The sequence below is a fragment of the Oncorhynchus kisutch genome, linkage group LG15 (genome assembly GCF_002021735.2).
Source record: "Oncorhynchus kisutch isolate 150728-3 linkage group LG15, Okis_V2, whole genome shotgun sequence".
NCBI classification, from domain to species: Eukaryota; Metazoa; Chordata; class Actinopteri; order Salmoniformes; family Salmonidae; genus Oncorhynchus; species Oncorhynchus kisutch.
In genome coordinates, this window is record NC_034188.2 from 68,944,066 (window position 1) to 69,088,244 (window position 144,179).

At 43.1% G+C, this 144,179-nt stretch overlaps 1 protein-coding gene and 1 long non-coding RNA gene across 2 annotated transcripts; both read right to left on the minus strand.

Moving 5' to 3' along the window:
* Positions 1 to 12,897: 12,897 nt before the first annotated feature.
* LOC109905324 (uncharacterized) lies at positions 12,898 to 13,993 on the minus strand. The gene is made up of 3 exons (XR_002257252.2): positions 13,957 to 13,993; positions 13,410 to 13,562; positions 12,898 to 13,138 (listed from the first exon to the last, which is right to left on the minus strand). It is a non-coding gene; the product is annotated as an uncharacterized LOC109905324 (long non-coding RNA).
* An 8,716-nt stretch (positions 13,994 to 22,709) lies between these two features.
* On the minus strand, positions 22,710 to 110,074 carry LOC109906095 (CXADR-like membrane protein). The gene is made up of 7 exons (XM_020503754.2): positions 109,521 to 110,074; positions 45,487 to 45,644; positions 40,578 to 40,779; positions 36,762 to 36,929; positions 32,130 to 32,252; positions 31,430 to 31,571; positions 22,710 to 30,620 (listed from the first exon to the last, which is right to left on the minus strand). Exons 1-7 carry the CDS (start codon positions 109,624 to 109,626, stop codon positions 30,272 to 30,274), a joined length of 1,248 nt encoding a protein of 415 aa, XP_020359343.1. The 5' UTR covers positions 109,627 to 110,074; the 3' UTR covers positions 22,710 to 30,271.
* Between the last annotated feature and the right edge of the window lie 34,105 nt (positions 110,075 to 144,179).

Below are 144,179 nucleotides of genomic sequence, written 5' to 3' on the forward strand. Positions count from 1 at the left end.
CATATTGGGATCTGTTTCAGGTAATCCACTTCATCCTGAAATAGTGCAATCTTGCCCCCATGTGGAAGAAATCTACAGTACACAGAGACAGTGTAACGTACCAGTGGGCCATTCCAATTCTGATTAGTTCAGACAGAACTCCAATGTTTGCCTAAACATTCATGTGTTTGCATTTGCAAACAAGCAAGCGCACAACTGAGTCTTCCTGCATGCAAGCCATACAGAGACGAAAGAGCAAGGAAGTCTCACATGATCAGAGAAAACAAACTCTTTGCATTGTTCTTTCTTTGAAAGAAAGCCTGTTAACAATTTTAAGCACCTTAAACCAGAACACCTACTTCCCTGTAATACAATACCATTGTTAGATGTTCACTTAGTTATTTCCCTGATTTGTCTACAATTAAATCTCTTCAGTGCAGTCAGTCAGATGAGAGGAAATGACTGAGACCTGATCCCAGGGACTCCGTTTTATCTCTTGCCTCTCTGAGATGGAGATAGAGAGCTAAATCAATTTTCCTGTGTTGTCTCATTAGCTGGAGCCCTGGGGTGAGATGTGCTCCATGGAGAGAGAGAGAGAGCTCAGTCAGTGGCAGTGGAAGAGGAGCGTAGGGTTCTGTAAGGGTTCAGTATTGGAGGTGTTTAATCAAATGTGCAGTGCAATCAATGATGAACATTTCAATGCAAAAATATATAGTTGGTTGGAGGTTTCACAAGATGCCTTAAAACTAATGCCAAGCAAAACTGATATTTTCCTAGGGATAACACTTGACTGAACAGGGCATTAGCAAGAAACACCTTCATGTGATTTAATCTAACCATCTGGTCTGCACCGAGTGGTTGGGGGGGTGGAGCCATGACCGGACATGCACACACATACACACTGTGACTGTCACATCTCCAGACCAATCATGACATATGGCGGCCTCGGGACAGTAATGTTGCTAAACTCCAGCCATGCAATCCAATTACCAACACAGTGAATATTGCCTTCCTTCCATGCTGCAGTTAGTCAACTGGGCTGAGCTCAGCGACAGCATTCTCAGTAACACCAGGATGCTGTATATATCAGAGGGATTAGGGATTTTGTGATAAGGACGATTTGGATCTAATTACCTAGACAGGACAGCTTAACAGCAGCGTATGGGCCTGATTGCTCTGCTGCTGCTGCTGAACACATAGGATAGAAATATCACACTGTTTAAAGATGCACTATGCAGAAATTGCTCTGCAATTTCCTGTTTGCTAAAATTCTAATAGTTCGCAGAATTTCAGTTCATGTGACAAAACAAGCATGTGTAAAGTAGAGCATCTTTGTACCATCTAAAACACTAAAATATATTTTCCATAACCAAAAATATTGTATTTTCAACTGTTTGAAGCTGGTGTACAAAACCAAAAGTTAAAGATGCAAAAACTAAACTTAAGCACGCAGAGAATAGAAATAGCGCACATAGAACATATCTACCGATTCTTAGACTTGCTTTCAATGAGAATGAGATCTGTAACTCACATTTCTATGTGAATTTGGTCAGGTTGGCCAAAATGTTACATATTGCAGCTTTAAGACTCAATGGAGGGGTAAAAACAGACTAGCAAAGCAGATCCATTATCATCAATATAGATTTTCTGGTGATTACATCAAATCAACTAGTTATACAGTATAGGCTTAGCTACAACTGAATAAGTGTATCCATTGTGGGCAGACTAAAAATGTCTTAGGTGACAACGCTGTAAAAAATTGAATCTACTGATTTGGAAGAGCGTAGGGATATCACAGTAAGCCTCAGGCCAGTAAGAAAGCACCATATCTAAACACATTACAGCTGAAGGCACTTCACTGGTGCTGTACAAGTGGGAGTTACATCCCCAAAAAGCAAGACGAGAGCTGTGTGTGTGTCTGTTGGTCTGTGGACCTGTATGGAATAATGGAAACAGTCTGGGTTCCAGAGAGACTATCCTGTTACTGTGTCTTGGCCCTTTGGGAGGATTCCGGGCCTGAGGGCCTGGGGAAAAAACAACAGGAGTGTGGCAGCCCTAGCCCCGAACAATGTCTGATAAGACGCACTTCACTACACCCTACCTGGCCTGGTCTGCACTGCCTGTGAAACCTTAACCGCAGTGTTCCAGGCAAGTGCTGTGGTTAAGGTTTCACAGGCAGGGTGTAGTGATGTGTTCCAAGCACCTGTCTGGAACACTGCTCATGGCCCAGACATGGGAAACTCAACGTGATGTTTAACCCAGTTGTGAAGACAAGGATGCACACAGGACACCCAAGTACGGGGTTGGGAGCTTGGTGATTTGTAATCTGGGGACAGCAAGATGTGCCAGATCTTTGACTGAAATTACAGTGAGCACAGCACATGAGCAATACTCTATATCTAAGTATAAGACTCAACCTTTTCCATTTGGTACAAAAAATAAAATGAAAAAGCATCCAAAAAGCCCACTCCGTCTCATCCCACTTCACTCTCACGTAATGAAAATGTCCATGAAAATATAGGCTAGGTAATTTTTTCCCAGTAAGTAAAAATCCCCGTGCTCACTTAGCATGAGGGAGTATGTGTCCCCTTGCTTTTGAAAATAGTTGTAAAATGTGCCAGGCTGCATTGATCTAGGCAGTGGCTTGAGATAATCAGAGATAACTGGTGCACTAGATCTCACAGGGATTTTTTTTTTAAATTAGCATTTTACCAAGGCTCCAATTTACCTCATCTACTAGCACAGTTTTGATTGTCCTCATTAGGAGGCATGTCAGAGAGAAACTAGGAGGTGGGAACTGTTCCTTGGGAGAAAGAAAGGCCATTGGCCTAGTCGTTGGCCTAGTCCTTAGCCAACTAAAGAAGACGTTGGGAAAACTTCCACTTTGCTGACCTTTTCATTGACATACCACATTACGGTTGTTTGATAAGCCTGTGGTGTTTAAATCAAAAGCACCATACAGCTAAAATACAATGGGGGTCATCGCTGCCGGCTCACCTGACAGGTACACGCCACCCTGTGCCTTCTGTGAGCCGGATGGCACTGCAATCGCTACTCCTTCTTCCTTTTTCAAGGCACTCAGAATCAGAATCACCTTCTGTAACGGATCTCTGGCACGGGATGTGGACCCCACTTCACCATAGTTTTTCTCCACCTCTTTATCCGCCTCCGTGGAGTCTTAAAAACGGCGACCCTCGCCGCCGACCTCGGACTGGGGACCCAAGCCACGGATCCCGAATGGACGGGAGACTCCGGCAGCGCCGGAGTGAAAGACGACTCCAGCAGCGCCGGACAGGCGGGAGCACCTGTAAGGAGGAGACAGAGAGCGAGCCTGGTGCGTGGGGCTGCCAGGGCCCACCAGGCTGGGGAGACCTACAGGAGGCCTGGTGCATGGAGGAGGCACCGGATGGACCGGACTGTGGGGGAGCATTGGAGCTCTGGTGCACAGCCTTGGCACCACTCCTCCAGGCTGGATGCCCACTTTAGCCCGGACCCTCCCGAGTGCAGGCACAGGTTGAACCGGGCTGTGGGTAAGCACTGGAGCTCTGGCGCAGGATACCCTGGACCGAAACGGCGTATTGGAGACCAAACACGCTGGGCTGGCACAACACGCCCTGGCTGGATGACTACTCTCGCATGGTACTTGTGGGGGGCTGGCCTATAGCACACCGGGCTATGAGCGCATACTGGCGACACCATGCGTTTGACAGCATAATACGGTGCCTGACCAGTACTGCGCTTCTTCCAATAAGCACGAGGAGTGGGCTCAGGTCTCCAACCTGACTCTGCCCCACTCCCCGTGTGCCTCCCTCCAAAAGAGTTTTGGGGCTGCCTCTCATGCCTGTCGCGCTGCCTCCTCATATCGCCGCCGCTCAGCTTTCGCTGCCTCCAGCTCTGCCTTGGGGCGGTGATATTCCCCAGCCTGTGCCCAGGGTCCCTTGCCGTCAAGTATCTCCTTCCATGTCCAGGAGTCCGGAGATCGCTGCTGCCCGATACCACGCTGCTTGGTCCTTGGTTGGTGGGTGTTTCTGTAACGGATCTCTTCCTCTTCTGAGGAGTAGCGAGAAGGATCGGAGGACCAATTTGCGCGTGGTAAGTGTTCATGATGTAATATTTAATGAATCAAACTGAACACTGAAATACAAAAGACAATAAAGTGAATGAACGAAAACCGAAACAGTCCTGTCTGGCGACATACACAAAGACAGAAAAGGCCACCTAAGTATGATTTCAATCAGAGACAACTAACGACACCTGCCTCAGAACCATACTAGGCCGAACACAGAAACCAACATAGAAAAACAGACTGCCCAGCCCAACTCACGCACTGACCATACTAAAATAAAGACAAAACAAAGGAACTAAGGTCAGAACGTGACACCTTCATTCGCCAAATGGTGCTGCCACAATAAACAAAATATACAGACATCCAATAAACAAGCAGAATATATAGACAGAGTACACAATCCACATGCAGTATGTACAAAATGTACATCAGGCTAACAAACTACGATACAAATATCAGCCTAACAAACTACGATATACACATCAGCCTAACAAACTACGATATACACATCAGCCTAACAAACTATGATATACACATCAGCCTAACAAACTATGATAAACATTAGGCTAATAAACATTAGGCTAACAAACTACACTATAAATATAAGTCTAACAAACAGACTACGGTATAAACACCAGGCTAATAAACTACAATATAAACATCAAACAAACAAACAAACGACAGTCTATGATACAAACAGCAGGATAACAAACTACAGACTACGATATGAACATCAGGCTAAAAAACTACAGACTACTCTATAAACTGGGACAGAGCTGAGTGAGGACCATACAGTATATGCTAGAATGATTGATGGCATCCAGCATAATGAATAGGGGGCTTGAATGAGGGATGGAGAGTGAGGATGGATGGTCAAAGGGGAAATGGTGGGTATTTGTGAGAGATTATCATTTCTATCATTTCCATTATTGTGTGCGCTTTGGGAACAAGATTTCATCTTTCCAATCAGCCTCTTGCTGTTTCAGAGGGAACTGAGCTGTCTGGAAACGTATCAAACTGCCATGAATATAAATTGCTCTAGTCTAAATAGTCATACCTTACACATCAGTCCACATATCAGCAAGCATGCTGGAAAATGTAAATAATGCACACAGTATACTATCATTATATCTTCCATGACTACCTACAATAAGACAAAGCAGTAACTAATAGTAGAGGAGAGGAGAATAATATTAGCAGACTATAAAACTTAATGGATCACAGCTCCAAAAAGCTTATTATACTGCACATCTTCAGCATCCACACCAGTCATTACATCACCCTTGGCTGCAGTAACTCTTGATTCCACCCATTCTAAATGAGCCGCTGGAATAAAGAATGCATACATATTCATCCATCTGGATGGGAGCCAGGAGTAGAGTAGTGTTAGATGGCAGAGCCAGATGAGTTCTTTATTACTGCTTCCCTATAGCATATAAATCAGCGAGCTGGAAAAGGCCAGTGAAAATGAAACTGACGACCAAGCAGAGCAGTGGAGAGATGGACACACCCACTGTTCAGACATATGTTTGTATGTGAAAATTATTTCTAAGATGCATACTTTCAGTTGTTCTGAACTAACTTCACGCAAAAGAGAGAGGCTCTCGGCTGGTGCTAGCACATGTGCAAATCAAATACTCCTCTGAAACGCCGATTAAGGTGTTCACATGTTCTAATAATTTGAAGGATTGCTCAGAAAACCAGGTGTTTTAATCAGCGAATGCTTACTTCGATTATGACCTTTTGCCGATTAAGATAAGCAGAGTAAGGTGTTTATATGACTAATGCCATACTCGGCCTACTGCCATAATCAGTTTAATATCAAATTATTAGTGTGCATATAAACAGTCAATGTATGGGAAAGGATTATCCATTCTCTCACTGTTGTTATCATGTACTCCTTCTACCCCAACCTGCCTTATCACATTTAACTAATCTCATCCAGTTATTTACATGTATTTGACAGCCTGTCTTATGGTCAACAGGTCTGTTAAACCAATCAAATAGAAGAGAAAAAAAAAAAGGTCAAAGCTTGGAATGCCAAAAAAGCAGGCAGAAATCCAGAACTGTAAGCCAAAAGGAGGTCAGGAGGACGACACCCTTTTAATTAAATTTTATAGCCAGAATAACTGCACAAAAGGTTTGCCATTTTTTGTCTGTGGCTACAGTTTAAATTGACATGAAACTCAAATGTTTCCTGTTAATACAGAGAGGAGTACAGAAGCCTGACAACTGACAAGCACTTTCCTACTGTAGCTCTAGCAGTTGTGATGTCCGTCACTGTGCCATGACATGCACAGTCTTCTGTAGTAAAACAATGCCACCATCTCGTCCTGGCAACGGCAGGTTCAACCTGGTGTTACGGGGACAATTAAACATCCATCTAGTAAATTGGTTATAGTGACAACAGAACTATAGCTCAAGAAGGTCCCCCGTGAAACATCACACATCTGGTTACTCATACATTCTGTATCTGTGCAACACGCGTGTCTGAGTGAGTATGAATGACAACTGGATGGCCACAAAGGGACCCTATTTTTCAGAAGCTTTTTCTTTAGTATTCCTATTAGAATGATGCCTTTTAGCACAGTAACACAGGGCTGTGCAATTGGGCTGTGACACAGTTGTCATACATAATATTTGCTCTGAGAGTCAACGGACAGACAGACTGGTTGCAGTATGCCTAGAGGTGTGATACGTGGCCACAGAGAGGGAGGGATTCTTAATAGTTAGGTTATCCAGAGACCACCACCCTGCTAACCACCACTGCCACTAATATTAGACACCATTTAGCAAGCACCCGACTGCAATTCGAGACATACTGTATTACTTCTGATAAAGAAATCTTGCTATACAATGGGGTTAATTGTTCATCAAGTGCTAAATACGCTATAGTCTGGTACTTGGTGCAACTGGATAAAGAGAGGGACCTGAGCGAGTATGGAAATCCCATCCATCTCTGGCCTATCAATGACTCAACTGCACCTTGGCTTTAGCATGATTAATGTTTTAAAACATCTCCATCGTCTTTGCAACGCCTGTTTCTGTCCGGCATCTACTTTGCAGTGTTATCAGACGTGTATCTAAAGCAGCAGCTACATCATAGGTTCTGTTGTGTTTTATCCATATGAAAACATTTACAAATAAATCCAGACTTAAAACCTCTCTCCCCACATAAATGTTTACTACGATAACATCCTACATTAGACAGTGAGAAAGTAATCAATCTGTATGAAGTAACTAGGGTTGCAAAGCTACTGGTAATTTACCAAAGTTACCAGAATCTTCAGTAACTAACAGAAGATCTATGGCAATCTATCATAACTTTGGTAATTTATACTTGAATAACTTACATTTTTTATTCATATACAGTATTCATTTGTTATAATCTGTGTCCATATTGTCCATGAGTTTGTAATAGATAGGCTATTTTCTTGAATCATATGGTCTAAATAAATGAAGAAAAAAAATGAAAGGCATTATTTTCAATTATCTTTGCAACTTGTCCAACTATTGCCACCAGTTTGACAGCAAAACCCTGACAGAAAATACATGTTGACATAGCAAAATTGTCTGTAAAAAATATATAAAGGCTATTTCATTCTGAAACTCTCATATTAAAACACAGATGGTATTCACTAAGTTGATGATTTATATTTAGGATAATGTTTTACAGCTTTGTCAATACACTTTTTTTTTTCCATCAGCTTATTTAATTATTTCATATATTTTACATTTGATAAGGCCAGAGAGAGGGCCAGAGATAATTACACCAACCTGTGAAAATCTGAAGTACCCAAAGGGGTCACTAGATGTCTTGTGATTGATTACATAAAATACTTGAAAGATACAAACATCCTGGTAGTTTACTGGTATACTTGAAAGTTTCCAGTAATATACCCTCCCTTTGCAAACCTAGAAGTGGCCTGTAAAGCTTTAGATGCATAGGTAGCCAAGCTGACTGGTAAGGTGCAATTGGAATAACCTCTGCTACAGTACCTAGCGAAAGGATTCGGCCCCCTTGAACTTTGCGACCTTTTGCCACATTTCAGGCTTCAAACATAAAGATATAAAACTATTTTTTTGTGAAGAATCAACAACAAGTGGGACACAATCATGAAGTGGAACGACATTTATTGGATATTTCAAACTTTTTTAACAAATCAAAAACTGAAGAATTGGGCGTGCAAGATTATTCAGCCCCCTTAAGTTAATACTTTGTAGCGCCACCTTTTGCTGCGATTACAGCTGTAAATCGCTTGGGGTATGTCTCTATCAGTTTTGCACATTGAGAGACTGAACTTGTTTCCCATTCCTCCTTGCAAAACAGCTCGAGCTCAGTGAGGTTGGATGGAGAGCATTTGTGAACAGCAGTTTTCAGTTCTTTCCACAGATTCTCGATTGGATTCAGGTCTGGACTTTGACTTGGCCATTCTAACACCTGGATATGTTTATTTTTGAACCATTCCATTGTAGATTCTGCTTTATGTTTTGGATCATTGTCTTGTTGGAAGACAAATCTCCGTCTCAGGTCTTTTGCAGACTCCATCAGGTTCTTCCAGAATGGTCCTGTATTTGGCTCCATCCATCTTCCCATCAAATTTTACCATCTTCCCTGTCCCTGCTGAAGAAAAGCAGGCCCAAACCATGATGCTGCCACCACCATGTTTGACAGTGGGGATGCTGTGTTCAGGGTGATGAGCTGTGTTGCTTTTACGCCAAACATAACGTTTTGCATTGTTGCCAAAAAGTTCAATTTCGGTTTCATCTGACCAGAGCACCTTCTTCCACATGTTTGGTGTGTCTCCCAGGTGGCTTGTGGTAAACTTTAAACTACACTTTTTATGGATATCTTTAAGAAATGGCTTTCTTCTTGCCACTCTTCCATAAAGGCCAGATTTGTGCAATATACGACTGATTGTTGTCCTATGGACAGAGTCTCCCACCTCAGCTGTAGATCTCTGCAGTTCATCCAGAGTGATCATGGGCCTCTTGGCTGCATCTCTGATCAGTCTTCTCCTTGTATGAGCTGAAAGTTTAGAGGGACGGCCAGGTCTTGGTAGATTTGCAGTGGTCTGATACTCCTTCCATTTCAATATGATTGCTTGCACAGTGCTCCTTGGGATGTTTAAAGCTTGGGAAATCTTTTTGTATCCAAATCCGGCTTTAAACTTCTTCACAACAGTATCTCGGACCTGCCTGGTGTGTTCCTTGTTCTTCATGATGCTCTCTGCGCTTTTAACGGACCTCTGAGACTATCACAGTGCAGGTGCCTTTAGACGGAGACTTGATTACACACAGGTGGATTGTATTTATCATCATTAGTCATTTAGGTCAACATTGGATCATTCAGAGATCCTCACTGAACTTCTGGAGAGAGTTTGCTGCACTGAAAGTAAAGGGGCTGAATAATTTTGCACGCCCAATTTTTCAATTTTTGATTTGTTAAAAAAGTTAGAAATATCCAATAAATGTCATTCCACTTCATGATTGTGTCCCACTTGTTGATTCTTCACAAAAAAATACAGTTTTATATCTTTATGTTTGAAGCCTGAAATGTGGCAAAAGGTCGCAAAGTTCAAGGGGGCCGAATACTTTCGCAAGGCACTGTATATGGTCATTTATTTGAGGAAAGAAGAGCATAGTGCAGGACATTTTGAATTATTTCGATTTCTGTTTATTCCAAGGATTTCAGAGACAGGAAGCGAGGGCCTTATAGTCAACTTCTGTCAAGATCCTGAGAGGTCTGATGTCAGGGATTTAAGTTCATCCTTAAAATTTGCCAAAGAGTTGAAATACAATATAGGCCTAGTTACAAGAGATAAAAGTGCCATGATGCAGCACACAAGAAGCCCACTTGATATGGTTATCATATCCTTAGTGTGAAGGTTAAACTATCCTTTACCTGTCCATCAGTGAAGGCTGCTGAGGGGAGGACAGCTCCTAATGGCTGAAACGGAGCGAATGGCATCAAACCATGTGTTTGATACCATTGCACTTATACTGTTCCAGTCATTACGAGCCAGTCCTCCCCAATTAAAGTGCCACCAACCTCCTGTGCTGTCCATTATTATTCTTGTAATAATGCATTCTGTAGGCCTACATACTCATACATTTAAATTGACCCAAAATAATTAAAACCCTTTACTGTAGTCAAATGACCTAGTGGCCTCATGGGTGGAATGCTATTTCATAATCAATAAACATTGTTCAAAACTGCTAAAAATCTGGTGTTTCTATGTCAAACTGCTTTGTTATATTTCAGTCTTCATGGTCCAAACACACCTAGACAGTCATGAAGAGTGCTCGCCAACACCTTTTCCCCCTCAGGAGACTGAAAAGATTTGGCATGGGTCCCCAGATACTCAAAAAAGTTCTACACCATCGAGAGCATCCTGACCAGTTGCATCACCGCCTGGTATGCAACTGCTCGGCATCTGACCGTAAGGCCGTACAGAGGGTTGTGCGTACGGCCCAGTAAATCACTGGGGGTAAGCTTCCTGACATCCAGGATCTATATAATAGGCGGTGTCAGAGGAAGGCCCAAAAAATTGTCAAAGACTCCAGTCAACCCAAGGCAGACTGTTCTCTCTGCGACCGCACGGCATGTGGAGCGCCAAGTCTAGGACCAAAAGGCTCCTTAACAGCTTCTACCCCCAAGCCATAAGACTGCTAAACAATTCATTAAATAGCCACCCAGACTATTTACATTGACACCCCCTCACTCCATTTGTTTTTACACTGTTGTTATGCACTGTCTATTATCTATGCATAGTCACTTTACCCATACCCACATTTGAAGTCAGAAGTTTACATCCACTTACGTTGGAGTCATTAAAACAGTTTTCAACCACTCCACAAATGTCTTGTTAACAAACTAGTTTTGGCAAATCGGTTAGTACATCTACTTTGTGCATGACAAGTAATTTCTCCAACAATTGTTTACAGACAGATTATTTCACTGTATCACAATTCCAGTGGGTCAGAAGTTTACATACAAAGTTGACTGTGCCTTTAAACTGCTTGGAAAATTCCAGAAAATTAAGTCATGACTTTAGAAGCTTCTGATCATTTGAGTCAATTGGAGGTGTACCTGTGGATGTATTTCAAGACCTACCTTCAAACTCAGTGCCTCTTCACTTGACATCATGTGAAAATCAAAAGAAATCAGCCAAGACCTCATTGTAGACCTCACAAGTCTGATTCATCCTTGGGAGCAATTTCCAAACGCCTGATGGTACCACGTTCATCTGTACAAACAATAGTACGCAAGTATAAACACCATGGGACCACGCAGCCATCATACCGCTCAGGAAGGAGACTTCGCGTTCGTACTTTGGTGCGAAAAGTGCAAATCAATCCCAGAACAGCAGCAAAGGACCTTGTGAAGATGCTGGAGGAAACAGGTACAAAAAGTATCTATGTCCACAGTAAAACGAGTCCTATATCGATATAACCTGAAAGGCCGCTCAGCAAGGAAGAAGCCACTGCTCCAAAACCGCCACAAAAAAGCTAGACTATGGTTTGCAACTGCACATGGGGACAAAGATCGTACTTTTTGGAGAAATGTCCTCTGGTCTGATGAAACAAAAATAGAACTGTTTGGCCAGAATGACATTCGTTATGTTTGCAGGAAAAATGAAACGCTTGCAAGCCAAAGAACACCATCCCAACCGTGAAGCAGCATGATGTTGTGGGGATGCTTTGCTGCAGGAGGGATTGGTGCAGTTCACAAAATAGATGGCGTCGTGAGGAAGGAATATTATGTGGATATATTGAAGCAACATCTCAAGACGTCATTCATGAAGTTAAAGTTTGGTCGCAAATGGGTTCTAAATGGACAATGACCCCAAGCATACTTCAAAAGTTGTGGGAAAATGTCTCGAGGACAACAAAAGTCAAGGTATTGAAGTGGCCATCACAAAGCCCTGACCTCAATCCTATAGGAAATTTGTGGGCAGAACTGAAAAAGCGTGTGCGAGCAAGGAGGCCTACAAATCGGACTCAGTTACACCAGCTCTGTTAGGAGGAATGGGCCAAAATTACCCTCAACTTATTGTGGGAAGCTTGTGGAAGGCTACCCGAAACGTTTGACCCAAGTTAAACAATTTAAAGGCAATGCTACCAAATACTAATTGAGTGTATGTAAAGAAGAAATGGAAGAAATAAAGGCGGATCCTAACTGACCGAAGACAGGGAATTTTTACTATGATTAAATGTCAGGAATTGTGAAAAACTGAGTTTAAATACTTTTGGCTAAGGTGTATGTAAACTTCCGACTTCAACTGTACATGTAAAAATTACCTCGACTAACCTGTACTCCCACACATTGACTCGTTACCGGAACCCCCTGTATATAGCCTCGTTAGTGTTCTTTTATTGTGTTACTTAAAAAAAAAAATAATAATATAATTTAATATAATATAATATAATATAATGTAATATTTTCTTCATCCTTTCTTGAACTGCATTGCTCGTTAAGGTCTACACCTGTGGATTTCACGGTAAGGTCTACACCTGTGGATTTCACGGTAAGGTCTACACCTGTGGATTTCACGGTAAGGTCTACACCTGTGGATTTCACGGTAAGGTCTACACCTGTGGGTTTGGCACATGTGACAAATACAATTTGATGTACATATATAAAATTGCAATAAACTCAAAAATGTAATACATTTCAACTCCATATCTGACATGGTACAGGTGCCATCTTTTTCTAAGCCCAAAGTAGATTTGTTTAAGACTGAGAAATGCTCTGTGTGACCCTGATTTAGCCCACTGCAGTAAAATGTTAAGAATCATTTATTGATATTTCTGATTGAAGGAACATATAGGGGAGAGTGGGGTATGTTGAGCCATTTATTACATTCAGCATCACTACGTCAAGGGAAATATAGTCTTTCTAACAAAGATATCTACATATTTTAGGATGTTGTGCATCTCTGGAAATAATCAGAATTCATAAACGTATAACAGTTTTGAAAACATAGCTTGTACAAAAAAAGTGGTCTCTTTGCACAGCATAGGGACAGGGTAAGTTTAGCCGCCTTGGGGTAAATCCATTCGAAGACGTCCTTCCAGTTGGATGGTGTCCTGTGACAGTGGGAGATGGTGCTGGTAAGTCAACGTTGAATTCATGGTCTGGGACAGGGATGCTGTTTCGATGTACCAATTCGTAGGCTAGTTCTCTGCATTTGAGGCTACTAAAGCTCATGAAACTGGAAGGTGATATTCATGATATAACGTGATACATGTTTAACAAGCTCAGGCTCCATGTCATCAGATAAGACCTTGTGTACCTCTACTACTCTATCATAGGCTCTCTTTCACACAGGTACATTCATTTTATTTTTTGCCAATTTACCTCTTCATAGTCATTCATTAAATGTTTCATCCCTTGCTGCTGTTCGAATGGACTTCTTTCTCTCACTTCCTTGGTTGCCCTTTCAACAACCTCAAGGGGGGCTGAATCCCTGCTTATCTTACATTTTATACACAAGGCACGATGATATCTGCTCTGTAATAAAAATGCTCATATAAATGACACATTGCACAAATACTATGCATTTTATGCATAAAACAGACTAAATGTAATCATCACGTATGGGGTATGGTGGCCATTGGCTCAACTTACCCTAAGGCAAACATTTGGACTATATTAGCCCACACAGATGCAAGGATGACCTTTTATGTTAGGTTTAGGACCTCATAATTATTGTAGCTTATACAGACCCAAACTGATGTATAAAACACTCTTAAAAGAATCTACAGTACTTTGGTTTAGATACAAACATCCTTCACATGACCCATCAATTTAGACCAGTGTGTCAGGTAAGAATTATCTAATAATGATGAAATATTTAGAACATATTTTTGATATTGCTACTATGCAAGAAACCACTTCACTGTACCGTTTACAACTTCTGTATCCTGTGCATGTGTGTCACGCCCTGGTCTAAGTATTTTGTGTTTTTTCTTCATGTATTGGGTCAGGCCAGGGTGTGGCATGGAGTTTTTGTATTGTGGTGTGTTTTGTCTTGGGGTTTTGGTGTGTAGATATTTGGGATTGTAGCTAGTGGGGTTTTCTAGCAAAGTCTATGGCTGTCTGGAGTGATTCTCAATCAGAGGCAGGTGCTTATCGTTGTCTCTGATTGGGAACCATATTTAGGCAGCCATATTCTTTGAGTTTGTTGTGGGTGGTTGTCCTTAGTGTCTTTGTTCCTGTCTACGTGTTAGGTTACACAAGTATAGGCTGTTTTGGTTTTCTTTACGTTTATTGTTTTGTAGTGTTTAGTGTTTATTCTTTGTTACGTTTGTTTTGAATAAATATGGATCGCAAGCGACACGCTGCAGTTTGGTCCGACTCTCCTTCATCACCACTAGAAAGCCGTAACAATGTGACAAATAAACTTAGATTGTATTTGATGTTGCTTGTTTACCACATTGCCTCACATTGGATAAAAGCAGAGACTCAGCGCAAAAAAAAATGGTGTATCATACACTGCAGTTGAGAAACAATAGGAAAGTAATTCTGCTTTGAAAGTTGATAAACTTGTAACCCCACTTTTGAGAAAATGTCCCTTGAATATTTTGGTACACCTACTGGAGATCTATTCTTTGTCTACACCCATTCAGCATCGTTCACACTATCTTAAGCCTTACATGCTGACCAGACCGGACACGTCGCGTGCGCGAGCGTCGCAAAATAAATGTAGAAATCAATGTTATTCAATTATTGCACCCACACTGCTCACGCGTACCAACGAGCGTCTGTGATGCCAAGGGCTAAAATAGAACTCCTTTCTATTTCTGACACAGATCGCGCTGAAAGTCCTGCCTCTCCCATCTCCTCATTGGTTTATAGAAGCAGGTACCCACGTGCCATCTCCTCATTGGTTATACGGGTGTTATGTGGGTGTCAGTTGTTGATGTGTGCAGAGGGTCCCTGGTTCGTGCCCGGGTATGGGCGAGGGGACGGTCTAAAGTTATACTGTTACACATGCACGTAACGTTAGCTAGCGAAACAGCAAGCTAACGTTTGCTAACTAACAGTACACTTTAACTTGCAATAAAAATGACTTTCTGGCAAAATTCTAAACTTATCTGAAAATGTAGCTAGACTCTTACCCACAGACAGAAACTAAAACAAGAAGCTCCCATGCTGAGGTCTGTCCAACGCTGGTCTGACCAAGCTGACTCCACACTCCAAGACTGCTTCCATCACGTGGACTGGGAGATGTTTCGTATTGCGTCAGACAACAACATTGACGAATACGCTGATTCGGTGTGCGAGTTCATTAGAACGTGCGTTGAAGATGTCGTTCCCATAGCAACGATTAAAACATTCCCTAACCAGAAACCGTGGATTGATGGCAGCATTCGTGTGAAACTGAAGGCGCGAACCACTGCTTTTAATCAGGGCAAGGTGTCTGGTAACATGACTGAATACAAACAGTGCAGCTATTCCCTCCGCAAGGCTATCAAACAAGCTAAGCACCAGTACAGAGACAAAGTAGAATCTCAATTCAACGGCTCAGACACAAGAGGCATGTGGCAGGGTCTACAGTCAATCACGGACTACAGGAAGAACCCCAGCCCAGTCACGGACCAGGATGTCTTGCTCCCAGGCAGACTAAATAACTTTTTTTCCCGCTTTGAGGACAATACAGTGCCACTGACACGGCCTGCAACGAAAACATGCGGTCTCTCCTTCACTGCAGCCGAAGTGAGTAAGACATTTAAACGTGTTAACCCTCGCAAGGCTGCAGGCCCAGACGGCATCCCCAGCCGCGCCCTCAGAGCATGCGCAGACCAGCTGGCCGGTGTGTTTACGGACATATTCAATCAATCCCTATACCAGTCTGCTGTTCCCACATGCTTCAAGAGGGCCACCATTGTTCCTGTTCCCAAGAAAGTTAAGGTAACTGAGCTAAACGACTACCGCCCCGTAGCACTCACATCCGTCATCATGAAGTGCTTTGAGAGACTAGTCAAGGACCATATCACCTCCACCCTACCTGACACCCTAGACCCACTCCAATTTGCTTACCGCCCAAATAGGTCCACAGACGATGCAATCTCAACCACACTGCACACTGCCCTAACCCATCTGGACAAGAGGAATACCTATGTGAGAATGCTGTTCATCGACTACAGCTCGGCATTCAACACCATAGTACCCTCCAAGCTCGTCATCAAGCTCGAGACCCTGGGTCTCGACCCCGCCCTGTGCAACTGGGTACTGGACTTCCTGACGGGCCGCCCCCAGGTGGTGAGGGTAGGCAACAACATCTCCTCCCCGCTGATCCTCAACACTGGGGCCCCACAAGGGTGCGTTCTGAGCCCTCTCCTGTACTCCCTGTTCACCCACGACTGCGTGGCCACGCACGCCTCCAACTCAATCATCAAGTTTGCGGACGACACAACAGTGGTAGGCTTGATTACCAACAACGACGAGACGGCCTACAGGGAGGAGGTGAGGGCCCTCGGAGTGTGGTGTCAGGAAAATAACCTCACACTCAACGTCAACAAAACTAAGGAGATGATTGTGGACTTCAGGAAACAGCAGAGGGAACACCCCCCCATCCACATCGATGGAACAGTAGTGGAGAGGGTAGCAAGTTAAGTTCCTCGGCATACACATCACAGACAAACTGAATTGGTCCACTCACACAGACAGCATCGTGAGGAAGGCGCAGCAGCGCCTCTTCAACCTCAGGAGGCTGAAGAAATTCGGCTTGTCACCAAAAGCACACAAACTTCTACAGATGCACAATCGAGAGCATCCTGGCGGGCTGTATCACCGCCTGGTATGGCAACTGCACCGCCCTCAACCGTAAGGCTCTCCAGAGGGTAGTGAGGTCTGCACAACGCATCACCGGGGGCAAACTACCTGCCCTCCAGGACACCTACACCACCCGATGCTACAGGAAGGCCATAAAGATCATCAAGGACATCAACCACCCGAGCCACTGCCTGTTCACCCCGCTGTCATCCAGAAGGCGAGGTCAGTACAGGTGCATCAAAGCTGGGACCGAGAGACTGAAAAACAGCTTCTATCTCAAGGCCATCAGACTGTTAAACAGCCACCACTAACATTGAGTGGCTACTGCCAACACACTGTCAATGACACTGACTCTACTCCAGCCACTTTAATAATGGGAATTGATGGGAAATGATGTAAATATATCACTAGCCACTTTAAACAATGCTACCTTAAATAATGTTACTTACCCTACATTATTCATCTCATATGCATATGTAGATACTGTACTCTATATCATCGACTGCATCCTTATGTAATACATGTATCACTAGCCACTTTAACTATGCCACTTGGTTTACATACTCATCTCATATGTATATACTGTACGCGATATCATCTACTGTATCTTGCCTATGCTGCTCTGTACCATCACTCATTCATATATCCTTATGTACATATTCTTTATCCCCTTACACTGTGTATAAGACAGTAGTTTTTGGAATTGTTAGTTAGATTACTTGTTCGTTATTACTGCATTGTCGGAACTAGAAGCACAAGCATTTCGCTACACTCGCATTAACATCTGCTAACCATGTGTATGTGACAAATAACATTTGATTTGATTTGATTTGACATGGATGAACCCTTAACGGTTGACTGGAACCATTTGACTGTTTTGTTTGTAGCTGCCTCTTGATTGGCCAGCGTTGTCTCAAGTCACTCCGGTTCACACTGACAGTGGTGTGTGCAGAAAGTAGTCCATCGCTTTTTCCAACTGATCTGTTGATAGCGCCTGCTAAATTCAGGGCATCAATGTTGAGAAAAGTAGCACATCTTTTGTAGTTCTCGATGGCTAACGTTAACGTCATATCTTTCAAACATGGTGCGGTAGTAAGCATTGTCAACACATACTGAACAGCTCACGTTATAGACAGAAACATGCTACATGGCAGACCAATCCAAACTCATCTCCCGGCATGTCCAGCCCATCGATTATCTTAACAAATCATGGCTAGCGGGAAGGTTCCTTACATTTTCCGTGGCTAAACCAACTAGGCTCGTAATTGTACAATTTTACTCGTATTGGTTTTGTCCCTGCTGAAAGAGGGAAGGAGAGGCTCTTGAACAAACCCTCCTCATCCGACTCCTCCAGCCTCAGTTGCGGGATGAGGTGTCCTAAGGCCATGATGTGTATCGCAACATGCATACTGTGTTTACGAACAGCCTACTGATGACGAGGGCGCACTTCGAGAGACAAGCCTATCGCGCTATAAAGGACTAATAAAAATGAGTGTTGGTACTGTCGCTTTTATATTGTGGTCTCCCTCCATCCAAGCTCCTTGTCACAGCATCCTATACGCTCTACTCCCCGCCGAAAAGTATAATTGGGACGCTGAGGCGCAGTTGGTGCCACGCGTCACACAAAACGCTTCACTGGAGTCGTGCAACCACTTATTCCAAATGATGAGACAGAATCATTATAGAGGACCGCGCGCCACTGTAGAGTGAGAATTCTTTGTTTGTTAATGGATCTGATGAGTCCCTGTTTCAAATATGTTGATTTCGTTAGAACTTTGAAAATGTAAATTAATGTTTATTTAAACAATTATTATTTGCTTGACCTGATGCTGTCTGTCACCCCAAACTTGACATAAAGTAGGCTACCACAGACTTTCCTTTATGTTTCGACCTGAGATTCAGCCAATAACTCTAAATACATCTGAATCCCTTCAGGTCTAAATGCTTCTCACCCATTATGTTTGCACCATGTTAATGAACGCGGGATTTGGCTAGAAAATGTACCCTGTACTCCTAATTATCCCATTATCTGAAATGCAAAATCGAGAAGATTGAAACACTGCTAGTTTTTAATTATACTTGCGTTTTCGTCCTCATGCTAGGCTAGCTAATTCGAAAGCAACATATTGGATTTCACAACACTTCTGGTACTCACCCCAATCCTACTGTAGGTGTTGAAATTTCATGGAATCCAATTGGCTACTTTAGGACATTTTTCCAGTGTGTGCGTTGATTGTTTGTCTAGCTCTCACCCATCCCCACCTCTTCTCCAACTCAAGTAAGAAATTGCTATCAGCTCCTAGCCTTAGCCAATCTGACAGTCCCCGTTCACCTCACCCCTGTATATGAGCTAGCCATGCTGTCTCTTCAGGCCGTGATTGGCTAGTCAGCATGACCCTCACTCTCCAAGGGTTAGCTTTGTCCAGTTTGTGAGCATGGGTGGACCAACAGATGTAGGATTTTAATTTGAGCCAGTTTGCAACAGCAGGAAAATAATCCTGCAACAACAGGAAATGTGAGTTATTTTGTGGATTATAATAAATGGACTGAAATTTCAAAGTGGAAATTACAAACTTCAGAAGCCTTTGTAAACTTCAAATATACTACAAGTTTGCAGGAAAGCTCTCCTGCAACAGTGTGATCAAATGAAGATCCTACATCTGTACATACACCCAGAATCAACCCATGCGGTACCTCACATGACATACTGTATGTTATATGTCATAGACTAGCCTATGGTTAGAACATAGAACACTTCTCATACAGAATTTTGCAGTCTGTCACTAATAGTGTAATCCTCACAGCTCTGCTGATTTTTGTAGTTTTCCTGAGGAGTCTCAGATCAATTACTTTACTGTGGGCGGATAGCCTGGTCATCACTTGTATTCAATTAGCTCTCCTCCATTGAACTGCATGGAGTCAGCTCAGCATCTGCCAAATACACGTCTTAAGGGCCCAGAATAATTTGATTATGAATCCGCATGGCATGCCAATTTGGCCTAAGCCTACTCTTACTTTTCTGCACTCTGCCACATTAGGATATTTTATTCACTGCTTTAATGTATAATTAGGCCACACAAACAATGTTTTTTTTACTTTATAGATCTTAATGTAACAAGTGCTCTACTTTTTTGTTTAGCATCAATAAGGTTTTGTGAATTAATTAGAATCTCACAGATGAAGCCTAACGCCAATGGCTTAATTAAAGCACATTTATGTTTGACCAATGGCTCCTAAAAGTCCCATGGGCAATCCTTTTGCCCAAAAGAACATCTTGGGAAACAAAACTTTTGTAGCTGGAAAAGATTCCCCGATATTGTGCCGTTCACACACAGGTCAAAAGGAATGTTGGCCACCCAAAGAAGCTAAGGAAAAGGACGAATGAGGAAGAGATAAGGCAGGAACCACCTGGAATAAGGTCATGAAAACTACCCAGAACAAAGTTAGCTGGAGATGCACCATTGATGCACATTGCTCCACTAAGATCTAAAAAGAATAAGTCAAGTAATTATCTTCCTTTTAGCACTATGAGCAGGGCAGAATCAAGAAGAATAGTATCAAGGAGTAAATTGTGAGCAATTGAGTGTCTTCAGACTGGAATGTTGTCTGCACAGTTCATCTGGATGAAGGGGGAGTCGGGGACTCTTGATTTAAAAAGGGAATTATAATGCCAAGTGGATGTTAAAAATAGCATCCTATTAACCTCTCCATTTGACTTTATTGCAGCGCTGTAATTAGTGTAGTCGTCAGACAGTGAAATGTGCTTGAGATGCGGGTCACAGTGCAATACCCATTATCCACTGAGAATCACTGAGAGGCAGACAGACATCGTTAAAAGTCTACGATGTGTGTGTTAAGTTTGACACAACCTTCAGACAAATGTATCAATTGCTCAATAGTCTTCTTTCAACACCTTTTTGGCTTTTATACAGAGCTATAACCCTGGTGAGCGAGGCTTTGTTTTCTATACAGCAGCAGTTACCATTTTAGATGGGAATCAATGGGCAGATGGCAGATGGCTACCAATTGTCCTTTAGGAAGAAGATATTCTGGTCCAGATAGATACATGACCATGATAGTTGCATGTGGGTTGTCAAAGTATATGTGTGTGCCCAGTGGGTACATACTAGGCCTATATCATCATGCTCTTATCAATGCCATTCTATTATACAATTGTACAGGTATTTCATGTTTCGATAAGCCCGGTCGTGACTTTTTTCATGCAGCAGGTAATTAATCTGCATGAAATGTTTGGATGGAAACGTGGTTTGTGATACCTCTGGAGGTGGCCATATTATGGACCACCAGAGGGAGCCACAACCAAAGCTATTCATGCCGTCACTGTTTCCGTCCCAATTCCCACCACCACCACCATACTGTAGTCTACATAGTAATATGTGGTCACTGATCAAGTGGCTCATTTATGTTATTGGCTGATTTCTTGGTTTAAAATGCGCATGGCTGTTATCACATTAGGGTCCAGCAGCATCAACACAGATGGAGCAGTTTTCACTGAGATCTTCAATCAACACCAGGGGGCACAATTCTATAACTGATTAACAGAAACATATTTTCGGTACTCCAATTATGTACTATGGCAATCTACATACATTAACTTTCAAGATTACCACAGGAATAGAAAACACAATGTTACTTTAATCGGTTCTAACATAAATATGATACATTTGAGTCATTGTGTCCTTATCTCGATGACGAATATCTTAATCAGATTTTTTTGCCATAAGAAAATGTAATCAAATCTTATTCAACAGCCAAATAAGGTTTGATAACATTTTCCCATGGCAAAATCGAGATAAGGACACAAGGACTCATCTTTATCATAGTTATGTTTGAACCCATTAGAGTAACATTGTGTTTTCTATTCCCGTGGTAATCCATTATAGTATTCCACACTAGGACTAGAATCGCCTTTTTCATTTTCAATTACATTTTCTAAAAGGAGAGACATACAATGGCCAGTGCTTGTGTTATTGATTTTCACGCCAGATAATTAGATTTTGATGCTGAAGTGTGTATGTGTATGTATGTGTACATGTGTTCACATAATGTGTACATATGTTCTTCTGTGTCTGATGGGGTGTGTGAGTGTCATCACACACTGTTAATCCTGTGGAATCAAAGAGCACAGAGGCATGGAGCAGAGTAGAGAAATGTGATGTCGGCTTGAAAATCTGAATCAATCTTGTTGGATATGCATGAGGGGCTCTGGAATTATGCTAATGTTTAAACAAATAGGATCAGCAACAAGCAGATGTCAGATAACACAGTCTAATATGTGGTATGTAGCCAAACCAATACCCATTTTATTGCTCTCATATCTACAGTACATTCACTTTTATATCTCTTACCATTTACTTGAGGAATATATTCCATAATCACTGTTTGTCGTGATTTGTTAACAGACATATTTTTGTACGATACCTGTGTTCCTTGAAAAATATATAAAATTCACCCATTATCTATGGATCCGTTAGACATGTAGACTTCATTTTGGCAGTTCAATAAATTGTCAACATAGGAAGACATTTTCTGAGGGAAAATGATAAATGTCCATCAATAAAAGGCTGACAGGTCAATAGATATCGTGGATCTTCTGCAATAGGCATAACTGTCACATCCATGGGCCTGGAGAGTAGCACTTAGGGTGAAGCCTCTGCTACTGCCGTCGATTACCATTCTGTCACTGGGAAACTGGAGATCATGAGCCCTATTAGCAACACAGAGAAATGTGGTCCCTAGCTCTCTCACCTTGAGTCACCAGTATAATACCATTACAATGTCACACACATGAGAGGCAGCTGCTATCGAATGTCAGTTTCACTGCTAGCGTTTGCCTTGATTGAAGCAAAAAAAGCCATATAACTTGTCATTGTATATTTTATTTGCAAAGGAAATAGTAATAACTCAGAAGTCGTAAAAATATACATTTTTTACTTGTGATATTTACATGGATTGTTTTTGTCAAACAAACTGTACCGCTTTAAAAAACCAAAGAGAAGCGACTGAAGAAGATGACAGATGAGTGAAAAGTAAAGAGAGGTTTATATTTCCTTTTATCATGCCGTGCTGAGCTGTCTGTCTGACATCCAGACAAGGTCGTTAGACAAAGCCAAACCCCCCATCCCCCAACCCTCACCCACGATGAGCACAGCACACAAAAGTGAGAAGTACATGGATTCAGAAGAACCAAAACAGAAAACAAAATAAAGCGTCATAAAACGTTCTGTGATATATATTTACAATAACATGATTTGAGCCAAATACAGGTATAAGTTTACATCAAAGCAAAGCATTCCCCTCATCTGCTCGATGACCTTTGACATGCAGCTCCCTTAGCGTTCCTCCTTTCTGAGATGGACTTCCACCCCTCCACTTTCAGAATGTCACAATGCATCATGTTCCTGTACCAGAGGCTGGCCAAACACAGTCTGAGCTTCAATCTGTCATGCTGGACTGCTTATCCCAAAAACTGCTAAAGAACACAAAGATGGTGGCTACATGAGATTCATATTCATATAATATAATGCAGGATAATCATAATCATGAATCATTTCACTTACGTTTGAATGCTGATAACATTAGAGTGGTGCCACTTTAAGAACCATTTTTGAGTGTGTTGCAAATCTGGGGTGGAGAGAAAGCCTAGTTTAAATTCCCGACTGCTCAGACAAAAGCCTATCAGGATTCATTTGGAGAAGTAGGTTTGACAGTCCACAAAGCTGGCACAGATGCGGAGAAGCAACGTGAGGGCTCGTAAACTGGGGAATTTGCCACCTGAGACCTCCAGTTGCTGGAAGGCAAATCAAAAAGCCGGAGGAATTTAAGACAAAGTATTCTATCCTCCACCGGGCTGCTCCTGTAGGCAGTGCAGGGAATTTAAATGGAGGAGCCTAGAGCTCTGGCTCGATTTTAATCTTGTTATACGTCCCCTCCTCTCCCACTACTCTCTCAGGTTCCCTTGAAAACTGTGTAAGAGCATCTGTTTTTGAGAATGATAAGACACATAGCACTGTTTGTGTGTGTGTATGTGTGTATTGTCTCCTGGGCTATGCAATGGTTATTTTTGTGCTCTCTTTGATGGGCAGGACCATCAGTCAGTCATAATGCTCCCCGACATTCCCTCCATCAAATTTATTCTAAAGGAACAGAAATAACAAGTCTGACTATTTCGGCTTTCGGTTCACTGTGTACTGTGTGGTGTGTGTGTGTGTGATGGGAAGCTGTCAATACACAAATAGACCAGTGCATGGCTATATTAAAAGACAGCATTACCAGGCAGATAGCATGCGAGCGGCTTCCAGAGGACTAGATGAGTATGAATTATGGACAGGCATTGTCTTGAGACACCACTAGCACTAGCGAAAACAAGATTGCTGCCTGTGAAACTGAATTGAATTCAATAATAGGCATATACTATACTGTCACAGAAACTAAAATAAACACTGTGTCTGCACTGATGCCTTATCCATTCAGATAGGATATGCCTGGCTGGTCCCCCTATCCTACTCCTTTGAATGAGCGGCTAACATGAGAATGTGTGGGTGAGGCCCTGAAGGCCTGTATCGAACTAAAACACATCAGCTTCCCTGGCCCAATACAAACCATCTTGTTCTCTTTGAAAAGGCATTTCTTTCCTCATTGGACATCTTAACACCACCAGCAACACCACCACCACCTTGTCTATTAAATTAAATGACATCATGTGCATATATCTATGTGTATGTACAATATAAAACAACACTATGACTACATAATGTACATTACTCAATTGGCATAGATCGTTGTCTCGTTAAGGAGATGTACACTCTGCATTGTGATTGGGTTACATATAATCACACATGTTTGGCTTATGCCCCTCTAGTTTGGCTGTAGATTCCCAAAGCTGGATCAACACAGATAACTCAAACCACTTGTGCATTCACGATAAGGACAGAGAAAGAAACCGTCAAAGGGGATAGGGATTGCAAAGGCACACTAAATTGCCTACTTGTCCTTTTTTTCTAAACGTTCATTCAAACTACACTGTACAACAAATGGGATGGCTGATGCCAAAGCCTGGCCAACGTACTGAGCATAAACACAATGAGACAGTAATTGAGTGCCACTCTGTTGTTGTGGATCCAAGGAGAGTACCTTCCATGGGTGGAGCCATGCACACTGTACAATACAAGTCACTAAAGTCATACTCCTTCCTCCATTCCCTCATCCACAGTATTTGGGGGATTAACTTCAAGGTAATATGTGCCTCTGTACCGATCTTTGACTTCCTTCCATTCAGTACCTTATAAAGCAAAGCAAATACTCGTAGTGACCATCTTTGTTCAACACACATTCATGGTGTTTTTGACAGGCTTTGGTTTCAGTAACATTGCTAAACAGTGGAGGTAAATAATATAGTTTAAAAAAGTAATGATGACACATCCTGGGGATTGGTGGCACTTCTTCAGGCTGAGACACAACCGTCACTTGAGTGGGTTGAGTCACTGATGTGATCTTCCTGTCCGGGTTGGCGCCCCCCCCCCCTTCGGTTGTGCCGTGGGGGAGATCTTTATGGGCTATACTCGGCCTTGTCTCAAGATGGTAAGTTGGTGGTTGAAGATATCCCTCTAGTGGTGTGGGGGCTATGCTTTGGCAAAGTGGGTGGGGTTATATCCTGCCTGTTTGGCCCTGTCCGGGGGTACCCCTCCTGTCTCAGCCTCCAGTATTTATGCTGCAGTAGTTTATGTGTCGGGGGCTAGGGTCAATATGTTATATCTGGAGTATTTCTCCTGTCTTATCCGGTGTCCTGTGTGAATTTAAGTATGCTCTCTCTAATTCTCTTTCTTTCTTTCTTTCTTTCTTTCTTTCTTTCTTTCTTTCTTTCTTTCTTTCTTTCTTTCTTTCTTTCTTTCTTTCTTTCTTTCTTTCTCTCTTTCTTTCTTTCCCTCTCTCTCAGAGGACCTGGGCCCTATCACCATGCCCCAGGACTACCTGGCCCGATGACTCTTTGCTGGCCCCAGTCCACCTGGTCGTGCTGCTGCTCCAGTTTCAACTGTTCTGCCTGTGGCTATGGAACTCTGACCTGTTCACCAGACGTGCTACCTGTCCCAGACCTGCCGTTTTCAACTCTCTAGAGACAGCAGGAACGGTAGAGATGCTCTGAATGAACGGCTATGAAAAGCCAACTGACATTTACTCCTGAGGTGCTGACCTGTTGCACTCTCGACAACCACTGTGATTATTATTATTTGACCCTGCTTGTCATCTATGAACATTTGAACATCTTGGCCATGTTCTGTTATAATCTCCACCCGGCACAGCCAGAAGAGGACTGGCCACCCCTCATAGCCTGGTTCCTCTCTGGGTTTCTTTCTAGTTTCTGGACTTTCTAGGGAGATTTTCCTAGCTACCGTGCTTCTACACCTGCATTGCTTGCTGTTTGGGGTTTTAGGCTGGGTTTCTGTACACCACTTTGTGACATCAGCTGATGTAAGCAGGGCTTTATAAATCAATTTGATTGATTTATTTGAAACTGTGTCACCCTTCACAACCTGTCCAGACATGCCCGGGTGGGGGGAGTAAAATAGAAATAGAAGAGATACTATGCCCCCTTGTCTTAAAGCTATTCTTATCCAGTATATTCAGTCATGTATCTCTATGTACTGTACTTTAACACCTAATTCACCCATATGTTAATTTGGGGAGGAGTTTACATACTATATGGGATAACTCCAGTCCTCACACTTTTTCCCCAGCCCCAGCCAACACACCTGACTCCAATAATCAACTAATCATGATCTTCAGTTTACACGCAATTAGTTTAATCACCTGTGTTTGCTAGGGATGGGGGAAAGGTGTGACACCACTACAGACCCGGGAGGCCAGAATTGCCGATCACTGATGTAGAATATCCACAGAGATGAGAGAGAGGATGTGGGGAGGAAAATAAAAGTTTCAGCAGAACTCAAGCTACCATGTCAGTGATACATCCTATGAATGTGGCTAAAGTTTCTCCTGTTGAGAAAAGCAGATGAGCTGTTCTCTGAATGGGGTCAGGACCATGGAACATGGTGTGTCTTAGATGTCGTCGTGGAGTCCGTAAAGCATCACAGACCATCTGAGGGGAGAACGACTCCTAATAATGGCTGGAATGGAGTGAATTGAATAGTATCAAACACATGGAAAGCATTGGTGTTTCTCAAAATACACACTACCATGCTCTGAGCACGCAAATTGGAGAAGGGGAGAGTCGGAGTATGAGTCCCAATCAAAGTATGTGAAATGGAGCACAGAGGGCACTTCTCGAATGAGTTTGTACATAGTTGGAAGTGTGCATTGATGCAAGCTTCAACAGAAATGATGCAAATAAATATGACGCAACCACGTAAAAAATGACACATTTCTTGAACTCCATTATTTGAGCTGAATCGAGAGAAAATACACTCCGACTTCAGAATGAAATGTTGCCTATTCTCATCTCATATGTTGCATGACTACAATATTTTACCTTGATAGGTTAATAAATACATGCTGTGTTATTTTTGGCATGTTTACCTGCCTACGTATCGTAGAATGCAAGCCCATAATAAGTCACTAGGGCAAACTGGTTAGCTACTACTGTTAGCTCGCCAGATAGCCATGAAGATTGTTAGCTAGCGACCCACAAAGAATTGACATCTACATTGCATAACATTAGCTTTAGGTCATTTTTGCCTGTTAAAACTAGTTAGAGCTAGGCAGAATACTGCCCCCTTTGGAAGAATTGCGTGCCCATAGTAAACTGAAAAAGAATCTGTCCCAAATTGCTAATATATGCATATAATAATTATTATTGAATAGAAAACACTCTAAAGCTTCTAAAACCGTTCAAATTATGTCTGTATGTAAAGCAGAACTCACAGGGCAGCCATTCTTCCAAACTCTCTCTGTCAGCAGTAAAGTTGGGCCAACTTTGACGTCATCGCCCCCACCCTTCCCAAACAGCTACGGATCTGGGAACAGTTTCTATCTCTTCAGCGCGATGTCTCCTTTCAATGGGGCATTTCATTGTGAAAATCGCGAGCACCCTCACCCTTTGGCGGGCTAAAACCTTTGGGTCGCGCGAAAATACATGTACTGTCATGCGTGCGTTGCGTCTGGATCTCTCTTTGTTCCAAGATTCACCAAACAATGTCGGTTTGTCTGTTCGAGATGAGAATTGTTTTGCACGTTTAGAATATCCTAAAGCTTGATTCTGCACTTAGTTTGACCAGTTTAGTCGACATATAATATGTAATTTTGAAGTTTTGATGCACAACCCCTAGAATTTTGGCTGCATTTCAGCCGGAATTTGTCGCGTTTGATAACCCAAAGACACAGACTTGAAAGCCAAACGCAGTTTTTGGTAAGTATGACTTCTTCCACGACTTCTGATCGAAGAACATCAAAGGTAAGGGAATATTTATGTGGTAATTTTGTGTTTCTGTGGACTCCAACATAGCGGAGACATATTGCTAATCTATGAGCGCCGTCTCATATTATTGCCTAGTGAACGAATTCTGTAACGTTAAAAATAAATGTAACACAGCGGTTGCATTAAGAAGCAGTGTATCTTTCTAACTATATGTAGAACATGTATATTTAGTCAAAGTTTATGATGTGTATTGCTTGTTATCTGACGTTATCTGCCGGAGCTATCATCATTTCTCAGGACATTTGAGTAGCATTTTTTGAACATGGCGTCATTGTAAACAGAGATTTATGGATATAAATAGCATATTATTGAAAAAAACATAAATGTACTGTGTAACATGTCCTATTACTATCATCTGATGAAGATTTTTAAAAGGTTAGTGAATTATTTTAATTTTAATCCTGTGTTTGTTGATTGCATCTTTTGTTCAACATGGCTATTCAAATTAGCTGTGTCTTTGGTGGTGGTTTGACATAAATATGTGCTATGTTTTCGCCGTAAAACATTTTAGAAATCTGACTTGCTGGCTAGATGAACAAGGTGTCTATCTTTCATTTGAGCTATTGGACTTGTTAATGTGTGAAGGTTAAATATTTCTAAGAATATTTTTGCATTCTGTGCGCCACTGTTTCAGTTGAGGGGGGGGGGGTACCCCTTGGGGAACCTGTACCCTTAACACTATGTGGTTAGCTACATTTTTACGATTCACATATAGCTAGCTGATAGTTATGAAGTAAAACATTTGCTTTGTGTATATCTGGTTTAATCTCTATTGCCATTGTCTTGGCTGGAAGAAGGTTCAGTGAATGGGTAAATCCATAGTAATTTAATAGGGCTAGCTAGCTAGCCATGAAGAATTGGAACATCTACCTTGCATAACATTCGTTTTAGGTCATTTTTGCCTGTTAAACTATGTGGCTAACTAGAGTACTACGATTCACATATATCTAGTTGATAATTATTAGGTAAAACATTTGTTTTATGTATATCTTGTTGCGTCTATTGTTGCCATTGTCCTGGCTGGAAAAGGTTCAGTGATTGGGGAGATGCAGTGTGAGGTAATACAGTAGGGGGAGTGGGAGTGCTTCTCAAATATAATTCTTCTCAAAAAATAATTGTATGTGTTCTCCACACTCTCGTCCTCACAAGAACGTACTTGAGAGAACATCACTCGGAGCATGAGAGTGTAGAGTACGGTAGTATGCATATTGAGAAATTCCCCATGTGTTTGATGTGTTCGATACCATTTCATTTACTCCATGCCAGCTATTTCTATGAGCCCGTCCTCCTCAAATAAGGTGCCACTGGCCGCCTGTGGTTTGGAGGGGTGATCTAACGGTTTCTCTCCTCACAGGGAAAACAGTCGGCTATCTGTCAGAGGGCTAGGGGTGTTGTTGGGTGTGTGGTTTGTAGCGGGAAGCTCCAATGTGTCTGCCTGCTTGGATTGGTGTGGTTGGATGAGTCAGAGACACCACAAGGCTTGTTCTCTCTCAGTATTCCATGCCCTCATCCCTCCGTCGGCACCTGGCTCTGACTTTGGATCTCTCTTTTCTCATCCCATCCCTTCTTTCTTCCTTTTTCTCTGCACTCCTCCCGTCCTTTTGATTTGATAAATAAATAAAAGCTCCACTCTGGTTTTCCTTCCACCTCACCGCACACAGCGCTCGCTCACTGCTTCCCATGCCTTCAAAGTTGAAAGAAAAGTGTAAAAATAAGTTCTTTAGCCGAGAGACATAAACAGAAATGTTCTGTCTCAGGTTTTTAGTTTAGTTTAGTTGTTTTTTATTCAGTAGGGGGCAAGCATTTCTTATTTTCCCTTTTTAAGTATGCATTCATTAAAAGTTTTGGGATTCTATTAATTATTATTTTAATTACATCCTTTTACTAGTTGCATTTCGTTGTTTAACAGAAGAGTTTGTGTCTTTGAAGGGGTGGGGGGAGGGGTGGGTCTTATGCTTCAACACAGCCAGGATGGACTCTCTTCTACTTCCTACACAGTTTGAAAGGCCTTGTTCTGGGCAGGGACCATGAGAGTTGGGGGAGTGGGCCCAGAGATCTGGTTCCTGGAGTTGATGTTGTATTTGGGGGTGCCGGGGGGCTCAGGGGTCTTGTTGGGTGGTACCACTGTGGTGTAGGCTGGGGGGGACTGTGGGAAGTCAGGGGGCTGTCCGTTCTCCTTAAGGGCAGCAATGGCTGGGAGGCGAGGGCGGTGCCCGCGGGGTGCGGTGTTGTGCACCATGGACTGTGTTGAGGAGGCCCCGGAGCGGGAGCTGCCAGAGCGGGATGAGGACAGGGAGTTGGGCTTCACCAGCTTGGCCTTGGGAGCCTCTGCATCCTCCCTGTATGGAGGCACACAGCAAAAACAAACAAGAGCTACTTAGATTCGACCAGTCGTGACTTCAAGCATGCACACAGAGACAAACATAAACTTAGACAAACTCTACAGCCTTTCTGAGGAGAGCCAGTGGAGAGAACTGTCTTGTACAATCAGGGAAAAGGGTTTGGTGATGCTCCACTGCACTGCATTATCATCTGGGTCTGACACAGTGTCTAACTAAATATAGTCTAATTCGTCTGGGTCTAAATCCACCACATTACATTGGCACCACCGTCACCGAGCCCACTTCAGAAAACTACATCACCTAGCCTGCTAGCTCCATCCATTCCTGCCCGCTCAGTGGCTAAACATGGCATGTAAACAGGAAACACCTCCCCGTAGTCTGCATTATTTACTACACAGTCATCCCCAACCAAGCTGCATTATTCATCTGAACACCGGCAAATAAGCAGCTACACAGCCTCCAAGCTGTGACATTTGTTTTTTGCTGCTGTAACTAGCCGTGCCATTAGCAGCCTGGAGGCCCCAGTTTACTGTAGATCAACACGGCCTCAATCCACACCTAGGCCCTGCCGCCTTCTAAGGCCTGCTCTGGAAAGGAGAGAAGCTCTGGGCACGGGAGCAGAGAGGTGTGAAAAGAAGGCTCTCAGCAACCAATCAATACTACGCTTGACAATGAGGGATTTATTACAGACACACACGCATGTGTACATACACATGCACAGACGTGGGTGATTTGCTTTAGTACTTTAGTTAGACAGAAAAAGAGCAAAAGAAGAAGAGAGAGGAACCAGAAGAAAAATAACTGACCTGATCTCATTGGGAGTCTCCTCCTCCTCATACTTCTTCTTCTCCTTCTTGCGGAAGACGAGCCAGATGATTAGGATGATGAGGAGAACACCAAAGGAGACGCCCACCACGGCACCTGCCAGCACGCCCATCCCTCGAACATCTGTGGAACACCACACATCTGTGACATCAGAAGGGCCAAGAAAAACCACCACAAATGCACCTGCAAATACAGTATGCATACCGTACTGTGCACACATGCAAATATTGATGCTTCTCACATAAACAATCCATTTGAAAATAATGGTTTAGTCCCGATAGGTAAATCCTGTAAATTTGTAGATCATAGATTTTGCAGGTGTTGTGTGTATTATGTGTTCAGTCCCCTACAAAGCTATGAATCTAACAAAATGGTATCAAACAATTTCTGTTGCTGTGTTAACTTATAAATCATGTCCCAAACAGTTTACCCTGTTGTGACCCTACAATTCCTGTGCCTTTCTGGAATTCTATTACTGTGACATTGAAACATGGCTGTTTGGGTGAAGCTGATGACCAATGGCCAATGTTTAAACGGTACCGTCCCCAGTGTTGGTTTACTGAGGCAGAGGGGAGCGGAGGGAGGGGAAACCAATTTTCAGGTACTGTTGGAAACTACAGTCATTCATCACCATTGTAGCAAGGTGTGGTGCGGAGCCGGAGAGCAGCTTTCGCTACTCACACTGCATGGTGACCTCGATGATGCAGTTCTCCTCGCCCACATCATTGCTGGCGGTGCACTTGTAGAAACCTGTACTGTCCTTCGTCAGGTTCCGCAGGGTGACGATCTCTGGATTCTTCAGATCTGTAGGAGAGATAGATAGGCTGTGATTTAAGAACCTGCTCAACCAGGGAATTCTGAGAGGACCGGATAGCCTCAGACAACAACATTGATGTATATGCTGATTCGGTGAGCGAGTTTATTAGCAAGTGCATCGGTGATGTTGTACCCACGGTGACAATTAAAACCTTCCCCAATCAGAAACCGTGGATTGATGGCAGCATTCGCGCAAAACTGAAAGCGCGAACCACTGCTTTCAATCATGGCAAGGCGACCAGAAACATGACCGAATACAAAACAGTTTAGCTATTCCCTCCACAAGGCAATCAAACAAGCTAAGTGTCAGTATAGAGACAAAGTAGAGTCACAATTCAACGGTTCAGACATGAGACATATGTGGCAGGGTCTACAGTCAATCACGGATTACAAAAAGAAAACCAGCCCCGTCGCGGACATGACGACTTTCTCCCAGACAAATTAAACAACTTCTTTGCTCGCTTTGAGGACTCCTTCACCGCGGCCAACATGAGTAAAACATTTAAACGTGTTAACCCTCGGCAACCCTAGCTCCGTCATCAGAGCATGCGCAGACCAACTGGCTGGTGTGTTTACTGACATATTCAATCAATCCCTATCCCAGTCTGCTGTTCCCACATGCTTCAAGAGGGCCACCATTGTTCCAGTTCCCAAGAAAGCTAAGGTAACTGACCTAAACGACTATCGCCCCGTAGCACTCACTTCCGTCATCATGAAGTGCTTTTAGAGACTAGTCAAGGATCATATCACCTCCACCCTACTTGACACACTAGACCCACTCCAATTTGCTTACCGCCCAATAGGGCCACAGACAACGCAATCGCAATCAAACTGCACACTGCCCTAACACATATGGACAAGAGGAATACCTATGTAAGAATGCTGTTCATCGATGAAAGCTAAGCATTTAAAAACCATAGTACCCACCAAACTCGTCATTAAGCTTGAGACCCTGGGTCTCGACCCCGCCCTGTGCAAGTGGGTCCTGGACTTTCTGACGGGCGCCCGCAGGTGGTGAGGGTAGGAAACAACATCTCCACCCCACTGATCCTCAACACTGGGGCCCCACAAGGGTGCATTCTCAGCCCTCTCCTGTACACCCTGTTCACCCATGACTGCGTGGCCATGCACACCTCCAAATCAATCATCAAGTTTGGCTTGATTACCAACAACGACGAGACAGCCTACAGGGAGGAGGTGATGGCCCTCGGAGTGTGGTGTCAGGAAAATAACCTCACACTCAACATCAACAAAACAAAGGAGATGATCGTGGACTTCAGGAAAAAGCAGAGAGAGCACCCCCCTATCCACATCGACGGGACAGTAGTGGCGTACACATCACGGACAAACTGAAATAGTCCACCCACACAGACAGCGTAGTGAAGAAGGCGCAACAGCGCCTCTTCAACCTCAGGAGGCTGAAGAAATTTGTCTTGTCACCAAAAATACCCTCAAACTTTTACAGATGCACAATCGAGAGCATCCTGTCGGGCTGTATCACCGCCTGGTACGGCAACTGCTCCGCCCACAACCGCAAAGCTCTGTAGAGGGTAGTGAGGTCTGCACAATGCATCACTGGAGGCAAACTACCTGCCCTCCAGGACACCTACACCATCTGGTGTCACAGGAAGGCCAAAACGATCATCAAGGACAACAACCAACCGAGCCACTGCCTGTTCACCCCACTATCATCCAGAAGGTGAGGTCAGTACAGGTGCATCAAAGCTGGGACAGAGAGACTGAAAAACAGCTTTTATCTCAAGGCCATCAGACTGTTAAACAGCCATCACTAACATTGAGTGGCTGCTGCCAACATATTGACTCAATCTCTAGCCACTTTAATAATTACAAATTGAATGTAATAAATGTACTAGTCACTTTAAACAATGCCACTTTATATAATGTTTACATACCATACATTACTCATCTCATATGTATATACTGTACTCTATACCATCTACTGCATCTTGCCTATGCCGCACGGCCATCACTCATCCATATAATTTATATGTACATATTCTAGATATTACTGCACGGTCGGAACTAGAAGCACAAGCATTTCGCTACACTTGCATTAACATCTGCTAACCATGTGTATGTGACCAATACAATTTGATTTGATTTGTCTGTGGTGCAGTTTGTACATGTATTTACATTACAATTACAGTTAGCATGACCTAGAATTTCTAAGCAAACAGCTGGAGGCAGGGCTTTCTCCTATAGAGCTCCATTTTTATGGAACGGTCTGCCTACCCATGTCAGAGACGCAAACTCGGTCTCAACCTTTAAGTCTTTACTGAAGACTCATCTCTTCAGTGGGTCATATGATTGAGTGTAGTCTGGCCCAGGAGTGGGAAGGTGAACGGAAAGGCTCTGGAGCAACGAACCGCCCTTGCTGTCTCTGCCTGGCCGGTTCCCCTCTTTCCACTGGGATTCTCTGCCTCTAACCCTATTACAGGGGCTGAGTCACTGGCTTGCTGGGGCTCTCTCATGCCGTCCCTGGAGGGGGTGCGTCACCTGAGTGGGTTGATTCACTGTTGTGGTCATCCTGTCTGGGTTGGCGCCCCCCCCCCTTGGGTTGTGCCGTGGCGGAGATCTTTGTGGGCTATACTCAGCCTTGTCTCAGGATGGTAAGTTGGTGGTTGAAGATATCCCTCTAGTGGTGTGGGGGCTGTGCTTTGGCAAAGTGGGTGGGGTTATATCCTTCCTGTTTGGCCCTGTCCGGGGGTGTCCTCGGATGGGGCCACAGTGTCTCCTGACCCCTCCTGTCTCAGCCTCCAGTATTTATGCTGCAGTAGTTTATGTGTCGGGGGGCTGGGGTCAGTTTGTTATATCTGGAGTACTTCTCCTGTCCTATTCGGTGTCCTGTGTGAATCTAAGTGTGCGTTCTCTAATTCTCTCCTTCTCTCTTTCTTTCTCTCTCTCGGAGGACCTGAGCCCTAGGACCATGCCCCAGGACTACCTGACATGATGACTCCTTGCTGTCCCCAGTCCACCTGGCCATGCTGCTGCTCCAGTTTCAACTTCCACCTGACTGTGCTGCTGCTCTAGTTTCAACTGTTCTGCCTTATTATTATTCGACCATGCTGGTCATTTATGAACATTTTAACATCTTGGCCATGTTCTGTTATAATCTCCACCCGGCACAGCCAGAAGAGGACTGGCCACCCCACATAGCCTGGTTCCTCTCTAGGTTTCTTCCTAGGTATTGGCCTTTCTAGGGAGTTTTTCCTAGCCACCGTGCTTCTACATCTGCATTGCTTGCTGTTTGGGGTTTTAGGCTGGGTTTCTGTACAGCACTTTGAGATATCAGCTGATGTACGAAGGGCTATATAAATAAATTTGATTTGATTTGATTTGAAGAGTAATTTGATTAACAGCATGTAGTAAATCCTTGCAGTGATGTACTGTACTTCATATCAAAGTCTACTTAGCTCTGATCAACTCCATTCTATGATAATTTAGTATTGAGGTGAAATTGTATTGATGAGTGTTGAGCCTAGTTGGATCTGACTCAGGTCTGTTTTGGGCTAACCATTCCTGTCTGTAATAGTGTGTCAGCTCTGATGTATCACACTTTGTGGGACAGAGCAGGAGATGAACTCGCAAATGTTGATCTTGGCCTCTGAGAGATTGAGTATACTCAGACTCAAGAGTGGCTCTGGTGATTGAAGAGCGGGCCCATAGACACTGGGGGAATTTAGGGGGAGTTGAAAGAGTTTGTCTGAGAGAACGATTGAGCTTTACTGGGTTAAGAGTCGTTTAGTCATCCCCGTCACAACAGCCACGTAATATTACCATTCACCACTACCAATAAATAATGGCCCATGCCGATTTGTTTTATCGCCCACTGAAAACGAATTAGACTGTACAGGTGTTGTTTCATGGAGGTCATTAACTTCTAGGCTTTTGGCATTGGCACGTGCCATGGCTAATGCGAGTTGAGTGGGGAAAATAGGTGGTAAAAATGAAATGTAATGAAGGCTTGTTGTTCGGGAACATAATTACTAATAATTTTTAGAATGCAAATTGACCGCAAGAAGGCCAAACAGATATAAAACCTTGCTTACATTTGTATACGATCACATATATCCCTCTATTATGCGTGGGAATACTTTTGGACCAATGTTCTAAATAAATATCACTTGGAGCTGATCTGCTGGTGTTTTTACAGTCATTTATGTCCCCATTTTTTTACATGTTTATATATTATTATTTTTTTACTTGGGGTGCCAAATAAAATGGCCTGCTGGCCAAATTCGGCCACCAGTTGGGGAACCCTGGTCTGGAAGTGGATGAAGAATGGAGGAAGTTTTGTCCTGTTGTATTGAATCTCCATTACATTTTGGTGTTTCGGAGGCAGACTGGAATTTACGTGTTTGGGGATCAAATTTCTTCTGGGAAATACTAACATCAAAGTAACATTTATTATGTAATATCCTCTTTAGGGGACCGGTGTTACACATACACATGTGTACTTGTGGACAATCTACTTACCTCTCAGTGCCAGTAGGGGGAGTTTCCCAACACTCTTTCCCTTATCCAGCACCCTCCCCCAATTGTATTTGATAGGGTCTGAGCCGTCACTGGATTTGCAGCTCAGTTTAACGTCACTGCCCTCTAACAGCCTGCCGTCCATCCAACATCGTGGCTTAGAGGGCTTCACTGTAGAAACAACAGAACAGTAGTTACATAACATGACAAATAACACTATTATACAAAAAAGGAAACAGGATGGTACCTAATACGGATAATGATTAATTCATATAATATGTTGTTTAGCCCAGAGTATGACATACTGTAGCAGCATGTGTAAATGTGAATTATTACAAAAAATATTCTTGAGTGTAACAATAGCTTGTTTGTTTCTCATGGAAGTCAATGCTGGGATTAAGAGTAGTATTAAAGGCCCAGGCCAAGATCAATAAGTGACTGTGAGTTGGTTTTGAAAGCCTGCAAACAGAGACAGGTCAGGAGAGAGAGCTGTGCTTCTGAGTTCCTGTGGCCTGGAGGTCACTAGATGGCCAGCCCTGCTCTAAGCTCTATGGCTGCTTCACAGCAGCTTCTCCAGTCCTCCCTATATCTCCCCCTCCATCCCTCAACCCATCCCTCTATCCCTCAACCCATTCCTCAATCTCTTCCTCCTTCCATCCGTCCATCCTTTCCCTCCATCCCTTCCCTTCTAGTCTAACCGGCCTGGTGAACATGCTGCTCACACACTCAGTAAGGGATATAATAAGAGGGCTGAGGAGAGTGCCGGGGATTCTGCAGTTCATCTCACAGCTCTGTCAGGGCCAGTTAGGCCGCTCTCTCTGCAACAGGAGCAGCCAGAGCGAGGACACACACTGACACAGAGGCCCAGGCCCAGACCCAGCCAGCAGCCAGCTCCTCTGCCAACCCATTATATTAACATTGGGACTGCGAAAGAAAAATGCAAATGTTCGTCTCTCAAAATCGAAAGTGTCACTGCAAAGCTGATGGCAATTTGTAAAAATCTAAGCGTTAACTCAATGAAATGTCTTTATGGAGGAGAGAGAGAAAAGAGAGAAAGGATTAAGAGACTTTTCCATTAAAGAACCAATAGCTGCCGGTTGAACTAATCTCCCATGATGTTTTAATAAATTGCATAGTTTCTGACATTGAGAATGATCTCACTTCCCCCATTGGACTACTAGATGGCTTTGTGGTATTGCTGCTCTCCATTTGCCTGTCTGTCCTTCAAAGCTGTTTGTCTATTCGATGATATACAGAGACACATTTACCACAGAGACAGTTAAAACTAAACCATTTAAAACAGATCCGCCAAGCCTCTGTGTATTGGGGCAATGAAGAAACTAAACCGAACAGAGAATAAAACAACAATGGCGTCTTTGCCTCTGCTAAAGCAGCCCAACTGGCTTTGCCATCATACTTATGAGAGCTGAATTACGGCTCAGAACTCTGTCTGGTGTTTAATCATTAAAAACAGATATAACACATATTAAATCATCATAAAGAGCTTGTCTGCCGTGTAATGACAGAAAAAGTATTTTCTTATCATGGTAGCAACATTTTTTCCTAATGTTTAAAGGGGAAGTTCACACATTTTCACTCTTTCTGTGCTTGTAGCTGACCCCCCACCCAAACAGACTGTGACTGTGATGTCACAGTCATCACTTGCCATAGACTACAATGCATTATGAAAATGTGTTTAAAACAAGTTATAAAACGCTCCAAAACACTCCAAACCACCTCATATTACATCAGAATCTCATTCTGGATAATGTTTCTGCACTCAATTTGGGATTGTCTTTCCACCATGCAATAAATCCATGTTTGAATGATGCTGTTAACAACAACAAAAATATGCAAATATGGATTTATGGGACAGGGGAAAACATTTTCTAAAATTGAGTACAGAGGTGTTATCCAGAATGAGATTCTGATGTAATATAAGGGGATTTGGAGCATTTTATAACATGCTTAAATACATTTTCATTATGCATTGTAGTCTAAGGCAAGTAATGACTCAGCAAAATATGACAATCAATTTTCTCTGTAACGAAACAAAATATGAAAAATGGTTTGGGGTATCAACTACACGCACAGAAAAAGTGAAAATAAGGCCACTTGTAAAAATGGGTGAACTTCCGCTTTAACAACTAAATTCTGCATCATCTGTTTCAAGCTGACGAGGTCAATCCCCAATGTCATTTCTAGACATGAACTCAGCAAAAAAAGAAACGGCCTCTCACTGTCAACTGCGTTTATTTTCAGCAAACTTAACATATGTAAATATTTGTATGAACATAACAAGATTCCACAACTTACATAAACTGAACAAGTTCCATGTGACTAACAGAAATGTAATAATGTATCATTGAACAAAGGGGGGGGGGGGGTTCAAAATCAAAAGTCACAGTCAGTATCTGGTGTGGCCACCAGCTGCATTAAGTACTGCAGTGCATCTCCAACTCATGAACCTCACCAGATTTGCCAGTTCTTGCTGTGAGATGCTACCCCACTATTCCACCAAGGCACCTGCAAGTTCCCGGACATTTCTGTGGGGAATGGCCCTAGCCCTCAGAACGAGCAGCATGGCTGGTGGCATTATCATGCTGGGGGTCATGTTAGGATGAGGGTCATGTCAGGATGAGCCTGCAGGAAGGATACCACATGAGGGAGGAGGATGTCTTCCCTGTAACGCACAGCGCTGAGATTGTCTGAAATGACAACAAGCTCCGTCCGATGATACTGTGACACACCGCCCCAGAACATGACAGACCCTCCACCTCCAAATCGATCCCGCTCCAAAGTACAGGCTTCGGTGTAACGCTCCTTCCTTCGACGATAAACGCGAACCATCACCCCTGGTGAGACAAAACCGCAACTCGTCTGTGAAGAGCACTTTTTGCCAGTCCTGTTTGGTCCAGCGACGGTGGGTTTGTGCCCATAGGCGACGTTGTTGCCGGTGATGTCTGGTGGGGACCTGCCTTAGAACAGGCCTTACAGCCCTCAGTCCAGCCTCTCTCAGCCTCTTGTGGATAGCCTGAGCACTGATGGAGGGATGGTGCATTCCTGGTGTAACTCGGGCAGTTGTTGTTGCCATCCTGTACCTGTCCCGCAGGTGTGATGTTCGGATGTACCAATCCTGTGCAGCTGTTGTTATACGTAGTCTGCCACTGCGAGAAAGATCAGCTATCCGCCCTGTCTACCTGTAGCGCTGTCTTAGGCATCTCACAGTACGGACATTGCAATTTATTTCCCTGGCTACATCTGCAGTCCTCATGCCTCCTTGCAGCATGCCTTAGGCACGTTCATGCAGATGAGCAGGGACCCTGGGCATCTTTCTTTTGGTGTGTTTCAGAGTCAGTAGAAAGGCCTCTTTAGTGTCCTAAGTTTTCATAACTGTGACCTTAATTGCCTACCGTCTTGTAAGCTGTTAGTGTCTTAAAGACCGTTCCGCAGGTGGATGTTCATTAATTATTCATGGTTCATTGAACAAGCATGGCAAACAGTGTTTAAGCCCTTTACAATGAAGATCTGTGAAGTTATTTGGATTTTTATGAAAGTTCCTGAAAAAGGGACGTTTCTTTTTTTTCTGAGTTTAGTATATTATATATGATATGTTACTTCTACTGTATATGCCTCAACAACCACACATCTCAGAGACCCTCGCAACAGAGAAACAAGGCCAAACAAAAAAATCTAAATCGAATCACTCCGTCTAAATCAAATTGAATCATTAGATCAGTTAGCATGAGAGAGGAAATGTGCCTGCTAATTCCCTATTGATTAGCGTGTGTGAGAGACAGAGCTGGAGAGCAGACTCACCCAGGACTATGAGGTTAACCTGGCTCCAGTGGTACTTTCCCCCCGTTTTGACCTTGCAGTAGTACTCTCCAGAGTCCGTCAGCTGTAGGTCACTGAGGAGCAGGGAGGCGTCTCCTTTCAGGTAGTCCCCTGCGAAAGACAGACGACTGGCCTCGCTGGTCACCTCATTGGTGTACACCTGGCCACCGAAAAACGTAATGATCTGGGTTGGGGAGAAAGACAATGAGACACACTGAGAGAGCTGTAATGCAGAGACATATGTAAAGACATCCGATCTGTATCTGGATTTACACATGCATTGGACACTGCTTGCTCATAAAGACACATACACATACAGTACAGACATGTACCCTGTCTTTGTATTTTTTCTCTCTCCCTTGTAAACACACACACACTACAACAACACTATCAAACACAGCTGTCACAGCAGCCTATTACTCAGGGCAACTGAGAGCCTGCAGATGGTGACTGCTAAATGCTGGTGCCACAGCACATCAGTGCCACAGGAGCTGGGTTTACCTGCTGTGCTTGCAGGTGACAACTGGCCATTTACAGTATACACACACACAAACACACACACACACACAGTCTTGTACAACTAACTGTGTGGGGACAAAATTCTGTCCTATTCAAAATAATTTCCCCTAACCCTAACCCCAAAACCTAACCTTAACCCTAACCCTAACCCTAACCCTGAATCTAATTCTAACACTAATTCTAACCTTAACCCTAAACCCCCTAGAAATAGCATTTGACCTTTTGCGGATCAAGGTTGGGTAGGTTACTTTCTAAATGTAATTCGCTACAGTTACTAGATAGCTGTCCAAAATTGTAATCAGTAATGTAATTTTTTGATTACCCAAACTCAGTAACATTATCTGATTACATTCTGTTACTTTTAGATTACTTTCCCCTTAAGAGGCATTAGAAAAATACAAAAATATATGTTACCAATTGAACGACATCTATTGCAGGATAAATCAAGGTTAAAGTTTACATAGCTGGCCCTATAAGATGTTACATTTTACTTTATGGGTTGGTTATGTTGGTTTCTTCTAACCCATCCCTTTCCACTACATTAAATTATATCTTTACATTAATAGACAGTACCAGTCAAAAGTTTGGACACACCTACTCATTCAAGGGTTTTTCCTTATTTGTACTATTTTCTACACTGTAGAATAATAGTGAAGACATCAAAACAATGACATAACACACATGGAATCATGTGGTAACCAAAAAAGTGTTAAACAAATGAAAATATATTTGAGATTTGAGATTCTTCAACGTAGCCACCCTTTGCCTTGATGATAGCTTTGCACACTCTTGGCATTCCTTCAACGAGCTTCACCTGAAATGATTTTCCAAGGAGTGCCCACATATGCTGAGCACCCGTTGGCTGCTTTTCTTTCACTCTGAACTGTGAACAGCCATCCATAACAACCACATTCTGTAAAGCTCAAATAGCTAAATCAGAGAGTAGCAGTGTGATTTACATCAATACACTATGTAGATATCAATAATAAGTGATATCCGTATCGCCGTAGACTACACCACTGCTGTCATCCTTACCTCCAAGTGTTTATTCAAGTTGGATAATCTAATTATAATTATGTCACAATCTAATAAGCAAATTTCTGAATTTAAAAGTAATCCTCGAAGTAATCATCTAGTTTTTCAAAAGTTTCTGTAATCTGATTACTTTATTATTGCTGGTATTTTTGCTGTAATGTAACGGATTACAGCTACTAGTTTTTTGCAATCCGTTACTCCCCAACCCTGGTGGGGACTAACAAAATGTCCCCAGTTGGTCAAATTTTTGTTTGTTTCCGTGTCTGTGAAAGGCCTCAGTATATGGGCCTATGGGTGGTTACCACCATTATCATTAGCATACGCATCCCCAGGTTAGCACAAGTGAACTTTGCCCTTGCTCAGGCTTTCTCTCCCCTCTGTGCTCCTGACACATGTAGCCTGTACGCTCGGCAACAGAGGCTAAATGTTGCTGCTCTTTTCCATTTCAACACGGCCTTTCAGCGGAAATAAAATAATTAGTTATTCATTCCGCCACAGGCACAGTCTCATTCCTAACCAAATTATCAGACATTTGATTTTAATTAATGGTGCCTTCAATGTTATCTCCCCGTTAAATAGTCAATGCAATGTGCCAGCCCCTTCAAAGGAATAAAAGTGTTACATTTGTTTTCCATTTTCTTCCTTTCCCTCCTTTCCCTCCTCCCATCTCCCTTCTCTTCTTCCACCCTCCTCCCTTCTCTCTCTACTCCCTTCGTCCCTTCTCCATTCTTTCCCTACTCTCCCTCCTCCCTTCTCTCCCTACTCCCTTCGTCCCTTCTCCCTTCTTTCCCTACTCTCTTCTCCCCTTCTCTCCCTACTCCCTTCGTCCCTTCTCCCTTCTTTCCCTACTCTGTTCTCCCCTTCTCTCCCTCCTCCCTTCTCTCCCTACTCCCTTCGTCCCTCTCCCTTCTTTCCCTACTATCTTCTCCCCTTCTCTCCCTCCTCCCTCCTCTCCCTACTCCCTTCGTCCCTTCTCCCCTTCTCTCCCTCCTCCCTCCTCTCCCTACTCCCTTCGTCCCTTCTCCCTTCTTTCCCTACTCTCTTCTCCCCTTCTCTCTCTCCTCCCTTCTCTCCCTACTCCCTTCGTCCCTTCTCCCTTCTTTCCCTACTATCTTCTCCCCTTCTCTCCCTCCTCCCTTCTCTCCTACCTCCCTTCTCTCCCTCCTCCCTCCTCCCTTCTCTCCCTACTCCCTTCGTCCCTTCTCCCTTCTTTCCCTACTCTCTTCTCCCCTTCTCTCCCTCCTCCCTTCTCTCCCTACTCCCTTCGTCCCTTCTCCCTTCTTTCCCTACTATCTTCACCCCTTCTCTCCCTCCTCCCTTCTCTCCTACCTCCCTTCTCTCTCTCCTACCTCCCTTCTCTCCCTCCTCCCTCCTCTCCCTACTCCCTTCGTCCCTTCTCCCTTCTTTCCCTACTCTCTTCTCCCCTTCTCTCCCTCCTCCCTTCTCTCCCTACTCCCTTCGTCCCTTCTCCCTTCTTTCCCTACTCTCTTCTCCCCTTCTCTCCCTACTCCCTTCGTCCCTTCTCCCTTCTTTCCCTACTCTCTTCTCCCCTTCTCTCCCTCCTCCCTTCTCTCCCTCCTCCCTTCGTCCCTTCTTTCCCTACTATCTTCTCCCCTTCTCTCCCTCCTCCTTTCTCTCCTACCTCCCTTCTCTCCCTCCTCCCTTCTCTCCCTACTCCCTTCGTCCCTTCTCCCTTCTTTCCCTACTCTCTTCTCCCCTTCTCTCCCTCCTCCCTTCTCTCCCTACTCCCTTCGTCCCTTCTCCCTTCTTTCCCTACTCTCTTCTCCCCTTCTCTCCCTCCTCCCTTCTCTCCCTACTCCCTTCGTCCCTTCTCCCTTCTTTCCCTACTCTCTTCTCCCCTTCTCTCCCTACTCCCTTCTTCCCTTCTCCCTTCTTTCCCTACTCTCTTCTCCCCTTCTCTCCCTCCTCCCTTCTCTCCCTACTCCCTTCATCCCTTCTCCCTTCTTTCCCTACTCTCTTCTCCCCTTCTCTCCCTCCTCCCTTCTCTCCCTACTCCCTTCGTCCCTTCTCCCTTCTTTCCCTACTCTCTTCTCCCCTTCTCTCCCTCCTCCCTTCTTTCCCTCCTCCCTTCTCACCTGCTTCCCTTCTCACCCGCTTCCCTTCTCTCCTCCTCCCTTCTCTCCCTACTCCCTTCGTCCCTTCTCCCCTTCTCTCCCGCCTCCCTTCTCTCCCTACTCCCTTCGTCCCTTCTCCCTTCTTTCCCTACTCTCTTCTCCCCTTCTCTCCCTCCTCCCTTCTTTCCCTCCTCCCTTCTCACCTGCTTCCCTTCTCACCCGCTTCCCTTCTCTCCTCCTCCCTTCTCTCCCTACTCCCTTCTTCCCTTCTCTCCCTACTCCCTTCGTCCCTTCTTCCCTTCTTTCCCTACTCTCTTCTCCCCTTCTCTCTCTCCTCCCTTCTCTCCTGCCTCCCTTCTCTCCCTCCTCCCTTCTCTCGCTCCTCCCTTCTCTCCTGCCTCCCTTCTCTCGCTCCTCCCTTCTCTCCCGTCTCCCTTCTCTCCCTCCTCCCCTTTGTCCTGTCTCCATTTTCTTGTGGAACCAAATCTCTCACTGCTAATCAACAGATCAGTGTGTTAACGAATGACTTCCAAAGAGAGAAGAAATCTCTTTGGTCTGACGAGTACTGTTGAGATGCCATGGTCTTACTGTTATCAGATACTGCATTTCATTAAGAAAAAACAGGAACAAATCAAAACAGAAACTGATACTCTAACATCTTCTGAGAGCTACAACACAAGTAATTAGATTAGGGCTGTTTTTAGACTCGGGTAAATGATTCAAGGTAGGTGATAGGATGGATCCATTTTTATCCTATTAAGAGCTGGCAGTATTGATGTGGTCTAATTCAATTGTCAGGGACTGGAAGGTCTAGGTATTCTATTTTCACAGCTGGTAGGATGTATAGGCTTTATTTATTAACTGTGTCTCTGGTGGACTTTCACCCACAGTAATTTGTTTACTACTGTATCTCTGTCGACATTGTAACACTTCAGGGAATCTGAAAAAGCCTATGAAAAAAACCCTGAGCAGATGAAATAAATAGAGGATAGAGGAATTGGGAGAGAGTAAGAGTAAACTACAGGAAGTAGAAAACGGGTTGAGATGGGAAGGAAACAAATTGGAGGAACATTGTGTTGTGTAAGTGTGCCTTTGAAAAAGCTATTCAAATGATACCATATTGGTTGCAACAAAGATATTGGGGGAGTATAGAGAAAAGGAGTGAGATGAAAGAGAGAGAGAGAAGGATGGACAGAGAGACAATGACAAAGAAAGACAGGAGAGAGAGAAAGAGAGAGCGAGAGAGAGAGCAGCTTCCTCACCACTCTCTGCTTGGAGTTGGGCTTCTGCAGTAGCCACTCGATGTCGAGCAACTGCGCGTTGGACTGCCAGAACTGATGGTGGCAGGGCAGGGTGGCGTTGTCTCCGACAACCCTCTTCATTTCTGTCTGGGCGCCAGCCGTCAGCAGGCTCAGCAGCGCTGGAGAGAGAGAGAACAGAGACACTGTCAGACAACTAGAACCAGATACACCGCCAGACAGCAGCCACAGGCAGAATATAGCTGGAGTAAAAAACCTAGTGAGATAGGAAACAGAATCAGAATTACTAGGACATAATATGTACAAGAAACAGAATCAAACAATAAAAACCATCCAAACCACAATGAGACAAAGACTATAACTAGTCAATATCTCCCAAGCCGACCTAGCTGTCAGGTTCTTTGCTGTAGGACAGGGTATGGGTTACACTAGGTTCAGTCAGTAGCATACATGGGGCTTGTGACTCGGCCCCTGGCCAGAAGCCAGACTGTTAGGGCCTATTACGCAGCGGGGGCCACTGGGCTAATTTATTGGAGGATGCTGGACAGCCCCACTGGCTTGAGGGGAATTAGGGAGAGGCGTCGGGGGGATTTGCAGTGGGATGAAGCTTAGGGGGGCCAAGGGGACATACGACTCCCTCCACCTGGTAGACCCGGCATAGGGAAAACAATGCACAGGCGCCACAACCCCACTGGGCTTACTCGCTCAAATGCGAGAGATATTGTTGGTGCCTCAGCATTAACCTAACTATCACATTTAATTTAGTCACTGCAGAGAGCGGGCTAAGAGCCTGGCTTCAAATAGCTTTAAATAAAGTTATCCAAATGCTTGTTCGGATGCCGTATGTCCTGATCATGTAAACATTATATTATCTCCTTTTCATTACTTAGTGGTATGTTGCTGATTAGGTGCTGAGTGTTTAAAAAAATCACTAAATATACAGTGTGGTATACATACTTACACAAACACTGTATGGCCTGTTGCCTAGCCCTGAGTGTGTTATGTCTGGGCTTGAATGATTCAACAGACAGCGACTCGTTGAAAGAATGCTTTTGTGCCCTATCACCCTCGATGACGTTGTCAATGTTCCATGGATCACCTAATGTGGTCAATGCATCAGTCATAGGCACCTTTCTTATTATTCAGTTTCCACCCCCTCAGGAACAGCACACGTATGAGCTGTCAGCGCCAATGAGAATGGTCGCTGGTAAGCCCTATAAAACATGTGACTTGGTGTAAGTTTGTGTTAAAGATGGTGCCGTTGGAGATGGGTGACAACTTACGAGTCGTAAGCTAGCAGTTCATGGTAAAGTCTACATCAGTTGTATTCAGCACATGTGACAAATCAAATTTGATTTGATTTGGTACGGGGAGGAAGGTATCCTAACTGTAAACCGCTTATTCAGAATTGGTTGACTGACTCACAGTGATGACATCATTACTCTGTGAACTTTGTGTGCAGCTCTTTAAGTTTCCTTCACTTCACATTTCCCTGCTGCAATAACCCTGGGCTCCACGCCAATCACTCACATCCATCTGAGTCACCACTTAGACACAACCCCAGATGCACTCACTGACTGGCACCCAGCAACACAGGAGAGGAAGCCATATTACAGTACATCAGGGCCCTCAGTCCGCTGAATACGACCCTGTTGACAGGACACATTACTGAGGTCCTCCTACTGCTCTTGCGCTCCCCTGCTCTGCTCAAATCACTACTCAGCAAAAAAAGGGCCACCTCTTCCCAGCCAAGGAGCTCCCAGCACCCCTGAAGGTGTCCCCGTTCATGACTTTTTAATGCAGCATTTGCAGAGCCATTCATCTTGTGGGCTCCCCGCAGATATTACTTTGGATGGAAGTTATGGAGAGAAGCCTAGGAGAGAAGGATCCAGCCAGCACAGAGGACACTGGGTATCCTCTCAGCATAGCTCCTAATCACTTTAAGGAGGAGGAGGTAAGAGGAGGTTGGCTGGAGTGTGTGTGTCCGATAGAGTGTGAGTGTTGGGGCCCGGTGATATTCCGTTGGGAGCCCAGTGCCCGCTGCTAGACAAGGCCTGTTTAAGCCGTGCTGTCTAATCGGTGCCCCACACTCGTCACCCCAGGGCTGAACTCCCTGCTCTGTGTGCTTGGCCTGATAACAGCTAGTAGGCTCACCTCTCCACCGCCAGCCCGTCCACGCCTCCCTGCTCCCTCTCTTTGACAGAGGACTCACAGGCAGGGGAGAGTATTGCATTTGAGCAATACAAGTAGGGCTAGTTATCAAAGGGGGTATATGGAAGTTTGTGTGTTGTATGTGCAATTAACTGTGCTGTATATCGCTCTCAACAACCTTCCAACAAGCACGATGAGCCAATAAAGACATTTTGGGTTTGGAAGTAGGCTTCACTTCATCACCTGTCAATAGATTTACCACATATGAAATGATCTAACTTTCAGCCAACAACATGACAAAGATGTCAATGTCTTTATAGTGACATTACAGTCAGCTTTTACATCCACAGTTTATGGTCTTGGAGAGGGGATTTTGTGCTGTGGAATGGATAACAAAGTGGTCCAAAATAAGCCTGCCTTGAAATCTATTTGCACTCAAATTTGGATTGGCCTCATTCACAGTGTGCACAGCTGTGGCAGTTTGGACCGATGGGAACCAGCATTTGTGAGATGCCCAGTATGCGGCATACCGGGGTGTCACAGCAGACTATGGTGACTCTGTATAGGAACATCCGGTAGTCTGTAGTTTTGGCTTTCAATGGTTCAATGGACATTGGCTTTCAATGGTTTTAGTATAGTGGGATATTTCAGCATACTTTAATTTAGTTAATTAATCCAACCATTTAAAAAAACAAGCACACATAAAACTTGAAGAAGTCATACACGCACATCAGTAAAATCATCGAGGATGACACACAATAAGGTCAGGAACTTATATCCACCGTGGTCCTCTTGAGACAAGAGACAGAGTATGGCAGCGAGACAATAAAGCATGAAAACAAAGAAGAACAACATCATTGCAGTTACATCGTAGGGTACATTAAAATGGGCACAGAAGACATCAAACAGTTTTTTACTTTATTTTTAAGGCATTCCACCCTGAGGCTCCAGTATACAAGACAGTACCTTTCCCAGCATTACTCCTGTATTTGTTTAAGCACAAATTAGCAACACCTGATCTGGTGCTGTGGTTTTGTACATCCCTAACATGGGGAAAGTAATCAGTCAGATATCTGGGTGCAGAACCATAAATACACCTGGAAACCAGACTCAGTCTAATCTGGGACACCCTAGCCTCAATAGGCAGCCAGTTTAGTTCCTGAAAGCAGCTCCTGCCTATGTGAGTACGTGGACTCACCTTCAATACTGTCCTGATCAGCTCATTCTGGGCAATCTGGAGCTTCCCCTTCAGAAGATTAGACAAGACCCCAAACCAGGAAGTATTTGCGTAGTCAAAATGGAATTGAATTAGGTCAGAGAGCTAGCACTCTCACGGAGTCCTTATCAAGCTGCTTGGACTTTCTAGCCAGAAACTTTGTCCCGGAATGAACCTTCACTTTATTGGCCATGCTCCCCCCCAGGAGGAAGGAGTACCATTCCACAAAGATTTCTCTCATCAAACTCTTTCCTGATGAAGTCAGTCAGGTAAAGTATCAGTGGAGTATGTTTTTCTAAATCCCGACTGAAAATCATACATTAGACTTAGTTTGGCATATTCATACATTTGTTAATGTACAACTCTCTCCGGGATCTTTGATGTAATAATGAGGATAGATACAGGCCTACAATTCCCAGGGTCAGACTTTATCCCCTTCTTATACAGAGGTATAACTTTAGCTTGTTTCATGTCCTTGGTAAAGATGCCTTGTTCAAGAGAGAGATTAACGATATGCGTAATGCAAGGGGCAATTTGCTCAGCAGAATCTCTAAGAAACCTTGCTGGAATATTATCCAGGCCTGTGGCTTTGGCACATTTAAGCTCTGCTAGCATAATTGCTCCTTTGGCGGCTGCTACCTTTGCAAAATAAAAACTTGGCATAATACTGTTTGACTTGGTCGTTTCCATACAAACTAGAACTGGGGGCAGCTTGCTAACCAGCTTTCTGGCAACAGAAGCAAAAAAATGGTTGAATTACTATGCATACTTGTGACATAGACTATTTACTAAGACATTACCTACAGTCAGACATGACAAAACTCGAAACATGTTCCATCATGAGCAGACCTTGGTTCAAATACTATTTCAAATATCTCAAATAATTTCACATACATTCAAAGTAAGTATTCAAATATATTTATAAAGAAAAGTCACACTGGGCACACACTGGTTGAATCAACGTTATTTCCACATAATTTCAATGAAATTACGTTGAACCAATGTGGAATAGATGTTGAATGGATGTCTTTGCCCAGTAGGGTGGTTGAATATTTTAATATATTTGAAAATCCACTTGGAAATTATGTTACAGTATTTTCAAATAGTTATTTCAAATACTATTGTCTAATTTCTGGGTTAATTGCATGGGAGTATATTTGAGTCAATGTATTTGAAATACAATACTATTTGGTTTTTACAAATAACCATTCAAGTACTCAAATACAATTACTTGTTTTGGGCTGTGTATTTGAAAATAGTCAAATACACAAAAAAGTATTTTAAATACCAGATACTCTAATACACATGTACTTGAACCCATGTCTGATCACGAAGCATCTATTCATTCACGTCTTCTTGACATTCCATAGGACCCTGGGAAATGTCAAAGGAGGCCATCTAAACTGAGAGCTGTAAGTCAAAGAGGTATTTTGCGATAAGATAACTATGTTAATAACTTCTGGCTCTGACTAGACACCCCCCCCTCATTTCCTCTACTCTCTGGACTGTGATCAACGCGGCTGCACATTGTCATTTTTAATGGAGCTCGCAAAGAAAAGAGCTAAAGAAAGACAGAGAGAGAGACCGAGAGACCGAAACTGAGAGAGACAGAGAAACAGAGAGAGAGACAGGGAGACAGAGAGACAGAGAGAGACAGAGAGACAGAGAGACAGAAACAGAGAGAGACAGAGAAACAGATAGAGAGACCGAGAGACAGAGAAACAGAGAGACAGAGACTTTGAGACAGAGAGACAAAGAGACAGAGACAGGGAAACAGAGAGAGACAGCGAGACAGAGAGACAAAGAGACAGGGAAACAGAGAGAGACAGAGAGATAGAGAAACAGAGAGAAACAGAGAGAGAAACAGAGAGACAGAGAAAGGAACAGAGAGAGGAACAGAGAGAGGAACAGAGAGAAACAGAGTGAGACAGAGAGAGTGAGAGACAAAGCGAATGAGGGAGAGCTGGGGCGACTGTAGTGGAGGATCCAATTTCTATAAAAATGCCCTAGGGGGAGTTGTGCTCCAGTAAATCCACCTCCCCACAGAACGGTACAATCTTATTATAGAGCAGGCAGTGGGATGTAGGCAGGCAGCGGCCCCAGATCTTTCACATTTACCAAAGTCAAGCTCCACATCCCATCAGCACATTGACTTGGTTGGGGCCTCAGCACCGCTACAGCTCCTGACCTCTGGCTCTTAAGACTGAAGAGATCAGTGGAGGAAAAAGAAGAGAGGAAAAGGCCACAATGAGCTTTAATCTTACCTTAGCTATAGGAACAAGCAGTGGGGAAAAGTGGAGGATGCAGAACTAACTCCTTTAGAGTCCTTTAGAGAATATGTACAGTATTTGTCTTTGTAATAAGAGTGCATCTGCGTGTGAGAGTGAACAGTATATGTGTGATGCATGCTTTATGTGAACATATGCTGTCTCAGAAATGCCCTTCCACACTCCTCTATCTGCATAACGGAAAAACAAGGCTATCTCATGTTGACGGTAAATCAATGCCTCTGTGCAGACATGTGAATTAGAGTATAGCAGTTGTGGGCCATATGGAGTTTCAAATTGCATAGGAGTTACCAGCTGCTCCACACAAGGTATGGGTCCGGACAGGGAGAGAGGTCTGCAGCATTCATCTCTCAGCACTGCCACTCTATACTAAACGTTTTAGCTTGCGCCACTGACAGGCTCCTCTGGCAGGAGGAGAGAACAGAGGGAGCGGATGGGGAGAACTATTCAGAGAACACTGGGCTGGGACATAGACAATAACCTCCTAGGTTACCAGGTGCACTGTATTTGGCTTTTCTCTTTGTTCTGACCAATATGTATGAAGTGCATCAGAAGTGACAGCTGACATACAGCAGGTTTTAGTTGAGCTGGAGAAACATTCAGATGATGGAAAACATTGAAATATTCAGAGGTCACAGCCAGAGGTGCAGCTTGGGTTTTTAGAAAGATCAATGAAATGAACACTGCATCACAGTGGGTTTGTTGACCTCCTGTTGCTGTGGCTATAAAAATGGTAAATACAGTATATTGGTGCTTTCTTCACAGGGAAACAGAGTTATCACAGAGATAGGCACAGAGGGAGGTAAAGCATATGCTCTCTCTTTTACTGCCATCTCTGAGGCTTTCCAGAGAGACGGAAGGCATGAAACACTGAAATCCTCTCACATCTCCGATGGCTCCCCAGACAAGAGCCATGCTCTAAGACGGTAGTACAAACTGACAGGCTACAAAAACAACCCTCGTCAGAGCTCTCAAAGAGGCTCCTTTATTTATACTGCCTCTTATACAGGCTCTTTTTAATTAGTTCTTCTGAAGGGGGTAAATCTTTTTAAACGCTCCCAGAGATCATGCCCAAACATTAAATCGCACGTGTCGCGGGCACTCCCTAATTCTTGGTCCAAGTCATGAATATTTTCCTCCTGTGGAATCAAAGAGGGCTGTGTTTTCTCTGACTGGAGGCTGCTTTTTGGAGGGATAAAGTACCCATAATCCTTCCCTGCATTGCGCTCGGTGACCAACACCCCTTCTGCTGACATGGAACTTTTCTCCATGCCACTTGCAGCACTATTAAAGATCAGGGCCACTTCAAGCATGGAGAGAGAGAGCCGGGGCTTGAAAGGAAAAACGTTTAAAATGAGGGCCCTGTCGTGTCCGCACTCGTCTGCAATGATGGATTCCTAAGAGCCTGGCTAGAGCAGGCGAGTGCAAAGAAGGAATGGAATCACTTCCAGGATAATCTCTTGGACCTGGAAGAGAGGAACAGGTAAAGGGAGAGGGCCTATGGGAAATACGGAATGGGAGATGAAATTCCACTAAGGTCTGAAGAATGTAGGACACTGTGGTACGTTTTCACCTCAAGCTCGCTTGTTGCCTTCATTAGCATCTATTTCAGGGGCTTGTCATCTATGTCACATCAAGAGAAAAACGGACGCCATCCCACTGACAGAATCCCAAAATAGATGCTAAATTGGTTTCATGCCGAGGGCTTTTAATTCCCCAAAAGTTTTCGATAAACTCTCTCAGCAAAAAAAAGCTAATTTCAACTTTTCCCAAAGGAACGCCAAGTCACTAAAACCTGCTTACATCTTCCAAACCCTACATCTGTTGGAATCATACTATATGCACGGGTGTTATCCAAGATCCTATGGATGTTCCATCAGCCGCTTAGCCGTTAGCTTAAACGACCAGGGCTCCAGAGTGTACCACATGTGGTACTCGAGACGTTCCAGTAAGCAGCCACCGCTGCCCCACTTCCTCCTTCCTCCCTTTATCTTTATGTGGCTCAGTAAAACCACAGCTCCAACATATGATAGAGTGGAAAGAGAGGCACAGGACTTAAAAGGGCCCAAACAAAAGACACCACTGAAAGTCATTGGTTGAGTTTTAATTCAAACCCAATTCATCATTTGGAATGGATGTTCTCCATTTACATTTGAATTATGCCAATGCATTTTAAGAGACTCCAGGCTCCCTCACAGGATAATCGTCGGAGTCTGTATGGTGTTAAACCTTTTAAGGGGTTATTTTCAGGTTGAAATAACACCATGTAAAGGACCTCCCATTTCCATGATGTGTTCTAAATAAACAAGCCTCCCAAATATCAAATGGTCTGGCTTGCGCAAGATAACATGCGTCAGCTGCATTGTGGGGCTTGGAGAAAGACCCTCTGCTTTGCTGTGGCAATATATCCTCCCCACATCTGGCCGCTCCAAAATAAACCAGCATGTGTGTGCATTCGCTTTGCTACGCATGACCAGAGTGTCTACATACAATATGTGCTTAGTTCTCTCTTCCCAGGACAGAGAATGATAGAAAGAGAGAGAGGTGTAGACTTATTCCTCAAAAAGATTTTACTAATGTGCTGGTCATCTCTCTCTCTCTCTCTCTCTCTCTCTCTCTCTCTCTCTCTCTCTGTGTTTGCTTCACATGTGGTTGTGGTGTGTGTTCACACTAAGACAGAGAGACATGCACACACACATGCCCATGCACAAACTTTACTAGCCTCCAATGCCCCACCCCCACAGAGTACAGTGCAGAGTATCCATATTTCATGGACAGGGGACTGAAATCCCTTGACAAGGTTAGACATTTCCAAACAGGCTAGAATAGACCGCTTTTTGCCGTTTCCATAAAAACATTAGAAAACTTTGCTGAAAATCATTTGCCCAGTGAGGTGGTTGTGTAAACAATAAGTGAGGATGAAAAACAATGGCAATAATTGAAAGACTCAGCAATTCGTGATATTCAAAGAAAACAATTCTACACCCTTTTAAGAAATTACATGTATTTTCATAGAAACTATATGAATTTACCTCTATTAGGAAAACATTTATTTTTATCAAGCACTTGGAAAGTTTCTCCAAGAATTCAGCAAAACTATTGTTTTCTGAGCCCGACCTATGTTTCGCTTTGAGTGGCATTAAGTTATTTTTCTTGGCAAACAGAAAGTTTATTTTCCAGGATTGTGTAAACAGGAAGGAAATATTAATAACAGAGGACTTATACTGTAACAGTTAGCTGGAGAAGAAACAAGAAACAATACCTAGAAAAAGAAAAACAGTCATACATTTGCCTCCATGGGGTTCAGGCTCGGCTTGACCCTGCCATCAAAACAGATGGTGCAGTCAACTTGGAAGCTGGCCTTATGAATTAAAGCACTGTTTAATACTGCCTCACCTGCTGCTGATAAACAGGAGCTGTCATGTTGGGTATTGGTGTGATAGAAACTAAATTATGCTATGGACAGATAGAGAAGCACTGAGACCAAACAGAATTGCCACAGTACTCATATCAATAACCTTTTTGTATACTACTTCACCTGGCACAACAGGCACCTGTGTGCAAGTCTCTCCATTATCCAGGACACAAAATGGACAATGTTTATTTCTCTGTTATTTATGAATCTAATCTCCATTTGTGGCTGGCTGCTAGTGAACTCCGCTCACATTGTCAGTGCTGCCTGGACTTGTGCATTGACCTCCGAAGATCAATAATATGCTACAGTGCTGCCAAGTCCATTTAGCTGCAATCTGCAATTTTTTATGTCAATTAGGTGGAAAATAGAGTTGACTCGGTGGATGACCAAGAAGTGGAATGCATGGTGGTTGCCCAGTCTCTGTGGTGATGGATGCTCTATATCAGCATACAGTACGACCAATAAAAAACATCAAATGCTGTCTGCCTTAAGTATTGTACCATTAACTTTTATTAAATGCAATTCAATATTTCGATGATGATGTTTTAAAGGAGTCTCTCTAACTCCTTTTACAAGTAAGACAATAAAACACACGAGTATATACAAAGGTTAGTGGTGGTACGTGAAAACAGGGCTATTTAAAAAAAAACATCAAAGCCTGGACTATATTTAGAGCTGTACTAAATTATGGCTTTAGATGGTGTAAAACGGCCTGGGTTTGGACATGCTAACGCTAAAACATGGCTTTAGATGGTGTAAAACGGCCTGGGTTTGGACATGCTAACGCTAAAACATGGCTTTAGATGGTGTAAAACGGCCTGGGTTTGGACATGCTAACGCTAAAGCATGGCTTTAGATGGTGTAAAACGGCCTGGGTTTGGACATGCTAACGCTAAAGCATGGCTTTAGATGGTGTAAAACGGCCTGGGTTTGGACATGCTAACGCTAAATTATGGCTTTAGATGGTGTAAAACGGCCTGGGTTTGAACATGCTAACGCTAAAGCATGGCTTTAGATGGTGTAAAATGGCCTGGGTTTGGACATGCTAACGCTAAAACATGGCTTTAGATGGTGTAAAACGGCCTGGGTTTGGACATGCTAACGCTAAAGCATGGCTTTAGATGGTGTACAACGGCCTGGGTTTGGACATGCTAACGCTAAAACATGACTTTAGATGGTGTAAAACGGCCTGGGTTTGGACATGCTACATTTTGTGGCCTGAGTATGCTGCTGGGCCTCTGGATACTTTCCTGGTCCCTCTCCTCTCAACACACATTTAATTCCATTAGTTTGTCCACTGCCACTGTTTGTCACTCTCGAAGCCCTTGAGTTCACCCAGGGTTAGACGGAGCGTATCTGAGCAAAGGCACTGAAGAGCTGGGCTGTTGTCCATGGAAGAATAGGATCTGAACAACAACAGAGCAGAGTGAGTTCCATGTTGTACATTTAACAAGCTAATTGAAAACAGGCGGGACACTAACTCCCTCCCCTTCATCCGAGTCTGCTAGCTCGCCAGCAAGAGTAACATATTCACACTGTCTCCAGAATTATGGTATGCATCTGATTCATCCTTTTACTTGATCGACTAAGCAGAACATAACAAATACACGACACATGAAACCAGGAGTGTATACAGGATGCTGCTGTTGCTGCATGGGAGTGGAGTCACCCTATCCATCCTGTCTGATGACTGGGAAGGGCACGTCGAGGGACCCATCTCCATTTTTCTAACTTGATCACTAATAATCAGAATAATTTGAGAGTGCTCTTCTCGACCATTGATGGCCTGATAAATCCTACCATGGCAAACCTATACGAGCTTTCCTCCACGTGATGAGTTTGCTACACAACTTGATATATTATTAGACTGTATTAGTGATTTAAATACTTGGATGGCTCACAACTTTCTCCAGCTAAATCAAGACAAGATCGAGGTACTTATTGTTTTAGCCAAAGCACAGAGAAATAATCTGCCCGCATATTTTAATTCAAGGCCAATAAAGATAAAACACCAGGTAAAAAACCTAGGTGCTATTTTAGATTTTGAACTCAATTTTGAATCGCACATGTAACCAAAATAGCTTTTTACCGCCGTGAGGAACATTGCCAAGGTGCGGCCATTTCTCTCTCAGGCTGATACAGAGAGACTCATTCAGGCTTTTATTACAAGCAGGCTTGAGTCACGCTTGACTACTGTAATGTTCTCCTGTCTGGTCTACCCAAGAGAGCCATTGGTCAACTGCAAAACATACAGAATGCTGCAGCACGGCAGTGGAGGCTGGTAGGAGGAGCTATAGGAGGACGGGCTCATTGTAATGGCTGGAATGGTATAAATGGAACGGAGTCAAACGTGGTTTCCATATCTTTGATGTGTATGATACCGTTCCATTTATATCATTCCAGCCATTACAATGAGCCCGTCCTCCTATAGCTCCTCCTACCAGCCTCCACTGTATCCCAGGTACTGACCAAGACAGAGAGCACACATTACACTATTTTTAAGGTCTCTGCACTGGCTGTCTGTGAGTTTTCTAATTCATTTTAAGATTATTCTATTGTTTTTTAAAATTAATCCACGATTGTGCACCCCAATACATGTCAGACATGCTTTTAAGTACCCAGTAGGACCCTCAAGTCCTCTGGAACTTGCCTTTTAACTATCCCAAAGCCTAGGACCAAGAGGCATGGGGAGGCAGATTTTAGTTACTATGCCCACAGCCTCTGGAATAGCCTGTCAGAGAACCTGAGGGGGGCCGAAACTGTGGACATATTTAAAAGAGATCTTAAAACACACCTTTTTAGCTTTGCTTTTCCTTAGGGTGCTTTTTAATCTTTCAGTTTTTATTGTTATTCTTTAGTTTTTTTATCTTCTTATGTTGGTTGTGTAGTAAATATACACGTTTTTATTTTCATTGTTTTTCATTGTTTTTTCCTGCTGCATTCCATGTCTGAAATGTGCTGTAGAAATAAAGCTTGATTTGATTTGATATCCCCTGAGGTGAAGAGGTGCCATGGCAACTTTCACGGCTTGTGAAATGTGTTGATTTGTGAGGTATCTGACAAAGACAAAGTGCTCCTGTTGCTGTCGAGGGCAAACAGGAGCCAGAGCTTCCAGGAAAGGTCCCATTTATGCTCAGAGGATCACTAATGGCCCAGGTTACCATCTGTGCTGCTGGCTACTCAGGTCCAATGGAGCAGACTGACAGTGAGTGCCTGCTAGACACACATACACACACTCTGTCTCATGAGTACACAGAATACACAATCACTCACATATAAAGTACAGGCATCTCTTTACTTACTAAATGCTGGTATAAGAAAACAATGCAGCATTTCAGTTGGCCTAATAGAGCAGCCTATCAATAGTAAACTATTTAGAATCATTACTGTACTTTGTCCACTTGTAATGTGCCATATACTAGATATCCATTAAAATAATGCATGTGATGCAACCAGGCATCTTACAGCACCAGTTAACAACATGCCTAAAAAGCCCTTTAAAGATGGAGCTCCAGGAAAGGCCAAAAACCTTCTCCCATCACTAGGGGTCAGCAGCAAAGCAGAGCAGAGGTCCCCATGCATCCATATGTGGCAAAAGCTTCACAGCTCTCACACACTCCCCCAATAAATAAGGCTGGCCTTTGGGCTGCTCAGCCCATTCAGTCTCAGTGCGGGGTGGCCCCTCCCGGCCCGTCAGCCAGATAAGGAATTCCCACGCGGCCACATCCGAGGGAGGAGAGGAGATTGAAACCAGATGAATGGGACTTCGGTGCAGCAGGCTCGCCAGGCCCATATTTCACTCCCCAAAGCCTGATTAAACGAGATGCGGAGCTCGTTGGGCCAAGGCTGAGAGCTCAGTGCTCAGAGCAGGGCGTGGGCTCAATGCGACAACAGGGTAAAGGGCAGACCTACAGTCTCTCTGATTTGTCGCCGTAGTCTCAGGAGTTCTTTCCAGACACATCAAGAATGCACTCCGAATTTCCTTCAGACAAGATAATTGATCGACCCTGATTCAGACTTTTCAGTTAAATGGGAGCGCTGATGAATGTGATGAAATTAGATTCTGCCTAAAAGGGGTTTGTCACCTTACGTTGTGTTTTTGTGTGAAATAAAGTTGCGCGATACAGTAAAGTAAGCCATGGGGTGGAAAGTGACAACCGACGGTGCCAAAGAAAATGAGCGCAAACTGCAACATTATGGGAGAAAGCGAGACCTAGAAACATCCCCGTCTAATCCAGGAGTTTATATGAATCATGTGAAAAGAGTGAAAATAACTGACACAGTTATTGCTGGAGTTACTAATTATACCTTAGAGTTTATTATAATTGCATAGTTGAGTTATTAAAATGACACATTAATACCCCTGTCTGCAACTACTGTCTGTGTAACATGGATGTAAGACTTGTAAGTCCAATGAAATGCAATCAATATACGATAACTCAAGCCTTTCCCTCAAATTTGAATGTTTTACAGCAATGTGGTATAAAGTCCATGTTCCAGTTGTCCAGGACATAAGATGTGCTCAGCACAGAGAATTTGAGCAACTTGGAGGGTGTTTGACTGTGGTTTAGGGGACTGGGGAAGAAAGAGAAAAAACAAACAAACTGCACAAGGCTTGTTTTTCCAGCTTGGAGGTGATTTTCTGTTGGCCAGCGGAGGACTTTGCTAAATGTGCCACGTGTCCCTGTTTCTCTGTCTCACCCAGTTCATGTGTTCAGACTGTGTGTGTGTGAGTATGAGTGTGAGTGTGTGCGTGTTCAGGGCAGAGGGTGTGTGTGAGTGATTAAGGGTCTGCTTTCATTGGTTGTTCACAATGGCCCTCCTGAGCGAGGTAATGTAGCATACTATTTTCCAGACACTGCTCCAGGATCCATCCCTGTTCCCTCTGACATGTAGCTGGTTGGCCACACTCACAACCCAACGCCAAACACACTCCATATTCCCATGACATTTCAGCTATGTTACTGCTGAAAGAATTGTGGCAGCTTCGCTGGCTGCTGCCCTGCACTAAGAAAGTCCTATTTAATTAATACGAAATGTTTAATCTGTGTTTGCTTGGGCAACAAGAGGTTGATCTCATTACCCTGGGCTAAATGGCATGCTTGGGCATCCTCTCTGACGAGACTAACATTGTACAGTTAGTTAATTAAGAGAGCCATTAAAAAGACACTGGACCTACTGAACATACGTAATATATTCCGGAGACAGTTCAGCCAGTAGAGAGCAAACCACTTAGATGACAAAATACCCAGCACTGCAAACACAAACAATAACAAAAGCAGAACAATGGGGTAAACCTGGCACAGTACAGGCTAGTTCTGTGGTTGAACATGTGCTCCTAGTGATGCAGTGTGAGTTTAGTTAGTTGTGGTTTACCTGCTGTGAGTCCCCTATTAAACTCAGCCAGCCTTGACACAATACACATGCAGGCTAAGCGTATTATTCTCCTCCTCCTAATCAACTGGCTCCCTTCATGTGGCAAGGAGGTAGCTGCTGCTGCTATCCACTCCTCTCCTGTCTCCTGTCTCTCCTGGGTCTTCCCCTGTCCCTATTGGCTTCCTCATCTATCTGTGTGAATCATCAGCCAGGCCCGAGCCTCCATGACTTGATCCCCTATGACATCACCACGGGAGACAGAGTGAGCAACACAAAGGAACACAGCCTCCCTACCCACTCTCTCTCTCCTTCTCCTCTATCTCGCTCTAATTTCAAATGGTTATCAATTATGATTAATGTGCAAGAAGGTACAGTATCTGAGGATATGTCAGAGGACTCTAGATATTAATTTAGCATTTGGCAAAAGCTTACATTTTTGCTTTTCAGAGACTGAAATTAGAGCTTTCTCCCTCTTCTCTTTTGTCAAGCCTGGTCTTACCCCTTTCCTCCCTCTCTTGGTATGTTATATAAATTCATACCTCCCATCCCTTCATTTAAATACAGCCACACAGCCCTAGATGAGTGCTTAAGTGGTGTGGCAGCTAAACTAGAATCAACACAGGACCCTTTTAGCCATGAAAAAGCGTACCCTGGAGGTCTGAATAAATTGATTTATTTTAGGCAACAGAATGTAGAATCTTATATAAGGCCAGACATGCTAAGTGTTTTGTCTCTTATGCATCAACCCTTAGGGTAATTTCTTCTTCTTAATTAAAAAGGGAGCAAGGAGCAGAGGAGGGATAGCTACTGTTGAGGCGGGTGGGTTTCTTGTTGTATTTCTTCTCAAAGTTTTCGGTATGATCCTCACTCTGCCGTGGAGTCTGCGGTTCTGCTGATGCAGGGACTTTGTCTCAAGATTAATGAAAGACGTTTGGCTCTTTGGCGTTTGGATCCTACACAGAGGTTAAGAACAGCCTCACTATGCGCCACACTATACAGAACGTTCTGCTCACTCAGTGAAGCAATTCTTTCTCTCCTCCTCTCCCATTTTTACCCTCCTAACCAATAAATAAAAAGTGGATCTCAAATTTATCTGAAAATGACTACTTTCTCTCTGTCCCCTGCTGACAAATCGGATTTCAAGCAGGAAAATGAAAACCATTACCCCAAATAATACCGTTAACATGTTTTTGAAGGGCAGCAACCACGTTAGAATAGAATATCATCTGTTCTAAAAGGGACAAACGACTGCTGATCTGGGACTGTATGTCCTTTATGTTTCTGTGAGCTGACTTGAGTTCAAGGGGCAGGAGAATGTTTTCAGGAGCCTGCAGTGAGACGTTCGTTCTTTCTTCAATTCATCTCAACCCACATCCTTCAACCGTTTCTTCCTCCAAACCTTCTCCACCCACCCCTTTTGCCTTGATGTGGACAAGCCCACAGTGCACACACAGAACACACACTACAACACAAACTGCAAGGCGACTGTTCGTTGGAGGGGAATAATGCACTTGCCATGCATGGATGGGCCAATGCCAGGGCAATAACAATATTCTCCCAGGCATCCAATAAACAAGAACTGATTCAATCAGCTTCGGTTCCGGCCCAGATGCCATGCAGTGGCCCGGTCCATGTCTTCAGCTGGAGCAGCTAGCCAGCATATTTGAGGCGAGCCAGGCGGCGCTGGAGTTAGCAGGATCTGTTTCAGACCGGCCTGCTCTGCTCCAGGCTTATTTATCCCACCATGGTCAATCACACAGGCTCTGTGCGCAATTTATATTCCCAATCGTCGGGCGGATTAGTCCAGTCTAATCTGGTCAACTCAGAAAAAAACCTTCACCATCTTTCTCACTCTAATATTTATATTAGCCCCACCTGCATTCCAGTGATGTGCTGCGACACAAGTTGCTCTGCGCGAGAGACTCCTCTAATAGGGGGTGGAGGGGAGGTCAGGCAGGGGCAGGACTTCATTCTGTTTGAGATGTGTGCCTGGTTCTTAATGCAGACATACAGTAGTTGGGGAGGTTCAGGGTGGGAGTGCATGCTGATTATGGGTCTGGTGTAGATGAGAGGGAGAAATGCCCTGTATGATTTAATGATCAGTGGATATTTTCCTGGAGTAGAGTTTTAGGAGGGCGCACACACACACGTACGCTCACACGCACGCATGCACAAACATACACACACACATGAGTACGGAGGCAACTGGAGCTGTAAGGCTGCCCTTAGCGAAGTGCTACAGACTCCATAGCGCAACCTTCTAGCCACAATGTCCTTCCTACCCCAGATGTCCTTCATGACAAGCTAGGTCCCCTGTCACTCAAACACAAAGGGGGACGGATATCTACATGAATGTGGATGAGAGAGAGAGAAAGAGAGAGAGACTCGCCTGCTCGGTATATCAAACCATACTGAATAATAATCGCTGCTGAGGTAAGCACAAAAGACCATCCCTCCCTTTCACTTTATGAAAAGCAGCTTAATTGCCAAAAGCATGGAATAAAAATGTCTAATGACATTCGAAGGGCTTCATATTGAGAACGGGTCCCCAGCAGCGGATTTGTATGCTGTAGTAGTGCTCCTGGCCAGTAGGTACAAGCGTGCCTATGTGCTCGCCGGCTGATCAGCAGAGTAATGTCACTGGGTTTTTACCAGAAATTAATCTTAATGTCACTCCGTCTCCCACGCTTGAATGTCACTGCCTTTTAATTGGCCCAGTAAAATGGCAGTGTTGTTTGTGACTGGGAGCGACGGATGGGAAGGAACAAATGAGGTGGCGGTGGTTTCAGAGACTTGTTCGATGACGGGGGAATCAGAGCCAAAACCTGACAGGTTTTGACCACGAGCCATTATGCAATTGGGCTGATTCTCTGGTGCATTGTTTCACTGCTTCCAAAGCAACATTAGGTTATACTGTGTGGATGAATAAACAAAAATACATCTGAATATTCTACTCCAAAGTACATATCAGGGTTGGGTTTCAAAAAGTAAACTGAAACTCCAATTTTCCTCAATGCATTTCAATGATTTGAAATGATTGAATTGAAATGGAATTGACCCCAATGATATCCTTATCAGGGATTGAAACCGGTTCAGGGAAGAGAGCCAAAAAACGGAAAATAACGGCATTTTTCAAGGAACTGAATCAGAACCGCAAACAAAAGTGATTTATACTGTTCCGGATCAGAACCGTTATTTTAAATGCATGGGAACCGGTTAAAAAGGTTCATTACGTTCTGGGCATTTTTTTCCAGTCCCCCAAAAAATTCTACAAAGTGCCTATGCAAAGCCCTCATTCTGTCACTCAGAAACGTATTCCAGTGTCTGCCTGTCTGCCATGGAAATTCTTTGCCTGTGCGTGTGTAGGCAGCTCCTTCCGAAGCTCCTTCTAGTAGCCTAATGACGTTATAAGCGTGATTCAGAAATTAGGGAGTGAGATTTTTCTTTAGCGAAGAATGGATGAACTTCTTATGGCTTGGGGGCAGTATTGAGTAGCTTGGATGAATAAGGTGCCCAGACTAAACTGCCTGCTACTCAGACCCAGAAGCTAAGATATGCATATTATTTGTAGATTTGGATAGAAAACACTCTGACGTTTCTAAAATTGTTTGAATGATGTCTTTGAGTATAACATAACTCATATGGCAGCAAAAACCGGACAAAAAATCCAACCAGGAAGTGGGAAATCTGAGGTTTGTAGTTTTTCAACTCTTTGCCTATCCAAGATACAGTGTAAATCTTTGGATATAAATATGAACTTTATCGAACAAAACATACATGTATTGTGTAACATGAAGTCCTATGAGTGTCATCTGATGAAGATCATCAAAGGTTAGTGATTAATTGTATCTATATTTCTGCTTTTTGTGACTCCTCTCTTTGCCTGGAAAAATGGCTGTGTTTTTCTGTGACTAGGTACTGACCTAACATAATCAGATGGTGTGCTTTCGTCGTAAAGCCTTTTGAAATCGGACATTGTGGTGGGATTAACAACAATTTTATCTTTAAAATGGTGTAAAATACTTGTATGTTTGAGGAATTTTATTTATGAGATTTCTGTTGTTTGAATTTGGCGCACTGCACTTTCACTGACTGTTGTCATATTGATATTAAGAAGTTAACCTTTTTGATGCTAGTTAAGGACACTATAGTTATCACATTTCACATTGGATTTATTAAAATGTATATTTTAATTCTGGTGCCGGTATGCCCACACCAGCTTGTTAGCTAGCTAGCTGGTCCAACGCACATTCTGAAGTTCAAAGACATTCAAAGTTCCTTCATAGAAACCGCTCTTCCGTAGGTATAATTCCGTGGGCCTAATTCAGATAATGCAAACAACAAGTTGCCCAGCACATCAAGCCAAGCATTGTCCTCCACCCTCTCTCGCTCTCTCCCCACCCACAACATTTCAGTCGCATCTCGCATCCTACACTCGTCTGTCCAAATGCATGTAAATAGCTAGCCGCTCCATAACAAGGTGTTCTATCTGAAATCATTTTATGTTAAGCTAATTGTAAACAAAATGTCAATTTCAGAGGTTTAAAAAGGAACGGAAAGGAACGGTGCAGAATTTTATTTTGCTGGTCGGAATAGTGGAATGGAACAAAAAAATAATGGTTCTGTTCAGAATGAAATTCCGGTTCCAACTGGCTTTTCTAATGATCAATTAGCCTTTTAAAATGATCATCTTGGATTAGCTAACACAACGTGCCATTGGAACACGGGAGTGATGGTTGCTGATAATGGGCCTCTGTGGACCTATGTAGACATTCCATTAAAAATCAGCCGTTTCCAGCTACAATAGTCATTTACAACATTAACAACATTAACAATGTCTACACTGTATTTCTGATAAATTAGATGTTATTTTAATGGACAAAAAATGTGTTTTTCTTTTAAAAAAAAGGAAATTTCGAAGTGACCCCAAACCTTTGAACGATAGTGTACATCAAGTATAGTACAACACTATTCCTTGCTATGATTAGGCCTTATCCACTGTATTTGCTCTGCATACATTGTCCAACAGGAGGTTCCAGTTCAGCGTACAATAAGACTCCAGTCTCCACTGTGGTTCCAGTGAGTCATAACAGGCTCATTTGAAGAGAATGAAGAGAGCTATATCTACTGCTACATACAGTGCACATGCACATCACAACTGACATCCTTTAATGGAGGGCGTTTAGAACTATTTAGAACTAGTCATGGGAATTATGGTCAAGCCTATTGATTTATGCACAAAGTAAAATGTTATGAAAGCATTGGGAATTGACGTGTGACCAGCTTGAGGGTTTTGTCCATTAATGACTATGTAAATTAAGCTGTTAAACAAACCACACATAACATGAGGAAAATTAAATGGAAATGGTGGATTGTGGATTGTGGCTGGAGTTCCATATGCATACTGTATGTAAATGAATGACAGCAGGGGCTAAGCTTGTGTAATGATGTCACAGGGCTGATGAGTCATGTATCAACATTAGGGCAGCCAAACTGTGTTTCTGCCATGGAGACTGACCTTATATACATGTTGAAGCCTAAATCTGGGATATAGTCCTGTAAACAATGTCAGTTTTATGCACATGTTGAAGCCAAAATCTGCCTGGTCTGTGTGTGCTAACTGAGTTAGCACACTCGACCAGATCTCTAAAACAGTTCCTTTATCCAAACCTCCTGCCTACCTCACAACCGTCTATGGCTATGTAAACTGTTGTCTGTCTGCCAACCTCTTTCTTGCTGCCCCTGACATGACGTAATTCATATGAATTGCTGGTTGTGATTCAGTGGTAAAAAACAACCACTAAAAGAGCCCTCATTCTACAGACTGGAGGCTTTTCCATACTGTGCTCGCGGTATACATTTTAGCCCAAGCCAAACCCACCGGGAAAATAATGCATGTTCCATCTGTCATATCCACTGCAGTGCACCCCCCCCCCCCCCTCCATCCCCTCCCACCCCAATCCATCATTCCTGACGATGTCTGGGAGCTCTCTCTCTCTCCCTGCTGTAGGAGTGTGCAGTGAGAGAGCAGCAGGCTCGGTGGGATAGGAGCAGTGCTGTGAGCCATGGTAGGTGAGACTGCAGGAGGCCTCTCCCACTGTGCCTTGGATAGGCCTTCACTCTGCAACCACACTCCATATGACTCCCAAATTTCTGCACCCACTCTTCTCTCCATCTTCTTGTTTGTTGCAGTAATCTCTACCGCACCCCTGACTACTTCTTCCCTTCCTCTCCCTCTCTCCCCCTCCTACCTCTCTCTCTCCCCCTCCTACCTCTCTCTCTCTCCCCCCCCTACCTCTCTCTCTCTCCCCCTCCTACCTCTCTCTCTCCCCCTCCTACCTCTCTCTCCCCCTCCTACCTCTCTTTCTCTCCCCCTCCTAACTCTCCCTCTCTCCCCCTCCTACCCCCCCCTCTCTCTCCCCCTCCTACCTCTCTCTCCCCTGTCTCATTAGCTGACATGCACAGAGGTGTCCCTCGGAGGGGGCCAGATGAAAGCCACAGAGTACAGTGACCTTCACTTCACAGCAGGGCCACTATCAGTGACAAGCCTTCAGCTGCAGTAACACAGTGAGTATACACACACAAGCACACACACACAGGCAGGGAGGCAGGCACGCACACACACACACACACACACACACACACACACACACACACACACACACACAAACTAGTGTACACACACACACAGACAGACACACAAACCATACATCAAATTCTCACGATACAAAAACACTCACCATCGCCAATCCTAGACACCACTCTGCCAGGGATGTCACAAAGTCCTAACAGTCAGTATCTGGATGACGTATCAACAGAGAGGTGTATTTTCTGGGTGATTTAAATATTGACTGGCTTTCATCAAGCTGCCCACTGTTTCATCTGTAACCAGTGCCTGCAACCTGGTTGAGGTTATCAGTCAACCTACCAGGGTAGTTAGGGTACAAACAGCACAGGATTGAAGTCATCAACATGTATTGATCATGCAGTGGTCACAATATAGTAGCCATATCTAGGAAAACCAACGTTCCAAAGGCTGGGTGATTATTGATGAGGAATTTAACAATTCCTGCAACCAGATGGCTCATTCATCACAAAACCCACTGATATTGCCAATTACTTTAATGATTTTTCATTGGCAAGATTAGCAAACTTAACCATGACATGCCAGCAATAAACGCTGACACTACACATCCACGTATAACTGATCAAATTGTGAAAGACAATCATTGTAATTTTGAATTCCATAAAGTGATTGTGGAAGAAGTGACAAAAGTATTGTTGTCTATCAACAATGACAAGCCTCTGGGGTCTGACAACTTGGATGGAAAATGACTGAGGATAATAGAGAATGATATTGCCATATCCTATTTGCCATATCTTCAATCTAATCCTGCTAGAAAGTGTGTACCATCAGGCCCGGAGGAAAGCAAAAGTAATTCCGCTACCCAAGAATGGTAAAGCCGCCTTTACTGGCTCAAATAGCTGACAAATCAGCCTGTTACCAACCCTCAGTAAACCTTTGGGAAAAATTGTGTTTGACCAGATACAGTGCTATTTTACTGTAAACACACTTTCAGCACGCTTATAGGGAAGGACATTCAACAAACACAGCACTTATACAAATGACTGATGATTGGCTGAGAGAAATTGAGGATAAAAAGATTGTGGGATCTGTTTTGTTAGATTTCAGTGCGGCTTTTGACATTTTAGGACAGCTGTCTAGGCCACTTACTTTTCTCAGTCTTTACCAAAGACATGCAACGACTCAACACTATACACGTCAGCTACTACAGCAAGTGAAATCCCTGCAACACTTAGCAAAGAGTTTGAATTAGTTTCAGAATGGTTGGCAAGGAATAAATTAGTCCTAAATATTTTTGGAACTAAAAGCATTGTATTTAGGACAAATCATTCACTAAACCCTAAACCTTAACTAAATCTTGTAATACGTACATAATGTGGAAATTGAGCAAGTTGAGGTGACTAAACTGCTTGGAGTAACCCTGGATTGTAAACTGTCATGGTCAAAACATGTTGATACAACAGTAGCTAAGATAGGGAGAAGTCTGCCTTTTTAACAACACCATCAACAAGGCAGGTTTTGTCACCCTAGTTTTGTCGCACCTTGACTACTTTTTAGTCATGTGTTCAGGTGTCACAAAGAGGGACCTTGGAAAATTACAATTGGCCCAGAACAGGGCAGCATGGCTGGCCCTTGGGGGTACACGGAGAGCTAACATGAATAATATGCATGTAGATCTTGCATGGCACACAGTGGAGGAGAGATTGACTTCATCATTACTTGTTTTTGTAAGAAGTGTTGACATGCTGAATGCACCGAGATCTCTGTTTAAACTACTAGCACACAGCTCAGACACCCATGCATACCCCAAAAGACATGCCACCAGAGGTCTCTTCACAATCCCCAAGTCAATAACAGATTATGGGAGGCACACAGTACTACATAGAACCATGGCTACAGTACATGGACTCTATTCCACATCAGGTAACTGATACAAGCAGTAGAACCAAATTTGAAAGAAAACATAGAAATACACCTTATGGAACAGCGGGGACTGTGAAGAGACACATACACACAGTCACAGACACAGATACACATGATAAGACACGCAGTCTACACACATGTGCACATGGATTTTGTATGGCAGATACTGTATGTGGTAATAGAGTGGTGGCCTGAGGGAACACAATGTGTTGTGAAAAGTGTTATAGTAGTATTTGAAATTGTATATAACTGCCTTAATGTTGCTGGACCCCAGGAATAGTAGCTGCTGCCTTGTTTAGAAACTAATGGGGATCCTTAATAAATACAAATACACCTTCAGAGGTGGAGAGCAGCAGCAGCCATCTTGGTCCTTAGCTCAACCCCCCACAAGGCAGTAATGCGATGGGGTGGGGGAGTTTAGAGCCTCCTGTGTTGCGCCTCCTTGGCTTGTGGCAGTAAATACAGAGCATCATGTTTTAATCAGCCTGAGGGACACATGGGTGCTCCCCGTCACTCTAACAAGCCCTCCTTCATTATTTCAGCAGGGGGCTTGGCCACATGGGTCCATAGGGTCAGGTGGAGAGACCATCCGGTTGACCCCTTCAGAGGGTTATCAGGATGATATTTCCTTAGCCAAGCCCATAAACATAGGATGAGCTATCTGAGGCCGAGAGACTCAGTAATCTTGGGATATGGGGGAGTGATGGATGGAGACAGTAGACATTGGCCCTGTTCCCTCATTGATCAGGGTCTCTCAATCACATGATGATCTGTGAGGCCTCAGCTCATCCATGGTCTGCTCTCCAAATGAAATGGGACCAAGGCAATCAGGACCACTGGAAAACACACTTGGGGTGATAATTATAATCACAGTGCAACTAAATGTCATTATAATAAATGATCAGGAAGAGACATAATCAAAACAATGATTGCTAATTGGCGTAATTAGCTAGCTAACATCTTTTCTGTCATTACATTCAGCAAAGCTTGTTTACTGTACTAAACATGTAGACAAAAAGCACCATTTAGACTAACTGGTGTTGCTTTCTTTTCAGACAACTGCTTTATTTTTAAGAGTGCTCTGTTGTAAAGAGCAGGCTGTGGTGAGAAAGAGAGGAGGAGTGAAAGAGTTCAGTAATGTAATCAGTGTTTGGTCGCTCTGGCATCTTGCTGCTGACTGCACTGCTGGGGCTGGGAGTACTGTAGGACTGAGGCTGAGGATGGTGAGGCGTCCACACTGTATCATACCAAGGAGAAAACAGTCTGTGTCGTGCCAAGCTTTCTCACATCTGGGAGCAGGGACCCGCCTATGCCTTGTACATCTGTGGACATCTGGCGTCCAAACCGCACTATGAAACCAGATCCCAAGAACCCAGGCCTCCCGTTTACTGTAACCAGACAGTCACAGGGATTGGTGGATGCAGACTCACAAACTAACTCCCCACCCTATAACACCAGAACAGGGTGGCTCTGTGAAGGCTTTATTGCTAACCATGTCCATGGAACAGACCAAAGAATGTGAAAAGAAATATCATGGTAGAAAATAGAAATGTTCACTGGAGCCAAATGTTATACTGAATGAGTCTTTTATGAGGTTCATGTGAATAATAAATAAAGATCCATCCATTTACGACTGCAAGTGGCATATTACGCTGATCAGAAATATAAACACAACATGTATAGTGTTGGTCCCATGTTTAATGAGACTGTTAGTGAGACTGTTAGTCTGAGACTGTTAGTGAGACTGTTAGTCTGAGACTGTTAGTGAGCATTTCTCAGTTGCCAAGATACTCCATCTACCAGTTGTGACATATCAAGAAGCTGATTAATCAGCATGATCATACCATAGGTGCACCTCGTGCTAGGGACAATAAAAGGCCACTTTAAAATGTGCAGTTTTGTCACACAACACAATGCCACAGATGTCTCAAGTTTTGAGGGAGCGTTTCCAGATATCCTAATGTTCATTTCTGCCGCCGAGCATCACTACTCTGGACGGTTCTAACTTAGAATATGTGGACAACTACAAATACCTAGGTGTCTGGCTAGACTGTCAACTCTCCTTCCAGACTCCTTCCAGACATTAAGCATCTCCAATCCAAAATTTAATTTAGACTCGGCTTCCTATTTCGCAACAAAGCCTCCTTCACTCATGCTGCCAAACATACCCTCGTAAAACTGACGATCCTACCAATCCTTGACTTCGGCAATGTCATTTCGATATAGCCTCCAACACTCTACTCAGCAAATTTGATGTAGTCTATCACAGTGCCATCTGTTTTGTCACCAAAGCCCCATATACTACCCACCATTGCGATCTGCATGCTCTCGTTGGCTGGCCCTCGCTACATATTCGTCGCCAAACCCACTTGCTCCAGGTCATCTATAACTCTTTGCTAGGTAAAGCCCTGCCTTATCTCAGCTCACAGGTCACCATAGCAACACTCACCGTAGCACGCGCTCCAGCAGGTATATTTCACTGGTCTTCCCCAAAGCCAACACCTGCTTTGGCTGCCTTTCCTTACAGTTCTCTGCTGCCAATGACTGGAACAAATTGCAAAAATCACTGGAGCTGGAGACATATCTCCCTCACTAACTTTAAGCATCAGCAGTCAGAGCAGCTTACCGATCACTGTACCTGTACACAGCCCATCTTTAAGTAGCAATACTACCTCATCCACATATTGTTATTTATTTGTTGCTCTTTTGTAACCCAGTATCTCTACTTGCACATCATCATCTGCACATCTATCACTCCAGTGTTAATGCTAAATTGTAATTATTTTGCCACCATGGCCTATTTATTGCCTTACCTCCGTAATCTTACTACATTTGCACACACTGTACATATATTTTTCTGTTGTGTTATTGACTGTACGTTTGCTTATCCCATGTGTAACTAACTCTGTGTTGTTGTTTTTGTCGCACTGCTTTGCTTTATCTTGGCCAGGTCACAGTTGTAAATAAGAACTTGTTCTTAACTAGGGTACCTGGTTAAATAAAGGTGAAATCAATTTATTTTTATTTTTAATGTTGTTTTAGAGAATTTCGCAGTACACCCAACTGCGCTCACAACCACAGAACACGTGTAACCATGCCAGCCCAGGTCTTCCACATCCAGCTTCTTCACCTGCGGGATCGTCTGAGGCGGTGCTGAGAAGTATTTATGTCTGTAATGAAGACCTTTTGTGGGGAAAAAAATATTTTGATTGACTAGGCCTGGCTTCCCAGGCCCACCCTGAACCGTCTTTGTAATTGTTGAATGTAAAATGTATATTCTTGTTCAGTTTAGTTGTAATTGTCACAATTGTGTCAAAGTAACTCCAGTATTTGGAGCTCATAGGGATTCACATTGAATTTCAGCTGTCACAGAGGATAGACAAAAATAGTTTGAGCTGAGTAAGACAGACAGACATACCTGCACTGGGAACATCCAGCAGTGTGAACTGTTGATTACCAGCCAGAGGATTCACATTGGGAGAGACACTGTAGATTGTCTTGAGACACTCATTTACTTCATGTTCAGTGTTTCCAACAGCTTTGTTGTGATTAGCAAATAGCAGCAAATAGCGCTACACTCGCATTAACATCTGCTTTATTTTTACCCCTTTTTCGTGGTATCCAATTGTTTAGTAGCTACTATCTTGTCTCATCACTACAACTCCCGTATGGGCTCGGGAGAGACGAAGGTAGAAAGTCATACGTCCTCCGATACACAACCCAACCAAGCCGCACTGCTTCTTTACACAGCGCGCATCCAACCCGGAAGCCAGCCACACCAATGTGTCGGAGGAAACACCATGCACCTGGCAACCTTGGTTAGCGCACACTGCGCCTGGCCCGCCACAGGAGTCGCTGGTGCGCGATGAGACAAGGATTTCCCTACCGGCCAAACCCTCCCTAACCCGGACGACGCTAGGCCAATTGTGCGTCGCCCCACGGACCTCCCGGTCACAACAGAGCCTGGGCGCGTTCCCAGAGTCTCTGGTGGGCAGCTGGCGCTGCAGTACAGCGCCCTTAACCACTGCGCCACCTGGGAGGCGATAGAGAGAGAGGGAAAGAGAAAGAGAGATAGAGGAGGTGTATGGTCTTCAAACTAGTGACCTTTCAAAACCAGCGCTCTAACCACTAGGATACTTGCCACTCTACACCATAGCATAGAAAAACAATCATGTCAGCCTTTAAGAGACTGAAGACTGTCAGACATGGTTTTTAGATTTCTAATATTTAGCCTGAGAGAGAGAGATAATTTTGGTCTAGTCACACATAAATTGACAATTGACAGTTTTTCTCCCTCCCTCCCTCCCTCCCTCCCTCCCTCCCTCCCTCCCTCCCTCCCTCCCTCCCTCCCTCCCTCTAATGGGGCTTTCTCATGTACCACGCCATCGTTACAATGACCAGAAACAGAGAGCAACTCATCAGAATGTGACAGAGAGAAGCTAATTTGAGTTGATTCACAAACATATCAACTCAGCAAAAAAAGAAACGTCCCTTTTTCAGGACCCTGTCTTTCAAAGATAATTTGTAAAAATCCATTGTAAAGGGTTTAAACACTGTTTCCCATGCTTGTTCAATGAACCATAAACAATTGATGAACATGCATGCACCTGTGGAATGGTCGTTAAGACACTAACAGCTTACAGAGGGTAGGCAATTAAGGTCACAATTAGGAAAACTTCGGACACTAAAGAGGCCTTTCTACTGACTCTGAAAAACACCAAAAGAAAGATGCCCAGGGTCCTTCTGCATGAATGTGCCTTAGGCATGCTGCAAGGAGGCATGAGGACTGCAGATGTGGCCAGGGAAATACATTTCAATGTCTGTACTGTGAGACGCCTAAGACAGCGCTATAGGGAGACAGGGTGGACAGCTGATCGTCCTCACAGTGGCAGACCACGTGTAACAACACCTGCACAGGATTGGTACATCCGAACATCAACCTGCGGGACAGGTACAGGATGGCAACAACAACTGCCTGAGTTACACCAGGAATGCATAATCCCTCCATCAGTGCTTAGACTGTCCGCAATAGGCTGAGAGAGGCTGGACTGAGGGCCTGTAGGGCTGTTGTAAGGCAGGTCCTCACCAGACATCACCGGTAACAACGTCGCCTATGGGCACAAACCCACCATCACTGGACCAGACAGGACTCGGTGTAACCCTCATTCCTTCGACGATAAACGCGAATCCGCCATCACCCCTGGTGAGACAAAACCATGACAGTGAAGAGCACTTTTTGCCAGTCCTGTACTATGGAGCGGGATCGATTTGGAGGTGGAGGGTCTGTCATGGTCTGGGGCGGTGTGTCACAGCATCATCGGACTGAGCTTGTTGTCATTTCAGGCAATCTCAATGCTGTGCGTTACAGGGAAGACATCCTCCTCCCTCATGTGGTACCCTTCCTGCAGGCTCATCCTGACATGACTGCCATACTGCTTGTTCTGTGCGTGATTTCTTGCAAGACAGGAATGTCAGTGTTCTGCCATGGCCAGCGAAGAGCCTGTTGGATTGGAGGGTGAGGGCTAAGGCCATTCCCCCCAGAAATGACCGGGAACTTGCAGGTGCCAGTCCATGAGGAGGAGATGCACTGCAGTACTTAAAGCAGCTGGTGGCCACACCAGATACTGACTGTTACTTTTGATTTTGACCCAACCCTTTGTTCCGGGACACATTGTTTCTCATAGTCACATGTCTGTGGAACTTGTTCAGTTTATGTTTCAGTTGTTGAATCTTATGTTCATACAAATATTTACAGATTTTAAGTTTGCTGAAAATAAACGCAGTTGACAGTGAGAGGATGTTTCTTTTTTTGCTGAGTTCATGTACATGTGCAAACGCATATCTCCATTATATTATTTATGACATTGGTTTAACAGGAATTACACTTACAGGAATAATAACAGTATTTCTTGGTACACTATAATACTACTTCTTATTAGAGAAAGAGCTAGAGAGAAAAGTATTAATTAAGAGAGAGAGAGAGATAGAGAGAAAATTATTAATTAAGAGAGAGAGAGAGATAGAGAGAGAGAGATAGAGAGATAGAGAGAGAGAGATAGAGAGAGAGAGATAGAGAGAGCTAGAAAGACAGAGATGGAGAGATAAAAAGAGAGGAAAAGAGGGAACGAGAGAGATGGAGGAGGTGTATGGTCCTCTCTGATGAGAGTGAAGATTCTAACTCTGTTTGGAGCCTCAGCTGATCTCCTCCTGTCCTCATGAAACAGTGACAGAGCACTTAGCACACACCTCAGGCTGAGCCAGCTTCAATCCCTCTCCCTCCCTTTCCTCCAGAGAACAGGATAGGAAGAAACATCCTAAAACAGTGTGGGAACCTTTCTCTATTAGTTATTGGGCTCCCGAGTGGCGTAGCGGTCTAAGACAATGCATCTCTATGCTGGATGCGTCACTACAGACCCTGGTTTGATCCCTGGCTGGATCACAACCGGCTGTGATTGGCAGTCACATAGGGTGGCTCCCAATCGGCCCAGCGTCGTCTGGGTTAGGGGAGGGTTTGGCCAAGGTAGGCCGTCATTGTAAAATAAGAATTTGTTCTTTATTCACTTGCCTAGTTAAAAAAAGGTTAAATAAATGTGTCCTATAGACTATCAATGGTTCTCTCAGTCCCTGAAATTCTGATGCAGAGTATTTTTCTTATTAGCCTGAATCAGCAGAAATGCTACTTTATCTATTAGTTTGCCTCCTTGAATTTTCCCAAACCTTACAGAACTTTGTGACAATCTCTTTTGTAAATAGAGACTAAACCAGATAGGGGCTGTAAATGATTGGAAAGCAGGTGAAACAGCTCAAGTGCCCAGATAGACTCATTTAGTGCAGATGAACACTCTTAAAAGCAATTTACTGTACCAATGAGAGGAGGCCTGCCCTGTCTGTGGCCATCAGGACTAGCTGAGGTGTGCCAACTTCAATTTCAGAGTAATAGGGGAGTGTCTCCTGCTCAAATGGGTCATTGCGCCCAAGCTCCAAGGAGATCATTTGAATGGGCAGGTAGGTCTCCAAGCAGACACTGATCATGCAGTCTAGAGGAGGACTGAGACAGTCTGGCTGCTTGGTGAGTTATTTGAAGGTAAAGAAAAAGGAATATAAAAATGGTGTGACCAGACCTATAGCATAACAGCTCTGGAACACATCATTAGAAAAAAAAGCACTTTTAAATAATCCCCCAGGGATTGGAATTTCTCACTATCTCACTACTTTAGGAACTCAAACTCCCAGCCATCCCTGATGTACCTGAGATGGTTAGTACGAGTGAGGATCAAAGGGAATTTGAATAAGACAGACTGAATGAGGTCACCCAGGCTGTTAACAGTGAACTAACACAAAGAAATGGGCAGGCAGACAATGTATTTTAACAGTTAATCCATTAAGGGCTGTTAAGTACAGATGTAGGATCTTCATTTTGATCACTCGTTTGTTAATGAGAATTTTCCTGGAAAGCAGGAAATGAAAACTTGAAGTGTATTCGAGTTTTAAAAAGACTTCTAAAGTTTGTCATTTCAGACTTTATTTTTCCTTACGAAAAATGTATCAACCCCTGGGGCGGCGGGTAGCCTAGTGGTTAGAGTGTTGGGCCAGTAAGCAAAAGGTTTCTGGATGGAATCCTGGAGCTGACTAGGTAAAAATCTGTTGTTCTACCCCTGAACAAGGCAGTTAACCCACTTTTCCCTGGTAGGCTGTCATCATAAATAAGAATTTGTTCATAACTGATTTGCCTAAATTAAAAAATAATCTATTAATTATAATCCACATAATAATTCAGATGTCCTGTTGCTGCAGGATTATTTTCCTGCTGTAGCAAAATGTCTCAAATGAAGATCCTACATCTGTAGCATTTCATTAGCACGTACATCCCAGTATAGCACACAGCGATCACCCGGAGTCTGCGAGAGGGTGCTCTGAACTACGTCTCCCCACAAGGCAACATTTGGCTGGTGCCATGAGAACTAAAGTGATAAGCATCATCTCTCTCTCCCCCACTAGACAGTTCCCTCTCTATCTCTTCATCATTACAAATGGTCCTTCAGAAAATAATAAAGTGGGGGAATGGCATGTAATTAAGTTGTTGCTGGCGTCCACCTTTTCCTAATGAAATGCTAGGCAATAACTCATTTAGGACTTAAATATGACGGATGCGACCGTGGGATTTGTTAAACCCCAGAGAGAGAGAAAGAGTGTTAATGAGTGCGGGAAAATAACTTCCCCGCTAAAGAGTCATCTAAAGGATGTGGATCATGAAGTATTTAGATTGGGTATGCTGAGGGTTGCAAAATTCCGGGAACAATCAATCAATTCCCTGGTTTTCACAAAATCCCAGTTGGAGGATTCCCAGAATCAGGAGGGAATAAGCAATAAATCATAAATCCACCAATCAGGATTCCCGGAATCAGGAGGGAATAGGCAAGAAATCAGGAATCCACCAACCAGGATTCCCGGAATCAGGAGGGAATAGGCAAGAAATCAGAAATCCACTAACCAGGATTCCCGGAATCAGGAGGGAATAGGCAAGAAATCAGAAATCCACCAACCAGGATTCCCGGAATCAGGAGGGAATAGGCAAGAAATCAGAAATCCACCAACCAGGATTCCCAGAATCATGAGGGAATAAGCAAGAAATCAGAAATCCACCCACCAGGATTTCTGGAAGACCAAGGACTTCACTTTCTTTATTTCTTTTTCCCCCTCAAATGAGCTAGAGTCAACTAGAGTTCAGAGGATTGAGCTTGTTTAGTGAGTTCCATTCTGCGTTTGAAACTGACAGGAGGAAACCCTGGGTGGTGGAGAAGAAGAGAGAAAAAAATACATAGAGAAAGGGAATGAACTTCTACAGTCTACGTGATACCCCCAGTGAGATGACTGTGCTTTACACAATCTCCAGAGGCAGGGCAGAAAACAAAGTATCTCGGCTGTCAGTCGTGGACATGTGAGATTGAAAACAACAGAGAAGAAAGAAAGAGAAAGGGCTTTTAATGGTGAACTCTAGTGGAGGCTGCTGAGGGGAGGACGGCTCAAAATAATGGCTGGAATGGAGTCAATGACATGGCATCAAACACATCAAAGACGTGGTTGATACCATGTCATTGACTCCATTCCAGCCATTATTATGAGCCGTCCTCTCCTCAGCAGCCTCCACTGGTGAACTCTCTCTGATACAGCCAGCAACTAGCCTTCCTCTCACACCACATCCGAATCAAACACACTCATACGGCACCACCGATGGAATCCAAAAGACCTGCAACACTATAATCAAGAGAACAACATGTGGCAAGAGAAGAACCATAACATAGCAAAAGACTGACATGGTTTTTAGATGTCTACTGTTTAAGGCACCCTCAGCAGGTCAGTAGAATCCAGAAACATCAGGTTGTCAGGCAATTTACACAGAACCAGACATTAGGTGTTGCCCCCCTGATGATTATGAGCTTGACTTACTTTTTAAAATTCAACTAGGCAAGTCAGTTAAGAACAAATTCGTATTTACAATAACAGCCTAGGAACAGTGGGTTAACTGCCTTGTTCAGGGGCAGAACGACAGATTTTTACCTTGTCAGCTCAGGGATTCGATTTAGCAACCTTCTGGTTACTGGCCCAACGCTCTAACCACTAGGCTACCTGCCGCCCCAAAAGTCTCTCTCACCCACCCACTCACCCACTCACTGTCTGTCTGTCTGTCTGTCTGTCTCTCTCGCATGCATGACACAGATAGCTTTGAATATATTCATTTAAATTCCACTGGGTTGCTATAACTAGGAAACACAGGAGAAGGGATGCAGATAATGCAGACAGATAGCCTGGGCCTCCTTTATGCACTACTATCATTTTTATGTCTTTCTACTGGAACATTGTTTCTTAGATTGGAAAATGAGGTAAATCGGATTCACTAAACAAGTGGATTAACTTAATCACTCATCCGCTTTGACAATGACCTTTGCTTCTCAACCATAATAGGGATTAGGGGAAGTCGAGGACATATGCCATGCAGCAGAGAAAGACTTGAGTTTTCCAGTGACAGAATGATTGAAATGTGCTATTCCAAATAGCTTCACGGTGACGGGCTACAGTAGGATAAGATGCAATACAGTACAGTACAAACCCTCTCAGTTATGTCAGGAGAAAGAGCAAGATACTTGTACACATCAAAAGCCTCTGGTGCAGCGAACACTGCATTTAAAGGAATCCACTTTCACTGAAAACAAAAGTATGCAGCATCCACAACAGCTACAAAAGCGGGAACAGCAACATTTGTATCTGCAGTGGGATGTCCATTATGGCTACGGTTGGTGTATTCAAGAACTCATATCCTTTGTAAACTGAATCGCATAATATTTCTTAGGGCCCATACTATTGATTCATACGAAGGAAGGAAGTCAGTTGAAGTTATTCCTGGGGCCGTATGAAATACAATACTGCCATGGGTTCTGTTCAATAGTACATTCAACTGAGAGGGGTCACACAATTAATAACATGCGTACACATTTATCCTCACTTCAATGAAACCTGAGGTCACTGGACCGGGAGCTCAATGCAAATGGAGGAATGAGATCAGTGATGAAGACGATGGATGACCATGGATTTCTGGTGACAAGGGAACAATCAATCACCATGCACAAGCATCTTCTAAATGAACCATGCTGTTGGAAATAGATCTGTCCGTTTCAAAACAAAAGAACAGAACAGAGAGGAACATGCTGACTTGGGACAGTGAAGGACATTGTTTCTCTCTGTTGACGCATGTGTCACTTCAGTAGGGACTGGGATTGGTGTGCTGTTATTTCATGTCAGTTGGATGGGGATAGCGTATACGTTACTGTAAAATAGGCTGATTGGGGACTGGTTACTGTGTGTCAATGTATGTGTGTCCGTCAGTATGTGTGCGTGTCCGTCAGTATGTGTGTGTGTATGTGTCTGTGTACGTACAGTATGTGCATGTGTGTGAGGCGGGATGGGGGTAGGGACGATGAGGGACTGTAAATAACTACAGCCACGGGGCAGTGGCAGGGCAAACGTGCTGTGAATTCATCCCCGCTTCCCTTCCTTTGTCCACCGACCAACACCTTACCCCCATATACGTCCCATCCAGAAATGCAGGAGATGGATGATAGCAGTGTGATGTGCTGTTTCTGTAGGAATGACCTTAAAATGTGGTGACTGGCATTCCATAATGGCAGAGGGGGAGCTGGGGAGGGGGGTTGTTTATCCTAGCAGGGCCCACTTCAAAGGTTGTCCATGGAGTGGTACAAGGACCGGAGATACTGTATATGACAGGCCCAGTGACGTAGATGAGTAACAGTCACAGAGAGGGTAACAGACCCAACACCACTCTCCATAAAGCCTGAGACCAGGCATTGTTCACTTCCTTCCTCCTATACACACACCTCTCCATCTTCCTCGTCTCTCCGTTCCCTCTCTCCCGGGGACGAGTGAATTGTATATTCATTACCCAACATGTCACCTGACCTTGACAACTATCTATCTCTCTCTCCCGGTACAGCAGCTTCTGATGGAAGTTATGTTCTCTCCCACACACACACACAGATACACCCAGAATGCAAACATACAAATACGCACACATGTATGCGCGCAAGCACACGCACACACACGTAAACACACACACATATACACACACATACTGAGGTTGAGGAGGGACTGGCAAGCTACTGAGTCACGAAGCAGCAGTCAGTCGGCAGGCAGCACGGCGCTCACATTGTCCCCTCAGAGGCGAGCATAAACAGATTGATTGGATAGCTCATGCTGACTCACCCGTTACATTTGCAAGCAGGGGGGTGAGGGGGAGACAAGGGGGGAATGTGCCGTGTTCATAAACAACCCTAATCCTGTCCTCCCTCCTCAGCATTTCTCAGTCAGGCCCAAGGTTATCTGAGGGAGTAGCTCACCTGAAGCGGTGTCTAAACGGCGGACAGCCCACCTGAAGCGGTGTCTAAATGGAGGACAAAGGAGACCCTCACACATCTCTGATTAGCAATCTGTCCCGGCAGACATGCAGCCACAAAGAAGAGACTGAGAACCAGACCCACTAAGACAGGGATTATTAATGTGGTGTCTGAGGCGGTTCAGGTGGTGCTGGAGCTGGGGTGTGTGGGCTGCGGCGTTTGTTGTGTACTCTACATTTTTCTGGTCGAAAATGAGCCCAATGTCACCGTGACAGCGCCGCACTCCTCTGAGGGCACCATAGGCCAAGGGGAAACATGATGGATGAGTCGTGCTGCCTCCCTCCACTGTGGCCCAGCGTGCACACACCCACACGCACGCATAGACAGCACACACACACACACACGCACACGCACACACACACACACACACACACACACACACACACACACACACACACACACACACACGCACACGCACACACACAGCAGAGAGCACAGCACAGGCCTCATTATGACAGCCCTGGCTAATGCCACAAGATCAATGACGGATCCTCCCTGCCTCTCTCTCTCGTTCTCTCCCTTCCTTCCCCCTCTCTTGCTCTCTTTTTTTCTCTCTCAAGTGCTGTTTCTCCCTCTCCATCTAGCTTACTATCCCAGACTCCTTCCTTCTGTTTCTGTCTCTCTATATTTCTCTCAATGGTTCTCTCTCTCTTCCTATAGCACTCCGACTCTGTCCTCCAGTGTCTCCCTACAGAGCATTCCTTTACCAAGCAAGAGCCTCCAATATGCTCCTGCAGCCAGCCCAACCCAACCCAACTCAACCCCTCGTCTACCCCAGACCCAACCCTACTTCAGAGCATAATTTATAAGCTGCCTCTGGTGAGCAGGATGCACATGGTTGAGTGGTCATCCATCACACCCTGCAGTGGCTACATGTCCATGATGCTCTAGCCGTACATAGCCCGTACCCTTAACCATCACACCCTGCAGTGGCTTCATGTCCATGATGCTCTAGCCGTACATAGCCCGTACCCTTAACCATCACACCCTGCAGTGGCTACATGTCCATGATGCTCTAGCCGTACATAGCCGTACCCTTAACCATCACACCTTGCAGTGGCTACATGTCCATGATGCTCTAGCCGTACATAGCCCGTACCCTTAACCATCACACCCTGCAGTGGCTACATGTCCATGATGCTCTAGCCGTACATAGCCGTACCCTTAACCATCACACCTTGCAGTGGCTACATGTCCATGATGCTCTAGCCTTACATAGCCAGTTCCATTACTCCGAGAGTGGTAAAGGACAGTAAAAACAGATCGTTAAAAGATGAGGGAGGGGTGGGGCGTGAAACAAAAACAATACAGGTGGAAAGAAATGGCGGTGTCCCATAGATTGATGGACTATGGCTCTGCGTGTGTAGTGTTTCTGTTGCTGCACACCACACAGAGATACTGGCTATGATGACTTTTAGTCAAACCAGGGCTGAGAGTATGTGGTGGCTACACTCTAAACATTGAGATGAATGGTCTGGTAGGGTCAGCTGAGTGAAACATCATTCATCCTTCAGTTCCATTCAAACGGCACGCAGGGAGACTAACACAAAAGACATTTGGGATGTATAAAAAGGCATCATTGCTTATTTCTCCCTAATCCAATTAGAATAAGTCAGTGAAAATAATGATACATGTAGGGAAGATATACTGTATTACTTTAACAGATCTCAATACCGTGCTGCTGAAAGATCTAAGTTGAAATAATGGTGGTTTTCAAAACCCATGTAGCCTCGCCATTGGCCAGGCATGCTAATGCATTCCAATGATGATGCATGGCGTGATACATCAAAATGTCCGCCCCCAAGACAGGATGTGTTAACTGCCCCACCACCTCCTGCACAAATGTTAACTGCCTTCCCCCTCCCTCCTGCACAAATGTTCTGTGAAATCAATTGCATGAGGTGTTTAGCTTGGTGGGAGGATGGTCTGAAGGAGAGGATGGGAGATAGAAGGAGAGCGACATACTAGTGAGGCAACTGGGTCATACTGATAGTACAGTGCTAGAATAAACCCTCTTCATTAACCACTGATGCACCCTCAAACTGTATGGCTCTGCTCAGAGGTAACGGAGACCAGACAAAAACCTCATTACAAAATGGCGCTAACCAGTCAGTTGATGAATAGGCTGGGGTACACCGGAGCTATTGACATGCCTTCAGATAAAGCGTGCCCAAGACAATCCAATAACCAGTGCAGTTACCGTGGGCTATTGGTGAGCACTCGTTAGCTAGCCTCCTGAAACACACAACACAGAGCAGCTCCAGCCATAAGCAGAGTGCCACTGCCTGCAACATCAGACAGCATTATATTGGGATGTGAGTCCTCGGGGTGCACACTCAATACATTTCCTCTAACAAGGGAAGTAAGAAACCACTGTCTCATCCTGCCATGCTATGTGGGTTGAATATTGAATACGGAGTCATTTCTCCAGTCTAATGTCTTTATAAAGGTCCTGTAAGCAGTGCATTTGGAGGAAAGGATTACGTCTGCAAGGGAGGGAATTACTTATCCTTCAGCATGCTGCTGTGCTGTCAAGCACGTCTCCTTCTGGATCTGGTGTCACTCCGCTCGGCCAATGACAGAGCAGACGCGTTCGGCCATTGCTCACATGGCACTTTCGTAAGGTCTTGTCAGTTTACCCTCCAGGTGACCTGTAACTGATACCCCCCAATCCAGCTGCCTCACAGGCGCCTATCGCTTGCAGGAGTGGTTTCTGGCTATTGATCCGCTCACGTGATCTGCAGATGGATCTTGACACACAATATGTCACCCTTTAGTGGGTTTGTTCTCAGAACTGGAGAGGATGTGGAAACCCTAAACAAAGGGACTGCCATTTGATAGACTTCATAGACTTTTCTCTACAAAATGGAATCAACTGAACATGTTATTTTATACATGTACATCCATCTACTTTCTACAACGGGTTGGTCAAAACAAGCATTGTGATTAGTTGAGATCCATCGTAAGCCATACTAAAAAAAACATTTAGCACGGATAAGGCTATGATGCGAAAATGGGCATCTTGTTTTCTGTTCCATATGAGAATTTCATGTGCATCCAGTGTCCATCAGCTCAGTCAGCCAATGAATTAACTTGATCTCCACTGTAAAAAAACATCTAGACATTATTTCCCCTTGCTTCTAGCCTAACATTTGGTTTACAACAACATGGGTTTGTACAAATGTTGTTGTCTGTCTCTCGACATTTGCAACATTGCTTCAATATTGAAATTCGAAAATCCACTGTCATATTGAGAATTAACGTGTCAGGACGAGACGGACATCTTTTCTCAGCCAGTCGAAACCATGAATCAGCATAATGAGCATTTTTATGGATACTGTATATACAATGAAAAATCAATTGAAAAACAAGTCAAATGAAATGCAGCTACTTTGCTATTATTCTAGCTGCACGGTTTGACATGACTGTGTTAGCCGTAGTTGGATAGCTAGCAAGCAAGGGATAAGAGTGTTGCCAGACAGCAAGGCCATGGAACATTTAGAATGACTGGGTTGCGTCCATAGATATAGAACAAAAAGACTTAACGACTGTGTCACGTCTCTGGCAACCTAACCTATAGAATGTGTCGGGACTAGGCCAATATTTTCATTGAGAGATAAAATAGTAGCCTATGAATACATTGATCAAAATAATGTGTTTTATTCCATTGGTAACCCATTGGAGAAAAGCAATTTTACACTCGCAAACCTACTTTTTTAGCACGGCTGTGCTGAGCTACTGTACTCCGCTCTGCCTCGTACCTATATCTGCAGCACGGCCATGCTAAAAAAAGTCATTTAGCACACCTTCTCATGTACAATTGCTTTAGTATACGCATGAGGACATTCCTGTACGTCCACACAAACACTATCATTACAAATCACATATGGATCGCTTCTCAAATGTTTCTGATCAATCATTAGCCAACTAGCTGTGAAAGAGGAGACTTCAGAGACTTCAAGCAAATCTGCCAGGACGTCTCCTCTCTCTCTCTCTGCACTGTGCGGTGCAGTATACCTTTCCAGCGCTAATGAGCAGCAGTCTTCCTTCTCCGCAGAGTGAGACGTTTTCTTTCATGCCGTCTGTCAGGCAACACCAGTGATTCATTACCAGAGAAGAAGAAAGTAATCTGACGGATAAACCAGCTATTTGAAGACAGAAAACGATGTCCAGTAATCCCTTTCTGAGCAGCCGTAAGCCTTGCCATTATCACTGCCTTTAAACACATTAACTTAGGCTCTAATTCTGTACATGACACAGCAGCAATAAGCTATAGAGGAGGAAAAAGCATGCTAACTGATGTCACTATAATTTAATTGGACAAGAGGAGGAATACGGAGTATCAATTTTAAACAATCAACGTTAGCCTGGGAATATGCAAAACAGCCTTGAGGTGAATGAATTTACATGTTTTAACAGACATCCCCATAACACACTAGGAAGATGCAATCTAAAGAAACACATGATGCACACGTACGCATGCACACACACACACACATACTGTACACATACACACGCTAACACACAGGATTATCTAGTAATGAGTGAGCAGGTGAAGGAGAGGTGGGCCTTGTTTTATTTATGAGCGTCATGTGAGAGGGAGGTAAAGTAGAAACAAGCACCCTCGCACCACACTACCTCCAGCTGCAGTAGGATCCCTCCATCCACACTGCTGCAGCACAAGGTCCCCTCCCTGAGGAGGAGCTTTTGGTGGCATGAATGACTCATGGACTAAAGGAAATATGGTAAATACTCCACAAACGGCCGAGGCGCCAGGACAGGAAAACGCTGCTGCTGCACCATGTTATAATCAGGTCAGGTCAGCAGTAGCAGTCAACACTCTGAAGCAACACTATAAGACCATGTACTGTTTCATATCCCATCGCCAAACAGGAAGCGCACAAGCATCAATCATGGATAACGTGATTCTATGAAGCTACTAGCTGGACACCAAAGGCTTCAATGTGGCCTGACTCTGCTTGTGATCTGAAGCGATGAGTGAGGATCACATTGGAGAGGGATGGCCACAGAAGAAGGGAGGAGTGGAAGGGGGATGGATGGGGAGTTAATCCCACCAAACAGGCCTGCATGTCCCTTCTGTTTTCAGCCAGGGGGCATGAGACGCTTGGTGTTTGCTGAGACTGCAGATGAGTTCTCGGCCCTACACTCAGCCCAGTGCCGCACTACAACAGGTTAGACTTAATTGCCTGATTAGCAAAAGGGCTAGTGACGAGTCGGCTCTTCCACATTGTTCAATGCCAAGAGTGCATCCAAGAGGAAAGGCTAATAGGGTACATAGTGTCTTCTCCTCTACATTTTTTGGAAAGAAAAAGGGTTCCAAAAGGGTTATTCAGCTATCCCCATAGGGGAACCCTTTTGGGTTCCATGTAGAATAGGGCAGTTGCGGTGACCGTATTACCGCCACGAGTTATGGAGGCAGTCAAATTCCACGTGACCGATTAGTCACGGTAATTAGGCATAATTACAAGCTCTGATGCTGCTGCTGGTAACTAGTAGCCTACCAAACTTGCTAACTGCCTGGTACTCAGCACTCTATTGTCCCTCTAATCACTCCGACATCAATGCAAAAGCATTCAAACATCTAATCAAACACTTCATGAGAGCCCAAGAGCTCATGTTGCGTAACATTTCTATGCAAAGGCTATGCAATTGCGGGAGAAAACAGAGTGATGGCCGCTAATAAAAATAGGAGGATCCTATCAGCTTTCTATAGGCTAAGCCTACTATATTTATTTCTCAACTTTCCTAATATTAAGCACATTGCTTCTATTTACAACAGGAGTATAGACTACCTGGCTGGCGTGAAAATAAACCAGGGGAAAAGCATCCTCCATTCGCTATTTAAGTGCATAGATGACATGTATTTTTTCCTGCTGCCCCTGTTTCGATACAGGTGCATGATAATGGTCCATTCTAAATCAAAACAAATGTCACACATATATAATTTAGTATTTGTAAAGACAAGATTAAATCAAGAATAATCTGATGGGTGACAATATTAGCCTTTGTGAATGATGCCCAGCATAAGAAACAATGCCTTTAAAAAAAAAAGTAGTCGCACACCTCATGTAGCCTAGCCCATAGGCCTATATGTTTTAATAAGGTTTGTATCACAACTAAAGTGGCCAAATAGCTTCTTAAAATTAATTTAATTTACAAACAGTGTAGAGCCTAACTAATATATAAGCAGCGCATGAGTTTGGGGAAGATCATTTTCACAATAAAATGCACATTTATAAAAAAGCATTACATGCATAATTGCATTTGCGGTCACTTTTGCTAATGTTTTTTTTCTGCTAATGTAACATTCACGCTTATAGCCTACTACCATGTACACATTGCTGCGCTTCTAATGTGAAGAAATAGCATAATAGTTTATCAACATTTTAAGCTAAACGTTCTGATCAGTTGCGTCAGCCACATTGCATAAAAAAGGTTATTTGATGCTAGTGGTTGTATTAATTTGGGATCTATCGCATCCCACAACTGTCCTAGACTATGTTTGGAATATTTATTTATTGCACAGAATAGAATAGGTCAACTTTTGTACTATGGAGGATAGTAGATTGACATAGGCTAGGGATTATGCTGTTCGTTAGGCCTACTCCGACTCTTGTTGGCTGACGAAAAGTAAATATGGACAGTTCTTCCAATATCTTCAACATGCACCTTGGAATTGTATATGGACATCCGCAGTTGCATCCCTGATGTGCTCATCATCACTTGTAGCCTGTGAGAAAGACCTGATCATGTGATGGAGAGCCATGTGAGCGAGAGGTGCTTCGGATTGCGCAGCACACTCAGAGAGAAGGGGCCGCAAAAGCACTCTGGTCCGCAAAAGGCATGGATTTTTTGAGGGTGCGTTACGGCCACTAAGGGGATGCCGCCGTGAAATACGAGGCATTATCAGGTGCTTGTCAAATTGTGAATGAGAGACTATTGAAGTGTGTACAGCCTGCGCAAAAACAAAAACAAAACAGAACTCATGCAACTTTTTTCAAATCATCATTAGAGTCTCATCATGCAGCCTTACAATGTGTTAAAAATAAAATAAATCTGAACATATAGCTCAACATTTGTAGAACAACTAGTTACATTCATAACTCTAAATTAAGGATATAGGAGTACCTATTTCTTTGTTAACCGCTCAACACAGAATAGCCGCATGTGCGCAATTCCTCAAATCATTTGGAGAAAATATTAATATTATTTTTCAGATTTGTTCAATTCTATTCTTCATACAATAAAATAATGCAACAGAATAATAAGCAAATCTTGTCTGCTAAATGAACTAGTGTATCCCACAGCCATTTGGCATAGCCACATCTGGACCTAACATAAGGACAACATTTTCTTCATATCATGCTTCTTTAGACCTGTCTAAAATAAATAATGGACTTATTGTGAAGGTGTAGGCTATATTACATGGATTTATTAGACGTTTTTAAATGGCTTGTCAGGAGGCTAAGCCAGGAGGCTAAGCCAGGAGATGATAAATGTGTTAATGTTAATTAACTGTCACTTACCGTGAGACCGACAGTTATTTGCTTGACAATCACCGGCGAAATGTTGTGACCGCCACAGCTTTATGTAGAACCTTCAGTGGAAATGGTTTTACATGGAACCGAAAAGAGTTCTACCTGGAACCAAAAATCGTTCTTCAATGGGGACAGCCGAAGAACCCTTTTAGGTTCTAGATAGCACCTTTTTTTCCCAAGAGTGCAGATAGGGAAAATGTTTTAATTTTAATTTTAAATTGGGTCCAGTAACCAAGGAGATGAGGCATGTCCTTATTCTCTATTTGCAATCCATTTAATCACATCTTCGTATTCTATATTCTAACCCAATGCCATTTAAAAGAAATGTATAACATAGCATACATTTGATGGAACAATACTTCCCATCGCTGTACTATTTCAGCTTGGACTAGTCTAGAATACACAGTCATCATTGCCAACTTTAATTATTTTAAGAGCATGATTTTGCAAACGTTGCTATTCCTCTTCCACAGCAACTCTGGAACCCAGACAGCAAATCATGCCAAATGCTAACACCCCAGATTTCCCTTTCAGAAATGACACAGACAATAAAATGATGTGTACTGCTAAAAACCTCACATTTAATATAAAAAAGACAAGCCGTGCCCGTCATGTTCTATTTGCTCCCAACTGAACCTTTGCTCCGAAATGAACAAATATTTGAAAAGGAACATCTCATTCAGAAGCAAACTGTCCAGCACCAGCACGGGATACATTAAATGTGACAGTTTTGACAAAAACACAAAACCATGACAAGCATTTTAAACACAGTCCTAAGCCGTGTCTTCTCTGGTGGCGTAGTGAGCTACAGTTAGGCTGGAGGAGGACCATGGTAAAGAATCAAGAAGAGACACAGGAGGGGCAGAAGATGCCTAAACAATGGAGTGAAAATGGTAGCATCTGCAGGAAATGTAAGTAGCAGCTTGGTCCATCTGGGAACAGGGAAGTAGATGGCATTAATTTGCCACTCTCCAGTGTATTGGAAGCATCCTCAGACGCAGGAGCACAACCGTACCATGAGCCCCACGATCCCAGGGCAGGAGTGTTGTGTGTGTGTGTTTGTGTGTGTGTGTGTCTGAGAGAAGGTGTGTGAATGTGTGTGTGTTTATTTCAGGCGTACAGGATAACAACCCCACATAACACTTTCATCAGAGCACAGGTCTTGGTGCTGCTGCCATCTCAGTCATGGGAAAACATAATGTGCCCTCTTTGGAAAGGCAATATCTGAAGCCTGTAAATGTAATGCTCGTAGGTGTTTGGGCAGTGTATTACATCGCTATTGCTGCACAGCACTATGCTACAGGGTGGATAACATCAAACCATAGAGCTACACATCTGCATGGGCAGTAAACCGGAAAGGCTCCATTTCATCAACAAGTCAAGTCTAACGACTCGTAAAAGTAAAGGTGGTGATGCCATCTGTTCTGGAACAGTTTCACAGGAAGGGAGGAAAAAATGGCTTTTTCAGCAGGGAGGGCAATCTACTGTACACTCACCATGGTCTAACTCTAAGCCATGGGTGCCAAACATACATTCCATTATTGGTAAAAAATAAAATAAATAAAAAATACAAACAAAAATCCAAAATCCAAATTGAAAGTGTGTAGTTTCTTTACTCTGTCCAGCTCGTTAATATTCACTGAAATGAAACCTAGACAGTCAGGGAGCATCGAAAATTCCAAAAACGATGGATAGGGGAAACATTTTTACTAATTCTGGCAGCGAGGAAATCTAATCAATTTTAAGCGCCCCCTTACCGAATGAGGCCCCTGGGACAAAATTAGTTTGACACCCCTGGCCTAAGCGCTTGAATAAGTGACTTAATCTCCTATGCAAACATAAACTTCTTCCATTGAGTGCATCTCACCTCTCAGTGTCTAAAGGCTGAGTCACTGTTAGTGTGACACACTGCAGGCTAGTGTAATCAGCAGCATTACACACTTAATTGCAGGCAGCCTAGCGATTGATCAGCGATATCCAGTTTACAATGTTTTTGCTGTGGTATGAACAGCCAAGTGCCTGGCATTGTTGCTTGATAATTATACCATCCATCATGACGCCTCTAGTACAAGATAAAAGCAAGCCACTACCGTGGGACCTAAATATTGCATTCTACAGTTAGTTGTACTGAATAGCAATAAAAGATCTGCAGTCATGATGACCAATGCATTTATCCTTAGTTATAAATGAATCAGCATCAGTATATGTGTTTATCATATAAAGCCAGTTTCATGTTTCTAATAAAATAATTGACACCTATCTGAATTACAGGACGTTATGTTATTGATCAATTAATTACAGACATAAAACAAAAGTATTGAACCATGAACAAACTTCAGATTTGAAAACCCCTCCAAATCAAATAGGGACTTGGACTCAGGTAAGAAGACAAATGGTGCTCAAGTTGTTGATGCTACATGCAGGTTACCCCTTCCTTCTTCCTTACTTTTAAATGCACTAATAACTGGTCACCAAATACCCCCTGCAAAAACCCTCCATCTTTGGATCTTTTCCGGATGGAGTGGTGACGACCAATGGGGGTGAAGATGAATGCAAGAAGAACAGGAGGCTGATTACTGGCACTAACTCTTGGGGGAGAGCAGCAAGAGGGAAATGGAGTGAGACAATGGAGCACGTGGGTTCAGAACACCTAATGGAGTGGCCTGCTAGCAGAGCTAATAGACTGTTTCAAATTGAAAGGAACAGCAGGCGTCTAAATAGTCAGACGTGGAACATTTCCCCCGTTCACTCAATTGGCTCCCATTCCACAAAGAGAGAGAGAGAAAAAACAACAGGGTTGCCATTGCCTTGTGAAATATGCTTTTGCATCATGGGTTGATATTTAAAAAAAATCTGTAATCAATTTCTTAACGTCATATGTGGGAGAAGAAGTCCATCCTTAGTTAGGGCTGTTACGGTGATCGTATTACCGCCACACCGCCGTTCATGGGTCATAACGGCAGTCAAATTCCACGTGACCCATTAGTCAGAGTAATTAGGCATCTCCAAGCTCTGATGCTGCTGATGGGTGTTAGTAACCTACCAAACTTGCTAACTGTCTGGTATTCAGCACTCTATTGTCCCTCTAATCACTCTGACATCAATGCAAATGTAATCCAAAATCAAATCAAACCCTTCATGAGAGCCCATGAGCTCATGTTGCGCAACATTAGGCTGCGCAATTGCATGAGCGATGGCCTCTATTAAAAAGAGAATGATTCCATTAGCGTTCTATAGGCTAAGCCTACTATATTTATTTCTAAACGTTCCTAATATTAAGCACATTGCTTCTCATTGCAACAGACTGGAATGAAAATGCACCACTGGAATATAGCGTCCTCCATTCGCTATTTAAGTGCATACATGTCTTTCCCGTGCCCCTGTTTCGATACAGGTGCTTGGTAATGGTCCACTCTAAATCAAAACACATTTCACACATATATTATTTAGTATATGCAAAGACAAGATTAAATCAAGAATAGTCTGATGGGTGACAATATTAGCACTTAAATAGTGAAGAAAAACTTGCCCTAGTTGATAATCCCTATCATGGAGTGCTTTATAGTGAGAACCTATTCTTCTGAGAGCAATATTCCCAAATGATTCAGATCTTCAGTCATATCAAGCATTTTGAACATCAAAGCCTCTATTTGGACATAATAATCAGTTAGCCCCTACAGATTTTTTGGGGCAAAATCAACAATTCCCTGCATATTTTGCAAGGTCTTGCACATTTGACGAATAACATAAAACAGTCAAATCACAACTCATCATCTCAGCCTTGCAGCGTGATCACCTCAGCTCAAGCTAATGGTCGTTCAGGTGACAGGAGGCTTGAGCATTTGACACAGAGGAAACGCTCACTACAGCCTCTGAGAAAAAGAAGGTTTGGCCAATTTCAGCCAAGGAACGAACGTACAGAATGACAATTCCATTCTTTTCAATGGAGGCAAAGCACATCTAAAATACATTGGTAAGCACTTGTTATTCTTTTTGTGTCATTGATGTAAGCAGTATGCTAAGCTGCTTGAAATTGAAAGACACCTTTGGTACAGGGATTTTTTGGGGGGGTTGAAGCTATTTATTTTCCTGTACTTGCGTCGGATCACTCAGCCTCTCTGAAAACAGATATACCTAGTTTCCAAAGAGAGAACATAGATCAAAAGCATGTTCTGCTCAGAGTAGACAAGCGTGCCAGCCTTATTCTGGGCTGACAGTTTTCACTTAGGAAGAGCATGCTTGAGAGAAGCAAAACAGAGCAGTGAGCTTGGAATGATAGCATCCCAACAATGAATGATGATAATTGAATCATTTTAAATGGTATTCAAAAGAAGTGTTGATTTTGATCTATCTCTATTCACTTGACCAATACACTAGGTATCAATTGACCCATACACTAGGTATCAATTGACCCATACACTAGGTATCAATTGACCCATACACTAGATATCAATTGACCCATACACTAGGTATCAATTGACCCATACACTAGGTATCAATTGAAAGATGTGGTTAAAGTTCAACAGTGTCAAGCACTGATGTGCAACCAGGGGATCTGAAAAACCACAATCAGTCAATGGGAAATATCATTATACTCTTGGGTAAAGTACATATATTTTTTACAATATTGGTAAACATTTTACAAATAGGGGGGTTCAGGATCCCCGTAAGACATAATAGTAAAATGGAGGGATGTATTGCAAAAGGAAATAGCAAAATGGCATCATCTCTGGACATCAGAGGGTTGGAGTTAAGATCAGAATTAATGGTGGATTGGCCACTGTGGGTGAATTTACAGAAACAAGAAATTAGAAATATATCAAAAATTATTTAAGTACATGTACCGTACATGTAAGAGAAAATAACTACAAGTAGCAGTAGAAGTATTGTTATCCATTCGTTTATTACAATCAGGGTAGGGATGGTAGGGTAGATGGAAAAAATATAGAGAAAATAACAGGGATTAGAAATTATGCAAATAATTAAATTGATAGAACACACAATCTATCTGCAATTTCAAAAATATCATACCATGGCTTTAGTGAGGTGAATCACCGCAAGGCAGCACCATGCCCTTTGTAGATCAGGGCAGAAAACATCAGTATTTGTCTTGTTCACCCTCAGATCTCTGCGTCCAATCAAAGAGACCCTCATCAAACTGTTTATGTTTACTAGCGGCAAAGCCTTTCTGAAAAGAAGCAATAATTGTCCTTGCTCCATTGACTTTCATGGTTATTTACTGCAGCAAATAGTGCAGAAATCCAAACCTTTGCTCGTAAATGACCATGGTGGCAGAGATTAGAGAAAGCCGCAGGGCACTCTTATGTTTGAACCCCATTTATGAACCCAAAAATGAAAGGTCTGCAATGCTTGATAGATAACATAGAAATAAGAGCTTGGTATTCAAGAATGAACGTAGCCTACTGTACTATACAGGTGGCTTGAGTTAACTTGAATCTGACCCTCTCCAGAACATCTGTCAAAAGTTAGCCATAAAGTGAACTAGGCAGTTCCTGTTCATGTGTTCCAAAATAATCTGGAAGTAATTTTGTCAGTGAAGGTTCAAAAGCGGCTGAGATTCATAGGTCAGAAAACAACACAAATCCAGTATTGTTTTTTATTTAACTAGGCAAGTCAGTTAAGAACAAATTCTAGGAACAGTGGATTAATTGCCTTGTTCAGGGGCAGAACAACAGATTTTTACCTTGTCAGCTCTGGGATTTGATCTAGTAAACATTTGTTCACTGGCCCAATGCTCTAACCACCAGGCTACCTGCCACCCTCTAACCACAAAGCTAGCTGTCCAGACGTTTGTGGCCCATGTCAATGCTACATCGTATTTCAAACGAAGACATACTGTATTTGGGTCATACATTTTGAAAAAACATTGATCAATGGTGAAATTGATGTCCAACATCAATGTAGTGTATTGATGCAAATTAGATGGTGAGAGACACTGGGAGTTAAAATAGGCAGGACTTAGAAAAAGAGAGGAAATCTGTCATGCTGAAATATACAATTTCATCCCACCAGTATGACCTTTACTTGTACCGAGGATGTCTTTGAGTGTAAAAAAATACACACTGTGGATATGTTCCACAGAGAGAGCAAGAACAGGTATAAAATAGGCACTATTTCACCTAAAGTCGCTCTCATTCAAAACACAGAAGTAGGAACTGGATTCAATCAGATCAAGCACTAACCAACGTTAACCAAAGTTGGGAGGATCTACATAGCTGATGTGTTGATGGTGTTGGAGGTATAACTGGGGTATGAGCTGACAAATCGTGGAGCGGTTGCTCTTGTGTGTCACAAACAACTCCCTTCCTTATTATCCCTACTGCATTAGAAGTTCAAAATGGCTTTAGAAAGTGTAGGCTCTATCGATGGTAGAAATAATGACTGATAAAAATGTCAAACCATTGATGTTAGACTAATGCATGTTTTTATGTTCATTTGGATGTGGGGATTTATGCCTATAAGTTAATTAGAGTGTATGAACTTGTAAAGCGGATGCATGAACTTCTAGTCAGGTGTGGTTTCATTGCATCCAATGGCAGTGATCCGCAATAGCCTTAACTGGCCTTAACCCACAGAGCTGCTTGTGGATTTGACAGCTCTAACAAAGTTCCACCTCTGACACTGCCAAAACAAACACTATGCGGATGTCGGCTAAAGCGGATCTGATTGAATCGGGCCCTAGGCTTGGTCTGGATGGAAAAACCTTCCTAAAAGCACCTCAATTCATGAAACAATGTTCTTTCAGCAGAAAAAATTGAAAAGCGTATTAGCCAGAAAAAAAGGCCATAGGAATCTAGTAACACATAACTCATCTAGAAAAACTGCAAGAAAAGCAAATCCGTGTTTGTTAGCGATATGGGTGTATAGTTCTAATAGTGACAGACCTTTGTGCTCGAACATCTTCTCAATAGGCTGATCATCAGATGTGTGCTCACATGTCTTCTAAAAGGTTCTTCCATCCTTTGTGTATCTCTGCAGCCAAGAGCTTGAAATATTTGGATTCACTATTATTTAATGTTTTGCCAAAGCAAAACACAGCCTTGGAGGTAAATCATATCTGTTCTCTCTTTGCTCTTGATGCCAAAGGTGCAAGTCATTCATAGTGTACTTTCTGTTTGTATTACGGCGACTTCCAACAGGATTAATATGTCAAACAATCAAGATAATTTCCTCCCTCAAACACCACAAGAATGTCAAAAGCACTGTCCAGCCAAGAGTCCAGGCCAAGCGTGTTAAATACCATGTGATTTTTGTCCCACAAATTCAAAACTGCCAAGTGAAACCCAACCCTAAAAACCAAAACAACCTCCAAGTAGAGAATGTAGGCTTTATGGAAAATGAATGTCAAATCATGTTGATGGAAATCAGTATCTAGGGCTGAAGCATTACAGATTGTGCAATGTAAAGAAATGTAAAGGTAATTTCCGATTGAGCAGACATATGCAACGTTTAAGTGAATGCAGTCTCTGCTAATGCGGGAACATTATCTTTAAATTTCAATCACGCTGTAACGCTGAACTTCTGCGATACGGATTAGATGGCGGCGGAGAAGAAGGCTGACGTTTTACGTGTTCCTATCCAATTGTGTTTTTTTGTTGTTTCTTTGCGTTGTTTATAACTTATGTTGTACATAATGTTGCTGCTACTGTCTCTTATGACAGAAAATAACTTCTGGACATCAGAACTGCGATTACTCATCACGAACTTGCAGAATCCTTGTTTTCCTTCAACGAGTCCGACGAGCCTGACGTGAATACTGCTTTCCCGGGAACACACCCAGATCCCCATCATTTGCGTGAAGAGAAGGCGGAGGAAATGGGGCCGGAGGGCGGGGTGCCTTCTGAGAATTGGTAGGCAATCGAATAAACCCCCACTGCCTTCCATTCTGCTAGCAAACGTGCAATCTTTGGAAAATAAAGTCGATGACCTATGCGGAAGATTAAACTACCAACCGGACATTCACAACTGTAATATCTTATTCTTCACGAAGTTGTGGCTGAATGACGACATTATAAACATACAGCTGGCTGGTTATACGCTGTATCGGCAGGATAGAACAGCGGCGTCTGGTAAGACAATGTATTTTTGTAAATAACAGCTTGTGCACGATATCTAAGAAAGTCTATAGGTTTTGCTCGCCCGAGTTAGAGTATCTCATGATAAGCTGTAGACCACACTATCTACCTCTAGTTTTCATCTGTATTTTTCGTAGCTCTCTACATATCACCACAGACTGATGCTGGCACTAAGACCACACTCATTGAGCTGTATTGGGCCATAAGCAAACAGGAAAATGCTCACCCAGAGGCGGTGCTCCTAGTGGCCGGGGACTTGATTGCAGGGAAACTTAAATCAGTCTTACCAAAATTTCTATCAGCATGTGCAACCTGAGGGAAAGAAACTCTGGACCACCTTTACTCCACACACAGAGACGGATACAAAGCTTTCCCTCGCCTTACATTTGGCAAATCTGACCATAATTCTATCCTCCTGATTCCTGCTTACTTGCAGAAATTAAAGCAGGAAGCACCAGTGACTCGACAATCAATAAAAAAGTGGTCAGATGAAGCAGATGCTAAGCTACAGAACTGTTTTGCTAGCACAGACTGGAGTATATTCCGGAATTCCTCTGATTGCATTGAGGAGTACATCACACCAGTCATTGGCTTCATCAATAAGTGCATCGATGATGATGTCCCCACAGTGACCCCACAGTGGTTCCTCCTTTAAAAATTGTGAGTTTACACCGCAGGATTTAGAGGTAATTTGTGGTTTAGTACAGTACCCTGCGTCACCAGTTCATTGCTCCAGACCGGCGCAAGGAGCAGTTAGAGCTCTGATTATGCTTTTGGGTCCTACTGTGTCTCTAACTGACAATGAATGGGCGACATAAACCTAAATAGAGACTGATAATTGTGCACGACTTCAGTATTACTTACTAAAACTGTTGTTACACTAATGTCTTATTTTTCTCTTACTGTAGTACTGTAGCCCACTCCCGACCAGTGACATTGTACAGCGCCTGTGTGGCGCAATGGTCTAAGACACTGCATGGCAGTGCAAGCTGTGTTGCTGCAGATGCTGGTTCAATACCCTTGACTGGGAGACCCATGAGATAACTAGGTTTTTGGTTTCTCTAGCTCTAAAAACAGAAATAAATAATGATAACTAACAAACAGGCTTACTTTACAAATTAGTAACATTGTCTCACCCCATGTTCAAGAATGGCATTTTTCTTGCTCATTTTACGTTTTTGGAAAACAAAATAATCTCAAAAATATTGTTATTTTTTAAATAAAGCGATTATTATTATTATTATTATTCATTTAGAATGATATAAAAGCTTGTTGGAAATTCTCATAGATACATTATTAACCCTGTTATTAGCAGGACAATATATATTGGTCATGGCTCCGGAGTGGCGCACAATGGGACTGCCTTGCAGTTCTTCAGCTGTATCCATTGAAAGCACGCAAGACACGAGGGCAGGGGGCACGGGATGGGCCGCAGAGCCACACACAGAAGACTGAACTAGCCATAGGGAAGGGAGGAAGGGGTTCTGTTCTTAGTGCCAGTCTGCACGTTCAAACAATGTAACTAATAATGGCATCTTTATGCCTTCATTAATAAAATAATTACAAAAATACTCTTTCAGATGTATAATGTTTATTTAGTTATGGATTCATAACAAATTACTATGGGAATAAATATCACTGAATTACAGAAATATGCTCCAATCTTCCAATCCTTTATATGTAATTATTGGTGGAGAGTCACGTCATATTTTTCGATATACTGTAGGCCTACCGTAGGCGACATGAGTCTCACTAATGTTGAGTAATGTGCTGTTAAAAGTGGCACAGGTCTTATTTATTTGAAGAGCATATTGAAGTTAGAGGCAATAGGATTTGAAGCAAAAGCCTACAACTATTTTAGCACCGTTTCACACTGCTCTGAGACAAGCATGGGTACTGGTCTTGATAAATTATTGAGATTTTTATTTTCACTTAATCTCCGCTTGGGTATTGTTTAGACTAGAATTAGAGTGCAGAAATTTGATGCTCTTAGTGTAACCTTTATTTAACTAGGCAAGTCAGTTAAGAACCAATTCTTATTTACAAGGACAGCCTATTCCTTCCCCCCCGTGCGCTACATGGGGATTCAGTGCTGTACTCCCGACATCACGTTGTACAGCGCCATATTTTCCGTTCCATCCTAAAAGAAACCCAGAGGGTTTTCGTTATTCTTGGAATAAAAACACCATAATATTAATCAAATGAATTGAGCAAGTACCAGTCAAAAGTTTGGACACACCTACTCATTCCAGGGATTTTCTTTATTTTCACTATTTTCTACATTGTACCACAACTATGAAATAACACATATGGAATCAATTAAGAACAAATTCATAAGTTACAAGGATAGCCTACTCCTTCCTCCCCGTCGGGAAATTGAACCCCGGTCTCCCGCTTGCCAGCATTCTCTAGTACAGCCATTATTGAAGGCTATCAAATGCCTCTCAAAGATATTATTTGGTGGTCAAACTAGCACTAACTAGCATTAATGGAACAAGTGGTTTACACTTAAATAACGTGCCATAGAATTCTACCACACCATGCAAGCTGCGCCGCTGTACGCTGCAACTTTTAAAGAAGGAACCACTGTACATACATACCCAAACCAGAAGCCATGGATTGCAGGCAACATCCGTATTGAGCTAAAGGCTAGAGCTGCCGCTTTCAAGGAGCGGGACTCTAACCCGGAAGCTTATGAGAAATCCCGCTATGCCCTCCGAAGAACCATCAAACAGGCAAAGCGTCAATACAGGACTAAGATCGAATTGTACTCCACCGGCTCTGACTCTCGTCATTTCAGAATACAAAGGGAAGCACAGCCGAGAGCTTCCCAGTGACACGAGCCTACCAGACGAGCTAAACTACTTCTATGCTCGCTTCAAGGAAAATAATACTGAAACATGCATGAGAGCACCAGCTGTTCTGGAAGACTGTGTGATCACGCTCTCCGTAGCCGATGTCAGTAAGACCATAAAACAGGTCAACATTCACAAGGCCGCAGGGCCAGATGGATTACCAAGACGTGTACTGCGAGCATGCGCTGACCAACTGGCAAGTGTCTTCACTGACATTTTCAACCTCTCCCTATCTGAGTCTGTAATACCAACATGTTTCAAGCAGACCACCATAGTCCCTGTGCCCAAGAACACTAAGGTAACCTGCCTAAATTACTACCAACCCGCAGCACTCATGTCTGTAGCCATGAAGTGCTTTAAAAGGCGGTCATGGCTCACATCAACACCATTATCCCAGAAACCCTAGACCCACTCTGATTTGCATACCACCCTAACAGATCCACAGACGATGCAATCTCTATTGCACTCCTCACTGCCCTTTCCCACCTGGACAAAAGGATCATCTATGTGAGAATGCTATTCATTGACTACAGCTCAGCATTCAACACCATAGTGCCCTCAAAGCTCATCAATAAGCTAAGGACCCTGGGACTAAAGACCTCCCTCTGCAACTGGATCCTGGACTTCCTGATGGGCCGCCCCCAGGTGGTAAGTGTAGGTAACAACACATCCGCCACACTGATCCTCAACACAGGGGCCCCTAAGGGGTGCGTGTTCAGTCACATCCTGCACGGCCAAGTACGACTCCAACACCATCATTAAGGTTGCCGATGACACAACAGTGGTAGGCCTGATCACCAACAACGACGAGACAGCCTATAGGGAGGAGGTCAGAGACATGGCCGTGTGGTGCCAGGACAACAACCTCTCCCTCAACGTGATCAAGACAAAGGAGATGATTGTGGACTACAGGAAAAAGAGGACCGAGCACGCCCCCATTCTCATCAACAGGGCTGTAATGTGTCCACATCACCAACAAACTAACACGGTCCAAGCACATCAAGGCAGTTGTGAAGAGGGCATGACAAAGCCTATTCCCCCTCAGCAGACTGAAAACATTTGGCATGGGTCCTCAGATTCTCAAAAGCTTCTACAGCTGCACCATTGAGAGCATGACTGGTTGCATCACTCACTGCTTGATATGGCAACTGCTCGGCCTCCAATCGCAAGGCACTACAGAGGGTTGTGCGTACAGCCCAGTGCATCACTGGGGCAAAGCTTCCAGCCATCTAGGACCTCTATATCAAGCAGTGTCTGAGGAAGGCCATAAAAATTGTCAAGGACTCAAGCCATCCTAGTCATAGACTGTTCTCTCTGCTACCGCAAGGCAAGTGATACCGGAGCGCCAAGTCTAGGTCCAAGAGGCTTCTAAACAGCTTTTACCCCCAAGCCTAAGACTCCTGAACATCTAATCAAATGCCTACCCAGACTATTTGCATTACTCCCCCCCTCTTTTACTCTGCTGCTACTCTCTGTTGTTATCATCTATGCATAGACACTTTAATGATCTACCTACATGTACATATTACCTCAGTTACCTCGGAGGATTAGTTCACTTGTTTTTTGGCATCATTTCCAGTCACAACTTGTAGACTTGTTTACGTGCTGTTGTGCAGTTTGTTGCTAATCTTACTTTGCTACCTGCTACCTACGGTTTTTACTTTCTAATGAACATTTATATTACACTTCTTTTACAACTTTTTCATTACATTTTTTCAGTCCGGATGCTTTATCTGGACATGGTTCGTCAGCCGAAGCTAAATAGTAACATTAACATTATGCCTTCTAATTGCAGTCGCTGTACTGATAATATACAGGAGAATGATCGCCTTATGGCGAGGATAGCTGTGTTGCAAGCCCCGCTTCAGACGCAATCGTTAGGCAAGGGTAATTTGTGTGAAGGAAAGGATGAAACAGCATCTGTGCCACCAATAAGTACAGATAGTAGTATAAATCCCCTCGCACAGTCCCCGCAGCCGGACAATTTTCTCATGGCTTCTGGAAGGAAATACTGAAGGAATGCTCAACTGGTGACACTCATTCGGCCGACAGAAACTTTCAACCAGTTCTCCCCATTAAGCAACGGGTCGGAGTTAGAGGCCGAGCCTTTTCTGGTCTCTCCTCCTCCCGTTAAGGGGTTTGAGACGCCGAAGCCTCCCACCATTAGCTCTGACAAATTGAAAACCCAAGTCATTGGCGACTCCATTACCCGCAATATTAGACTTTGACGAATCATCCAGCGATCATACACTGTTTACCAGGGGGCAGGGCTACCGACGTTAAGGCTAATCTGAAGATGGTGCTGGCTAAGGCTAAAACTGGCGAGTGTAGAGTATAGGGATATTGTTATCCATGTCAGCACCAACGATGTTAGGATGAAACTGTCAGACGTCACCAAGCGCAACATAGCTTCAGCGTGTAAATCAGCTAGAAAGATGTTGGCATCAAGTAATTGTCTATGGCCCCCTCCCAGTTAGGTGGAGTGATGAGCTCTAGTGATCAGTCTCACAACTAAATCGCTGGTTGAAAACTGTTCTCTGCCCCTCCCCAAAATATATCATTTGTAGATAATTGGCCCTCTTTCTGGGACTCACCCACAAACAGGACCAAGCCTGGCATGCTGACGAGTGACGGACTTCATCCTAGATGGAGGGGTGCTCTCATCTCATCTACGAACATAGACAGGGCTCTAACTCCCCTAGCTTCACGAAGAAATAGGGTGCAGCCCAGGCAGCAGGCTGTTAGTCAGCCTGCCAGCTTAGTGGTGTCTGCCACTAGCACAGTCAGTGTAGTCAGCTCAGCTATCCCCATTGAGATCATGTCTGAGCCTCGATCTAGGTTGGGCAAAACTAAAGATGGCGGTGGTCGCCTTAGCAATCTCACTGGAATAACGACCTCCTCCATTCCTGTCATTATTGAAAGAGATTGTGATATCTCACGTCTCAAAATAGGGCTACTTAATGTTAGATCCCTCACTTCCAAGGCAGTTATAGTCAATTAACTAATCACGGATCATAATATTGATGTGATTGGCCTGACTGAAACATGGCTTAAGCCTGATGAATTTACTGTGTTAAATGAGGCCTCACCTCCTGGCTACACTAGTGACCATATCCCCCGTGCATCCCGCAAAGGCGGAGGTGTTGCTATCATTTACGACAGCAAATTTCAATTGACAAAAAAAATGACTGCGTTTTCATCTTTTGAGCTTCAAGTTATGAAATCTATGCAGCCTACTCAATCACTTTATAGCTACTGTTTACAGACCTGCTGGGCCATATATAGCGTTCCTCACTGAGTTCCCTGAATTCCTATCGGACCTTGTAATCATGGCAGATAATATTCACATTATTGATGACTTTAATATTCACATGGAAAAGTCCACAGACCCACTCCAAAAGGCTTTCGGAGTCATCATCGACTCAGTGGGTTTTGTCCAATATGTCTCTGGACCTACTCACTGCCACAGTCATACTCTGGACCTAGTTTTGTCCCGTGGAATAAATGTTGTGGATCTTAATGTTTTCCCTCATAATCCTGGACTATCGGACAACCATTTTGTTATGTTGCAATCGCAACAAATAATCTGCTTAGACCCCAAACAATTATCATCAAAAGTCGTGCTATAAATTCTCGGACAACCTAAAGATTCCTAGATGCTCTTCCAGACTCCCTCCACCTCCCCAAGGACGTCAGAGTACAAAAATCAGTTAACCATCTAACTGAGGAACTCAATTTAACCTTGCATAATACCCTAGATGCAGTCGCACCCTAAAAATAAAATAAATTCTCATAAGAAACAAGCTCCCTGGTATAGGGAAAGTACCTGAGCTCTGAAGCAAGCTTCCAGAAAATTGGAACGTAAATGGTGCTACACCAAACTGGAAAGACAGTACCGTGCAGTGTCGAAGAGCCCTGCTGCTCGATCATCCTATTTTTCCAACTTAATTGAGGAAAATAAGAACAATCCAAAATGTATTTTTGATACTGTCGCAAAGCTAACTAAAAAGCAGCATTCCCCAAGGGAGGATAGCTTTCACTTCAGCAGTGATAAATTCATGAACTTCTTTGACTAAAAGATCATGATCATTAGAAAGCAAATTACAGATTCCTCTTTAAATCTAAAAATTCCTCCAAAGCACAGTTGTCCTGAGTCTGCACAACACTGCCAGGACCTAGGATCAAGGGAGACACTCAAGTTTTTTAATACTATATCTCTTGACACCTTGGCGAAAATAATCATGGCCTCTAAACCTTCAAGCTGCATACTGGACCCTATTCCAACTAAACTACTGAAAGAGCTACTTCCTGTGCTTGGCAATCCTATGTTGAACATAATACACGGCTCTCTATAAACCGGATGTGTACCGAACAGACTGAGGCTCTGCATCTGTCCTCGTGCTCCTAGACCTTAGTGCTGTTTTTGATACTATCGATCACCACATTCTTTTGGAGAGATTGGATCCCAAATTGGTCTACACGGACAAGCTCTGGCCTGGTTTAGATCTTATCTTTCGGAAAGATATCCGTATGTCTCTGTAGATGGTTTGTCCTATGACAAATCAACTGTGTTCCTCAAGGCTACGTTTTAGAACCACTATTGTTTTCACTATATATTTTACCTCTTGGTGATGTCATTTGTAAACATAATGTTAACTTTCACTGCTATACGGACGATACACAGCTGTACATTTCGTTGAAACATGGTGAAGCGCCAAAATTGCCCTCCCTGGAAGCCTGTGTTTCAGACATAAGGAAGTGGATGGCGGCAAATTTTCTACTTTTAGAACATCTCAAAACAGAGACACTAGTTCAAGGTGCCAAGAAACAAAGAGCTCTTCTGTTGAATTAATCTTGATGGTTGTACAGTTGTCTCAAATAAAACCGTGAAGGATCTCAGCATTACTCTGGACCCTGATCTCGCTTTTGATGAACATCAAGAATATTTCAAGGATAGCTTTTTTCCAACTACGTAACATTGCAAAAATCAGAAACTTTCTGTCCAAAAATGATACAGAAAAATGTATGCATGCTTTTGTCACATCTAGGTTAGACTACAGCAATGCTCTAGTTTACGGCTACCTGGATAAAGCACTAAATAAACTTCAGTTAGTGCTAAACACGGCTGCTAGAATCTTGTCTAGAACCAAAAAATATGATCATATTTCTCCAATGCTAACCTCTCTACACTGGCTTACTGTTAACCTACAAAGCATTACATGAGCTTGTTCCTACCTATCTTTCCGATTTGGTCCTGCCGTACATACCTACACGTATGCTAGGGTCACAAGACGCAGGCCTCCTTACTGTCCCTAGAATTTCTAAGCAAACAGCTAGAGGCAGAGCCTTCTCCTATAGAGCTCCATTTTTATGGAATGGTCTGCCTATCCATGTGAGAGATGCAGACTCGGCCTCGACCTTTAAGTCTTTATTGAAGACTCATCTCTTCAGTAGGTCCTATGATTGAGTGTAGTCTGGCCCAGGAGTGTGAAGGTGAACGGAAAGGCACTGGAGCAACGAACCACCCTTGCTGTCTCTGCCTGGCCGACTCCCCTCTCTCCATTGGGATTCTCTGCCTCAAACCCTATTACAGGAGCAGAGTCACTGGCTTACTGGTGCTCTTCCATGCTGTGCCTAGGAGGGGTGCGTCACTTGAGTGTATTGAGTCACTGATGTGATCTTCCTGTCAGGGTTGGCGCCCCCCCTTGGGTTCGTGCCGTGGGGGAGATCTTCGGGGGCTATACTTGGCCTTGTCTCAGGATAGTAAGTTGGTGGTTGAAGATACCCCTCTAGTGGTGTGGGGGCTTTGCTTTGGTAAAGTGGGTGGGGTTATATCCTACCTGTTTGGCCCTGTCCGGGGGTATCGTCGGATGGGGCCACAGTGTCTCCTGACCCCTCCTGTCTCAGCCTCCAGTATTTATGCTGCAGTAGTTTATGTGTCGGGGGGCTAGGGTCAGTCTGTTATAACTGGAGTATTTCTCCTGTCTTATCTGGTGTCCTGTGTGAATGTAAGTATGCTCTTTCTAATTCTCTCCCTCTCCTTTTCTCTCTCTCGTGCTTTTTCTCTCTCTCTCTTTCTTTCTTTCTCTCTTTTTTCTCTCTGAGGACCTGAGCCCTAGGACCATGCCTCAGGACTACCTGGCCTGATAACTCCTTGCTGTCCCCAGTCCACCTGGTTATGCTGCTGCTCCAGTTTCAACTGTCCTGCCTGGGTCTATGGAACCCTGACCTGTTCACTGGACGAGCTACCGTGTCCCAGACCTGCTGTTTTGAACTCTCTAGAGACAGCAAGAGTGGTAGAGATACTCTGAATGATCGGCTATGAAAAGCCAACTGACATTTACTCCTGAGGTGCTGTTACTGTGATTATTATTATTTGACCGTGCTGGTCATCTATGAACATTTAAACATTTTGGTCATGTTCTGTTATAATCTCCACCCGGCACAGCCAGAAGAGGACTGGCCACCCCTCATAGCCTGGTTCCTCTCTAGGTTTCTTCCTAGGTTCTGGCCTTTCTAGGGAGTTTTTCCTAGCCACCGTGTTTCTACACCTACATTGCTTGCTGTTTAGGCTGGGTTTCTGTATAGCATTTTGTGACATCAGCTGATGTAAGAAGGGCTTTATAAATACATTTGATACATTGACTAACCGGTGCCCCCGCACATTGACTCTGTACCGGTACCCCCCCCCTATATATAGTCTCGCTATTGCTATTTTACTGCTGCTCTTTAACTACTTGTTACTTTTATTTCTTCTTCTTCTTCTTAATATTATTATTATTAATTTTTTTACCTGCATTGTTGGTTAGGGGCTCGTAAGTAAGCATTTCACTCTAAGGTCTACACCTGTTGTAATCGGCGCATGTGACTAATAACATCTGATTTGATTGAATACAGCCCCTAGTCGATGAATACTGACTAAATATGCAATAACTAGAACTACAGCCTTAATGCTTTCTATGGTCATCTGATTTTTTTTAAATGGCTGTGTGTTTGTATTAGTGTGAGATAGGGGGGGTTAGTATGTGTGGGAGTGTGATTTAGGCGCAAACACATCAAGATGTCACTTCATAACCTCTGGCTCTGGAGGCTCCTGTCATCTCCACATTTGAGAGATCCTTTGTCCACCCCTGGAGACTTGCTAAATATAGAACGGGAACAGAAACCCATTTTAAACCTAGTATCTATCTCCATACATAGTGGATCAGATGAACAGTGATTAGACGTGAGGATGTAACTCAAATAGTGCAGCATAGATGCAAGACTGCTAAATATCATAGCGCATAAGCTCCATTTGAAATGAGGGCGTTTGGGGGTTGGAAATGAATAACTCGAACGGAAAGGCTACTCGTTTTTCCCATTACATTTCTGTCAAGTGAATTACAATCTGTTATTACTTCATGGACAGTAATTTAACATTTTCCATTCAATACCATATTTTGCTGAGGGAAGGACAGGCAGGCAATCCATCATTAAGCTCCACTACTTTGGTTTGGTTACTCTGGTTCTACTTCCAGCAGTTTTAAGGGCTTTACCACATTATTTGACCTTCTACTATTCTGTTCATTTTGTGATGTATGCCTTGATAAAGGCAGTTGAGGTTTTCTGTGGTGTTTAATTGTGGTACTTATCTATAAAGGGAACACTGGATATTACATCTCCCACAGATATTAAATTAAGAATGTCTCAGGACTTCCAATGCCAAAGACAAATTAAAAGGAAATGAGCTCTATTAATGAGTATTGATCATTCCATAATAGAATAAGCTCTTCTCTCTTAGCTCAGCCTCTGTGTTGATCTGTTCATAATTATAAGGGACAAGTCCTTCAACCTGGTTTTACATTATGAAAGACCATACAGAGGGATATGTAACCACTACATGTATGCCATCTGACGATAACATCAGCACTACACTAATCTGCCAAATACAAACAATAATACACTACATGAACAAAAGTATGTGGACATCTGCTTGTCGAACATCTCATTCCAAAATAATGGAGTTGGTCTCTCTTTCCTGCTATAACAGAAGGCTTTCCACTAGATTTTGGAACATTGTTGCGGGGACTTGCTTCCATTTAGCCACAAGAGCGTCAGTGAGGTCGGGTACTGATTTTGGGTGATTAGGCCTGGCCTGCAGTCTAATTCATTGCAGTCTAATTCCAAATCATCCCAAAGGTGTTTGATGGGGTTGAGGTTAGGTCTCTGTACAGGCCAGTTAAGTTCTTCCACACTGATCTCTACAAACCTTTTCTGTATGCACCTTGCTTTGTGCGCAAGGGCATTGTCATGCTGAAACAGGAAAATGGCCTTCCACAAACTGTTGCCACAAAGTTGGAAGCACAGAATCATCTAGAAAGTCATTGTATGCTGTAGCGTTAAGATTTCCCTTCCCTGGAACTAAGGGGCCTGAACCATGAAAAATTGCTTTCCACTGCTCCGGTTCCAATGGCAGCGAGCTTTACACCACTCCAGCCGATGCATGGCATTGAGCATGGTGATCTTAGGCTTGTGTGAGGCTGCTCTTCCATGGAAACCCATTTCATGTAGCTCCCAATGAACAGTTATTGTGCTGACGTTGCTTCATGAGGCAGTTTGGAACTCGGTAGTGAGTGTTGCAAACGAGGACAGATTATTTTTATGCGCTACATGCTTCAGCATTCGGCAGTCCCATTCTGTGAGCATGTGTGGCCTACCTCTTTGCAGCTGGGCCGTTGTTGATCCTAGATGTTTCCATTTCACAATAACAGCACTCACAGTTGACCGGGGAAGCTCTAGCAGGGCAGAAATCTTATGAACTGAATTGTTGGAAAGCTGGCATCCTGTGACGGTGCCATGTTGAAAGTCACTGAGCTCTTTAGTAAGGCAATTCTACTGCCAATGTCCGTCTATTGAGATTGCATGGCTGTGTGCTCGATTTTATACACTTGTCAGCAACGGGTGTGGCTGAAATAGCCGAATCCACTAATATGAAGGGGTGTCCATATACTTTTGTATATATAGTGTACCAATTCCATCATACTCAACATCACCACCACCACCAAAACCCCCACACCATAATCATAATCATCATCCTCACCACCATCATCACCACTATCATCGTCATCATCACCATAACCATCATCATCATCACTATCATCACCACCACCACCATCATCACCACCAGCTAACAAAATGAATAGCTGATAATACAGTTCACTAAAGCTATTATTGCATGTCTAGACTGCCAACCCAGTGATCCCCAGCCTATAGGCTATAGAAAATGAACACAGTGGTTATATGATGATCCTCATTATCCCAGTGACAGAGTGGCTTAAAGTGCTATGGCGTGTCCCATCCTCAGTCCAACTATTTAAGTCGGTCAATGGACGGCAACCCACATCATTTGTCTGCCTCACTCATACGCCCATCCTTGCAGGGCAGGCTACTGAGACCTCATTCAGGCATAGCTACTGTACTTTGAACATGTAAAGCTCTAGCGATGGTATTTCCTGAATTTTTAGAAACCTCACCGTGCAATTTAGACATTGTGAGGTTACTGCAAGAATTGTGGACATTGCATTGAATTTGGACAAAAGAAGACTTTAGGGCCCAATTTAACATCCAAATATATTACCCGAGGTCATGCATTTAATGTGCTATTGCAAATAAAATACACAGTATATTACAGGTCTAAGTTTGCTGGACACATTAGGCTACACACAGAAGGCTATAGCTAACAAACTGTCAATAGACATAACAATTGTTCTGGAATGCACCATCACAACGATGGACGGAATTGTTGGAATTTAACCAAAGGAGACAAGCCCAAGAATCTTCAACGTTTGCTTTGCACCACTCTTACGAGCTCTGACCCCGGCACACGCGGGCATGCGATATCCAGCTTCCTCATTCCTCTTAAGAGCACCAGCCGAGCCGCTCGCTCACCACCCGCCGTGGTCTATTAGAAATATCTGTTTGCCAATCGGTGTCACAGCACATTAGTTTGTGATTCGGATTATATGTGGCGTGCCCTGTCTTTGTGCTTTCTGATAAGAAGCAGTTGTGTTTAATCTGCCATTAACAGGCAATGAATAGCCTAATGAATAGCCTAGAAATCACTCAGACTACATACAGTCTTTGTCCAGCACCAGTCAAGTGAATGCCTGAAGTGTAGCCTTTGTACAGTGATCATTAACACAGCTTTCAATTCACATTGTAAGGGTTTCTTTTTTTAAACGAAGTGAACTTTTTTTTCTTAACACTAATTCTTCACTTGAATTAGCCAATTTATCGCAATTACGTCTCATCTCATTTACTTTTGATTTTACATGATAAAATGACTAATTTGTCAAAGTGATCTAGTCTATTCAAAAATAACGTGAGATAAACAATTATGAATAGTTTGTTACATAATTTTTTGGCTAATTTTGATATAATTCTGGATAAAATTACGGACAATAGAGCGCTGTTAGCTGTGGTACATTGTTCTGTGAACAATACAAATGTATATAACGTCTCTATATAAATCATAATAATTCATAACAAAAACCCGATTAAATACTTATCGTCACATTGATACTCTCCTTTTAAATAAGTACATATTTGCGATTGGGAACTCACTTACCCAGAAACAAAGAGCGAAATGTGGCAGACATCACGGCACCCGACACGACTGGAAATCCCATGAAACGAAGCTGGAAACAATGCGCTCCGGTTGCCTTAAAATTCATGCGGGTGACCCAAGTGTACAGTCACAATGAAGTAGCACATCAGAAATAGGAGAGATACATTAAATATAATCTACAATGAGCAGGGAACCAAGGACATCATTTTTGAACACTCGAAATGTCAATGCATCCCTTCACTATGGAATGTAGCTCTATATTATCGTAATTTTATCAGCCTCGCGTCAAATCAAAGTTCCCGTTCTTTCTGTCTCGTTCGGGAAGCGTGCATCCCTCAGGTTCCCTCTGTCTCCGTGGCTCTGAGCGGTCTTCTCCTATACCGTTGTCCGCTGCACTAGAACGTGAGGGGCAGAATCTGGATAGGTGGATGTTGTTGCATGCTGGACGGAGACCTCTAGAGTCTGAAGTGCTCACATCGCCTCGTATAACCACAAAGGCATCTTGGGCTGGTCTGACTGTGAGGTGGCTACTTGGTGGCCACTTCGTTAGCAGTGCAAAAAAGGTTAACAATGTTTCCCCCTACAGATGTCTGCATGAAAATGTTTATGTAATAGGTTACTATTTTTCAGTGCTTTAAAGAAAATGTAAAGTTCTTGCATTATTTTTACAATAGTGTATACTGTATGGAATAAATTGGGAGACAGCGCAGTGAAAAAGTAACACATGTTGAGAAAGATTGAAATGGATAATAAATGACTGGAATTCCTTATTTTTTTCAATATATACAGTACCAGTAAAAAGTTTTGACATACCTACTCATTCACTCATTCTACTCATTTTTACTATTGTCTACATTGTATAATAATAGTGAATACATCAAAACGAATAAATAACACATATGGAATCATGTAGTAACCAAAAAAGTGTTAAACAAATCAAAATATATGTTTTATTTTATATTGTTCAAAGTAGCCACCCTTTGCCTATTTTGAACACTTTTGGCATTATCTCAACCAGCTTCACGAGGTAGTCACCTGGAATGCATTTCAATTAACAGGTGTGCATTGTTAATTTCTTCCTTCTTTTTGCATTTGAGCCAATCAGTTGTGTTGTGACAAGATAGGGGTTGTATACAGAGGATAGCCCTATTTGGTAAAATACCACGTCCCTATTATGGCAAGAACAGCTCAAATAAGCAAAGAGAAACGACAGTCCATCATTACTTTAGGGCATGAAGGTAGTAAATCCATAATATTTCAAGTACTTTGAATGTTTCTTCAAGAGCAGTCGCAAAAACCATCAGGTGTTATGATGAAACTGGTTCTCATGAGGACCGCCACAGGAAAGGAAGACCCAGAGTTACCTTTGCTGCAGAGGATACATTCATTACAGTTAACTGCACCTCAGATTGTAGGCCAAATACATGCTTTACAGAGTTCAAGTAACAGACACATCTCAAAATCAACTGTTCAGAGGAAACTGCATGAATCAGGCCTTCATGGTCGAATTGCTGCAAAGAAACCACTACCAAAGAACACCAATAATAAGAGGAGACTTGCTTGGGCCAAGAAACACGAGCAATGGACATTAGACCAGTGAAAATCTGTCCTTTGGTCTGATGAGTCCAAATTTGAGATTTTTTGTTCCAACTGCCGTGTCTTTGTGAGATGCAGAGTAGGTGAATGGATGATCTCCACATGTGTGAGTCCCACTGTGAAGCATGGAGGAGGAGGTGTGATGGTGTGGGGGTGCTTTGCTGGTGACACTGTCAGTGATTTATTTAGAATTCAAGGCACAATTAACCAGCATGGATACCACAGAATTCTCCAGCGATATGCCATCCCATCTGGTTTGTGCTTAGTGGGACTATCATTTGTTTTTCAACAGGACAAAGACCCAAAACACACCTCCAGGCTGTGGTGTTAAGGCTATTTGACCAAGAAGGAGAGGGATGGAGTGCTGCATCAGACGACAGGGCCTCCACAATCATCTGACCTCAACCCAATTGAGATAGTTTGGGATGAGTTGGACTGCAGAGTGAAGGAAAAGCAGCCAGCAAGGGCTCAGAATATGTGGGAACTCCTTCAAGACTGTTGGAAAAGTGTTCCAGGTGAAGCTGGTTCGAGAGAATGCCAAGAGTGTGCCAAGCTGTCATCAAGGCAAAGGGTGGCTACTTTGAAAAATCTAAAAAATATTTGGATTTGTTTAGAAAAAAATAGGTTACTTCATGATTCCATGTGTTATTTCATATTTTTGATGTCTTCACTATTATTCTACAATGTTGAAAATAATAAAAACAAAGAAAAACCCTTGAATGAGTAGGCGTGTCCAAACTTTTGACCGGTACTGTATATTCAATGTACTGTATATTTGCATTTATAAACAATTGCAACAAATGTCACTACTCAACATAATATTATAACGTTTTTCTGTCTACATAACTTTATGCTTGTAGTGTCCATTATCCCTGAGGCATAGTTCACATCCAGATAATATTTATGTAACCATTCATGGTTTCCCTGGATGTGGAATGTATGACTGTGCATCCCATGAGGTAAATAAACAAAGGAGCAAAGTGTCCCATTGAGATTAATCCCCTCTTCTGTCTCTGAACAATCTATTTAAATAACACACAGGTCTGGGGTCTCCAGTGGCCACCAGGCCAGCCCTCCACTCCACTCCCCTCACTGCTGATTCTCTCTGAAGTGGATCTCTGAGCACAAGACCCCCATTCATTCCCATCACAATATCTAGATAGCTTGAAACAATGCCCCCCCCCCCTTCCCCTTCCCCTTCATCTACATCAAGCCAATGTGCCAGGAGAGGTATGAAGAAGTGCTTTTCTTTGTCTCACTCTGTCCATGTGCTATAGCATGTGCAGTTTTGTCATATTTTAAACAAACGGATACGGTTTTTGTATTCATAAATGTGTCCTATTTAGACATAATTCGAATCCCTGAGCAAACTAGGTGAAAAATCTGTCAATGTGCCCTTAAGCAAGGCAGTTAACCCTAATTGCTCCTGTAATAGTAAACTGTAATGCAGTTAGATGAAACATTGCGAGGTAGACACTAATGGTCATGCAGCAGGTCATCCATCACAAATGGGGAGCAGACCTCGCCATGGAAGCAAACTTGTCTATGTTTGGTGGCTTAGCCTTAGTGCATGATATAGCATCCTAATGCAGATGGTCTCGCAGATGGCTGATATTTATACAGGCCCTGAAAACTCACTAGTGTGGAAACAGGTCCTTGTCAACACTGATTGGTGAGCTAGCATTACAATGTGCCACGTTCTGTCCTTGCGTTCATTCCCCCAGAGCCGGTATTGTATGAGGCATAACTTTTGGCATTAGGATTCCATTTGTGGGAACAGACCCCCTTTAAAAATTATGATGGTGATGTGTTGGGACTCTTTTTATTTTACCACATGAAAATGTAATCTCCATAAGTGCAAGGTCCATGATTTTTTTAAAAGCTTCAGACACAACATGGCTTCCGTTTTAGTTCCGAGCACTCCTAACTTATGTACTGCAGTGGATTTTCAATTTGAATATAACAAGCATTGAGCTGCAGCTCGGACCTCAGGAACGTACCTGTCGAGTGTTCCCTGGTCGCTCTTACACCGTATTTCCGTGGTCGTGACATCACACAGAGGTGTAAGCATTTTCTTGACAAGCTGACGCACCACAGATGTACATGAGCTCTGTAGACAAACTTAAAAGGATTCTTGAGTAACAATATGGACTGAAAATCTCTTTTGTTGGTCTCTATTTTTAGGCACTGCTGGGATCCTTCACCGTCAGTGTTTCACGGCTCATAGATCTTTTATAATTTAATGAGGGAGAGGGTGGCCCTGGGAGATTTATGGTCAGCATCCCGAGTCAGCATTGGCCACTCGGCCTATTGATCCACGTTGAATGTTCGTTTATAGCCCAGTAAAGCGCATTCCCTCCTGTGTACTAGAACACAGCCAGGCCTTTAGTGATGCTCACATCCACATGCAGGCATCATATTTTAATCCAATCACATGAATGTATTCTCTTCCAAAAGGTCCTTTGTTACTGCCTCTCTCAACATGATGTAGTCATGGCAAGAGGAAAAGTGATTGTTCAGATGCATGTTCATTGCTCCACAATTACTGCTATGTAGGGTTAGTGAATGTTTGGCAGTCTCTCTCTCTCTCTCTCTCTCTCTCTCTCTCTCTCTCTCTCTCTCTCTCTCTCTCTCTCTCTCTCTCTCTCACTCACTCACTCACTCACTCACTCACCCACTCACACTCACACTCTCTCTCTGTCATTTGTTATTCCCATATCTTATTTGGGCAACAGTGCACACTCCTTGCAGTTAAAGGACCAATGACTTCAAAAGCAGATGTTACTCTGAGTTTGCTTTTCAATTTATTCATGAAGCTTTCATCATGGTAGAGAATTAGAGAGGGAGCGAAAAATCGGAACATGTTTATCATGCACTGATTAAAGACAAGGGAAATGACTGAATCAGAATCAAGAGCCAAACTTGGAACCAATGTTTTGTTTTGCATTCGTAAGCTGCTTGAATGGATCAAAAGGGATCAGTCAGAAGATTATCGTCAAAAAGGCCGAATTTGATCACTGTTTATGATGAATCTCATGGTTGTATCTTTGAGAGGTAAAATATACCACCGTGTCAGAGGAGGCTGGTGGGAGGAGCTTTAGGAAGACAGGCTCATTGTAGTGGCTGGAGTGGAATAAATGGAACCGTATCAAGCACATCAAACATATAATGGAAACCAAGTTTGACTCCATTCTATTAATTTCATTCCAGCCATTACAATGAGCCTGTCTTCCTAAAGCTCCTCCCACCAGCCTCCTCTGCACTGGGTGGTATAATGCCTGGTGCATTCAAGGTAAACAGATCAATCTCTTTCAAAATAATTTCCACTACATTGCACACAACATTAAGTTTTGTTTTCCCCAACATTGCTTGGTATTTTCAGCACCACTAGGCACAGGAAAATGCAATCTCTTATAGCCAGAAAGCATAACTTAATCAAAAATATTCATAATTACTCAAATAAATACATTTAGCCTAATTTGATTGTTTTTTTTGTTTTTACCTTTGTGTGGATGTTTGTGTGTGCAAAAAATACCTCTCAAAGGTGTTGTGTGATACTGCTTATACTAATGCTGCATTTTTAAAAACATTTTACATTTAACCTTTATGTTAGGCAAGTCAGTTAAGAACACATTCTTATTTACAATGACGGCCTACCTGGGGAACGGATTGTTTGGATATACACTGAGTGTATGAAACATTAAGGACACCGGCTCTTTCCATGAATCCAGGTGAAAGCTAAGATCCTTTATTGATGTTACTTGTTAAATCCACTTCAATCACTGTAGATTAAGGGGAGGAGATTGTGGATTGTGTATCTGTGCCATTTAGAGGGTGAATGGGCAAGATTTAAGTGCCTTTGAACGAAGGAAGTTCGCATGCCACAGCTAGGAGAGCCATTGTAAATCAACAGGCGCTTTATCCAAGATGGCGTAGCAGTGCAGACATGTTTGTCGTTGTCCCGTGTGGATTGAGTTTTTTTGTATATATTTCAATCTCTTTTTCGATTTTTAAATTAAATATACCGTCCCCCGTCCGGCAACCCGCCTCACCCAATGTGATACAGATCTGCTGTTTTCAGACCTTATAGCTAGAACCGCCATCAGAAGCTAGCCACAAGATGCTAACCAGCTAATTAGATACTAGCTATTTAGTCATTGTTAGCCACTGCTAGAAGCCTTTACCTTTAGCTCAGACACCAGCCACTTTTAGCCTGGATAATACCAGTCTGCACAGCGCGATATCAACCCTGAACATACCGGACTGCTTTTCTCCAATACGTCACCAGATTCCTGCCGTAAGATCTGGACCATTACTCCAGATCATTGCACATAGCTTGCTGCTACTGAGTTGCCCAGCCCTGGCCCAGCCCAGAAGCTAGCCTTGAGCCAGGCCCATCTTCTGGCCTACTCAGTGGACCCTATTATCACTCGGCTACACAGCTGATGCCTCCTGGACTCTTCACTAACACGACTAGAAGCCACTACATCACCGGATTCTTGCCGTAAGCTCTGGACCTTTCCATCGGATCATTGCAGCTAGCTAGCTGCTACCGAGTGGCTATAGTGGTTAACGCCCTTGTTCCGAAACTAGCTCCAGTTAAACTCGAGCCAGGCGCATCTCCCGGCTAGCAAACAAAATGACTCCAGCTACAATACCTATTTTGCCAATTGGCCTGGACCCTTTGTTGACACAGAGCCCCACCGATCCATCACGACTGGTCTGCCGACGTAATTCCGTCCGATGTGCCCACAACCGGCCTTTGCCGGACGTCAGTGAAGATGCTTCTGCTAGCCCCGGCCTGCTAACTTTATGAACGCTGTGTCTCCCGCTTGCTAGTGGTGTAACAACTACCCAACGGCTTCCCTGTTTCATCTATTGCTGTTCACTGGACCCTATGATCACCTGGTTACATAGCTGATGCCTGCTGGACTGTTCATTAATCACGGTACTCCATTTTGTTTATTTTGTTTATCTGTCGGCCCCAGCCTCGAACTCAGGCCCTGTGTGTAGTTAACTGATCTTCTCTGCCCATTCATTGCCATTTTATCTGTTGTTGTTGTCTGAGCTGATTAACTGTTGTTGTCCTACCCGTTATTGTCTGAGCTAGCTCTCCCAATCAACACCTGTGATTGCTTTATGCCTCGCTTTATGTCTCTCTCTTATGTCAATACACCTTGTACACTGTTGTTTAGTGTAGTTATCATTGTTTTATTTTACAGTGGAGCCCCTAGCACCACTCAACATGCCTCAGATACCTCTCTTATCATCACTCAATGCCTAGGTCTACCTTCACTGTACCCGCACCCTACCATACCCCTGTCTGTACATTATGCCCTGAATCTATTCTACCACACCCAGAAATCTGCTCCTTTTATTCTCTGTCCCCAATGCACTAGACGACCAGTTTTGATAGCCTTTAGCCGTACCCTCATCCTACTCCTCCTCTGTTCCTCGGGTGATGTAGAGGTTGCCCCAGGCCCTGTGTGTCACCAGAGGCTCTCATTTGTTGACTGCTGTAACTGTAAAAGGGTTGGTTTCATGCATGTTAACATCAGAAGCCTCCTCCCTAAGTTTGTTTTACTAATTGCTTTAGCACACTCCTCCAACCCTAATGTCCTTGCCTTGTCTGAATCCTGGCTTAGGAAGACCACCAAAAATTATGAGATTTCCATCCCCAACATTTTCTGTCAAGATAGAACTGCCAAAGGGGGAGGAGTTGCAATCTACTGTAGAGATAGCCTGCAAAGTTCTGTCATACTTTCCAGGTCAATGCCCAAACAGTTCGAGCTTCTAATTTAAAAAATGAATATCTCCAGAAAAAAGCCTCTCACTGTTGCCGCCTGTTATAGACCCCCCTCAGCTCACAGCTGTGCCCTGGACACCATATGTGAATTGATTGCCACCCATCTATTTTCAGAGTTCGTTCTGTTAGGTGACCTAAACTTGGATATGCTTAACACCCCAGCTGTCCTACAATCTAAGCTAGATGCCCTCAATCTCACATAAATTATCAAGGAACCCACCAGGTACAACCCTAAATCCGTAAACATAGGCACTCTCATAGATATTATCCTGATCAACTTGCCCTCCAAATACACCTCTGCTGTTTTCAGTCAGGATCTCAGTGATCACTGCCTCATTGCCTGCATCCTTTATGGGTCCCCGGTCAAACAACCACCCCTCATCACTGTCAAACGCTCCCTAAAACACTTATGCGAGCAGGCCTTTCTAATCGACCTGGCCTGGGTATCCTGGAAGGGAGGATGCTGGTTGTTTTTTAAAAGTAATTTCCTCACCATATTAAATATGCATGCCCCTTTCAAAAAATGTACAACTATGAACAGATATAGCCCTGGGTTCACTTCAAACCTGACTGCCCTCGACCAGCACAAAAATATCGTGGCGTACTGCACTAGCATCGAATAGTCCCTGCGATATGCAACTTTTTAGGGAAGTCAGGAACCAATACACACAGTCAGCTAGGAAAGCAAAGGCTAGCTCTTTCAAACAGAAATTTGCATCATGTAGCTCTAACTCCAAAAAGTTCTGGGACACTGTAAAGCCCATGGAGAATAAGAGCACCTCCTCCCAGCTGCCCACTGCACTGAGGTGAGGAAACACTGTCCCCACTGATAAATCCACGATAATCGAAAATTTCAATAAGCATTTCTCTACAGCTGGCCATGCTTTCCTCCTGGCTACCCCAACCCCGGCCAACAGCTACGCACCCCCCGCAGATACTTGCCCAAGCCTCCCCAGCTTCTCCTTCACCCAAATCCAGATAGCAGATGTTCTGAAAGAGCTGCAAAACCTGGACCCGTACAAATCAGCTGGGCTAGACGATCTGGACCCTCTCTTTCTGAAATTATCCGCCGCCATTATTGCAACCCCTATTACTAGTCTCTTCAACCTTTCTTTCGTATTGTCCGGGATTCCTAAAGATTGGAAAGCTGCAGCGGTCATCCCCTCTTCAAACGGGGTGACACTATAGACCCAAACTGTTACAGACCTATATCCATCCTGCCCTGCCTTTCTAAAGTCTTCAAAGGCCAAGTTAACAAACAGATCACTGACCATTTCGAATCCCACCGTACCTTCTCCTCTGTGCAATTCGGTTTCCGAGCTGGTCACAGGTGCAGCTCAGCAACGCTCAAGGTACTAAACAATATCATAACCATCACCGATAAAAGACAGTATTTTGCAGCTGTCTTCATCGACCTGGCCAAGGCTTCGACTCTGTCAATCACTGTATTCTTATCGACTGCCTCGCCTGGTTCACCAACTACTTCTCAGATAGAGTTCAGTGTGTCAAATTGGAGGGCCTGTTGTCTGGACCTCTGGCAGTCTCTATAGGGGTACCACAGGGTTCAATTCTCATTGATGTCTCTCTTGCTGCTGGTGATTCTCTTATCCACCTCTACGCAGACAACACCATTCTGTATACATCTGGCCCTTCTTTGGACACTGTGTTAACAAACCTCCAAATGAGCTTCAATGCCATACAATACTCCTTCAGTGGCCTCCAACTGCTCTTAAACGCTAGTGAAATTAAATGCATGCTCTTCAACCGATCGCTGCCCCCCCCCCACCCGCACGACTAACATCACTACTCTGGACAGTTCTGACTGAATATGTGGACAACTACAAATACCTAGGTGTCTGGCTAGACTGTAACTCTCCTTCCAGCCTCATATTAAACATCTCCAATCCAGAATTAAATCTAGAATCGGCTTCCTATTTCACATCAAAGCCTCCTTCACTCACACTGCCAAACATATCTTCGTAAAACGGACTATCCTATTGGTCCTCGACATCAGCGATGTCATTTACAAGATAGCCTCCAACACTCTACTCCAGCAAACTGGATGCAGTCTATCACCGTGCCATCCGTTTTGTCGCCAAAGCCACATGTACCACCCACCACTGTGACCTGTATGCTCTCTTCGGCTGACCCTCGCTAGATATTCGTCGCCAGACCCACTGGCTCCAGGTCATCTATAAGTCTTTGCTAGATAAAGCTCCGCCTTATCTCAGCTCACTGGTCACCATAACAACACCCACCCGTAGCACGCGCTCCAGCAGGTAGGTCTCACTGGTCATCCCCAAAGCTAAAACCTCATTTGGCCGCCTTTCCTTCCAGTTCTCTGCTGCGAATGACTGGAACAAATTGCAAAAATCGCTGAAGTTGGAGACTTTTATCTCCCTCACTAACTTTAAGCATCAGCTATCTGAGCAGCTTACCGATCGCTGCAGCTGTACACTGCCCATCTGTAAATAGCCCATCTGTAAATAGCCCATCCAACTACCTACCTCATCCCCATATTGTTTTTATTTACTTTTTTTGCTCTTTTGCACACCAGTATGTCTACTTGCACATCATCATCTGCACATCTATCACTCCAGTGTTAATTTGCTAAATTGTAATTACTTCGCTACTATGGCCTATTTATTGCCTTACCTCCTTACTCCATTTGCACACACTGTATATAGATTTTTCAATTGTGTTATTGACTGTACTCTTGCTTATCCCATGTGTAACTGTGTTGTTTTTTGTAACACTGCTTTGCTTTATCTTGGACACCTCACAGTTGTAAATGAGATCTTGTTTTCAACTGGCCTACCTGGTTAAATAAAGGTGAAATAAAAAATAAAACAATTAAATTGCATCATATGTCAGGTGGGGGGCAACACATCAGTTCTCCACAGGTCTACATCAATCATGCTGCTAAATGAGGGCACCTAACTCTGCTGATGATAAATAGAACTGTTTGTTCACCACAGCGCTAAGCCTGGTAAAGGTGAAAGTCCCTTTGATATCTGTTATGTGAATCCCCTACCCCTATATTATAAGTCTTTAGGCTAACAGTGTCCATTGGGTCATGGTGGGTGAGATTACATTTTTTACAGAATTACTTCTACAGTGCATTCGGAAAGTATGCAGACCCCTTCCCTTTTTTTCCACATTTTGTTACGTTACAGTGTTATTCTAAAATGGATTAAAGAAAAAGAATCCTCATCAGTCTACACAGAATACCCCATAATGACAAAAAAACGGATTTAAAAAAAATAAAACGGAAATATCTTATTTACATACGTATTCAGACCATTTGCTATGAGGCTCGAAATGGAGCTCAGATGCATCCTGTTTCCATTGATCATCCTTGAGATGTTTCTGCAAGTTGATTGGAGTCCACCTGTGGTAAATTAAATTGATTGGACATGATTTGGAAAGGCACACACCTGTATATGTAAGGTCCCACAGTTGACGGTGCATGTCAGAACAAAAACCAAGAACACGATGAGTGACCTCTGTGGAGATGGGATAATCTTCCAGAAGGACAACCATCTCTGCAGCGCTCCACCAATTAGGCCTTTATGGCCACAATGAAGACACCCCTCAGTAAAAGATATGCCAGTCCAGTTGGAGTTTGCCAAAGGGCACCTAAAGGACTCTCAGACCAACAAGATTCTGGTCTGATGGAACCATGATTGAGCTCTTTGGCCTGAATGCCAATCATCACGTCTGGAAGAAACCTGGCACCATCCCCACAGGGAAGCATGGTGGTGGGGACTTGAAGATTAGTCAGGATCGACGGAAAGATGTATGGCGCAAAGCACAGAGAAAACCTGCTCCAGAGCTCTCAGGACCTCAGACTGTGGCAAACTCAGACTGGAGAGACCTGAATTAAGCTGTGCAGCGACGCTCCCCATCCAACCTGACAGAGCTTGAGAGGATCTGCAGAGGAAATAGGAGAAACTCCCCAAATACAGGTGTGCCAAACTTGTAGCGTCATACGCAAGAAGACTGTAATCGCTGCCAAAAGTGCTTCAACAAAGTACTGAGTAAAGGGTCTGAATACTTATGTTAATGTAATATTTCAGTTTTTTATATTTAATAAATTTACTACATTTTTAAAAACCTGTTTTTGCTGTGCCATTATGGGGTAATGTTTGTAGATTGATGAGGGGAAAAACAATGTAATACATTTTAGACTAAGGCTGTAACGTAACAACATTTGGAAAAAGTCAAGGGGTCTGAGTACTTTCCGAATGTACTGTATATATGCTCCAGATGCTCTTGTTTAAATGTATGGGTATGCAGTAGATGGAGATGAGGAGAGCAGTTTGATGTTCATGGGAAATCCTTCTTAAGGCTCATACACTGTCACTTGATTAAGGCAGAGTTTGGAGATAACACAAGGCATCACCCAAGGTCAACTCAATAATTGCAAGAGTGGAAACAAATTATGTTATCATCTGTCCCTTGCTAAATTGGCAAAACCACTGCATTTTTTATTGGAAGGGATGAAGAGGTGTTTTCATCATTAAAAGCGAACATAATCTACCATGTGAAGGACATTTACGGTTAGTACCCTTAAGTAAAACCTCCACATTCCAATACAGAGTCAATGCCTCTCACAATATAAAAAAGGGGACACACAGAGCGGAAGGATAAATGTACCGTACATTTTTGGAACAATCAAAAAAAAGAAAAGATATGGGATTACGATGGTAATGCTTTGGGGCCGAATAACCTTCCAAATCAGAAAATAAAAAATATATTTTCAACGAGGGAGAATTTATTGGTCAGAGAAAATTCCTTGCCTCTAGCCGCAAACTAATCTAAAGTCTAAAGTCTATTTTCCAGAGCAACTATGGACTGAGGCGTAATTGACGCAGTGTCCGGCCAAGCAAGATCATTTCTTTGACAAGCCCCTACCAAAGAAGAATGACAAGACATGAAAAATGTAGCACAAAGATGATACCCTTTGTCCTGACAATGTAACACTGGAACCTAGAAAATCCTGCATGCAGGGATTCTTTTTTGATATGGATGATCATATGCCTTCCTTCACATGTTCCTTAATGCACTCTAATACAAAGGCTATACCTCCATGCCTCAGTGAGCCTGGTTTACTCTAAAATATCAGCAGAGCTCTAAAAATAGACTCTGTTCTCATCAGAGGTTATTGGAGCCATGGAATTCTCTGTGCTGTGACATTGTCTCTTGGAATGTAGCTATTGGACAATTATATGCATTGGCTTTTAGATATATACCAAAGGTTGCTTGGCTCTAGTTTCCTCCCCCCCAGACAAAGCTGTGAGGCGTATGTGTTAGCACTGTGTAACATTGTCCACGGGTGTCTGTAAATCATGCTGGGGGCACAGCAGACATCAACATGCAACTACCATCCAGGCATTTAAACAAATCAATCAATTGATCCTTTCATTCATGAAGTCACCAAACCTCCTGGTTTTGTCCCCCTCTCTCCGCTGTATCCCCAAGGCCCAGCAGGACTAACATTACACAAACTGTTTAAGGTGTGTCTTATTCAAAGACATACAGGCAAGGGATTACAGTAGGATGGTCACAGTTTTGTTTTATTTTGGTCTCCACTTATACGAAACAAAAATAGATATTGTTTTTTTAGCTGTGTAATAAATAATGTCATATTAATTATCTGATTCTGTGTGTCGTTGATTATGAGTAAAACGGTGTCCTGTTTCATATTTCCAAAAGGGAGCAGCCGACTTTAACTGCATATGGATTATAAAATGTATCTCAGATGATCATCGTTTTGATTTACAGTCCATGGCCAGAGACACAAATCCCCCTCCATCTCAGCCATCTCTGACCTTTGGGCTGTGTACAGGTTTCATTTATAACTAAAGTAAAAATAGAAATCTCTATAGATTTTCCACCCTGAAGAAATCAGGACGTTTAGCAGCAATGCCCTGGTGGTATGTTGCTGGATGCTGGAGTAAATCAAATAACTTCAGTCCAAGGCATTTGAGGTGTCAGTCTAGTGCCATCCTGACTTTCAACCTCCCTTTTCACACCCCAGTTTATTCATGAGGTTCCTGATCTTTCCTGATGGAACTTCTCCATGTAGGCTGCACGTACCATGAAAGCTTCTATTCTACCATTCATAATGATTTGATGTCTGTTCTTGGGAAGAATAGCCAGGCAGAAGGAGTGAGGCTAACCTCTTGCCTCTGGGGAATTGCTTGCTGACTTGGAGATGGAGAAGTAAACTTGGTATGCATGTATTCAAATACCACAAGTAATAAATATGATAATGGCAGCTTGGTCCTTCCATAAGTCAATCACGTTTAATTCAGGAAGAGCAGGAAAGTGCTTTCGGAACTAGCTACCACTAATCTTATTGAGGAAAGGAATCTTGAGACCCGGATTGAAGGACAAGTAGATAAAGTGGCAAATAATCGGAATCTATAGGGGTGATGCCAGTCGCGTTCATCTTTGTTACAACTGAGAAGTAAAGGTGTGATAATATGGAATTACAAATCATATTTTTATGCAGAACCATTGAATGCACTGCGCACATACATAGTACAGCTATTACGTTGTAGTCATGTTGTAATGCCTTGAACTGGCTTGTCCATTGATAAAGGACATGTGAACTAGACAGCATTGCTATTTGTCGCAGAGGTGATTCATGCTGCACACTGTATACAGCACAAGGTGGGCTGTACGCATTCGCTAAAACACATTACATTTACTACCCAATTAATTATGGTACATGATATATTCAAACATCTAATTTGGTTAGACATTGAACTCGAGTTTCTTAACAAGGAAATTACAACGTAGCATGTAACCTGTCACAAAGCTTTAGTCAGGAGGGCCACCCACCAAATATCACACAGCTCATTATTGTGCCTTGAGCCATGGTTGCTGCACACTTGATGAACATAGCAGCTCAACATCACACAGGGAGACAGGTAACAAGCATACTTTATGACATACCTTGAATACGTCCTGTACTCTACCCACTGAATGAATCCCACACCACACTAGATACACAGGATGAGAAATATTGGTACATTCATTTTGTATTGACTGGAACTCTTGACCAGGTAATGATTGTCATTGATGTGTGATTGAACTGTATCTCAGTATCATGTCATGGATAAGCTGTTGATACTCACTGCTAAGGATTTATTAGACAAACTTTATTATCTAATAGCAACCAGTTGATTACGTTTCCTCAGTTGGGTGTGTTCAATTTCCCTCTAATCTTTGGGTTCCAACCTTATGACTACTGCTGTTTTATTTCAAGGCAGGTTCTGGAATCTGAACCGCTGGTACAAACTGATTTGTGAGCCCACAAGACGGATTTCTTGGCACGATGCCAGCTCTGCAGTCTCCCCCCCCTCCTCTCTCTCTCTCTCTTTCCATCCTCCCCTCTGTGGAGACATCCTCTGTTACCGTCTAGATAATATCTGCCTGCCACTCCTCATGCCACCAGGCTTGGGAGAGTGTTTGGCAAACGGCACTGCAGAAGTTGCTGCCATGGAAGATCGGAGAATACTTATTTTGATCACTTGGCAATGCAGTATGGAGGAGCCACCGAATAAATTATATTAAGTTGAAAAGATTAGTCAAGTTACAACTGCTTGCTCCTATATTGCTTTTCGTAGGGTGATTGTGAGTTCAGAGCCATAAACAATGCTTTACCATGTCGAAGGGAATGGTCCACATTAAGGCCCAGGCTGTGGCTGGCAAAACAACAAACATAGAAAATGATGTACAATGCACCAAGTTCACAGTCTTCATGTGGTAGCCTTGACAGCACAGTTAACTTGAACCACTGAACATATTTAGCGCAATGACCTCTCTGCTCCCGTCAAAGCACAAATAAGAAAATAGCATATGTGTGGCATAATTATACCTGTCACATCCAACACTAAAAATAATACACTGGTTGAAGAACAAGCTCAGTCATATCATTCCCAAGTCATTGTTTATTTCAGAAACACACCCAAAACAGTTTGATCAAGGTAATAATGACATTACGTTATCTGCAGATTTCTAAGACAATAACTTTAAGTCTCAGGGAGAGGGCTGAAATGGGGTAGAAGAGAGATCAGGGCTTTAGATCAGAGCTTTAGATCAGGGCTTTAGATCAGGGCTTTAGATCAGGGCTTTAGATCAGGGCTTTAGATCAGAGCTTTAGAACAAGGTTTTTGCCTCTTTTCTGGGCTGCAAGAAAGGACATGGTTGGTAGAGAGAGAAAGAGGAGAGCAAATAAAGACATAAAGCAAGAGGGATAGATAAACCCAAGTAAAGCAAATGAATGAAAGAGCGAGAGCGAGACAGAGAGCGAGAGAGAGACAGATAGAGAGATGGAGCGAGAGCGAGACAGAGAGATGGAGCGAGAGCGAGACAGAGAGCGAGAGAGAGACAGATAGAGAGATGGAGAGAGAGAGCGAGAGAGAGAGAAAGCTAAGCTCAAGTTCTCAGTCAACCACACTACCTTTTGGCTCCTGCAGAGGAGGGGAGAAATGTCTCTCCCCTGCATTAGCACTGCAATGTCAATGAGGACTATATATCACTGACTGTATGAATGGATTTTTGCATATTCTGTGCAAGAAGCTATTTAAAAGCCAAGAAACAGCATCCACTTGCTGAACAGTGTTACAGCCTGAGCTGAATTAAAGGACATGATAAATAGCTTCGATCTCAAGGCCATCAGACTGTTAAACAGCAACCACTAACACAGAGGCTGGCTGCTGCCTACATACAGACTTGTAATCATTGTAAACTTTAATAAAATGATCAATAGTCACTTTAATAATGTTTACATATCTTGCATTACTCATCTCATATGTACTGTTGAAGTCGGAAGTTTACATACACTTTAGCCAAAGACATTTAAACTCAGTTTTTCACAATTCCTGACATTTAATCCAAGTAACAATTCCCTGTTTTATGTTAGTTAGGATCACCACTTTATTTTAAGAAACTGAAATGTCAGAATAATAGTAGAGAGAAGGATTTATTTCAGCTTTTATTTCTTTCATCACATTCCCAGTGGGTCAGAAGGTTACATACACTCAATTAGTATTTGGTAGCATTGCCTTTAACTTGGGTCAAATGTTTCAGGTAGCCTTCCACAAGCTTCCCACAATAAGTTGGGTGATTTTTGGCCCACTCCTCCTGACAGAGCTGGTGTAACTGAGTCAGGTTTATAGGCCTCGTTGCTTGCACATGCTTTTTCAGTTCTGCCCAGTTCTATAGGATTGACATCAGGGCTTTGCGATGGCCACTTCAATACCTTGACTTTGTTGTCCTTAAGCCATTTTGCCACAATTTTGGAAGTATGCTTGTGGTCATTGTTCATTTGGAAGACCCATTTACGACCAAGCTTTAACTTGACTGATGTCTTGAGATGTTGCTTCAATATATCCACATAATTTTCCTACCTCATGATGCCATCTATTTTGTGAAGTGCACCAGTCCCTTCTGCAGCAAAGCACCCCCACAACATGATGCTGCCACCCCAGTGCTTCACGATTGGGATGGTGTTCTTCGGCTTGCAAGTTTCCCCCTTTTCCTCCAAACATAACGATGGTTATTATGGCCAAACAGTTCTATTTTTGTTTCATCAGACCAGAGGACATTTCTTCAAAAAGTATGATCTTTGTCCCCATGTTCAGTTGCAAACCGTAGACTGGCTTTTTTATGGCGGTTTTTGAGCAGTGGCTTCTTCCTTGCTGAGCGGCCTTTCAGGTTATGTCGATGTAGGACTGTGGATATATATATACTTTTGTACCTGTTTCTTCCAGAATCTTCACAAGGTCCTTTGCTGTTGTTCTGGGATTGATTTGCACTTTTCGCACCAAAGTACGTTCATCTCTAGGAGACAGAACGCGTCTCCTTCCTGAGCGCTATGCCGGCTGCGAGATCCCATGGTATTTATACTTGCGTACTATTGTTTGTACAGATGAACGTGGTACTTTCAGGCGTTTGGAAATTGCTCCCAAGGATGAACCAGGCTTCTGGAGGTCTACAGTTTTTTTCTGAGGTCTTGGCTGATTTCTTTTGATTTTCCCATGATAACAAGCAAAGAGGCACTGAGTTTGAAGGTAGGCCTTGAAATACATTGTAACGGGGGTCGTCCGAAGGATGAGACCAAGGAGCAGCGTTCTTTGAGTTCCACATAATTTAATAATGAAGTGAAACATTTTAGAAAAAACAAAACAATAAAGAATACAATGACCGAACAGCTTCGTTGTGCCAACTAACTGCACACAACCGAAAGAACAAGATCACACACAGAAGGAGGGAAAAAAAGCTACCTAAGTATGATTCCCAATCAGAGACAATGATAGACAGCTGTCCCTGATTGAGAACCATACCTAGCCAAACACAAAGAAATAGAAAACATAGAAACATGAAAATAGAATGCCCACCCTAGTCACACCCTGGCCTAACCAAAGTAGAGAATAAAAACCTCTCTATGGCCAGGGCGTGACATACATCCACAGGTACACCTCCAATTGACTCAAATGATGTCAATTAGCCTATCAGAAGCTTCTAAAGCCATGACATCATTTTCTGGAATTGTCCAAGCTGTTTAAAGGCACAGTCAACTTACTATATGTAAACTTCTGAACCACTAGAATTGTGATACAGTGAATTATAAGTGAAATTATCTGTCTGTAAACAATTGTAAACAATTACAAAAGTAGATGCCCTAACCGACTTGCCAAAACGATAGTTTGTTAACAAGAAATTTGTGGAGTGGTTGAAAAACGAGTTTTAATGACTCCAACCTAAATGTATGTAAACTTCCTACATCAACTGTATATACTGTATTTTATACCATCTATTGCGCGGCCCGCTACCAAGGACTGTGGGCTCTCTTTCTCCGTGGCCGACGTGAGTAAGACATTTAAACCTGTTAACCCTCGCAAGGCTGCCGGCCCATAAGGCATCCCTAGCTATGTCCTCAGAGCATTCGCAGACCAGCTGGTTGGTGTGTTTACGGACATATTCAATCTCTCCCTATCCCAGTCTGCTGTCCCCACATGCTTCAAGATGACCACCATTGTTCCTCTACCCAAGAAGGTAAAGGTAACTGAACTAAATGACTATTGCCCCGTTGCACTCACTTCTGTCATCATGAAGTGCTTTGAGAGATTAGTCAAGGATTATATCACCTCCACCTTACTTGTCACCCTAGACCCACTTCAATTTGCGTACTGCCCCAATAGGTCCACAATGCCATCACCATCACCATCACACTGTCCTATCCCATCTGGACAAGAAGAATACCTATGTAAGAATGCTGTTCATTGACAACAGCTCAGCATTCAACACCATAGTACCATAATTAAGCTTGAGGCCCTAGGTCTCAACCCCGCCCTGTGCAATTGGGTCCTGTACTTCCTGACGGGCTGCCCTACATCTCCACTTCGCTGATCTTCAACACTGGGGCCCCACAAGGGTGCGTGCTCAGCCCCCTCTGGTACTCCCTGTTCACCCATGACTGCGTGGCCATGCGCGCCTCCAACTCAAACATCAAGTTTGCAGACAACACAAGAGTAGTAGGCTTGATTACCAACAACGACGAGACAGCCTAATAGGGAGGAGCTGAGGGCACTCGGAGTGTGGTGTCAGGAAAACAACATCTCACTCAACATCAACAAAACAAAGAAGATGATTGTGGACTTCAGGAAACAGCAGAGGGAGCAACCCCCTATCCACATCGACAGGACAGCAGTGGAGAAGGTGTAAAGTTTTAAGTTCCTCTGCGTACACATCACGGACAAACTGAAATGGTCCATCTACACAGACAGTGTGGTGAAGAAGGCGCAACAGCACCTCTTCAACCTCAGGAGGCTGAAAATTTTTGGCTTGTCACCTAAAACAATTGAGAGCATCCTGTCGTGCTGTATCACGGCCGGATACGGCAACTGCATCGCCAACAACCGCAGGGCTCTTCAGATGGTGGTGCAGTCTGCACATCGCATCACCGAGGGAAAACAACCTGGACACCTACACCACCCGATGTCACAGGAAGGCTAAAAAGATAATCAAGGACAACAACCACCTGAGCAACTGCCTGTTCACCCCACTACCATCCAGAAGGTGAGGTCAGTACAGGTGCGTCAAAGCTGGGACCAAGAGACTGAAAAAGGGATTCTATCTCAAGGCCATCAGACTGTCAAACAGCCATCATTACCAAAGAGAGGCTGCTGAGGCCACTTAAGTTTGGATCACTAGTCACTTTAATAATACCACTTTAATAATGTTTACATATCTTGCATTACTCATCTCATATGTATAAACTGTATTTTATAACGTCTGCTGCATCTTGCCAATGCCTCTCGGTAATTGCTCATCCATATATTTACATGTGTATATTCCATTCCTTTACTTAGATTTGTGTGTATTAGGTGGAATTGTTAGATTACTTGTTAGGTATTGCTGCACTGTCGGAACTAGAAGCACAAGCATTTCGCTACACTCGCAATAACATCTGCTAACCATGTGTATGTGACCAATAACATTGATTTGATCTGATTAAAAGTGCTGTCCTAAAATAGCTCGTATCGCGTAGAACAGTGATTCCCCTAGCCTTTTATGTTCCCGTCCATGCTGGCTGATGAGGAAAATGAAAGAGGAGTGGACATGGATGCAGAGACAACAGGGGGTAGAGAGAGAGATGTTGCAGGCATGCCTGGCCAGCACATGGCACCACAGGGCACGGGCACACCTTGCTTTAAAAAGGAGGTGTCGGAGGGAGGAGGCTGGGAGGGAGGAGAAAGGATGAGGGGAGGGAAGGAGAAAGGATGAGGGGAGGGAAGGAGGAGAGGAGGAAGGGAGGAGTGAGGATCAAGGCAGTGCATGAGCTGGTAAAAATAGCTGCCCTCCCTGCCTTTCTCCTGTTCCTTTGGGCAGTTTCCCATAATAATAGTAAATACACACACACACACACACACACACACACACACACACACACACACACACACACACACACACACACACACACACACACACACACACACACACACACACACACACACACACACACACACACACACACACACACACACACACACACACACACACAGCTCATGGCCACAGCAAACAGACCAATGTGCCCTGAGGAAGTGCCTCCTCAGCTACAGTGATGCCTTTGGAACACAACACACACGGCTCCTGCAGGACGTATGCAGTCTGTACGGTTCCCGAGCCGACGGGGAAAACAGTGATGTTTAATGAGCTTCAACAGACAGGGATTGAGTGGGAGGAGGGCACAGTGAAATACTGCTTGTCCAGAGCAAACATGAATCACTTTCAACTGCACCATGAAACACTACTGGGAGTGAGATTCACCTTGAGCTTGTTTGACTATAAGGAGCACACTCACGCCTTAGGAAAGAATCACATGCATGGCCAACAAAACGCTTCGCCTTCCAATGAGATTATTCTAATTGCATCCATTTCAGACAACACTATAGCAGCATCATGGTCAAACAGACAAGACCATCAGGAATAGTCCGCCGAATGATGGATGCTCCCATCCAAACGCTTTAGTACTAAATGGGTTCTTTAAATTCATTAAATTGTTCCCTTCTTTGGATAGAAATGAACCATTATACTTGCAGATCACTCTGCGCGGCATTGAGGAGCCAGAAAATCATTCCCAGATGTTTTACATATCTGGCCACTGTGCTGGAATATCCACTGTCACATGCTGTTTGTGATTGGTCAATTCACAAACCGTTGTTCCTCCAGCTTGCAAAATAAAACAATAAAACAAGGAAATGTTGGAACATTGTGTGAACTTGAAAGTCGTTTTTCTCACTGAACCTAAGGGATGCTCATTGAACTGAGAGTGGCTCTGTGTGATTCGGTGAGCAAAGTATTGAATGTATGACGTAAAAGAAAGGTGAGACATCCATGCACATCAGGAATGGGACTCCAACAAAGGCTGCTGTTAACGCTCATTAATACATCATTCAAATGCCACAAATGAAATCTACTATAGCATGAAAAACAAATATTGGCAGTCCTTGCCAATATGGTTTCTAATTTGATATTTTTCTTGGCAATAGGAAAGCAATACTGTTTATAAATATTTGATCTCAGTGTAAATGGAATTTACAATTTACCAATCGAGTTTGGACTGTGATTGGATGACATTTTTCACTCTAACAGTGTTACCATGGTAAAGTCTGACAGCATCTAGAAACAAACTGGGATAAAATATTAGGATAGAAAGATGTGGTGTATGAGGCCAATAAACAGTGAGAATCGAATGGCAGACTTGGATAGGGGTGTCAGAACAGGTTGAGCTGAATTGTTAAATATGTCAGTGTTTTCAGTTAGGATTTTGGGAAGTAAATTATAATGTAAGCCCAACAATTACTACATTTCATTTTGTGCTTTTCTCATTATTACCCACTATAATGTATGACAGACAAAATTTTGTTTAGTTCTCTCACAAATATCTGTGATAATTCCTCCAAAAGGATTGAGAATGCAGTCTCATAATCCAATAAAAGTCAGTAATTGGACTCTGTAACTCCATAATGAAACCGAAATCCAAAAATGAGATGTCCAAGCCTTGGTTAGAGCTCGAACCACCCAGTTTATGACATGGAATACAGCTGCCTTCTCCTTAAGTGTGGTGCGCCAGACAATGGTTTTAGCATGAGAGTGAGTATCGACATTAAGCAGACAACAGGAGGTGCACCAGGGAGCTTAGAAATCAATAACAGCATGATGGTGTGAAGCAGAATGCAATAGAAACATCCAGTCAACCAATCTAGTTCATTCTGCAGGCCAGGGAGAGAGAGGGTTAGTACAGAGATATAGAATAGCTTTTAATACTGTATGCTTCATCCCATCACAGAGAGAAACTAGCCGAGACTGGAGATGTCTGGCTTGCTCCAGCCCCTGTCCTAGAAAGGAGGAGCATTTCGGTGAAACATGAGAAGGAAAGATAAGAGCAAAAGAGCACATTGATTCTCCCTCCTCTGCTTTCCTTTATACATGCAAATCACTCAAAACACGGTTACATTTACTGTAGCTCGCAGACGTTAGCAAAACAGGACGATACTTAAAAATAACACCTTGCAAGTCGTGACCCAAATTTGCTTCAAAAATAACTTCCTGGAAGACCCAACCCACAGCGATATGTGGCAGGCAGCGGGAACCCAAATCTCATTTCCATTTCTGTCACACTCGCTGATATCGCTGGCATTATTTATTGATATAATTTTGCAACAAGAAAAATAAACCAGTGTGGGAGAGTTGTGGGACATCTAGATCTGATGCTTGTAACTTACTTACTGTGGAATTTTAGACTAGTAACAAAGCTGTTTCAGGAGAAATGTAAGAAAAATATTCACAAAGGACAGTGTGTCACGCCCAGTGATGATCCATGGCACGGAGCCTGCAGCGACGGTCCCCAGTCCGGAGCCTCCAGCGACGGTCCCCAGTCCGGAGCCCCCAGCGGCGGTCTGCAGTCCAGAGCCCCCAGCGGTGGTCTGCAGTCCCGAGCCCCCAGCGGTGGTCTGCAGTCCAGAGCCCCCAGCGGCGGTCTGCAGTCCAGAGCCTCCGGCGATGATCTATGGTCCAAAGGTCCCGGTGACGATCCCTGCATCGGAGGCGCCACCAAAGTGGGGGGAGCCTAAAACGGGGCGGGGTCTGCGTCAAGCACCGGAGCACCCACCAAGAGTAGATGCCCACCCGGATCCTCCCCTATAGGTTCAGGTTTGCGGCCGGAGTCCGCACCTTTGGGGAGGGGGGGTAATGTCACGCCCTGACCTTAGAGATCCTTATTTATTCTCTATGTTTGGTTAGGTCAGGGTGTGACCTGGGTGGGAGAATCTATGTTTTCTATTTCTTTGTTGTTTTTGTTTCTGTCAAGGCCTACTGTATTATTTCATGTCATACCCATGAGAATCCTTTATAGGTTTCTGACTGGACCTTTAAATTCACTATATTTCCACTATCATGTGGTTGCCATGACAGCAGATTCACTGTGGACATGTTCCTTTAATTAGAGGGGGTAACCTCATCCAGAGCCTCCACCTTCCCCATATGCATATTTCACCCACATCAATGGGAGATAGCTCAAGGGACCAGGTGATTATCTCTGAACCATTTATTTAATTGCACAAAATACTATTTCCTTCTAATGGCCTTCATAATCAGAGGACTGAAATCAAAGGTGTATATGAGACGGACCATTCATTTCCCTTCTTCGCATGATAAATACTTCCGTGTGTGAAGGTGAGGTTATTATAGGGTCCATGTGTAACAATCATTGTGGTGTGTGTACGCTAATGAACTCAGAGCCAGATCCGTTTCTCTAATGAGAAGCAGCAGAGGCCTTCTCCACAGCATCGCTTCCTAAGCCTGTTAAGTCATGGTCTCATCACACGGCTTGCAGGCGTCCCCTGCAGTCTCAAGATTGGATTTGCCAAATAAATGATTCAATAATCTCTATATACAGATATCGCCCCCTAAATATGCCTCTGTTTGGATGCCTCCATGATACTTGCATTTTAATGGTAGTATTTCTCAGGGTGGGTATAATATTGGAAGTCTACCAGAGAGGTTAGAGAGATGAAAAACGTTTGACACAGAGGTTTTAGGAGACCAAACAAATATCTCCCAATGCCGGATTATACTAACTACAAATACCATGAAAATGAAAACTGAACGAGTTGCAGGACAAGCCTCATGTGTCTTTAACCTTAGGAATCATGTTCAATCATATAAAATCCACTAGGGAGTTTTAAGATAAACTTGAAGGAATGGTTTATAGGCAATGCTTTACAACTGCACAGGCTTAAAGAAAGTATAATTGCTTTCAATTAACGTAATCTATCTATTGTATTCCTTTTACGGTTTCCTCCCTATAGATGAGATGAATTTATGATGTATTTTGTTTTCATGTTATAACCTTGTGTAGATTTAGTTGAAATAAATGTTTCAAAGTGTTTTTGTGTCATCCTCTATGATGTTAAAGACATCGTACTGTATCCACGTGTGGTTGTGTTTCAAAATAGTCAAATAAATCAAATCAAAACAATAAAATCGGAATTGCAATTTGACTTCTTTGCACTCAATGAAATGTATTAAATGACCTGAATCCAACACTCATTTTGTTCGTAACGTGATGTTATGCCTCTTTTTCTTTCCAGTTAAACTGTAAACAGCAAACTGTAACAATTCACAGAGGTGCACATTTTCCATGCTAGAGAGCTCCACAGAACCGCTATCCCAGACTTTCTACTTGTAAGATAGAAGGGCTGACCTACATAGTAAATCTCATTGAATCCCCTCTCTACTCTACCCTTGCCTTAGACATCGGGAGGCATATAGGGCACTCTCACTGGCTCAGGGCTAAGGAAATGTTTTGGACTATAACACTGAGAGACCCCATTCTCCCTCTATTTCCCTCTCTCTCATAACACTCTTTCTGGCCATTCCTCTTGCTCTGTTTACACTCTACTGAGCGTGTGTCTTCACTCCTGCACATCTTGCCAGGTAGAATTGGCCCAATTTTTCCTTCCTGTTGTTTGACGTCTAGAAATAAAGCTTCTCATGAAGCTGCCACGAGGCTGGAGTCTGGGGCTCTGCAGGTCTCAACACTTTGTTGAAGAGGACAGAGGAATGCATGTTTCCATCGTCTAAGAGACTAAACAAGTTATTGTCTATTGTTAACATTAGCGTGTGCAGCAAAGGACGTTATATTTCGAAACACACTTTTGCCTGATTTGGGGAGAAGTGTTAGCACAATGCGATAAAACAAATCAAATGTATTTATAAAGCCCTTTTACATCAGCAGATGTCACAAAGTGCTTATACAGAAACCCAGCCTAAAACCCCACGTAATGGGATTATCATAACTGAATTGAAATGTGATGTCCTCTCCTCCAGGATGACTTATTTTCCATTGCATGAGAATATACATAAACAACTATAGTACTCTTATTTTAATTTTAAGGTGAGACAATGTCTTTGGTAGCATGGGATTGATTGTATAGTAACCTATATTATCTACTGTACATGATCATTGAATCTGCAATGTTACTGCATAACAGAGTCTCCCATTGCCAACTTTGTTGAACTTCTTAAGACTCCCTCTATCATAGAGATAATTATTGCTCTGAGACGGTTGCTGGAAGAAACAGACCTGGCAACAAAGGGAAGAGAGCTTTCTCCAGACTTGAAAGTTACAAATGCTAAAAACAGAAACGAGAGCACACAGGGATATAGAACATGATGCATATGGAAACAAATGTATTTGTTTATTTGATCTCAGTAGACAAAACAGGCAAATAAAGAAAGAGGGAAATATGCAATAGCATTGTTAGCCAAGATTGTCTGTACATTAGAAGTCCTGAGGAGCGCTACTCATCGGTTTCCGACATGAGGGAACAAGACATGAGTCTGAATGGCTTTGACTAGTTAATGGGTTAGTATGGTTGTTTGATAGTCTACAAGACAGATCCTCTGGAGTCAAGCAATGCTGTGGCAATGCTGTATAATGTTTTGATGTACTGGTAGGAATAAGATGTCCATACGGCATATCAATGTTTTACTCCAGCAGGACCTAATGGATGTGATGTGAAGAAACTGCTGAATGATCCAACAGCATGCTTGAATTAGTTGATTAAATGAAGGAACAAGGTAATCCTACTTACTGTATGGAAATATGATCACTGTGTGGAAACATAGTCAAATTCTGCCAAGTTTACAAAAATGTAATTGCCGACAGCGGAATATCACACAGCAATGCTTATTGTTAGCTGCAGGTTATGGAAATTATGTTTTAGTTTTCGATTATATGATTATATTACAGCAATAATTTGAGGCCAGGATCCAAGTACTGTGTTAGGAGTATGATAGCTAACAATATGTTGTTGTTTCATGTTAGGAGTATGATAGCTAACAGTATGTTGTTGTTTCATGCTAGGAGTATTTTATTTTTTATTTTTTTATTTCACATTTATTTCACCAGGTAGGCCAGTTGAGAACAAGTTCTCATTTACAACTGCGACCTGGCCAAGATAATGCAAAGCAGGGCGACACAAACAGCAACACAGAGTAACACATGGAATAAACAAACAGTCAGTCAATAACACAATAAAAAAGTCTATATACAGTGTGTGCTAATGGCATAAGGAGGTAAGGCAATAAGTAGGCCATAGTAGCGAAGTAATTACAATTTAGCAAGTTAACACTGGAGTGATAGATGTGCAGATGATGACGTGCAACTAGAAATATTGGAAATACTGGTGTGCAAAAGACCAAAAAAGGTCAATAAAACAATATGGGGATGAGGAAGATAGTTGGATGGGTTATTTACAGATGGGCTGTGTACAGCTGCAGCGATTGGTACGCTACACAGATAGCTGATGCTTAAAGTTAGTGAGGGAGATAAAAGTCTCCAACATCAGCAATTTTTGCAATTCGTTCCAGTCATTGGCAGCAGAGAACTGTAAGGAAAGGCAGCCAAAACAGGTGTTAGCTTTGGGGAAGACCACTGAGATATACCTGCTGGAGTGTGTGCTACGGGTGGGTGTTATTATGGTGACCAGTGAGCTGAGATAAGGCGGAGCTTTACCTAGCAAAGACTTATAGATGACCTGGAGCCAGTGGGTCTGCGGCGAATATGTAGCAAGGGCCAGTCGACGACAGCGTTCAGGTCACAGTGGTGGGTGGTACATGGGGCTTTGGTGACAAAACGGATGGCATGGTGATAGACTGCATTCAGTTTGCTGAGTAGAGTGTTGGAGGCTATCTTGTAAATGACATCGCCGAAGTCGAGGATCGATAGGATAGTCAGTTTTACGAGGGTATGCTTGGCAGCGTGAGTGAAGGAGGCTTTGTTGCGAAATAGGAAGCCGATTCTACATGTATTTCTGGATTGTAGATGTTTAATATGAGTCTGGAAGGAGAGTTTACAGTCTAGCCAGACATCTAGGTATTTGTAGTTGTCCACATATTCTAAGTCAGAACCGTCCAGAGTAGTGACGCTAGTTGGGCGGGCAGGTGCGGGCAGCGATCGTTTGAAGAGCATGCATTTAATTTGACTAGCGTTTAAGAGCAGTTGGAGGCCTCGGATGGTGTTGTATGGCATTGAAGCTCGTTTGGAGGTTTGTTAACACAGTGTCCAAGGAAGGGCCAGATGTATACAGAATGGTGTTGTCTGCATAGAGGTGAATCAAGGAATCACCAGCAGCAAGAGCGACATTGTTGATATATACAGAGAAAAGAGTCGGCCTGAGAATTGAACCCTGTGGTACCCCCATAGAGACTGCCAGAGGTCCAGACAACAGGCCTTCTGATTTGACACACTGAACTAGCCCAGCTGATTTATACGGGTCCAGGTTTTGCAGCTCTTTCAGAACATCTGCTATATGGATTTAGGTAAAGGAGAAGCTGGGGAGTCTTGGGCAAGTAGCTGCAGGGCAAGTAGCTGCAGGGGATGTGGACCAGTTGGCTGCGGTAACCAGGGTGGAAACATGGCCAGCCGTAGAGAAATGCTTATTGAAATTCTCGATTATGGTGGATTTATCGGTGGTGACAGTGTTATTTCTAATAATATTTTGAAAAACCTTGGTTAAATGCATGGGAGTGTATTTGAGTATTTCCAAATACATGCCAATGCTTTTCAAGTGTATTTTCCAAATATATTCCAATATTGAACTACTTATCTTTAAAAAAAACATTTGAATATTTACTCTCGAAAGGTATGTGAACGTCATTGAGGTATTTGAAATAGTATTTGAACCCAGGTCTGATTGGGATTCAGGATTAGGTAAATTATCTTCTCAAAAAGCAACGAGAGAGCACACAACCCTGACTTCCCCCTGACACCATCCCTCTGCAGTGGTGCCCCTCAATCGCCGTAAGTGGAAAATAGTAACTGGACCTTTATCTTACAGAGTTTAAAAACGTTTTTCTTTTGCTCTTTCAAGCTGAAATGTCAATTTAGGAATACATCTGAATGAATACATCTCTGTACAGTTTACCTTCAACAAAGCCTGCAATGAGGTTTATGATTAATAATTAAAGAACCCATTGCTCTATTTGTTCCTTGTGCACTGAAATGTCAATGAGATGTTGAGCGGTGGCAAAACTAAGATAGGAGCAATCATCCTTTTCCTATAATGATTTACTCATTTTATTGTCTGTGCACTACATTTTTTGTATGGACAGTGAAATGAGTTGGACCAAAAGGAAATCCCCACCTACGGGCTTTTCAAAAAGATTACATCCTGTGTGTCTGAAGTCATCAAGCTTTACTACCCCCCCCCTCTCTCTCTCATATTGATCTTATCCAGATACCTTAGATTCACTGTCCCTCCCCCTTCCTCCATCCAACCCCACAAAGCACTCACCATCTCACCGCTGTATGTGTGGATTCAAAGCAACAATATAGCACCATTGATTTGTACTCCCTTGATTTTAAAGGACAAAGGAAGGGTAGTGGCTGAGATGAAGCAGAAGACTAGCTTGCCCTGGAGATGGATTGAAAAAAGCTGTCTCACACAGACAGGTGTCCATCACTCTCTAATTGTTTTTGCCAGGGGCAACAGGAGCCCATTCTTTTGGAAGTCAAAATGTATTGTAATTCGTTTCTGTTGAGAGGTGGGCTAACGACCTTAGGGACAGAGGATTTGTTTCTGCTTTCCTCTGGCTAAGTTCTCATCTGGAGCGCTGTTTACTTGGTGCGCACAGGCTTGTGCATCCCTTGGGCCATGTCACCAGGAACAGGTATTATGAAACACTGTAGTGCCGCCATATCAAATCGACAACTTTTTCTTGTCCATTACTGATAAGAATAATGGATAATGCATTACAATGGAACAATTTGAGTACTAACTCACTTTCAGAACCTGCCACTAATATGTCAGCTGTTGTTTTATGCTTAGTATTTAGTCTTTAGATTGGTCTTATTGTCACATGTTCCTTTAACAAGAGTGACACAGGCCTACTGGTAGAATCAATGATGTTATTACAGTGTTATTACACTGTAATTACTGTTATTACCATTATTTAAATGAATGTAATAGTTATGTGTGTGGTTTTGGGGAACAGGAATCAACAGTGGTAAATACAATTTAAGTATCTGTATACCTGGTACAATTTGATTGTAGATTATCTCATATAGTTACGCAGGAATACTGCTAATGATGATGTGATAATAATAAACAGACAGTCAACAAACTCTCCACGTTTAAAAAATACTGAGTGGCAAGAAGCAAGGAGAGTGAGGCGACAGCCTGCTGGAGATTTGTCTCACAGTTTGGGGCAGCAGGTAGCCTCGTGGTTAGAGCATTGGGCCAGTAACTGAAAGGTTGCTGGATTGAATCCCCGAGCTGACATGGTAAAAATCTGTCATTCTGTCCCTTAACAGTTAACCCACTGTTTCCCGGTAGGCCTTCAGGAATTTGTTCTTAACTGACTTGCTTGGTTAAATTTAAAATATCATACAGTTCCTGTGGTTCAATGTTTAATTACATCCTAGAGAGGTAAACACAAGTACGTCTCCAGCTTTGTGAATCAGTCTCAGGGGAACGGTGGGGGGGTAGGGTCTGACAGTGTGACTCACTAGATTAAGAGGAGTGGGAAGCCGACCAGATCGAACTGTGTTTGGGTGCCATGTTCTTTCTGGAGCACCACAACCTCACATCCACACTCTCAACACTTTCTTCTGCTGGATGAACCGAAGCAGCCAGCTGCAATCAGAGTGATCACGGGGTTGTAGCTAATCCACCATATCTAATGTCAACCTGTGATAAAAAATTACATCAGGCACTCTCTTTGAAGGGAGGGAGAGGAGGCAATGCACACACACACACAAACACACACACTGACACTTCAACTCACAAACAGTGATGCTAACCCTTCCAAGAACAACTGCTACATCCTTCTTCGATACACAATTACTTCACTAATTTATTTGCAGGTTTGCAAGACAATAACAATAATTTGTAAATGCAATTGAGTGAGACAAAAGGTTAGTAGGAGAGTTGGAGCAGCAGTATAAACGTTTCTCATTCTAACCTGAGTGAAGGTTAACCACATTCTTATTTTCTCCTCCTCCTTTATGCCTGACACTCCAACATAAATCCATTCCATAGGATGTGCAAACCAGATGGCAAGCATTGTGTGCAATGGAATAACTGACACACAGAAGAGCCATTAACACAGACGGATGGACAGCAGATACGGGCCAGGATGTCACCATTAAAGAGACACAGGACTTCGCCAAAGGACTATATTACTCTTTCATCTCATTCTGTTAGAATTTTCTGAGCATTTTGTTTCACTTGCAGGTTTTATGCAATCTCAGAAACGTCATAAAAAAGTATATGACTTTATATATTCACACTCCTTTTATTAGCTTGTGGTATTGGATTTTTATTGATCCACCACTCAAAAATATTCTGTGTAATATCTGAAAACAACCAACATTATATTACAGCTGAATACAATGTTCCCACTATAATGATATAGATATCAAAACAATGCCATATTGTAGTAAGGCTGAAGGGATTGATTGTTGGGTTATAACACCACAGGGTTGGTACTCATCTGTGGACAAAGGAAAAGATCTGAATGACTTGTGTGCTCTGCAATCTGCCCTTCACACTGGACCAGCATGCCAACTCAGCCACTTCTAAAAAATACCTGACATTTTCTACAGAGCAAAACAAACTACCAAACTAAAACAAATTCCAGCTTGGAGCCGTTTGTTTCTCAGGCAGGATGGGATGAGGGGAATCCCTGGACATCTGTCAGGGACCAGGTAGGGGAGGGAGGCCTCGGAGGTCTGTGGAGAAGAAGGCATGGCCATTTATTTTGTGGAGCCCTTGGTTGAGACGGTAATTACAGGTCCTGTTCAGGACACAGAGAGCTGCATGGGCCAACACCAACAAAAGCAATTACAGAGGACAAGAGGCCCCTGCGGGCATCACACTCTCATGATATTGTTTCATAACAGTGGGGTCTTGCCATGCAGAAATATGTGCCTTCAGAAGGGACATTTGAAAGACATGTAAAGGTGGGAGTTTTTCTGTGTATTTTGGAGTGTGTGTGAGAGAAAGAATGAGAGGGTCAGAGAGAGAGAGACGGAACTAGAGAGAGGGAACTAGAGAGAGAAAGTAAGTTAGAGGGAGGTATAAACACAGACATCAAGGTAGCTGTTCTTTGTACAAAGTGCAGCGAAATACTTGCACAAATAGCGTGACAAAAAGCAAACTTCCAACAAAGTGCGGAGGAAGTCTTCTGTTTATACTTTTAGTCACAGTTCTGCAGAACATAAGCTTTGCTCTGTTGATGTAATTATAAGCTACATTGTTACAGTCGAGAAGTTTAGAGCTCTGGTGAATTTCACAGTCAATGGTGAATATTTGGGGCATTAGTTTCACCTCTTATGGGAATTAGTTCTTCTTAACTTTAAATTACAGAACCAAAGAAACAACACAGATTTGTTGATATAAGGTTTACCAGTACTTTCTGCATTCTTTAAGTATGGAACCCACTCTATTTGACTTTACCAATGAGCTAATAGCTTGAATCACTGTCTTAATAACATTAGCCAAGTTACAAAATGACCATGGCTTATAGCCAATTGAATGATGGCTTAGCTGATGTTTTACATGACACCAGCCTGCTGACAAATTGAACAAGAGAAAGCCATTTAATTCAATCACAATTCTACGGATTAAAAATGTGTTTTTGTAGCTAGGTTTCTATCCAATTGGCAAAAGAAGATTTTCATCCGCATAAAGAAAAAAAGTGCATTTTCCCACCAGTGGGTTGTTTCCACCAAACTGACTTGTTGCAGATAAAAATCTGTGCGTGATGACGTAGTGCACACAAAATTTACTTTTTCGCTTAAGTTTTCATGAACAGAATAAAACTCTAAAGTTCAAGGTGTTTTCATTGCATTTTCAACTCTACCAATAGTTTATTAGTTTTGTCACAAAAACTATTGCGTTAATTATTTTGCAAATGTGACTGATCTGGTCTTGGCACATGTGCTCTAGCTGTTAGCAGTTGATGTTATTCTCCAATAACAGAGAACCCAAAGCAAATCAGGGGCAGGAAAATATATTTATTCAAACAGAACAAATCTTAGTTGTTATGCTGGAAAGTAGATGGTAGATGGTCATTCTTCCCTGTCCTCAGTGTTTTCTCCCTTGAACAAAGAGACAGGATGTAGTTTATAACCCAACCCTAGCCTGTGGTTGACCAATTAGAATTCCTTGTAGTAAAATTGGGCCAATGGCCAATATAACAAATAAAACAATAAAAAACATGAAAAAATAGACCGTATTAAAAACATTAGCCTGAAACATAAAATCACTCACATTAAACACCTTGCATTCTTATAAAACACAAAGGGCATATTTTACTTGCTGTTGCATTAAGTAAATGATTTCTCACAAAGTTATGATTCCTACCACATCCTGTATTAGGAGGAAACCTACATAAAAAGTGTCTTCTTGGGAAGATAATCATTCACAGAGTCCTTTAAAAGTGACCAGCTCTTCCACACCGGTATCAGTCCCACATAGATAATAATTAGAGATTATGTTCTGACAGTCTGCCGGTAGTGAATAATTCTTCTTCCGTTCCACTGGTTGACAAGGACTTCTCTAATGAATCATTTCATGTACAGGCCTTGGGTCAAGGGATATTGGATATTGTTGCAGCTTCAGAGGGTAGATTCTCATAACCTATAACGAAGGAAACAAAAAGTGAAAGTAACATGTCCTGATTTCAGGAAAAAGTTTGACATTTCACCAAGATATCCCTAATATGATAACTGCGGTGTACAACATAGAAGAATATCAGATTCTGATCATCTTACGATGCTTCTTCACCCAAGATTGGCACCTGACTGCTAATCAATCAGTTCTTTATTCTCCAGGCTCCACTTGTCATCAAAATGGACAACCTTGCAATGTATCCATTGTGATTTTCCCTGGACTTTCACTGCTGACCTCGTTACGAGCCAAACTAGATAAGGACCTTCCCATTTTGTCCCTAATGTGTCAGTTGCATTTATTTGTATTTTTATTTATTTAACCTTTATTTAACCAGGTAGGCTAGTTGAGAACAAGTTCTCATTTGCAACTGCGACCTGGCCAAGATAAAGCATAGCAATTCGACACATACAACAACACAGAGTTACACATGGAATAAACAAAACATAGTCAATAATACAGTAGAACGAAAGAAAACAAAAAGGCTATATACAGTGAGTGCAAATGAGGTAAGATAAGGGAATTAAGGCAATAAATTGGCCATGGTGGTGAAGTAATTACAATATAGCAATTAAACACTGTAGATGTGTAGAAGATGAATGTGCAAGTAGAGATACTGGGGTGCAAAGGAGCAAGATAAATAAATAAATACAGTATGGGGATGAGGTAGGTAGATGGGCTGTTTACAGATGGGCTATGTACAGGTGCAGTGATCTGTGAGCTGCTCTGACAGCTGGTGCTTAAAGCCAGTGAGGGAGATATGAGTCTCCAGTCTCCAGCTCCAGCTCTCCAGTAAGCATATTTTTTTTACCATCAGCCAGTTTTGTCACAAAAACCATTGATTTAATTAAATAGCAAATGTGACTACTCTGGTCTTGGCATGTGCGCTCTAGCCAACAGCTCGAAGACACAGTGTGGGTAGGCTGTGCAGGTAGGCTGTGCAGGAACAGTGTGGGTAGGCAGTGCAGGTAGGCTAGTCTACAGTTGAAGTTGAAAGTTTACATACACTTAGGTTGGAGTCATTACAACTAGTTTTTCAACCACTCCAAACATTTCCTGTTAACTAACTATAGTTTTGGCAAGTTGGTTAGGATCTACATCTACATTGTGCATGACACAAGTAATTTTTTCCAACAATTGTTTATGGACTGATTATTTCTCCTATAATTTACTGTATCACAATTCCAGTGGGTCAGAAGTTTACATATACTAAGTTGACTGTACCTTTAAACAGCATGGAAAATTCCAGAAAATGATGTCATGGCTTTAGACGCTTCTGATAGGCTAATTGACATAATTTGAGTCAATTGGAGGTGTACCTATGGATGTGTTTCAAGGCATACCTTCAAACTCAGTGCCTCTTTGCTTGACATCATGGAAAAAGCAAATGAAATCAGCCAAGACCTCAGAAAAAAATGTAGACCTCCACAAGTCTGGTTCATTCTTGGGAGCAATTTCCAAACGCCTGAAGGTACCACGTTCATCTGTACAAACAAT

Excerpts from the sequence above, each read along its gene's own strand:
- LOC109906095 (XM_020503754.2), bottom strand. The coding sequence starts at position 109,626 with ATGAATTTTAAGGCAACCGGAGCGCATTGTTTCCAGCTTCGTTTCATG. Across the intron at positions 40,780-45,486 it reads CCAACTCCAAGCAGAGAGTG|ATCATTACGTTTTTCGGTGG; the intron begins GTGAGGAAGCTG and ends TCCCCAACCCAG. Across the intron at positions 36,930-40,577 it reads GGTTAACCTCATAGTCCTGG|TGAAGCCCTCTAAGCCACGA; the intron begins GTGAGTCTGCTC and ends TTGTTTCTACAG.